This window comes from Callorhinchus milii, unplaced genomic scaffold, assembly GCF_018977255.1.
Source record: "Callorhinchus milii isolate IMCB2004 unplaced genomic scaffold, IMCB_Cmil_1.0 Scaffold2, whole genome shotgun sequence".
Lineage (NCBI taxonomy): Eukaryota > Metazoa > Chordata > Chondrichthyes > Chimaeriformes > Callorhinchidae > Callorhinchus > Callorhinchus milii.
This window is the reverse complement of record NW_024704743.1, coordinates 20124745-20248436: the sequence shown is the minus strand read 5'-3', so window position 1 is coordinate 20248436 and position 123692 is coordinate 20124745. Positions and strand designations below refer to the sequence as shown.

Genomic DNA, 123692 nt, shown 5'->3' with positions numbered 1-123692 from the left:
AGATTCAAAGAGAGTGCAAGAACATAGAAACAAGAATAGGCCATTCAGCTGCTCGAGTCTGTTCTGCCATTCTATAAGATCATGGCTGACCTGTACCTCAACTCCAATTACTGACTCCGTATCCCTTGATACCCTGATCTAACATCTCCAAAGAGCTCTACAGAGATTCAGAAAAGAGTAAAAAGAATGGTTCCAGGATTTAGGGCTCCATATTATATACTAAAAGAGCTAAACTTAGTAATTAAGAAAATTAAAAAGGGATACAATTCAGGTAGTTTTTTTTTATACACACAGATACACAGAAAAATACAAATTTACAGCACAGGATAAGTTCAATAAGTCTATTGTGTCCGTTGGCTTTCATAGCAATCCATTCAGTCCCATTTACTGCCTTTCCCTATACCCCTGCAAATCATTCCTTTTTAGCTATCTATAGAGTTCCGTCCCTTTTTGAAAGCTAATATGGATATGGATCCCGTCTCAGGCACTGCACCAAGCAAGGCATTCCACATCCTAACAAAAACTTACCTCTTCTTTTGCTCCCTTGCTATCTTAAATACCCTCTAGTCACTAAATCACAAGAAACAATTGCTTTGTATCCACTCTATCGAAACCCCTCATTATTTTAAAGACCTCTACCAATCTCTTGTCAATCTTCTCTATTCTAATGTACAAATGGTAGCAGAAAGTACAAATTAACAACCCTCAAAAGACAATGGAAATTAGAAAACAAAAGTCCCCTTACTCTGTGTAGTGGACATGAAACTGGATGTGAGCAGGAGTTACTCCTATACTTCAATCCCTTTAAAAAATGAAGCTAAATGCAGTTGGCATTGGGGATCAACGATTTTATGGGGATTAGCACTAATAGAGATGATCAAATTACTTCATGGAATAATAGTTTTCAAGCTCTGGAAACGTGATTGGTTAAAAAGTACTTCAACATTGAATATCAGTTGTAAGATTAGACAAATAATCTGAATCTTATCTCAAGAATGGTCAGAAGGCGGGGGAGACAAACGTTTGCAGAATTTTCACTCATAAAAATTATACAAGCTGAATAGAATACAACAGATCTAATTGCTCATAAGCTGCGAAAAGGAACAGATTTGATGGCTAGTTTGTCATTCCAACATTCTTAAGACCGGATCTACCCACAAACCAGATTTGTGCCAGGTTTGGTACATGTACAAAACAATGAACCTCTTCCTTCATTTTTTTTAATAAAAAATTTAATTTTCCTTTTATAATGCAGAGAATTAACTTTCCAGAGATAACTTTTTTTCAAGTACAATAAGGCAGCTAAAATGCTGAACATATAAAAAATGTTAAAAACACAAGTAGAATTTCTTTGGAATCCAAAAATCACTCGGAAAATATTTAATATACAACACCATTATTTAAGTAACAAATAAATAAAATATTAATTCATTATGTTTAGGCCACAGGAAATGCTGCAGTAGTGTCCGATACATTTGCCCAAATTCATCCTATACTGTCACCATTTTAGCCGCACAATATGATTAGACCTATTATGCCTACAAGTACCAGCATTACTAACAATCAGCGCTGAGGCAATTATTTTATATAATTCTTTAATACATTTGATATTTTACAACTAAGTAAAATAAACACTACAGCAATTTTCTTCAAAATTTGTACAAAGTTTCTTACAGAACAGATAACCAGTGGGCTGAAAGTAAGAATCTAAAATGAACCACACTGATGTTTTCTTTGTAAATATCTACAAAATCCAGTTGGTCTTTTAACATTTTTCTAAAATTCTCCTGCATGTATAAAAATAAATTAATAAAACAATACTCTTCCAGTCAACTGCACAAATGCTAATTAGAAATATAACAAACCAAAATATTGATGTTTTATAGTTCAATTTTTCCCACAATTAATGAAACTCACAAAAGCATATTTACAGATAAGAGGTACAAACTGTGCAACATTCAACCTTGAGACAAATCACAATTCCAAACACTCTTCCAGATAGATACTTGGAAGGTGTTGGGTCTCTAGATTGTTTTTATTGAACACACTGTCTTGGCTAGGTATAGAGCTAGGAATTCCTTCCAAGGAGGAAGATGATGATGTGTTACTGGAAATTCCTGCTGCTGTGACAGAAATTGTGATAGAGTGCATACTCAGCTGTCCAGAGCCATTTCAGCACAAAGGACCTAGCAACAGGCACTTGGTTTAGGCTGACAGCCACCACATCTCTCAAAGGAATCCTTCCCAGTGGCAGACTAATCCATTTCTTCCACTTTATAGATTGATCTGGTCCCCAGCAGCCAAAAATCTCAGAAGCCTGCTGCACCACGACTGAATATCCATGCTAACAGTTGTCTTGGAAGCATACTACATTCACAGCAAAGGAACAAGGATACCATATAAACTGCATGCAATGCTCACCCCGGTAGATGCAAATTCCAAATTAATTTTTGTCACAAATTAAAGTTTATCACAACTGCGAAACCATAACCAATACTTACCATCCTTGTACAATTGAAATTTCTGTCATTCAAAGACTTAAATTTTTGCTTAAAAATTATATTATCGGCATTAAAAAAGTTCAAGAGACAAGCACAAAAACTGAATGGTTCAAACTTATTTGATTAATTTGAAAATAAATTCATTTCCTCAATGCTTGGTATCACGTCATGAACTAGTTTTATATTAGTGCAATCAAGTTAGAAGATGACAACACTAGTCAACCAAATAATCTCAATAGAATTGGAATGTCTTATGAAGAGTGCTCATTATTTGGGTTGTATTATTGTTCATACATGATGTCTACCAGTGAGTTTGCCAAAGTCCTTTAGCAACTTCTTCACACTAAGATTCATCCACTCTGCAGCTGGCAACACCGTTATGACAACGCTATAGACACATTCCGGAATCTAAAAGTCCTGTGTCAACTTTTTTCCTGTGTGCCAGGGCCACCTTTGTCATTAAGCCTCTGTGAATGAAAGGATAAGATAGAAAGTTATTCACTTCATAACCCAGATGAATTTAAATATCAATGTTTTATCTATTGACTGGTTTCCTGTACACTGTAAGTCGTATAATTACTTTAAAATACTTAAAAGTCAACAAAAAAAATTGATAGCTATCCAAATTAAAGTGCAAAAGAATGTTGTATATCTGCATACTGACTATATGTGTGTTGCCTCATGTGGTAGTGCGATGCTGGTACAAACATTTTTTTTAAAGTTACACCTTTGAGTATGGTTGTAGGATGTGATTTTCCCCCCCAACACAGAGTGACTGAATTAACAGCTCAGGGGGACTGGCACTGTAGCCAATTCGTATTTTGGGTGATGACCCATTTCCACACTGTTTCCATATCCACAATGGAGACAGTTCAATTAGTGTAGCAGGCTTGCTAGGTTGTCCATTAGCAGCTCCTGAGCTTGTCCATGCTTAGGGCTTAGGTATACACAGCAAAGTGAGCCAAGCATGCTGCATTATGTCATCTTAGAAATAAAATAACTTTGACAGCTGATTTTGACAGCTTTGAACATCAACTTGGAAAATAAAACCTTTCAGTATGAACTGATGTTGAGAAACAGAAACTTACTGCAACTTTTGGTGTGGTAGCTTCACTGTGAATGGCTATGTAAGGGTTAGGAGGAGCTGAATGAATTGGCTGAGCCTGGGTATTTGCCAGCAGGTTATTCAGAGGAATCTGTGCAGTTCCCGGGATTTGTAGCTGCTGTAGCTCATGCTGGTGTTGGTGGTGCTGTTGCTGCATCAACTGATAAAACAGAGCCTGATGCTGTTCCTGGATTTAATGACAAAAATGTAAATATGAATTACACATTAATGAGTTCTCAGAACTTACATCATAAGGCTCTCATAATTATATTAGTTATGAATGCAGTGGAAAATTAATAACAGGTGTTAGTAAGATGATAAACGATGGCCAAACACTTATGTCTTTTCTGAACACCTAGCTCAGGTGACAGTAATCTTGCCTCTCATTCAGAAGGTTGTGGGTTGAAGCACCATGTTGGCACTCTGAACTCTCATAGTCTAAGCTGATATTCCAATGCAGTACTGGGGGAGTGCTGCATTGTTGGAGGTGCTGTCCTTTAGATAGATCTAAACTGAGGTACCATCTATGCCTGTTCATGTAGATGTTAAAGAACCCTTGGCTCTACTCAAGAAGAAAAGGGAGTTTCTCCCAATGTCATCATAATCCCCCAAATAAAATTGCTCACTCACTTCATGGATGTTTGTGGTCAAATTGGCTGCCCCATTCCCCTACAGAATACAGTTACCACACATTATATTAAATCCTGTGAATTACTTTTGAGACATCCTTCTAATGTGAAAGTCACCATATCAAATGGAAGGAATATTATTAGCATAGCATTGATCTTACTGGGGTGAGCTGCTGAGCTGGTAATAATTGTTGAAGCTGTTGCTGTTGTTGGTGAAGTAAGAGTTGCCTTTGCTGTTCAGAAAGCAAGCCCAGTCCAGGAAGGCTACAAAGCAAACAGAAAAGATGCCAACATAATGCATATGAAACATCCACATTTCAATAAGTTAAATGTTCTGGTTCACAGGTTTTGTGGGTTTTCAAAACAGATTGAATGCAAGGATATTGAAAAAAGATCAGGGAAAAGGAAAACTAATACAACAACTTGCATACATAATAGCGATCTTCACGAAGGGTAGTGTCCTGGAGCACTCAATAATGGCGGAGTCTGACGCTAAGCCAGGGGGAGAGGGAGGTGATGGTAAGCACGAACAAAAAGGAAGGTCTTTAGTTAGGATTTGAAGGTGGAGGGGTAAGCCGGAGGGATTGAGGGAGAGTACCAGAGTTGCGGGGCTTAGTGGCTGAAGGCACTGCCACCGATGTTGGAATGGAGGGGACGAGGGACAAACAGGAAGCCAGCCGAGTGGAGGCAGCGGGTGGTAGAGTGAAGTGGGGGAAAGCAGATTGGATAGGTAGGGAGGTGCCAGGCTTGAAGGGATTTGAAAACGAGTGAGAGGATCTTGAAATCAATCCATTCGGTAATTGGGAGCCAGTGGAGTCTGGCAAGGACCGGTGTGAATGGGGGTACAATACAATGCAAATTTACATTTGTAAAGCGCCTTTCACATTGGAAGGATGTCCTAAGGTGCTGAACAGTCAGGGATTGGGCGGGTGGGGGGGTGGTTGGGATCAGAAGGTAGGGGGCTAGCCGAAGGCACGGTCGAAAAGGAGGGTCTTGAGGTGTGCCTTGAAGCAGGCAAGGGAAAGAGCAAGGCGAAGGGAATGTGGGATGGGGTTCCAGAGGGTGGGGACAGAGAGGCTGAAGGCCCGAGGCGGGGGACATGGAGCAGGCCAGAGTGTGCTAAGCGGAGGGTGTGGATAGGTTGATAAGGGGTGAGCAGGTCAGAGAGGTAGGAGGGGGCAAGGCAATGGAGGGCCTTGAAGGTGAAGATGAGAATTTTGAACTCGATCCTCTGAGGAATGGGGAGCCAGTGGAGCCAGACGAGGGTGGGTGTGATGGGGTCACGGAGCCTGGTGCAAGAGAGGACACAAGCTGCAGAGTTCTGGATGATCTTCAGGGTTTTGGCAGCCTGAGGGGTGAGGCAATGGAGGAGTTGGGCAATGTTGCAGAGATGGGGGAAGGCAGAGCAGGTCGTGGCACGGGTGTGGGGACAAAGGACAGTTGAGGGTCGAACAAAATGCCAAGGTTCCTGACTGGCTTGGTGAGGTGGAGTGTACATCCTTGGGTGCTGATGCTGCCAGTGCCTGGTGTGAAGGCGCTGGCATGAGCCAGTCAGGAGAGCCTCGGTCTTGCTGACGTTCAACTGAAGAAAGTTGGTTCTCATCCAGGATTATTATTATTATTATTATTGATGTTTGACCGGCAGTCTGTTAGGAGATCACTGGCCCTGGGATTGAGGGTGGAGGCAGAGAGATAGAGTTGGGTGTCATCCGCGTATATGTGGAGGTTGACCCCATGTCTGTGGATGATGTCACCAAGATGGAGAATGTAGAGGTTGAAGAGGAGAGGACTGAGGACAGAGCCCTGAGGAACACTGGGGGAAGGAAAAAAGCTGGTGATCGAACGCGACGCCTAAGTTGGGCACGGGGAGATTGAGGAGTTCAGGCCACAGGATAGAAGACGTTGACAGGCGCCAAAGAGTATAGCTTCTGTCTTGCCGACATTCAGCTGCAAAATAACATGGTAGAGCAGGTTTGATTTACCAAGTCAACTCTTGTTCCATTTTTTTTATAGGACTAGATTAATATATTTCAAGACTTTCACCCTGTGGGGTATAAGTTAGCAGTGTTCCTTAGGTTAAGGGTATAAATTAGCAGCGCTCCTTATGTGCCTTATAGCATGAAAGCCGCTACGCAAATGTTGTTAATGTTGTAAACTATCACCCACAATAGAAGTAGGAGCACCCCGTCAGGCAAGTGGTTTCTTCTCAGCATCCAGTACTCAGTATTGTTGGATCTGAGGCGGATGATTTGCAACTTTTAGGGTGTAGAAAGACCTCCGGTTTAGGGGGGGGGATTAATGTTTATTTTTCAGCTTTGATCTGCAAACTCCCTAGCTAAACATTTATGTTTTATAACCTCAGGCCCACCTGATCAGAAAGACGTCCCATTCAATGCCTTGGGATGTTCTCCCGACATGAAAGGTTCTATACAACTGTAATTTATTGTTGTTGTTGTTAAGAACACGGTTTTTGCCCTTCCTTGGCTGATCATGCTGCCAAATAAGAATTCACCTAGCCAGAATAACTTGAGGCCTCTTTACCGGCTGAAAATTGCATTNAAAAAATTGCACGTTTCGGATTTTAAAAATGGCAGTTTCTGGAGCTGCCGGGAGCACGGAGGGGTACACTGCCACCTGGTGGGTAATAGTTTACCCGGCATTACTTAACACCTCAAAATGTACTCCTCCAAAAGCAGAGCATTCTCGAGTTATACTTTTGGGGGTGCTGAAATCGTTACATTGTTAACATTATTTATTGAACAACAAATTACATTTATATACTGCCTTCATGGTCGGAAGGATACCCCAAGGCGTTGGACGGTCGAGGGTTTGCACCCAAGCTGAGGTTTGAAATCAAAGAGGTGGAAGGAAGGTATTGAGATGGGCCTCGAAGGAGACAGCAAAGGGGGTGAGGCAGAGGGATTCTGGGATGGAGTTCTAGAGGGTAAGGGCAGAAAAGCTGAAGGTGGGCAGGGTACATGGTGCAGGTTAGTGTCTACCGAGCGGAGGGGGCAGACACAGTGATCATTGGTTGCAGCGATAGGGAGGAGCAAGGCCGTGAAAGGCTTTAAAATGAGGACGATGATTTTAAACTTGAATTTGCAACTGTATAGGGCCCTGGTGAGACCACACCTGGAATACTGTGTGCAGTTTTGGTCTCCTTATTTAAGGAAGGACGTACTTGGCTTGGAGGGGGTGCAGCATAGATTTACTAGGTTAGTACCAGGGATGAAGGAGATGAGTTATGAGGATAGGCTGACCAATTTGGGCCTATATTCTCTAGAATATAGAAGAATTAGAGGGGATCGTATAGAAACCTATAAGATCATCAAAGGGCGTGATAGAGTAAATAGTGGGAGATTGTTTCCCCTGGTTGGAGAAACTAAAACCAGGGGTCACAACCTTAAAATCAGAGGCCAGCCCTTTTGCACTGAGTTGAGGAAGAACTTCTTCACTCAAAGGGTCGTGAATGTATGGAACTCACTACCCCAAAGGGCTGTTGCCACTCAGTGGTTGAACATATTCAAGACTGAGATAGATAGATTTCTTATTGCAAAACGGATTAAGGGATATGGGGATAAGGCAGGGTTAGGTTATTAGCTGGAGTTAGATTAGAAGATCAGCCATGATTGAATGGTGGGGCAGGCTCAAAGGGCCAAATGGCCTACTCTTGCTCCTACATGTTATGTTATGAATTTCTGGAGGATGGGGAGCCAGGCGAAGGTGGGGTCAGTTGACAGAGCTTGGTGTGGGAGAGGACACAAGCTGCGAGGTTCTGAATAATCTGCAGCTCGTGGAGGGAACAGTTTGGAAGAACATTGAGCAGAGTTACCGTAGTTGACTCTAGGCCTGATAAATGCATGAATGAGGGTCTCGGCGGCCTGACAGGAGAGGTAATGACGGAGTCAGGCAATGTTGCCGAGGTGGAGAAAGGCGTATCAGGTCATGGCACAGATGTGGGATTTAAAGGACAGTTGAGGGTAGATTAGAACACCAAGGGTCCGTTTTGGATCTGTGAGATGGAGACTGCATCCGTTAATAGTGATGCCGAGGTGAAGAGGTATTGACAGAAGCCATTTAACTGGAGAAAGTTAGCTTTCATCCAGGCCTTGATGTCCAACAGAGAATCTGCCAGGACATCAGTGGTCCTGGGGTCAAGGGTGGAGGCAGAGAGATAGAGTTGTGTGTCACCGGCATACATATGGAAATTAATTCCAGTATGACATCACTGAGCATGGAAATATTAAAGAAGGGATCAAGGACAGAGCAATCCTTAATAAATTCTGCAATAATTTTTTTCCAAACAAAGCTACAAAGAATGGGGGTGAATTCTGTGCAAGATGTTTAATCAATCAATGCCAAGAAACTCAAATACAAAAGAGCTGGAGATTCAAGAACACATAGTACTTTTGTTACCAGTAAAATGAAGTAATTTCAGAAACTAATGAAAGAAGTTTAAGCCTTACCTGTTTAAGCTTGTGGACAGTGGAAGAGTCAAATTAGGTGGTACAGCTGTATGCGATAGCGTGCTTGGGGTTATTGACTCAGATGTCTGGATAACTCCATTCAATGCACCTACAATTCCATTTACTGCCATCTGGTTTCCTGATAGGGTTCCCATTAACCCACCAACTGAAGACATTGTGGGGATTGTGGAAGTCACAGTCTGCAAACCACTAGCTAGTGCTCCAGTTACACTGTTGATCTTCTGAACTGCTATGAGGCCTGATCCCTGCTGAGCTGGACTTTGCCCAATTGGGGTTGGACTGGCAAGAGATGAACTGCTTGTACTTTGGCCACTTGAAGTTAACTCCTAAAATGAGAAAACTAATTTTATTAATTGATCATTAGAGTAAATTAGTGAGCAAAAGCTGCAACAACAACTTGCATTTATATGATAATAATAATTCTTGCATTTGATATATCGTGTCTTCAAGATGTCTCAAAAGCGCTTCACAGAATACACTGTAAAGTGGATTGCCTAAATATTTGGAGGGAAAAACGCGGCAGCAAATTGCTCACAGCAGTGTCCCACAAACAGTCGTGGACTGAAGTGACCAATTTATTATTATTTTTAAGGAATTGGTACCCATGGAAAAGCGATACGCCAATTAACTAGGAACCAGGTACCTACTTACTGCTTGGTAAACAGGGACGTGCTGGGAATCGAACCCAGGTCTCTCACTTGCGAGGCGAGCGCTCTAACCACTGAGCTACAGAACTCCATATAGTGATCTTCACGTGGGACAGTGTCTTGGAGCGCTAATGATTGTGAAATTGCATATAAAAAGCATTTCAAATACTACGACTATAAATTATTAAAGAAAACTGAATATACTAATTCAGAGTTAGTAACTAGTTATCACCTGGCTGGGTACTGGAAGTGAACTTTCTGGTAGAAAGCTGTTGCTCAGATGGGAGCCTTTATTGCTGTGCAAAGAAGCTGGGTTGGGAACTGTAAGAAATTATTATAATGCGTTACATCACAGATCGTGAACAAAACAGCGTCCAATCAATTTAATATAGAACAACACTGAAAGCTTACTTCACTTACCAGCTTGTGAAGAAAATGTGTGCATTTGAGCTGCTGGGCTGACAGTTGAACTCGTGACAGGAAAGGGCACTGAAAGCTGAGCATTTAGCAGTTGGAGACGTTCCTTCTTAGCTGTCAAGTTCTTAATCTGTTCCTCTAGCCGTCGATTTTCAACCTGAAGCTGATGCAGTGATTTCAACATTCCCATAACTGCTTAGAACAAAAAACAATAAATTCCAAATTTGAATAGTCTCAGTAACTAAAAGAAAATAAACCTCACATTACACACATTCAAAAAAATATGGAAGGGGAGAGAGAGAAACCAGACTGATTTCTTATTTTAACTTTGCATTTAAATAGGTTTGAGATTTGTTTTATCTGCATATTTGAGCTGTTTTAATGAAGCAAACACAGGCCTGGCACTCTCTATTATCAGTTATTACACCCCACACCTCTGAAGTTTTCTGCCTCTATCCCTCCACCTCTCCCCCTCTCTATCTTCAAATCCCACCTTAAACCCCATCTCTCGACCGTGCCTATGATCACCTCCCTCCCCAGCTCAGCATCCAAACCTGATCTGAGACGTAATAATAATAATAATCCTTGCATTTGATATAGCGCTTTTCACGTCAGGAGGACGTCCCAAAGCGCTTCACAGAACACACTGCAAGTGAATTGACTGTATATTTGTGGGCGAACGCGGCAGCCAATTGCGCACAGCAATGTCCCACAAACAGTCGTAGATTGAAAATGACCAATTTATTATTGTTTTTGTTTTTTGGAGGGATTATTATTAGGCTGTGTGTGGAGTAAGGAAACTTGCCCAAGGTTTCGCCCTCTGCCTGGAATTGAACTCAGGTCTCTCGCTTGCAAAGCGAGTGCTCTAACCACTGAGCTACAGGACTCCACAAGTCCACATGTAATTCTACATGAAAGGCACTATATAAAAACAACTTGTAATTCTGCTGCTTATGAGGAACCCAAAATACAGAGCATTCAAATACAAATAAGATTTTTCACGTGTGGAATTCGGATATCTCTTGTGGTATCAAATGCCATACCTCAAACATCGAATATTTTCTGAAGTGGGTAAATCTATCCAATTTGTAGTAAAAAATTGTTCTGTGCAATTTTTTTCACATCTCCCTAAGTATCCGTAGAAACCTGGAGTACTAAAAACCCCATAGCTTTTATTCCACTTGGAGCACTCCAAAAATATAAACAGTTTTTTTAAAAAAGAGAAAACGTCAGTGGAGAGGGACAGAAAGTAATGGCCAAATAACAAACTGATCAGTTTAGTCAGTTAATTTTTAATGTCATATCAACAGATTATTTGGATTCCAATTGATCAGGTCAATAAATTTACTGACTGGTGCGCAACTGGAAAACAACAGGAAGGCCCCATCTCAAGCCTCAGTCTGTATGGAGTTGGATCTCAGCCAGAGGAATGATACAGATACTGCAATTAGCCTCAACGCCTCTTGACTAAGGAAGGAAATGAAAGGGGGAGAAAAATCAATTTTAAAGTGGAAGAATTTTTGATGTCAAAATTTAGTTCAGTCAACCTAAAAAACACTGACCCTCCTTGAGGAAAGCATGACCAAATTATTGCGTTGCAACCACTAGACAAATCATGTCTTTTCGCCCACAAAATAAATATATAGTCAATTCACTTTACAATATATTCTGTGAAGCGCTTTGAGACGTCTCAACGACGTGATAAGATGATATATCAAATGGAAGGATTATTGTTAATATTATTTTTATTATAATAAGAGCTGGCTTTCTTGTACTGGGATCTAAATACAATTTTAGAGAGATCAGCTATCCCACAAAATTATATGGTTAGATACTTGCAATCTGCTTTTAAAACATAAAAACATTGTGTTTTACTATTTGAGATTAAAGTAGCCATCATGATCAGGCCAAACATACAAAACTAAATATAATAATCCTTACATTTGATATAGAGCCTTAATCACATCTTCAAGACATCTCAAGGTGCTTCATTTAATAAACATACTGTAAAGTGAATGGATTGTATATTTTATGGGTGAAACTATACTCACGGATTTGGATCTTGAGCAAGGAAACCACCAAGGATTGCTTACTCCAACAAGGATTCCTAACAACTGAAGAGAATCCATGTTGTCTCCTGACTGAAATAGGTATAAGATTTGGAACTCTTTCCCTCAAGGGCTGTGGATGCTGGATCCATTCAAATTTTCAAGACTGGGGTGGATAGATTTTTGTTAGGTAAGGGTATCAAGGGATATGGAGCAAGGGTGGGTATTTGGAGTTAAGGTACAGATCAGCCATGATCTAATAGAATGGCGGAACAGGCTAGAGTAGAAGCGAAACGTTGGGGGAAGTTTCTTTACTCCACACGGCTCTGTTTACCGAGCAGTAAGTAGGAACCTGATTGTTAGTTGATTGGCGGATCATTTTTCTGGGGGTAATAATCCCTTCAAAAAAAGTCACTCAATCCACAATTGTGGGACACTGCTGTGCGCAATTGGCTGCCGTGTATCACCCACAAAATAGACAGTCAATTCACTTTACAGTAGATTCTGTGAAGCGCTTTGAGATGTCTTGAAGACGTCATAAGGAGCTATATCAAGTGCAAGGATTATTATTATTATTATAGAGGGGCTGAATGGCCTACTCCTGTTCTTATGTTACTATAAATTGTCAGTTTTTTTAATGTTTGCACCTAATGTTTATTGGAAAACAAATTGGAATCTTTTCCTAGTTGTGCCGTCCATTTTATTATTTATTTAAACTGATTTAATTTAGAAAGCAATATAACATTTATATTAACTATCAGACAATATATGGAGTGTTTACTTTATGAGTTTACTTAAATTATTCAATGCTTTACTTATTCAAAAGACTGGAGTCCTAATGGAAAATTACAATGAATGCAGAAATGTTTAGAATTAAATATTAATTTTATTTATGTCATATCCTGTCATCCTGTCGATGTATTCATTTATAAAGATTTACAAACACTGATTTAAGTATATATGTGGGCAGAAAAGATATTGAACCCAGGATCAATTAATGGGGATTTATTCCAATTTTCAAATTTAGGAAAATAAGTAATTCATAAATAAAATCACTGAAACAGTTGTTTTCAAATCCCCTATTGAATGGAAACTATTCGATAAAAGTTGAAATGTTCTGAATGTAACCTTTTTTATATGAATAAAATCTATAGCTCTCAGAATAGATGCATCAAATTACATTTCTTGCTGTAATTTATTTGCCACAGTAATTCAGATTTTTATAACAACTTGCATTTATATCACATCACATTGTACTGTAATCACAGATTGCATTAATAATAAAAAAATTCTCACTACAATAAGTGCTGGAGCCTGAAGTTGAGTAAAATCCTTTAAACTCTTCGGTTCTGACACATGTTCCTATCACTGTCACACTGCTCTTCCAGTCCCTATTTGGAATACTCGATAGACTGCTTTTTGTCTAAGTCTGCATAGAAGTTTTTGGGGGGAATTAAAAAAAAAGGAAATTGAGTTTCAGGTTTCCGTAATTCAAGTTTCAGCACTTCTATCCTGAAATACCGAGAGACAATGTCCCTGTATGCTAAGGACATCCGTCTGTGAATGTCACAGATGAGGGACCAGCATGATTTACAAAATAGCTGATCTTGTACAAAATCTAGTGTTTTGGAAGATGTTAGGCGTGAGATGGGGTTAGTTCCTATGGTATGTAATCAACATAGAGATGTAAATAATACAACAAAATTACATTTGTATAGTGCCTTTCATGTCAGGAGCTAGCCATAGCAAAAAAGCACTGCTGATCCATAAAGATATTTTGTCTATTAAGCCAGTTTTCTACCAATGTCAACTTTATTGTATGTTGCCAGGGGTTGTGTGGTCAAATCAAATCTGAAGAGGGTTAGGGCCTGCCTGGTCGTGGTATATGTTATACAGAAGAAGTAATAATATTTACACAAGTCTTGCATCCTGGTGTTGCCAGGAAGCACAGATGAAAACCATTGATTTGAACACCATTTCAAATCATATGGATATAAATTGAAGACTCAATCACTTCTCAAAACTTCACACAAAACCACATTTCAGGAAAAGAAACCTTTCAAAATCTTATTACATTGCTAATCAAAGACAATTTCATCTCCTTATCACAACAACAACAAAATCACATTTGTATGGTGCCATTCATGTCATGAGGACATCCCAAGGTGATGGACAGTCAGGGATCCGCATCCGAGCTGGTGGTTGACATTAGGAGACTTGGAGGACAAGGGGAGGAGGGTGTTTGAAGTCACGGTCAAAGAGGAGAGTCTTGAGACAGGTCTTGAAAGCAAGGGAGGGGGTGAGGCGGAGGGACTGTGGGATGAAGAGGGTGGGGTATAGAGGCCGATGGTGGGGTGGGCAGAGTGGTGGATGTGAAGCAGGCTGGAGCCCACTGAGCGAAGGTAGCGGACAGGTCGGTATGGGTTTAGGAGGTCACAGAGGTAAAGAGGAACAAGGCTGTGAAGGGCTTTAAAAATGAGGACCAAAATCATGATCTATATCCACTGAGTAATGGGCAGCTGGGGGTGATAGGATTGTGGACCCTGATGCAGGAGAGGATACAGGCTGCAGAGTTTTGGATGATCTGCAGCCTGCGGAGGGAGGAGTTGGGGAGGCCGACAAGTTTGTGTAGTCGAGTCTGGACGTGATGAATGCATGCATGAGGATCTCGGCGGTGTGGAGTGAGAGAAGGTGGCAAACCAGGCAATGTTATGGAGATGGAAAAAGGTGGAGCAGGTCATGACATAGATGAAGGGCAGTTGAGAATAACAATTCATTGGCCATCAATGATAAGAAGGAACAATTTTGAATGCATTTCAGAACATGACTACAATATATAGCTTGCAGGGAGGTAGGCATTGCAATTTAAATAGACTTAAGTACTTCTCCTTCAAGTTCGATGGAATATACATATTGAAATTTATGAATGAAGAGGAAGTAATTGACAATTTCCCAAGACATCTATTAAAGATTCAGGATTCACATCAGTTGGTGTTTAGCATTTGTTTTGGCCATCAGGATCCATTGTCAATTTCTGACTGTAATCTTGGTGGGAGGTAAGCAGGGCCTTCTTGGAGCTGTGCTGACTCCAAGGCAACATGTTTGGCAACAGAATATTGGAATCAAGTCAATCCTCTGTGGCAGTCTCGTAGCTAGGTCCCAAACCTGATGGGACCGCAGTACTCTAGGGCACTGCTGGTGACAGAACAAACAGCCTCATTGGTAGGACTTGGAAGTGCAGACCAGTTACTGAAGCCAGGGATTCTTCCCACTCAGCTTCTCATAACCCTATAAAACAAAGCCCTAATGGATACGATGGACCGAGCTGGACAAGTAGTACTTGACAATGCATCTAAACCACTGGCTAATTTAAGACTGCAAAAACAGATTCATGAAATGAGCTCTCATCTAAGATGGCATCCTAGAGTTATATTCAGTGCTTTTGAGCAAAAATTGACATTCTGAGATGCATCTGGCACATATCTGTAATACATTTCAAAGAAAGCTCCTGTTCAAATCCACTGCTGGTGGTCACCACCCGACACATTTACGACAACACTTTTTTTTTAAAAAATTAGATAAAATCTTGACTTTGGATAATAAGTACACAATGTTGGAAAAATATTTGCATGTGGAGGGAGGAGTTGGGGGAGCCGACAAGCAGGGAGTTTGTGTAGTTGAGCCTGGATGTGGTGAATGCATGGATGAGGATAATTTCTCAATCAACACAGGGAAGAACTAGAAAGCAACCTAGAGAAACAACTTTAAGACCACACTTTTATGAGCCTTCCAGTCAATCAACCGGATTTATTTCTGAAGGTATGGACAACATTGTACTACCAAGTGACTATGCATAAAAGGTTGGCAAACATCTTGTTACGTACCATCTCCAGGAGTGCCCTGTTCCACCAGAAACTGCTGTCCTTCACTCCACTGCCTCTCCAATAGCTGTTCTATGCTGGATGCAACTGGTGGTAGATTTTCTAAGATATTGTTGCTCGAGGGATCATAGCGAATTTGTAAGCCACCTGCAGGAGATCTGTTCAAAGGTTTGGATGTTCACATTAAGGTAGGAGAAAAACTACAAATAATAGTCTATATATTTCTTGTAGAATGGTTTTGTTGTAATAGGCTAGGCACACCTTAAATAGTGTCAGATAGTGGCAGAAGAGTAAATAAATATGACAAACAATTAAAAAAACACAATAAAACTGTTCTGTCAGTATTTCAGGCTCAGTGGGGAAAATGTAGTTAAGAATGACCATCCTGCTACAACTTGGCACATTTTCACTGTGCCTGACCTTGGCAAAATGTGCAGTTCTGCAGGTCTGAGGCTCACTAGCTTTAAGAATTTTTTTTGGAATGCTTATAAAAACTATTCAGTTGTTTTACAATTTGTATTTTGAGTAAAGTTAAGCAAAACAGTCCCTGTAGATAAACAATTCTTTCTTATCTAGAATAAATGATTAGGAGGAGCTCCAGTGACCCAGCATTTGCATCAAGTAGTAGCAACTCATGAGCTCGGTAGATAACACCCAACAAACTGAATTACTGATCCCAGTGGAGCCATCAGGAAAAACACCAAAGACTCAAGTGCTTCTCAAAAAAGAGAGAGGATGTGAAAGGGAACCTTGACCCTGGATTGTAGTCAGAATCCTCTTATTTGCCAGTTACATAGAAAAGATCACTGATCGAAATTGTCAACAGCTGGAAACGTCCATGAAAAATAAAATGTGTCAAAAGGATAATTATTCTTAATAATAATCCTTGCATTTGATATAGTGCCTTTATCACGTCTTTGAGACTTCTCAAAGCTCTTCACAGAATATAATGTAAAGTGAATTGACTATATTTTGTGGGTGAAACTTTACTTCTTAACAAAATAAAAAAAAGGAACAAAATGGTACCTTAATTACTATAGATAGAGTTTCTCATTCTTTGAAAATAGAATCTGATATTATCGTATGGGGAAATCATCTGGGAGACTAATCAGTTAAGAAACTTTCACCCTCAGGGGTTGAGTGATCTTTCCCCATTTTGCTAATGAATAGCCACATTCTGATGCAAGTCTTCATTTCTATTCTACTGAGGACAGACAGGCAAACAGAGGTCATTATCTCATCTGTAAGATTGGGATTTTACAAAGATGTAAAACGAATGTACAGTACGGAAACAGGCAACTCACCCCAACTAGTCCATGTCAGTGTTTAACCACAAGTGCCCACTCATTCATTACTCTCTTATATTCTCCTTTCCCTCATGTGAAGATATAACAATGCAGTAAGGCACTTATGTATCAGCCTAGACTATGAATTTATCTGGACATCTGTGGTTTGGTCAGGAAGAGACCACCTGAGGTAAGGGCTCATAGGAAGGTTGTGGTGTTGCACAAGTTTGCAAATATCACATGATCACAGGAAACTCACACTGCTTTCACCGTACACTGGAAGAAAATGCTTACTCTGATTTGAGTTCCTCTTGTTGCCCTCCTTGAAGACCAAGATCTATAAGAATTGAAAATGGCTCACCAAGCCTACTCCACTTGATAAAGGGGTGAGATAATGTTGTCTATGGTCACCCAATCTACTTGATATAATCAACAATGTGTTAGCAGGATATAAAGAGGAATCATGGGGGATACTCTTGGTATTTCTGATGAGATTAAGGCAATCTTTTTTGCCAGTAATGCTGCATCAATGGTACCCATTGGGAGATCTCATGCACAGCATGCATCTTGGATGATACTCACCATCTTGTATGGACTAACATACTCGAGTGGAATTAACTGTCAGTGATAGATTACCATTTTAAAAAGTCCACAGTGGACTTAAGGGTTAGGGAAATGCTTCACTGAATTGAAGCCAGGAGTATATCAAGAGGTTCTAGACGCAGAGAACTCTGGTGTGATCAGGAATCCACTTGATGATTCAGCCAAAACACTGAACTCACATCCAGAGTATTATACAGGTTTCAAAAATGGAAGAGTGATGGTCTAAAACAAGTGAATGATGATGGAAGGTGTCAGTGTAGATGTGATGCTCAACACAAATATTAATGATTACAGCAATGAGCTGCACCCAGAACAATGAGAATGGCCAATGTGTTAGGTCTGCCCAACAAAGGTTTCTCTCAAGATTCAAGACCCCTAGTCCTAAGGTATTTGATGTAGTGTCTCACCATGTCATTGAGATATCTCATAAGATACAAGCAATGCACAGTCTATCACTGCCACGCACCTACACGGGATTTCTTCTTCACAATTCAAGGGATGGACAGAAAATACTAACGTTGCTAACTGAAAAGCAAAGTTGTCAAACAGCAATTGAACTTTTTCTGTAGGTTATGAGACAAGTTTTAGTCTAAGTAAGCTGTTCATGAGAAAACATCAAAGGCGTATTTATCTTAGAACAGGGCTATTAAAGAGATTTGTGGAAGGAGGAGAATAAGAGAAAAGAGATCATAGGGGTACAATTTAAATAAACTTAAAAGTGATTTTTCCACGTTAGATTAAAACAATTCCTTGAAGGCATAAACAAATGAGAAATAATGCAAATTAATCGAATATTAAGAAATTGTCAATTAACTCTTAAAATTAAGCTTTCCAAAAAGATTTATACACTATCAGATTACAGTATACATAAACACAGAAAGAAGATTAAATATTTATGATCACTTTCCTATGGCTCAGTTGGAAAATATAGTACAGTAAACCCTGACATATCATTACTCCAAGGGAAAAGAGCTCAGTGATTCTATACTCAGGGTGATTTGCCTTGATTATTCCCATCTCCCTCTCAACCACCATGTCCCACATGAAGCCCATCACCTGCTGCCTCGACCCCTTCCCCACCCAGATGCTAGTCACCCAACTGCCCCTTCTCTTCCCACCGCTGTCCGACAGTCAACCAGTCGCTCTCCTCAGGTTCTGTTCATCTCCCCCTTAAAACCGCTGTCATCAATCCCCTCCTCAAAAGACCCAACCTTGACCTCTTCCTTCAACAACAATCCTTGAATTTGATATAGCTCCTTATCACATCTTCCAGATGACTCAAAGCACTTCACAATACACTGCAACACGAAAGGCAAATGTAAATTTCTACTCCTAGAGATTCTTGCCACAACAGTCAAAACAGCATATTATGCGACTGGCTAAAGGCGACCTTTTCTTGTGGTACCAGGCAGTTCTCTGAACGGCCTGGCGATGCTCTCCCACGCAAAGCTACTCATTGCGAGTTTATTGAGCCCCTGGCATGCTGTGCGGCCTGCTGAGTAGTGCAGTTCAGTTCGTTCTGATGATAGATCTGATATTTTACTTACTAGGATGTATAGAATGCAACTTTTATGTTAGTGAGGGATTAAATAAAGGAGGAATCCTTTATTCACAGTTTGCACAGTACACGGCCAGGATATTGTAAGTATGATGATAAAAGCCAAGTGATGATATAAGTCATTATTATCAAAAGTTCACTGTATCTAGTACGGTAGTGAGCCACAAGACCAGGAAGTCTCAGTTTCAAATCCCTTGTTTGATGCCAGATAAGGCGGTTAGAAGAAGATAAATTAGTCAGGATTCTTCCTTCTGAATTGTACTAAATAATACCTTTGTAAAATATTTGTTGGGGAAAAAGACAGGAATGAACTTGGCTAAAATGTCCTTTATAATTAAACCATCTCGCAGTATTCAATGTCTACAATCTCACAAGATGAGCGCTGGCAACCTAATGGCACCCTTGTAACACCAAGTGTACCAACCTCTGGAGAGGAACAGTAGAAAGCAAATTAACAAAATCCTTCCATAGTCAGTTATCTTAAGAGTATATTTACCGTGGTGAAAGACTTGCTCTTGGTGAAATACTCCTCCCAGGAAGACCGCGATTTGTGTCAACCAATTCTTGATCTAAAAAAGAAACAAACATAGCTGTTCAGATTATTGAAGTATATAGATATTACATGCTGCAAATAGATTACGTTGGTTGATCTTCCTCACACTTTGAATTCAATTAAACAACATAACTTCATCTTCATATTATTTCAGTTATTCTTGGGGTGAGGGAAAGAGTCACAATTACACAAGTCAACCTTTAAGATGCTTGACATGAGAGCGAGAAGCCAACCAGTGAGCACAATAATTCTGGAATTAATTTACTAGCCCTACACTGCATCCCTTCTAACTGAATGTTTTTTCAAAATCAGAATTTATAGTTTTTTTAAACTTCACTGTACTCTGATTCACTGTCATCTCTCTCAAGATATGACAACACTGAAGAAAATCTGTTCCTCATTAGTCCCTTTCCTTTCCTTTCTGTATACTTGCTACGATCCATTTTCATAGCCAAAGTTCTTTCCTCGGGACCTGCCTCTGACTGCAGTTCATTCCTACAGATTCCAATGTGAATTGTACTCTTTCAAGTCCATTTATGATCTCAGATCTTGAGCACTCTTGTAACCATTGCTCTTGCATGTTCATGCAACTCAGCTTCTTTTTCAAGCCTTTGTATTCTCTTGACCCCTGAAAGTCAATGATGGAGAATTGCACCCCATGTCTCACAAAGGAGAGAAATGTCATTTCCTCAAAAGAGAAGTTATAATAACAACTTGGATTTATATAAAGCCTTTCATGCGGGGTAGTAAACCGGGATACTTGAATAATAATAGCCCTTCAATTTGATATAGCACCTTTCATATCAAAAGGATGTCTCAAAGCACTTTACAGGATTCACTGTAGTGTAGTGACTATTTTGGAGGAAAATTGAAGAGATCAAGACATAACGATACATCTTGAACTGTGAGAGGAATGATTGGCAGATATACAATCAGAAGGAATTTATAAATCTTCACTGAAGATTATAATTGAATTGTTTAATTTAACCCAGGATCTAGCAAGAGACAACAACTTGCATTTATATAACCCCTTGTATGCAGGGAAGAGTCTTGGAGTGTTTAAGGAGTTAAACGCCAAGCCAGGCAGAGGTGAGCATAGGCACGGTTGAAGAGGAATATCTTCAAGTGTAATCTGAAGACAGCTAAGGAGGGGGAAAAGTGGAGAGCTTGAAGAAGCGAGTTCCAGAGTTTCTATGCATAGTGGCTGAAAGCACTGATGCTGATAGTGGAGAGAACACAATGGACATGCCATTCAAGTGACCAGAGACAGCTGAGCAAAAGGGGTGGGTGAAGGAGTGGGTAGAATCTGGGGGCACTGGCGAGGTCCGGCGACCTTGTCTCTATGTTAGGCCGGTAAGGTACAAATCTATAGTAATCTACCACACTATCACACCACTTTAACTTCCTTTCTGATAAAAATGGTGCTGTTTTAAAACAAAAATCTGCATTAGTAATTTGTAGGTCATTGAGTGAATAGAAACTAATAAAAGCACTCGAGAAGGAGATGTATTTATCTAAGTGATGGCCCTCTTTTCAATTTCAGACAAGAAGGTACTCAGCTACCAACAGTTCATTATTCTCAGGTAACTGGAAAGTTTAAATAAAACACCAACCAGCTATTTTGTTTTTGGTTAACTTGAATTTTGACACCTGAGAATTGGGGAAATCTATCACCATGCTTAAGAGTATTTAAAGCAGACACAGGATTCCACATGCGAACACCGACTAGGCATGGAAATTCCTGTGTGCTTGGAATGAAGTATACACACTCACTGGAAGGATATACCCTGCTTACACAATATTGGGAATTATTAGACGCAGAGCCAAAGATTTGGGACTCCAGAGTGTGCATTGGGATAATTTTGGAATTTAACCAACTAAAACTTCATGGATTGCATTACAAGTACCGACAGGCAAGCTTCCCACTGCTTGTCCATCTAGGACCACTTAGGATTTTGGCTTGCAGGGTTAAAAATCCTTGCCCCCAGTGTATAATAATAAGCATTACATTTGTTACAGTGCTTTTAAATTCAGGAGGACATCTCAAAGCCCTCAGAGGGTTTAATGTGAAGTGCAGTTAACGACTGTATATTTTGTAAGTGAACATGGCGGCAAATGATCCACAAACGGTCAAGAAGTGAATGACCAATCTTATTTGGGGGAGTATTGGTCATGACACCAGGAGAAACTCCCTTTTTGTTACCAAATAGTGCCATGGGATCTTTAACTTCCACCTAAACAAGTAGGCATGACATTAGTTTCTCACCTCACCTGAATGCACAATGCAGCACTTCCACAGCATTGTATTGATGCGTCAACCTAAATTATCTGAGTTAAAAGCCTTGACAAGGAGCTATTTTATGCACAATTTGTTTTTTTTATTTATTTGACAATAATAAATATTGTCTGGTCCCAGTGCGGATATTAATGTACATTCAACTAAGACAGGAGAACTGAGAGGAGCTTCTTATTGGTACCTGGGGGTTGTGGTGGAAACCGACTTTTGCTTGGACACTGTCCTGAAGGACAATTAAGACAAGGGGCAAAGGGCATTCTGGTCGTGCTCATCTGTCAAGGACAGCAAGGTCCCAATGCAGGTAAAGCTAGTGGCATGCAAAACCTGCGTTTAAACAATCTTCCTTTAATGGATCTGAGCTCCTCGGGATGCAAAAAAAGAGGGGTTTCCTCCTGCTGATTTGCAAATTGCAGGATCAAACAGCTAAGTGAATGTGTGGCAAACACAGGAAGCAGCTGCAGGGAGGGAGAGCTCTGGCCTACACTGATCTGTCGCTGAGCACCCTGGAGGCAGATTCACAGGGAACACGTGTATTCGTTAAGGCTCGTCATACGAGAACCTGGATTGAGTAGCCAGTGCTGAAGGCAGATGTCCATCAGATAATTCCTGAAGAATCTCTTGAGTCTTGGGGTCAACAGCCGCTGGGTGGCGTTACTTGGAGCCTGAATTTGTGAATGTGTGTTCATAAATCGAGGACTTGTGGAATTCATTTTGATTGGCTTTCAGAGAGGTAAGTAGCTGCGACTCAAGCTACTCACTTCCAACTGGTGGAACCTACGCTGAATGGGAAGCGATGTGTGTCAGAGTCGTGTGCAGGATGTTGGTGCTAATGCTCTCATCCTGAGCTGGTTGCCTACCAGAAAGCGCGCAGGGATTTCCTGGTACCTGCCAACCACCTAGTGAGGGCTCAAAGCCCTTGAAGCTGAATGGCTCCAAGGTGACATATTTGGCAACAGAATGTCAGAATCAAGTCACTAGTTCCCAAGTCAAGCGGGTCCCCAGAACTCCAGGATACTGGTAATGATAGACCAGGCGATCTGGCAAACTGGCCCTTCCTGATTTGGAATGGCAAACCAGTCACAGGAGGCAGGGACACTTCCCACTTAGTTCCCATTAACCCTGCAAGTCAAAGCCCTAAAGGTGGTTCAAGCAGCAGGAAAACTTGCCAGTCAATCTTTCAATGACAAGCTACCGTTTTTAGCTGGTTGGACTCCAGCAGTATCCCAACACACGCTCTGGGATACCCAAACCTTGGCTCTTGCCAACCTGCACCTAATATTCCCTGGAATTAGGTAGGCAGGATGCTTCCTTCCAGGGAGAGAATGAGCATTCCATTCCAATAAATATCTCTGGCATTTCCATGTGGAGATAGGACGCATGGAATTCGATTTGTTTGAATACTCTTAAGCATGGTGATGGGTTTCCCCATGTGTCAGACACACGGCTGCCCCAAACAAATTCAACTGGAATTCATCATTTAGAATGATGTGAGATGATAATCCATTTTTTGAAATTAAGATGGGTTGTTCGGCTAAGGTGAGACAATGCCAATGAAAATCAAAAGATTGCTTTAGTTGACGATTGAAAATCAAATGGCCCAATAGATTTATGCTGCAACAGACAAAATAATTTTCAGCAACTGAAACTGCGCTAGTTTTATATCAATGGGAACACAATTCAATGACAATTCAAACTGAACCCAGTATCAAAACAAAGCTGACATTGAAACAACAGAAAGTGATCTCCTCAAAGAGAAATTTCCCCTTGTGATTTACAAATGTATTGAATGATGGGCAATACCGTACTGAATGTGAACACTGAATGAAAGAAAAATGCCGCAAAAATAATGTGTGCTTTCAGTTAGATATGTATCTGAGATACACATACAACTGAAAACCCTATTTTAGAACATCCGAGACCTATTTTACAACAAATAATGCAAGTTCAATAACAACAACTTGCTATGTAGTGCCTTTCATGTGGGGGTGCTTAACAGTGGCAGAGCTTGATGCTGAACCAGGGAGAGGGGAGGTGACCATAGGCATGGTTAAAGAGGAAGGTCTTCAGATGCGACCTGAAACAGGCACAGATTTCCAGAGTTTGAAGTTCAAATAGTAACAATCTTTGCAAAGTGGTATACATGCAAAGGCATGTTCCTCTTCCTCAAAGGGAACATGAAATGGGTACTGGATACTCAGCTCTCCAACATGGTGCAGATTGTTTCAGAATATGCCAATTAGGACCTCCCCTGTTGCATACGTAATACCAAACATAAACTATGGTTCACTGAAGAGGTGTCAAATTTTCAGTGATCAGTGACATGATCACAGAAAATTCTGTAGAGGTAGAGAAGCCAACATCCATAGTAAACAGACCATTTCAGGAAGTGAGGAAACAATGATTGTTGACATGAAATGAAGGCTTGATAATTTCTTTTAGAATGCCCAGTTAAAAACAAGATTAAAACATCCTATATATAATAAATAAGTAACAAAGGCCCTTTACTATTCCCTATGGGACAAAACCAGCATACATCAGATCTCTCCTCTGCAACAATTAAGGTAGACTATAGTGAGCAACCTTGTGCCCTTTACTTGGTCAGTCTATTCCCAAACCAGATAATCTTGGGGAATAAAATTTGAATGTGTGGAATGGACTGGCAATTACAGGATTCCAAGAGATCTGATCTATCTGATCTACTAGCCCTAGGACACTGTCGGGGGCAGGGTTACCTCATGTGCTGCATTGTCCCTGGACTTCAGGTTATGATGTGGACTCACTCCTGTATCTGTGGTCCCTACACCCCAGTAGAGGTCAGTTATCTGGTCTTCCAAGATGGCCTTCCAGCTTTTGAGATCCTCCTGCTACAAAAATTAGTGCAGAATAATCAGGATTCTACAGGAGAGATCTTAGGTATTGTCATAGCCAGAGAATAAGGCCAGATAAAATGTGGTCTTTAATCCAGGTAAAGATCTCAAGTACTAGGACTGCGTGTGTGTGGGGGGCGGAGAAAGAAGAGGCAGAGAGAAAAACTCACTGCCTAATCTGTTCCACTAAAATAACAAAAGTTGAAACAGCAAGATCAAGCGATAGTATGTGTATGTGTCTAGGGGGGGCTGAGAAAAATTGGTATTTGTATTTACACAAGGTTCATTTATTTGTATTTAAAGCAATAGTGATTCAATTTACATGTTAGGTCCAACCTCTTGGCAGGCTATTTTCATGAATGTAATTGAGCGTCTGTAACCAATCCCAGCCATTCTTTTTTCAGTATGAGCTGTTTACTAGTAAAGAACCCAATTTGGCCCCTTCCTGGTGTTTCCCTTGAACTATTCTGAGTCACGTGACCCCCTGACCTCTCCTTGAAGCCAGAGGCATGACCGATTCATTCTGGTTAAATTGCCTAGTCCCCATCCCCCAGGAGGAAGGGGGCGGAGTATAACTTCTTTGAGATCCAACAGATTCTTTGGGAAAAAAATGAAGCAGTCACTCCATTTCATCATTAAAAAGTACCTTCATATTTGAAACATCTTAAATAAATATCAGTATTGAAGGGTGGGAAAGGGTTGAAAGGAACAGATTTTCTACTTTTAAAATTGAAGTTCCTCTCGTAGGTTACGATCTTTGACATACAAAGTAATCTAATACAGTTGCATGAACAATAAAAAAGGAGCTCAGCCCATTCATGACAAAACATAGTGGCGTGTTCTTATTCACTGCACAAAACGAACAGAATTGAACACATCAATCATTTGAGCCACAGGAGACGCTGCAGCATTCCAGCGTACCAATAACTTTAGTCAAACATTTACACTTTAGGCAATGAAAAATGTACAATAATACTTTATAGCAACAAAATTTAACACATTTTTCTTCTGTCAACAAAATAATTTGTTGAAAATGAGGATATCAAAAAATGTTCCAGTAATTTGCTTCTCTGAACATAAAATACATGCAAGAAATAAGGCAGGACCCTCAAAATAGTTTGGTTTCATGAAATGCTCCTAAAATATTGGTTCATTGAATGTTATAATTGGAGGCAACAAAATTCCTTCCATACATGACAAAGAGAGGTGGGAAAAAGACAATGATTCACTGAATCAGCTAAACAATTAAATCAAAAGGGGGTGGGGGGGGATTCTATGCCAACTGTAAATTGACGACATTCTCACTCTTGTATTTTATTCTTGCCACTTTAAAACATAGCAATATTTTCAGAATATTTGGAACGGCACTACTACCTAAGATTTGTTCAATAAACTCAAGACAATAATATTTTATATGGAAACAGCAATGCCTGATCACATCAGATTACATCAGTAGTGGAGCACCACAAATTGAGACTTGTGCTCTTATGCTAATAAAACAAATAAAACAGATTAAAAACAAATACAAAGTTAATCCTTTTCATGTTTACTTAAGCGGATTGGATTGTTTCTTCATAAAAAACAAATAAAAATTGGGCGGTTGACAGCCAGAGGGCCAAAAAAAGTACAGTACAATATATACATTATATAATGCTTTTCACATTGAGAGGATGTCTCAAAACACTTAATATTGCTGGATGCGCACCCAACCTGGAGATCAAAGCCAAAGGGCTAAAATGACTAAAACCAAAGTCAAAGAGGCAAGTGTGGAGGTGGACTTTGAATGCGGGGAGGGAATCGGAAAGACTCTCGGATGGAGTTCCAGAGAGTGGGGCAGAGTGGCTGCAGAGTAGATAGGATGGGGCGAGATCGTAGGATGGGGCGAGATCGTAGAGATTTGAAGACAAGAATGAGAATCTAGAATTTAGCCTGTTTGGGGATGGGGAGCCAATGGAGCCTAGCAAGGAAGGGGGTAATAGCCTCACAGAGCCTGGTGCAGTGTGAATTTAATTATCAAACGGCCAGAATGCCTCACTTCATATATGATATTTGTTGAATTGTTTAACAAGAAAAATCTGTTTTGAAGTAAAGAAAATGCATCATTGGTTTAAATGAGTCACTGGACTCATTCCAGAGCTTAAACACAGATTGATATGCTTTTCATGATAACTTTCACTTTGGGAAGACATCTCAAACCACTTCACAGGATTTATTGCAAAGCGTAGCGATAATGAAAATGTAGACAAACTCAGCAGGTAATTTGCGCACAGCAATGATATGAACAACCAATTATACCTTGGAAATTGTTGGCCAGAAATAAACTTTTTTTTAAAATAGTACCATGTGATCTTTAACAATCGCCTAAATTGGCAGACAATACCTTGGTTTAGCATCTCATCTGAAGGATAGCATCCTCAAATTCTCACAATTTGGATATTTCTGGCATTTCCAAATATTGAAATCTTGATCAGAAAAAGTATGCTTTTTGAAGCTGATAATGTTCCTGCACTCACAATGGACTCTTGAATTTACATTAAGTGCTGTATTATGTTAGTAACTGTGTATCGAGTTGTCAAGTTTTGCAATGTCATTTTTGCAATCCTCAGTTGGAACAAATATTTTGAAATCATCATCCAGAATGTATATTTCACAACTTGTAAGAAATGGAAGAAATAATGTTCGTGGAGGGGGAGAGTAAAAATGGAGAAGTGTAATGTGTTATATATGTTGTTGATAAAGGCAGTGGAAACAACAACAAATCTGCCCCCAAAATCCACGATGTTGGTTCGACCTGAAGCCACGCGTGGCAGTTTTTCCACTTTCAGCACACGAGGTGCAGCAATTAAGGGTCTAATTCTGGTGCTCCTCGCCCCAAAAGTTAAATGGCCCCCAAAGGTAGCTTCAAGTCCAACCATCGTCAGAGTGAGGTTTCACACTTTCAGAGCAGCCTTCAATAATTAACTGTCTCAACCACATTTATCAATTGGTAATAATTATCACTTGTGGTAATTCATAGATTTGCGCCCCCAGTTAAGAGATACTGATCAAAATAATTTTAAAAATATATTATTCGATCAGCGAGTTACTTCTGACATAAGGTGGGTTAAAATTCATTCCTTTTTTCTATAAACAAAAAAATCTACCTGGTCATCCACTTAGCTATTATCAACAGTAATCTAAACAACAAAGTGTAGTACTGAAGAACAGGCTTTTGTGCTAAATTTATAAAACAAGTTCTGTATCTGGATGATAGAAAAATCTATTGAATAATAATTAGCTTAATTTCGGGTTTTACAAAATTATTGAAAGAAAAAGAAGATTAAATATAAATGCATGTTCCTGTCTGAATGTTTTCAAAATTTTGCACATTCAAAGATAGATTTTAAATATTAAAACTATTTAAATGTAGATGCACAAGTTTGCGCATTGAAAAGCGGATTTTAAATGGTCAACAGTAACTGGAGCAGTCTTCAGGTTCTTCCCAGCGATACACACAATTCTGTCCTGTCATTTAAGTACTGTAGTTCTAGAAATTTCATATTTTAAGTTACCAGAGATTAATGAAACGTATACTGTAAATTATCATTTTATATAAAACCCGATCCAGTTCATTATTAACCTCAGAAGAGTGGGGGTAATCCATCTCTACTTCCACCTGATAATATGAGTGCATTTTGACTGCTTATGGCAGGCAGTAAGAAGTCCTTTCCATGTTCTTACCTGCTTGATTGGTTTCAGACTGTGCTATAAGAGCTGCCATCGCAGAGTTGGGATTTAGTCGATTCCCAAACATGTGAGAAGGAGCGAGATTAAATGAAGTTCCAGGTAGGGCATTTGCCTATTGGAGAGATAATACAGCAGAGTTAGAACCATAATACATTAAAGAAAATATATTAGAGATGAACAGAAGTATTTTTTCTTTCATTTTAAGATGGCTTGTTCCAGGATTTCATCCCAGTGCAGACGCAGAAGATCTACAAAGGACTGTATCAAAGTTCACGTTTCTGCCTGCTCCTCTTAACAAGGAAAATTCCTGAACTCTACAGTGCTTCTGTAGGGGAGTGTTGACACAGGGAAGGAAAAAAAGAGCCCAATCCCACCCCAAGTCACTTTGTACACCACCTAGTATTCAATTATGCAGTAACATTAGTGGATGCAAAATAGGTATTCCTGGCTGACAAGACAAGCTGAAAGAGTGGCACAGTGAGTCAAATTGAAGGAGCCAAAAAAGCTACTGTTTTGTTCCATAATCTTTGTGTTAGGAATTATTTTGATGTAAGAAAAGCAAAACTGCAATGTTAAATAAACAACTAAAAATGGGTTTGAACAATCACAGGAGCTTGTGCAACCCTCATGTTCTATTCCGAGTGCACCTTCATGTTCTGTGAATTGTTTAGTAGTTCTAGAAACTTTGTTCATATTTTAATGAACAACAAAACAGTAATCCATCAAACATATGCTGTAAAACCTCACATTGCATACAAAACCTGGTTACATAAAGTTTATTATAAACCTGGATACATGCATGATGTGATAATTCTTGCATTAAAGTGGGGCCTTTCATGTCAGCATGAAGGCTCAATGCACTTCACAGGATTTACTGTTAAGTGTAGTGAATGACTACATTTTTTGTCGGCAAACGATGAAGCCAATTTGCACACCCCAGTGTCCCACAAACAGCCGTGAAGTGAATGATCAATTTTATCTGGGGAATTGTTGGCCACGATACCGGGAGAAACTCCCTTCTCTTTTCAAATAGTGCAAAGGGACCTTAATCTCCAAAAACAACACATTACATTTGTATAGGGACTTCCATAATATAATAATCAAAATAATATAACGAATAAGACAATGAAATTCTATTAGCTCAGGAAAATTTTGGATTACTATCCAGTGAAGTGTACACTGCTGCAAAGCGTACACATAATCAGTGGTTGAGGGCCCTATTAGCCTCAGCAGTCAAAATCGCCTGCCAAAATTCATTGCTTATCCAACATATAATTATCCAGGTAAGATAAGGGGCTGCAGTAACCGTGGAAAACTGCTCTTAGCGCACATCAATCCAGTCTTTAGAACAGAGAAACGAAAATGCTCAAGTGTATAGTTTTTAAGATGTTCATATACAGAAGGATTTTGCATATTAAATTTAGGATAAGGATTGAAGGGTTAGAATTCACCCATGTTCACGTAGAATGGGGTGGGCATGGGGCCTGGGGAAAGAGGAAGAATTGCAGCCTATACATCTGTGAATGGAGCTGTGTATGTATCTATATATATATATATATACACACACACACACACACACACACACACGTTATTCGCACGGCAATTATCTGCATGCCTGTTTAACTACATCACGCTCCAATGAATGGTGAGGCTGATGCCAGCAAAAATAAAATCTAGTCGTACACAAAGATTTACCAAAAACTATACAGCATGGAAAATCCACTTGGCCCAACTAGTCAATGTCACAGATCTATTAAATTTGTGTGCATGCAAGATTGCTAGGGAGAAGGAAATATTACCAGTGGTACTTTTCACTACTTTGCAGATTATCACATTTTTATGCACCAGAGTGAAAGTAAATGTTTAGATATATCAAATGCAAGGAAAAATGCAAGGATTATTATTCACTTTTATACAGTGTAAAAGAAAGACAAATGCAAAAGGAGAGTCGGAGTGAGAGGAGAGAGGAGAAGGAATGAAGCTGGTCCAGTCTGCCAATAACAGCATAACTCCAGATAAAACCTCTTTTTAGGTGGTACTGTAAAAAATTTGCATTAAGACAAATTATCCACACGCACCACACACACATACTGTGTACTGAGAAGATGCGGCTGCGCACTGAAGGAAGAGAAGTGCCTTCATACACAGTGCTTCACCAGATGCACCTATGCACACGGAGAAGAGAGAGAGCAACCGTGCACAATTGACACACCGGGACGATGCTGACAGCGTGCGAGAGATAGAGAAAACCATCTCGGAGTTTTGTTAGGACAGGCGTTTCCAGTTTTTTTTTTTTTGCAAAGGGAATGTATTAGTGGGTTTTCTTGGTTAAAACTGAAAATCAGAAAGCCCTAAATATGATATACTATAAAGGCAACCAGTTCAATCCTGATGAAAGTCATCCCCACAATATTATTCAAAGATTTTCTTTTAGGTGGAGAATAATATGCTGTGAACTTTCAGCAGCATTTGTGTTCTTATTTAGAACTGAGGTATCTCATATGCCAGCTATACCTCAAGACACCAAATTAATGTGGTTTCTGTAAAAATGTTTTTGGACTGGCACCAGGACCGAGGAATTCATGTCACTGAACGCATTCACAAATGTCCAACTAACCTTCACCAAATTTCACTTAATTTCTAATCTATTATTAAATAGCTGGGAATACTGACTCAGTAACATTGAGAGCTTTAAAAATGGTCCAACCGATCACTCAGGAACTTCTGAACTATTATTAAGTTCAAAAGTTGGCCCTGTACCAGCTGGAGTCAGACCAAAGTTGAAATGCAGCCATGCACATTGATTCATTTATGAAACAATCTTGCATATGCAATTTTGTGAGAAACATGCCAAAATATCAGCTAAACTAGTTATACTGTACTTTTATTTGTAGAGTTACAGATGCAAGCAATTGTATACTTTGGAGATTCAATTTGATTCAACAAGCAAAACCACAGCAAAAATTAACTGGCATTCTGTTCAGTCTAAACAATTCCATAAAATTGGTACATGTTACAAACAAAGCTGGTTTAAAACTGCAAAGCCAATAAAGAAGATGTTAGGTATTTATAAACAAATACCTAATTGATACTGAAAATATTTTGAAGCTAGTAGAAAATAATAACAGATTCATGAACTTTGAATGGGAATTATAAATTTACGAAGATTTAAATATCCACATTGCCTTTGTAAAAAGATTGTTCTTTAAACAAATGGTGCCAAACAGTAGTTTTGTAACACTTAAGCAACACCTACCCTGAACAAATCGAAATTATACTCCGTTCAAGCATTGAGAAAGTATGCAATAGAAGCTTCCAGTTTTCATTCATGCCCCATGTGTGCAGTCTAGTAACACATACTGCAGATTTAGCAGCATGATGACCATGTGGTAATCCTACTAATTATTTAATCTTATTAAACCATTTACTAAATAAGGGCAGGTAGACAACAGATGTCTCAAATGCTCAAATCTTCCACATCACAGGCTGTTTGCAGAGGTCAAAAGGTCCTACTTCCATCTCCAGTTTAGCAACTAAAAGCCACGTTTCCTTTGCTATGCTCAATCATTAGCAAACCTGCAAATCATTCCATTACTTCCTTTTCTGATGAAGTTGGATCTCAAACAAGGCTTTTCTGGGCGCAACCTGGCATCACAAATATGCATTTTTCACAATATAAGGCTAAACATAAATCACAGCTCTACTGTGACCCTGTCTAAGTAACTGTAATTTTGGCAGTCGGCCAATACTACTACTAGAGAGCTGGTCCAAAGTTTGTATTCATTCATGTTGCAAACCACAATTCTGAAGGCCTCTGCTGGGAATGAGCCAAACAAGCAAAAATGAACTGAACAGATCAAGCAGCACTTGCTGGCCAAATTCTTGCATAATCTAGCTTGCCTTTCGCGAGCTACATTTGTCCACAATCCAAGGAAATTACTTGTATTAACCAGTTCATACAAAGCAAATTCTTAATGCAAAGTGGTACTGCATAATCGTATTCAAAAACAGCTAGAAAGGCATTACAAAAGTGTTATCGATAACTTTTTAAAAAAGACAAAGCTAGTATTACAACAAAATCTGTTCTAAGCGTTTCCATATGAACACTTTCCATTGTAATTTCATTTCTTACGTAAATATAAAATCACTGAAGCTTTTAAAAATCTGCCAGGCAGTTTGGACTTTATTACACATCTTTATTTTTTTCACAAGCCAAAATGTAATATTTTAAATAGTTTAAACTATTAGTTTGATTTTTTTCTTAAAGCGAATAAGCTTCTGGTTGTTAATTTTTCCATGTGCTGAAAATCGAACCCAAATGTTTATATGCTGATATATTTTGGGTTACTTTACATAGCATCTTTATTTTATATAAAGTCTATAGCACAGTGACATTTTTTTCTATAATTGTTCTTATTTTTTCCATTGTTCAGCTTCTATTCTTACAAATGCCCTTATTTCTTATTTCATCCACCTTTTCATTCATTTAGCCTTTCTAATGGCCAGTCCCTTTCTTTCCCATATTCTTCTCTCCTTAATGCTTTTAGCAGTACGGAGACTCTTCCATCAGCCACAGCCATTTCATCTCCTGCTATTGCTTATTTGACAGGACCCATTACCACTATTCCATTCACTGCCCATCTGGGATATAATGCAAGATCCTCGCGAGAGTGCAGATGTCAGCAATGAAGCAGGCAGGAGGAATGCAAGAGGATCAAGGAGGTGTAGATTTGGAAATAGGGTTTATTAGGAGATTATGGATAGCCAAAAAAACATATTCGCAACCAATTGTTAGGCTACACAGCATAAGTCAAAGCGATGGTTCGCACAGATCTTAGGATAAATGGAGTTAAATATATATAAAAAACAAGTTAAATACTAATAATTTTAAAAATAAGTCCTGACATCATGTCTACAAATTATTAGTTATTTAAAACTTGTTGTTGCGTAAATGTTACTGCACTCTGTGTGAGTCAAGAGGCTTTTTTAAAAAATAACTTTAAGCAAGCAAAAATACTCTAGAAGCCAATGAAAATTTCATTCACTGTTTTCAATAGTGAAATGCTCGTTAAATTTCAAATAAGGAGCAAATTAATCTAATTTTTACAAATTAGATTGCACTGTTTTGACAAAAATTATACTCAGTTTAGTGACGATCAGAAGTTCTAGCCCCAAATTTCTCAACATTCAAAAGAAATCCAATGTCTTTCTCTTAAGATTTTAAATACCAGCCAACGCAATTACATCACAGTTGAACATTGGTGATCTCTGATAAAGACTGCTTCAATATTGACATATGCTAATAACAGTACTTGCTACCATTAAATAGGATGTTACGGGATCACCCATATTTTCTAGGACTTCAAAATGCATTTGATTATTTTTAATAAACAACAACCACCCTACAGTTCAAATGAAAAGAATAAACTTCAAAAATTAAAAATAACCTCAATATTTACTCGTCTTTATAACACTTTATAAACTTAATTACCCTGAATTTCTAAATCTTTAACGATATTAAAGGATGACATAGCTCTGTTCATATTAAAACTCAGGCTTCTGGTTTTTAATGATTTTAAAACTGTAGCATGTATCCATAAAATCTATTTTTACATTAGTTATTTAATTTATTTAGCCCACAAAAATATAGTGTCAAATCATTTTACAATATATTCTGGAAAGCATTTGGAGATGACTCGAATACTTGATAAGGCGCTGTATCAAACGCAAGGATTATTATTAATAATTTGTCAAATTTAATTTGAGGGGAAATGATTGCCATCTCAACTAAATCCAATACTGTACTTTTTTGTGGCACACAAAGCACTTGAAATATCAAAATAAAATAAATGGCAAATAATTATTAAATAGAATTAAACCTGATGGGCACGCATGCTTTGTAAAACTCTGCTTGGATATAGAAATAGTTTACCCTATTTCATCAGCATCTCTTAAAAACTGAAATAAAAGCCACCACCTGTGCGAGGGAATACAACCCTACAAAAATACAACTGGTTTAATCAGCTCTGAAAGGGTTACACATATTTTTTTTCATTGATCACCCCTGCCCCCCCCCCCACCCCCGATAACTGTCGTGCACAATGGAAATTTTAGTTTTTGCACAACACAAAAACTGCAAAGCTACATTTCAAAAGTAGCAGTGTTCAGGAATTTTAAGAAAAACTGCTTAGACCGATGATAACCAGCAGGGGCAATGCGCGGTTGCCTGACTGCAGATCAGTCAGTAAGTGTGTTTTATAAGCAGTTATTGAGTTGAACGTCCGGAAAAAGTTAAGACAGTCTCCAATAAGGAGTTAACCAGGCTCGAAGTAGCTAACATCACAGAACTGAAAAAAAAGTTTACAGAATGGGACACCATCACTTGATCAAAAAGCTTAGCCTCATTTTTAAACAAACAATCCTAGAATCAAATGTTTTCTATATCTGATACGAAGGCTTACTATATGCAATAAATCACCTTCAATTTATGCCTGTCAGCCATAAATACAACTTCTAAAAGGGTTTTCTCATGCTATACCCCAACACAAGCTCTAGTAGTAGGATACCTGGTGACATCACAAACCTTACAATATTGCCAAAAAGAAATTTTAATGGAGCTGTTGAGATAGGTGGCTACGATCATAGATTCTGGTAATTTTTAAAGTACACTTAAAAACATACATCTTTAATCTTAGTCCCAATTGTATGTATAACAGAATGCAATTAAGAAACATAAAAATTGCCACACCCCTATTAATACATCCAAAGTTGCTTATAAAATCATTTTCCAGTAAATTTAAATTCTGATATCTCATCATTTTAAAATTAGATCAGATACTGCATTTTAGAGTAAGAATAGATGCAAAAAAAGAACAATATCATCTCTTACAATTTTGAAAAGAAAAATAATCTAAATCGAGAGTAAACTTACAATTTTAGTAGCCATTATGTTAAAAACACAAATGGTAGAAGGTATTTTCCCCTCAGCCAGTGTCCCATGCAAGTTATGCACTAAGCAGGGTCTCCTGACAACCGGCCCCATTTCTTTCTGAGCACCCCACCAGCAGGGTTTTAATACTCAGCGTGTGATGAGAGATGAAACCAAGTGTGAACAACTTTCAGGTCCCATGAGCAGGATGGCTGTTGAAGCTGTCAGGTTCAATTGCATCATTGGACATTACTCAATGCCCCAAACTGCTCCCTAATTGTTAGGGGCTTAACATATTCAGACCCATTGTTTAGGCTAATGCTGAAATGCCCACAGAAGGACTTACATAAAGAAGGGGGAGGGTTTAGATTGTGGTAAACCATGACTGAACTTTCTTTCATTCATACTATGACACAAGGAAGGGCTGAACAACCAGATGCAATATGTAGCACAATGCACCTTAGATAATAGTTAATCAATATCCCACCCCCATTAACATAAAAGTGTGCAGAAACAGGACATTTTCTCTGAAATAATTATCTAAACCTTAATTTCCTTTCAAATACATAAAAAGGTTTAGGCGAGCAATAATAGAATGTCTCAAGTACATTCTAACCCAGAGAGATAATTGCATTGAGGATTAACAGTACAATTGGTGCAAACAAATTAATACAAACTAAAGAGTATTGCTACTGAAAAATAAATTGTTAAATTAAACTGCATTTATAGAACATTTGTGGCCATATATAGGGGAAATAAATCAGAGAGAGATTGATTATCAATGGAACCTCTACATTTTGTGGTCATGATATACTTTACAATCAGAAATGTTCTGATAAGAATAATTGAACAGAATGCAATATGTAGCACCTTCGATAATAGTTAATCAATACCCCACCCCATTAAGATAAATGTGCAGAAACATTTTCTCTGAAATAATTATCTAAACCCAATCTGATAAGAATAATTATCATCAGTTAGAATAATTTGATAAGAATATATTTTTTAAAAGTTCTATTTTCAGTCTCTATTTTTCTCACTTCATCTCCTGAAAATCTGGGGCACAGAACTCCACTTCAATAGCTGGCTCATGTGACTTTTCTCTTTGTGAAGCCTATAGGTTGTGATAGGTTCTGTAACTGTAGTGTTTTTCTCTTTTTGGGGGGGAGGGGGAAAATAATTACAGCGAAGCTATTCAACATCAAATTCCTGGATGAGCCTCAGCTTCCTGCAGCTCAATGTCAAGAAGACTGAAGCAATCTTGTTAGGTTCTTGCCAGCAGCACCTTTGCACATCTGGCTCAGTCTCCCACATCCTCCATAGCTGTTCACTGAGACTTAACCAGTCCGTAGGTAATGTTTGCATTCTTTTGATCCATATGTAAAACCCAACACTCACATGCAGCCCATTGCTCAGACTGCCATCTTCAACCTTGGGAACATTGCCCTCAACTCACTCCCACTACTGTAGAAACCATCAATAATGCCTCACTGCACTCACTGCCAACCTTCCCCATTCCATCTTCCATAAGTTCCAACGTATCCAAAATCTGCAGCTGAAATTCCACACAACACTATACCCTTCACAAAAAAACTCTACTCGTTTCTATACTTTGACAAGTTGACTACGATCCTTGTTCTTATTTTCAAATCTCTACAATCTTGGCTTTTCTACTAAAGAACTATAAATCTTCTCTTGCCCTTTACTCCATTCTTCTGATTCTAATCTAGTATCCACTTCTTGCATCCTTCCATCTCTCAATCAGTTGTCAAGCCTTCATCTGCCCTCCAGAATTCTTTCAAAAATCTCTTGTCTTGCTTCTCTCCTCCAGCTTTTAAAAGCCCTTTTGACAGTATCTTTGGTCAACATCCATTGTATTGGTAGACTCTGCAGCCACAATATAAAAGTGGCATTAGAGTTGGTATTTCACTGAGCAGTTTATGTTGCAAAATCTGATTATCTTGCAGCTTGTAACAAAGCCAACAAATTATGTAAGCCACCATTATTTACAATTTAATCAATTACATAATGGATTAATATTGAAGGAGCAATACCACTATAATAATATAAAATGCCAGGATTATCGTCCAATTCTATAAGTATCCCATGTTATTCTTCCCTTGAAGAGTTCTGTTGGCTTCAATAAATTCAGGGCTTGGGGTCGGCAAACAGAAACATAGAAACAGAAGTAGGCCATTCAGCCCCTCAAACCTGTTCTGTCATTCTATAAGATCATGGCTGATCTGTAGCTCAACTCCAATTACCCGCCCTTGCCCCATATCCCTTGAAACCTTGACCTAACAAATATCTAACGGTCAGCCTTGAAATGTGAATGGATTCAGTATCCACAGCTTTTTGGGGGAGAGAGATCCAGATTTCCAATACTCTTCGAGTGAAAACCTGCCTCCTGATTTCACTCCTAAATGGCTTAGAAATGGGAGTGGGGGGGGTGGCGTAAACTATAGTGAGCTATTGCCGTTGCTGCTTCCAGCCAGAGAACAAAATAAACTAAATTTTATACCCTATTTAGTCCCAGGATTTCAGCAATGTGTAACACGTTACCAAATAAAATTGCTTAGATAATAATCCTTGCTTTTGATACAGTGCCTTCAATATTCGGAGGCAGTTTCAAAGCTCTTCATAGTGAAGAGTGATGCTATAATCTACCGGAAACAAATGAGAAAACAACAAATACATTTTGGACTGGGATCTTCTGACCACCTATTCTATTTTTTGGTCAACCAGGTGTCTGACACATGTGGAAACATCATTATTTGATATCATTGGTTCCTTGCAATTGTTTGGAATCTCAGTCACCCTAAATTCAAGCAGACATTGAATGCATTGAAGAGGCTTCATTAAAGATGGGTAAGAATGATTTGGGGGCTAGGGCTCTAAAATTAGGCAAATGTTTCCGATGGAGATTAGAAACGGGATACAGGTCTTTAACACTGTTAATTATGTGAATGACATGGATAAGATATTTAACTTTGATTGTGATACTAAAGACTTGCATGAATTTAACCAGCTTTAATTGAAATTTCCCTCTAACAAAATATATGGGGTATATTCTTATCCAGGCAGTTAATGCAATAGAAGTTACAGCACAGGAAGCCATTGAATCCATGCTCGTGCACTTGAGCTGAATAATAATTATTATTATTATTATAGCTGAATACTCATCAAACTGGAGTCTTGTAGATTTGTGGTTCGAACACTTGCCTCGCAAGCAAGAGAACCTGGGTTTGATTCCCGGCCACGGCGAAATGTTGGGCAAGTTTCCTTACTCCAACAATAACAACAACCGTTCATTTATATAGCGCCCCTCAAGCAGGGTAGCATCCCAGAGTGCTCGACAGTGGTGAAGTACAACTCCAAGCCGGAGGGGGAGGTGACCGTAGGCAGGGTTGAAGAGGAAGGTCTCCACATGCCTCTGTTTACTTAGCAGTAAATAGGAACCCAGTCATTAGTCGATTGGCAGATTGATTTTCTGGGGGTGATAGCCCTTTTTTTAAAAAAAATTGGTCTGTCAATCCACGACTGTTTCTGGGATACTGTTGTGCGCAATTGGCTGCTGTGTTTCTCCCGCAAAACATACAGTCAATTCGCTTCACAGTATATTCTGAGAAGTGCTTTGAGATGTCTCAAAGACTTGATGGTGCTCCATATCAAATGCAAGGATTATTATTAGTAAATTCCCTGCTCTTTCTCTAAAGCAGTTTTATATTCTCTCTTCAAAAATGAATACAATTCATTTTTAAATGTAGTTTTTCAGCCTCAATAGTAACTTGTGACAACCATCCCACTTACTAACACTATAAATACTCTGTTTATTTGATATCGCCCCAACAACACTGAAACATCAAAACTTTTCACAATTGGAGAAATGCAAAGAATACCAGAATTTGGATCTCAATTGCTCCTATATCAGATTCCTTCTATAAATCTTTTAATCAATCCTTGCATTGGATATAGCATCTTAGGTCGGTCGACCAGACATCTGAAAATATATTTTATTTTGCTTTAACCACTCCGAGATGCCGCCCCACATGAAGGGTGTTATATAAATGGAAGCTGTTGTTGTTACACAAACATCAAATTATAACTTGCATTTTTATTGTCTTTGCCACAAAAAACATTTTAGCACTTCACAAAATAAAAATGGATTACAAGTGAAAGTGAAAATGAAAGTACTTAAGGAATTGCATCCAATACCAGGGTACTCGCTTATAAAAATATTATAAAGTTACAAGGCAAATAAATACAAAGCACTGAATGTAGTGACGGTGAATGAAACAAATCATTTTACCAGATTCATACTCAAGACTCCTGTATATATTTTCACACAAAATTTCTCTAGCTTCTGCACTAATAGCACCTAACATCTTCCCCCACAAAGAATTCCTATCCACACATCTGTTTCATATCTCTAATAACTGTCAAACGTTTTGGCCAAAATATAGTCACAGTATCCATGTTACAGTATATTCTGTGAAGCGCTTTTAGACATCTTGAAGACATGATAAAGCACTATATCAAATATAAGTATTATTATTATACTGTTTTATTGAACGTGCAATTGTTCAGTCCCTTCCCAATTGCATTTAATCAAATGCAAATATTTCCAGAATTTGGATCTTAATAACTCCTATATCAGATTCCTTTTACAAATCTTTTAATCAATCCTTGCATTTGATATAGTGTCTTATGTCATCCAGACATCTCAAAGGTTGCGGGCAGCATTGCCCACAATTTTTATTTGGGGGATTGTTGGCCAGAACACCAGGAGAAACTACGTATTGTTTACAAATAGTACCAAGAGATCTTTAACGTCTACCTGAACAGGCAGACGGGACCTGGGTTTTAACATCTCATCTGAAGCTGAGCACCTCCGACAATGTAACACCCCCAAGCAATGCACTGGAATGTTATCTTAGACCAGGGGGGTTTAACCTTTGCCTGTTGGGGGCCAGATTTGAGAAACATTCGGGGTCTACATAAGCAATATTTTATCCTGATTGGACAGTCCGTTGTCAGGCAAAACCCAAGTCCCTGATGACCATCACCAGATTGGCTTGGGGCCTTCGCATGGTCTGCGTTTGCTCGTTGGGATAATGAAATTGGAAATGGTTCAGAGGATGAAATCATCCCCCAGGCCACCAGTTGGACCACCCTGGCTTAGACTATGCAATTCCAAGTCCCGACATGGGGATTGAACCCACAACCTTCTGACTCAGAGGCAAAGCTACCAATGGTAGTAGTAAATCCCTAGATTTAATATACATGATGTTAATGAAATGGCAAAGGAATGGCTTGCTGCAAGTTCACATTTCAATTATTTTGATATTTATATAACATTTCAATTTTTATTAAATTGACACTATTAAAATGAAGACTCTACACCATCATTATTTAACCGCTCCAAGACCCTACCCTGCAGGAAGGGTTCTATGCGAATGAAAGTTTTTGTTGGTATTGCTCCAATTTCTTCCTTGGACTACAACATTTAGTTGACAAAATACATAATTAAACAATCAGGGACAAATAAATTTAAACCAATTCCAACTATCAGCCTCTCCAAAATGCTTTCTAAGGATACAATTTTCAGGTTATTTATTCTGTTCATAGTATTTTTTCCTACAGAAAGAGCCAAAATCTTAATACTCAAACTGACTGAATTAGTTAACATTTTGAGTTTCCAAACCCCGTTGGCTTTCCAAACTAGCTCTTTCGATCCATTTCATAAACAGAAATAAATATTGTGAAAATATTAAAGATAATCAGTTTTGCTACAGTTCTGTATTTTCCTTTGATACATTACATTTAATATCTATCAAGGACTAAAGTAGTTGCATAACTCGAGTACTTCATATGTTCCGCTTTAAACTTTAAGCCCCATGTTTAATCGATTTTGTGACAGTAAATACTGGATATTATATATATTTTGCCCATGCAATGAACATTTGCTTCCCAACACTGACCAAGATGAAATTGGAATGCAAGTAAAAACCTGACCATGCATCTGACAGCATGCCATCCACATTCAACACCATCAGTATTGTCTCTAGCAGCTAAATTGAAGTACTGCTACACTCAGTTCAATGAAGAGGTCAATGTGTTTCAGTTGCCTAGAGACTGATGGTTGCTACAGCAGCACAAGATAAGCCAAGCTAAACCAGCACCACATCAAGCTTTTACTGCAAGTCAAAGTGATGTGGCATCTCACAATGGCTGAAACTGCTTTAGTTATGTAGGTTCATTGTATAGAAAGAAACTGCTAAAGTAAAACAGAAAAAATGTACATTTCGACTGGAAGAAAATTTAGATTAAGTTTTTAACAACTATAGTTCTTTTGTTCTTTCAATCAAGTCACATGTTGTAAAAGAATTTTCCCTGCAGCTATAAATTCCTTTCACTCCCAGAAGAAAAGCATGACCATGAAGTGTAAGACATTTTTTGCTTCAATCTTTTGAGAACCTCACTTCAACAATCACACGAAAAACCAGACAATAAGCTGCATCATATTTATGTGCAGGCATTACTTAAAACTTTCTTTCATTAGCTTTATTTGCATCAATCGTTTTTGACAAGAAAATACCCATTATTAATTGAGTTTCTAATAATTTCATAGGTTATAAATTAAAGATTAAAAAAACTTTGGTCTCATACTCATGCCACTTTAAAAGCACACCTAATAATCAATAATGAATGTCTACCATTAAATAGGGATTACAAATACTTAGTGCCAAACTAAACAATTGAAAAATAGTGTGCCACTTAATGGGCTCCAAAAAGCTGCAATGGCAATATTACAGTTTTCTAGTATACTTAAAAGTAAGGCCTAAAATGCAAAAGGCTTTACTAATTTCTTTTTGAGGTAAATGGAACTGCTATGTGGGCAGCTTGGATTTCCAAATGTGAAGTTGTCCATTACTTAGTTAAAACTTAATTCATGATCAATATTATGTCACATCATTGAAACAAACCAAATTACATGGTTACTGATTATATATCCCCAATTTATTTCATACAATCATCAAAGTGCAAATCCCAACCAGATATTTTAGGTTTGTAAACTGATGAAATACACTTTTAATCAAACCTAATCAGCAAAACTGTGCATAAAGAGTATACATTGACTTCAGGTTGAAAGAAAAGTTTAACAGCAGCAACTTTCAATAGTATTTTCAACACAGCAGAATAAGTTACCAAAAATATTTTCAATCAATTTAGGCTTGCTTTAATTTATCATAGAACTGTACAGAACAAACACAATTTACATATTAAATACCTGTTGCTCGACGATCTGATAATCTTAAGAGTTATATGAGACATTTACTTAATAGTCAATTATCTCATTTTCAATTAGAAACTATAAATTCTGATTGTTTTTAGAAGGCCTGAACCAACGAGCGAAAGGGGCCGGTAGAGTGAGATATGAGCAGGTTGGAAATATATGGAGGGAGCTAGGGTATGAAGTGATTTGTGGACGAGTGTGAGAATTAGTTCTGCATCAATGCAGTATGGCAAGGCCTGGGGTGTTGTAGGGGTGCGGAGTTTGTTACAGATGAGGACATGGCTGTGGAGCCCCACAGGAGGGGGGCGGGGGCCTTTGGGAGAGAGGGGAGGCCCCAAAGGGGGGGAAGAGGAGGCCCCACAGAGAGAGGATGGGAGGGGGAGAAAGAGCTCACAGAGAAAGAGAGAGGGAGGGCGTAGGGGCCCAAAGAGAGAGAGACAAACACACATGCACTACAGAGAAAAAGAGGGAGAGAGGGGGAGGGAGAAGGTGGGGCAAAGAGAAAGAGGGACGGAGAAGGAAGGGAGAGACAGAGAGAGGTCGTAATGAGAGGGAGCCACAGAGAGAGCACAAGAGAGTGAGCGAAGGGGGTGAGAGAACCAAGAGCAAAAGGAGAAGGGGAGTCGGAGAGAGGGGGAGGGGAGTCAGGAGAGAAGAGGAGTGGATTCGGAGAGAGGAGGGGGAGGTGGGAAGTCGGAGGGGGGATGTGGGGGTCAGAGAATGGGGGAGAGAGTTGGAGGGGGAATAGAAAAAGTTGGAGATGAGAGAAGTCAGATATTATCCCCGAGCAGCACGTAAATATTAAAGAGGCAACAACACAGTGAGTGTTAACAGGCGATTTGGGAAGAAATTATAGATAAGACCAATTCCTGTTCTTGTCCAATCTTCACATCGGCTCATTTTCCAGAAGGGGGTGGGGTGCTCACTAAACAGCAGTGAGGAGCAAGAACTCTCTGCCCAATGTTTTTCTTTACATAGACTAAGACAGGGGTGGATGAGGGCAATTGTATCCCAACCGGGATCATCTAACTCAGTACAGAACATCTTAAAAAAATTCAAATGGCTTTCTCCTTGGCCATACCAAAGGTCCACTAAACCAATAGACCATGGTGAACTGTCTTACCTGGGTTGCAGTAACAGTAGTTGAAGCAGAAACAGTGGCTACTGGGGATGCATTCATCTGTTGTGAATGAGTTGTGTTCTGTGTTGGTAAAATAGAACCGGAAATGGGAGTGCTGCAGCTTGTCCCTGGTGCTGCATTCTGCAGTGAAACTGGCAATTCATTACTTGTATAAATTCCTGAGTAGAATAGAAAAATAGGTTGGATACATTTCAGTTTAAAATTCTGCACCAATGTACTGTCTTGCTCCTCTCAAGTATTCACTAAGTAAATGCACAATTGAAAGTTATTTAGATTCAAAATTCAGACACAAATCTTCATCTTCTTGAAAAAAATTAAGATAGATTCGGGGCAGCTTGGTTCAGTTGGCAGAACTTTCATCTCAGAGTCAAAAGATTGTGGGTTCAAGCCCACCTCTGCACTTTGAATTAATGTCTAAGCTGCCATTCCTAATACATTGCTGTCCTTCAGATGAGATGTTAAACAGAGGTCCGATATGCCTTTAAGAGAGATTAAAGATCTCTTAGCACTATTCAAAAAGAGAAAGGAGTTTCTCTCTGTGTCCTGGTCAACAATGCTCCAATAAAATTCCTGAGTATTTGGGGGCATTGCTGTACTCAAGTTGACTGCCACTTTAGCCAACACACAACAGTCTCTACACTTTACAGTAAATCCTGAGAGTACTTTGAGGCATCTTCCCAACGTGAAAAGTGCTAATATAAATTGGAAGTTTTTTTTATTAAACCTGCATAACAGCAATATATGTTTTTCATCACATGGAATTTTAACTGTGACATTTTCTTATCCGGTTTCAAGTTGCCCTTTGGTTGTTTTTCAGGCACCAAAGACCCGGCAGGCCCATGCTAGAACACCTAGTCTTGAATGTTTTCTGACTCTTCCTCCCGAACAGTACAAACAGGCGTTAAAAGATATTGAACAACAGGTCTTTGACAAGTGCAAAAATGTGAACACTGTAGATCTTACTGAAACCTAGGAAACACCAGCACACGTCCAAAGAGGGTACGTCTAAGGCCACGTGATGGATGAAGGAATTCCTTAACGATTTGAGTCTGAGCCAGAACTCAAACCCAGGGTCATTAATTCCAATGCCTACGCAAGCATTGATTAAGGTTGTCTCATTCAAGGCACTACAAGGCCTTCATTATGATCAAATAAACAAAGCCACTTGTCCCTCCCTCAAGAAGCACATTTCTTCTTGGGGGAAAAAAAGGAAGCAATCAAAATAAGAGTGAAGGGAATTTCGTTTCAAGGATAACTTTTAAGAAATCTAGAGTACAGTACCAAACTAACAAATATTTTATATTTGAGTTTGGTCCACAAAAGCAAATAGCTTTAGCACAAAAAAAATCTAGCTGAGTAAATATTTCTTACCCACAACATAATATGCACATAAGCACATAAATGCCGCAAATATTAAAATATAGTACTTAAGTATGAGCTTGCTTTCTTTTTGATGGGTTTTATCAACATTTGGTGCAATTCCAGGCAGCGCAATTCAAAGTCATACTCAACATAGTCTATTTTCACTGATTACAAGACTTGCTTCTCTGACTAATACTCCAAACTCTTGCAGTCAAATGATGAAAGGTTGCATTTGATGGCTAATCACTGGCACACGCTCCAGTGTAAATACCCATTACATAACCGCAAGAACCTCAGAATCTAAATTCTCAATGTTCTCGGCATCGTGGTCCGCCACTGAGAAGCACTCTGGGACACTACCTTGCGTTGTTGTTCTCATACAACCCCTACGGGCAGTTCGTATAATTCAACTGATGGCCTTTGTAATTATCAGCTGGCCAAGACAAGTGGCGGACCGGCCATTACAATCATCAATTGTTGTGGAAGGTCGAGATTTTAGAGCCTGCGGTTCTTGCAGCAGAAGCTCCTGTACATCATTAATACGCAGTGTAGCATTCGTTTATTTTTTTAAAAAAACACAAAATGCAAAATTTTTCAAAATCTGTTCGCAACCCTTTGGCGCATTCTAGCGACCTAATTTGGGGTCGTAACCCACGGGTTGAAAAAACCCTGCTCTAGATAAAATGACTCTTGGGAAAGCGGCTGAGTAGAAAGCAAAAGACACTGTTCCTCACGAGTCGGTTCTGCGCTCTTCAAATGATGGAGTTTAATTAAAGTTAATTAAAGTTTAATTAAAGGATTTTGAGAGTTAGTTTTATAGATTGACAATCCAAGTTAACACAGTACTTTTCTACAAAATGCTTCAGTAAAGGTTCCTCAAGTAAACCTCATCAAACCTAGTTTTCATGATTTAAAAACTGATTTTTTGTTTGGTCAGCTGGGTGTCTGGCACATGCTCAAACTCATCAAAATACTGAAGAGTACTCAAACCAGATTTCCACAGATGTAGGCCACCAATGCATGTAAATTTTCGTATGGATTGGAATGCACACTTTCTTCCTCGAGGGACGTACCCTGTTTACCTAATTTATTTTAAGGTCAGCCAAGGCCCAGGAGAAAACAACGTCTGTAAGGTTAACTGGAGTCAAAAGTAAAGCATTCCTGCCTCCATGTCCCCTCAAGTCCAGATGATGGGGCTGGTTGGCTAGACTGTCATCAGAGGTGCCTTGAGGTCCTTGGATAACCTGCCTGGTTTAGGAACCAGACACCCAAAGACCACCACAGAAGGTTGTCTTGATTCCGACATTCCTACAGGGTAGTCCTGTAGCTCAGTAGTTAGAGCACTTGCCTCTCAAACGAGAGACCTAGGTTCGATTCTCAGCAGGGCGAAATGTTGGGCAAGTTTCCTTACTCCAAACGCCTCTGTTTACCTAGCAGTAAGTAGGAACCCGGTTGTTAGTCAATTAGCAGACTGCTTTTCCAGGATAGTAACTCCTTCAAAAAAACATTGGTCACTTCAATCCCAGACTTTGTGGGACACTGCTGTGTGCAATTGGCTGCCATGTTTCGCCCACAAAAAAAAGTCAATCCACATTACAGTATATTCTGTGAAACACTTTGAGATGTCTCAAAGAGGTGATAAGGCGCTATATCAAATGCAAGGATTATTATTATTGCATTCCAACCAGGTCACCTTGGATGCCAGCTCAGCCCAAAGGAGATCCCACTAACCTCCTCTTCTCCCCCTTTCCCCCCATCCTTGTACTATCGATTCAATAATACACCCCTAAATTACTAAAGATTCAAAGCAAATGGCTTATCAAAACGTATTAAAAGCCCAGTTTCCTTGTGCTTTATATCATTTTGCTTTAAGTGTTATTCAAGTAAAGAAGGAAACAATGCTTTCTTGAGTTACCATATACTACATTAATACAAGACTAGCCTGCTGTTGACCCAGAAAATGCATTAAAACTTGATGATTCATGAATTCTTACATCTAATTAATTTTAAGTTTCCTGAAGCATGAAGATTCAAGTCACCATAAATATTCTGTCTAACAGAATAGTCAGAATAGTTAAATCAAACAGGTACTTTCAATCTGGGCAGGAGTGGGTGGGGGAGAAATTACACTGACAAATTCTTTGCCAGAACCTTGACAAAGCTCACTAAAAAGGTGACAAAATTACAAGTTGCTGTTTTCAGCCAGCTCGACATTCAATGCATTTGGGATACGTCTTTTTGTTTAATGTACTGGTGCGTATAAATCGTTTAGATTCCTACAATGATGTACTCAGCAGAAATTGCAGCATTTCTTTAAATATTGGCCTGTAGCACCAAAGCCTACTTTGATTGTTCCTTTTGCTTCAAAGGTAAAATCATCTTTGCAGATTCTATTTCAGCTGAATTAACCCATCATAATCTTATATCCTCAGCTGCATGCTGTTTCAGTTTTTGTGCTGATAAAATCAAACCTAAACCAAGAAATTTGGACTCTCACTGAAAGCTTTACTATCCTCAGTAACATTTCAGATGCAATTTAAGTATATGAATCATACTGATCGTTTACAATTAATTACGTTTTCAAAGCAGCTAATGCTGGCAAAAGTTAATTGTAAGGCTTTGGGTGAAATGATCCTTAATTTAAATAAAATAGAAATTTCATCTGATCCCTAGTTACAGATATCTTATTTCACATCTAATACTTCCATCTCTTTTAAATAATCTGGGAAACAGGCCAACATTTAACATTCAGAAATAATGCATGGCATAAATATGTATTTGTGCATTAATGCACGATTATGCTAGTGATCCGGGTCCAAAGCAGTGTTACATCTTTTGACTTAAAATACCAATTGAATTCAGTCAATTACTAGGCCACGGTCTAAAGGACTATACAAATATTGAACTATTACAAAATCTTGGCACTTGTACAGATCAGACACATTCCAACCAATATGCTGACCATGTTGTACGTTGCAGAAATAGACTTGCTCATTAACAGGAAAGTAGAACCGTAGAAGATCACAAAGAGGGTAGGGCAAGACTGTAAAAGTATTTGAAGGTAAGGATGAAGATCTTAAAACTGATATGTTACAGTTTAGGAAGCACATGGAGCCTGGGAAGGTTGGGGTGAAAGCAGACAAAGGGAGAATCTGGGTCGTGTAGAACTGGACAAGCAGGTGAGCAGGGATTTGGAGAAATTAAGCTTGGAGTTCACAAAGCTTCATAACATTGTCAACCTGTGTTACTACATCAGCCTCCTGACAATGTTATAAAGATGGAAGAAGCAGACTTGGCCATGGAGAGGATCAAACAAAATACCAATATTTTACACTGGCTCCTTGAGCTGGAGTGAGCAACTACGTAATTCGATACAGATGCGAGTTGGGTATGTCAATTCACAGATATCCCAGAAGCCGAAAAAAGTTCAGATTTTGTTTTAAAATGGAGAAAATCATTCACCAATCGACTTTTCATTTAAAAGACAGGTATTTTATTATGGTAGAGAAAAAAAGTTTTTTTAAAAAAAAGTCCCTAATCTAACTATTGTTGAAATCTGTCAATATGTTTGTCATTATAATAGTGCTTACATTTGGTATTAATGCTTTTCACATCAAGAAGACATCTCAAAGTAGAATGACTGCACGTTTAGTAGGCGAATATGGAGAAGATTGTGAGAGTTTAGCTTAGTCAAGATGGAAAGTAAAACTATCAAATGTACCAGATTAATTCTTCTACAGGTTAAACCTTCCTTTCTCCAAGCAAGCAACAATATTGATCATCAAAATTTTGTTTTCATTTCTTTTAAAAAGCATTTATTCAGTTAAAATAAGCTAAACCATTTTGCAACGTGCATATAATAAACTGCGTATTCAAAGCTGACAAACACCCACCTGACCCAGCTGGAGATGAGCTGACACTGAGATTTTGTAAACTACCATTCCTCAGTAATGATGGAGATTTCTGGAGGTTTGCACTTGCCACACTTCCAGCAGCTGATGTCACAGATGATGATGATGGTGAGGCAGAAGAAACTGAGTGCTGGGAAATACTTTCTTTATTTTTACTCCCCTTTGGTCTTCCAGGCCCATGCTTGTACTTTTTACTCCCTTTTCTCTTCTTTTCTTTTATCGTCTCTTCCTCCATAATTGAAGCCTGTGCTCTTTTAAAGCCTGGTGCTCCACTTGAAGTAATAGCAGTAGCGTCAGAGACACCATAATCTCCATGACTGTTCTCAGAATGTTTTGAGTTTTCAATGTTTGTTTGGGAAAGCCCAGAAGACGTGGATGGGAGGTTCAGTAAAGGACTAATGTTTATCAAGGTCCCTTCTTGCTCTACAATTTCTCCTTTAATTGTCTCTCTGGTTGAGGATGGCTGTGGATGAACACAAGTATCATTTCGCAGATCTGACTCAGTGAAACTTTGAAACTCTTGTGGTGATTGAACTGAACTGCCAGAAGGTGACTTTACACTACTGGCGGTTCCCAATAGACTGCCTGCAAGAAAACAAAATATTTAGAACTGCCAAGGCTACACAAATCAATTGTAATGGTCTCTAAATCTTTTTATAAGAAAGAACATTAAACACATCCGAGACGGTGTAGTGGTTTAAGGCTGGGTAGAGTGTATACCCATAGATTGCAGGTTGCAAACCTAAACATCGAAATTCAAATTTGCTTGATAACTATCAAAGTTCCTGCTCTAGATCACTGTTCAGAAACAGTTGCTAGATGGTGCATAGCACGTGTTGAAACATGAAGAAAGGATTGGATTTAGGAGCACCAGGCTCTGTGAGCCTTTCAACTCCTCCCTTTCTTGGCTCCCCATCCTCCAGCAAATCAAATACAAAATCTTTATTCTCATCTTTAATTCCTTCCACAGCTCCACCTCATTCTATTTCTTGAGTCCTCCTACAACCCCAACACTTCTTTTGCTCAGAAAACACTTGCCTGCTTCAAGTGTCCCACTCTATCCACTCCACCACAGGCGGGCATGTTTTCAGCCATTCTATCCCACTCTGGGATCTATCTGGAACTCCATTTTCCAATTGAATCTCTCCAATTCATTCCCTCCCTCATTCAAGGCCTACATTAAGAAATACCTCTTCTGCTATATTTTTGATTTTCTTTCCCTTCCCCAACCTATCTGACTCCCAATCTCCTTGGATGCCCAGGCAAAAATGTCAAGCGCTTTGAGATGTCCTCCCGACATGAGACGTGATGTGTTTAACTTTACAGATTAAAAGTAAAGTAAGCATGGAATGGCAGATTCTAGTGATTGAAAAATTATCTGAACTCCCAGATGGTAGCACCCTGGACTTTTCACCCAAGCTCGATTACCATTATTTAGAAGCTGAGGGAATTTCAGAATGCATTTTAACAATGTTCCTTAAATACTAGAATTAGTTTAGGAATTCTGCAATTTTGACCGCAATATGAATATAATACTTAAAACAGGATTCGTAGAGATTCAGAAAATTGTAGAAGGTCTCTGCATAATAATCGTCAATATACATTTATACACTTGATAAGTCATCATTCCGAGGTAAAAGGGCTCAATGAAGAGATATCCAGAGTGGCAAGTTAGGCAACCGTATAAATACATAAACAAATGCAGCCAGGGTATTGACATCATGAAGTACAAGTGACAAATTAAGCCAAGGTTATCAGGAATTTACCGTAACACCACTGAGCTTTACAATTTATGTGCATCAATTCCGATACAAGTTTATCTGTAAATCATGCACTGAAGTCCTATATTGTTATATTGCTAATTTAGGTGACAAAAAACTTGCGCTACTTCAGCAGTTATCTATTACTTTTTCTACTCACTAAAACTGACAACTGAAGTAAACCTGGTCAATGGTGGAACTGAGAAATGACTCAAAAAGCTAACAGCTTCTTTTAAAAAAAGATAATTACTCGTCAACCATCACAAAATAAATGGCTATAAATTAACATTATGAAAGCAAAAATAGTTCGGACAACTGGTAGTCACTCTAAGCATACCTTGTGGAAAAGAGTTTGGTGATCCTGTTGCAGGCCCACAAGCTGAATTCTTTCCATTGCCTGGTTTCCTTCCCCTCTGACCAGAACTGTGACCTCCAGTCTTCTTCCCCTTGACCTCCAACACTTTGACCTCTGAACCTTCATTCCCACTTGAAGGGCGAGCAGATACTTCCTGGAAATTTACATTTGTAAATCGAGCTGTGGTTTCTTCCAGCCTCTTCAATGAGCCGGGCATAAAGCTACTGCTAGGGCTTGTGTAGGTCTAAAGATAAGCACATCGGAATGCAGAGCATAAAAGTGCATGGTTAGACAATGAGAAAGATACTTGATGCTAACAGAGAACCATTAGTAACCGAACACTTCAAAATTAAGGCAGTTAACAAACCAGACAGTTGTCTGACTATTTTATCATATGCTCCTTTTCAACATGAGGCCTGAGACACTGGGCCTAGATGACCACATTATAAAGGGGTCACCTAGGGCAGAACATAAATATCTTAATCCTGCAAAGTGCTGGGAAGTGACTAAAATTAAATTACCATACTCCTCTTAAATTTTTAATTTGTACTTCTTTAATAGGCTATGTGTACAATTTATCTATGTTAATTTAGGATACATTTCTTATGAGACTTATTGCAAAACATCTGGGCTGGATTCCTGCTGAACAAGGGTAAGGGAATCTGTACTAACACCATAAATAGGTTATATGTTTTGAGTTTTACAGTTAGAATATTATTCCAGAGTTTTTCTTGTTCAGCCTTTTGGGGAGATAAAAAATATAATCAGGTAGAATATGATTCTGGAGTTTTACTGGATTAGCCTTATGGGGAAAGTCAATAAATATCACCTATATTGAGGTTTAGTTGTTTCCCTCACTTTAGGGTGGGAGGAACATTCTGTGGGTAAGATTTACTAACCTTGACAGGCAAGTACATATTCCGTACTGGTCAACAAGTATTTTAACAAACTTGGTGAAATTTACTGATTTCTTTGTTCAAAAATAGAAAGACAGAAACGAGTTGGAAAATCTCATTATAAACTCACATCACCATGGTCGATGCATTTACTCACATGTGGGAAATCACCCCTTTGGTGTAGCATAAAGCTAAAGATACCTGAACATATTTTAAAATTTTACTATAAATGTGACAGTAAATTTATATTTTTTATTTTATTCCATGACAAACAGAATACATCCTTCTATTTGCATTTTAATACTTATTACAACTCACCTTTTCAGTTGTTACAGTCAGAGAAGGAACTGTAGATGAGGAGTCTAAACTTTTTTTCGGCTTTTGCCTAAATTTATCTCTGTCCTTCTGTTTCTGCACAAAGAAATCAATAGAATATAAAATGTTTTGCACAAAGCTGAATTTCCAAACTTGGCTAAGTTGCTGTGAAGACGTATTGAAACAACAGTTAAATGCCTAGTTATCGAAATTACCAAAGTCAACACCACACCGATGTCTGTTATCCCTTGCTAAGACACGCAAAATGGGGAATCGGGCAGTTCATATCAATCCAAATATACTTGGATAAGAGCGAACAAGATTGGAGCCCTTTCTCTCCAACGCGACACTGAGAAAATTTCACAGCTACTCGTATACAGCAAATTACTGACAAATAACAAGCAATGTTCACAAAGGTAAATTTCATAAATAAACAGCATCTCATTTAATGATGCAATATTTTCTAACGCTAGTTTTATTATAAACGAATAAAAAGATTGTCTGCAGTCCAAAGCCTGACGTTCACAATGGGTCCCACTGCATTTTGGATATCACGTCATCCATCAAAATATATTGAAGAGACAAACAAAACTTCGTCCACCAGAAAGTTTCTGTTAAAATTCTGTATCAGATCTCCAAACACAACCATAACCTGCTAGTTTAAATGCACAAGTGCAAATTTTCCCATTCTTGGTTGAAATGCACATTCATTTGTTTACACAGTTAAAAGAATTTTGACGAGCATGGATTGCTGCATGGATGTTGCCAACATTATTTCTTGGTGTCAGCCGTGCTGTGGATAAGTGGGCAGTATAATAATAATCCTTGCATCTGATATAATTCCTTATCACAGCATCAAAACATTTCAGGTTCGTCACAGGTTTTTAACTGCGAAGTGTAGTGACTATTTTGTAGGCAAACATGCTGCCATACAGCAGGTAGATATTGGCCTCTCTCCTGTAATTGTTCAATATTTTTACATTTAAGCAAAGCTGCATTTTACATTGTCTTATTACTTGAATTACAAGATAATGCCAATAATTATGACAAATTGTGGAGCAGATCAGAATTTTAAAAGGTACAGGTAACAACTCTTATTGCTGTATTTGTCACAAGGCAATTTAAGCCACTAGTGTGATTAATGCCTCTCAATTAAAAAAAGTCATATTGATTGGTGTTTAATGGATACCAGAGGCTGTACATTATATCTGAACAGGATTTTTTTATTATTAAACAATGCAAATTGGGACACTTCTCGTCATGCATTAAACAATGTACATGGGAAAACTGTCCAGTTTTCACTGCTTGTGCAATCGGTTCAAAAGGCAAGTTATAAGATTTAAAACACTGAAGCTCCTGATATGTTAAGAGATTCCTATTCTCATTTCACAGACTGATGCAATAATAATGACGATTACATGAAAAAGCATTGACATTTATTGTGCCCTTTATGTATTCTGGAACAGGATCAATTTCTGACCATATCCGAAAGCATATTGTGAGTAATAAACGCATGGTTTGTTACCTAAAAAAAATCTACATTCACTTCTACAGCAAGATGAAAATTTGAACAAATAGTACAACGCTCCATCTTTGATCCGGCAAAACTACGTAACAATTTTTCTGATGTCTCACTGGCCACATTTCACCCCTAAGAACTGACACAAACGTAACCCACAAGGTTAAATGCACAAGCGCAATTTTTCCCATTGTTGGTTTAAATGCACATATATTTATTTACAAAATTAAAAGAATTTTGGCAAGCATGGATTGCCGCATGGATGTTGCCAACATTATTTTTTGGCATCAGTCATAACAACTTGCTTGTTCCAGAATGCTTGAGTATCTCTGAAGCAGAGTCAGTTACCGGATGATTTGATTGAGGCAATTAAAATAAAGGAATGGACAAGTTATATAGTGGAAGACTCTGCCTCTGGAAAGAAAGAACCCATTACAAGGGAGAACCATAGCTTTAAATTAGAAACTAAAACTGTTGGACCTGAGCATTTACAGAAGTATTCCTTTACGCAAACGGTTGCGAAATCACTAAATCGGAGACTTGGAATTGGAGGAACTTTACAATATTGGAAGTGCCAATATACTGTCTGCCTGATCTGATGGATGTCAAAGAACCCAAAGCACTATTTGAACAGAGAAGGAAGTTTCTCCCAGTGTCCTGGAGACCAATTTCCAGTTATACTGATGGCCTTCTGGTCATTTGTGGGACACTGCTGTGCACAAATTGACTGCCGTGTTCACTTACAGTATTCAGGGTGACTACACTGAAAGTAATGACTGTAGCTTAGCGGTTAGAGCACTTGCCTCGGAAATGAGAGGACCTGGGTTTGATTCCCGGACAAGCAAGTAAGTTTCCTTACTCCACACGCATCCATTTACCTAGCAGTAAGTAGAAACCCAGTTGTTAGTTGATTGGTGTAATAATCTGTTTCTAGGGGTAATAATCCCTTCAAAAAATAACAATTGGTCACTCAATCCACAACGGTTTGTGGGACACTGCTGTGCGCAACTGACTGCCGCGTTTCACCTACAAAATTCACTTTATAATATATTTTGTGAAGCACTATGAGACGTCTCGAAGGCACGATAAGGCCCTATATCAAAGGCAAGGATTACATGCCCCCCACCCCCTGGAACGCTTCCTGGTAAATCAAGCAAAACTTTAGAACATCTATCAAACCTTACGTTTTGCATTATTCTGCCCTGACTGGTTGCATTCCTTTCCATTATATTTTCATGGTTCCAGCAGCTCAGGAGGTATCATGTCCCACAGAGCAATCAATCATCTCAACCCTCAATTTGATACCCACCAGACATTCAACAAGCTTTTTATAAGGTATGTTTTAATAACAGTTTTATAATAATAATAATCCTTGCATATGATATAGCACTTTTCATGTCTTCTACATGTCTGCAGAATATGCTGTGAAGTGAATTGATTGTATACTATTTGTGGGCGAAACTCAGCAGCCAATTGCGTACAGCAGTGTCTCACAAACAGTCGTGGACTGAGTGACCAAACTATTACTGTTTTTTTTCTTGAGGGATTATTATCAGGCGTGTGGCGTAAGGAAACTTGCCCAAGATTTCACCCTGCCAGGAATCGAACCCAAGTCTCTCGCTTGCAAGGCGAGTGCTCTAACCACTGAGCTACAAGGCTCCACTTTAGTCTCACAATTGAAAATTCCATACACCGCTGCTCTGGAAGAGGGGTATAAAGAGGGATACAGGTTCATCTTCCTTCCAATGTCTCACTCAAGTCCTTATTCTTCATGTACGTCAAGACAGTAAACATCACCAGGCTATTTAAAATGGGGTGTGGAGAAGAAAGCAATCGCAAGCAAGCGGAATCCAGACTTCAGCTAACAATCACAAGTGCACTTTCCAGCAGGGTTTACTAGCTGGAGATCAGGAACAGGAACCCTGCTTGATTTTCCCTTCAACCATCCTGGATGCTAAGGGTAATTCTAACACTTAAGTCTTGCCTCGTTGGTTTTGGCCAACTATACACAAATCCAGAGATTGAACCTTTGTCAACTCTCTAGTTCTCAGTAGGCAAGAAATCCTTAAAAATCTTGCTTGAGGCTTGTTAATTTTAATCTCACGCCCTCTATAGTACTGAACTCAAAGTCCAAGGCAACTGTCTTTACATCCACATTCTCCACTCTCCAGCATTTTAAAAATGTGCAGGTACATTTGTCCATCAAATCTCAGAATCATCCATGATGGCCTATGATCCTCTCTAATATACAGCAATTGCTTTTGAAAGTAGACGTCAAAACTGCATGTGAAATTCCAGATTTGGCCTCAGTAAATCTATACAAGGTTAGGATAACATTTCTACTTACTACTCAAATGCCCTTGAGAACCAGTAATCTTAACCAGTGAGATTAGCCTTGAAGCTTCACAATGATTGGATGTTTTCAGTAAATGGGCAGCTGGGCAGCATCGTACTCAAATTCATTTCCTTTACCTATATTTTGCTAATGGACATCTTTATTATGCATCCCTATCATGATGTTAAAATGTCTCAAAGCACTTCACAGGGATTTATGTGTAAAGTGCAGTGATTGAATTTGTAGGCGAATGCAGCTACCAATTTTCACAAATTTACCAAGAAAGCTATGAAGTGAATGACTAATTAAAGCAGGGTAATGTTGACCAAAACACTGGGAGAACTACATTCTCTTTTCAAATCGGGCCATCGAATCTTTAACATCTACCTGACTAAGCAGGCATACTTGATTTAATGTCTCATTTTTGAGGGATAGCACCTCAGACAGTCAGGTACTCCCCAACACTGCACTGAGTGTCTGCCTGAATTGAGCTCAAAGTCCCAACGTGGAGCTACAATCTTCAGACTTCCAAAGCAAGAGTGCTATCCATTGAGCTAGGATGGCACCAACATAATAATACTTGCATTTGATATAGTGCTTTCCACGTCTCCTAGACGTCTCAAAGCGCTTCACAGAATATACTGTAAACTGAATCAACTGTATATTTGTGAGCGAAACACGGCAGCCAATTGCGCACAGCAGTGTCCCACAAACATGGATTGAAGTGACCAATTTATTATTGTATTTTTTTTCTTGAAGGTTTATTATCAGGTGTGTGGAGTAAGGAAACTTGCCCATGGTTTCGCCCTCCTGGGAATCGAACCTAGGTCGCTCGCTTGCAAGGCAAGTGCTCTAACCACTGAGCCACAGGACTCCACATAATATGAAAACAGCATTTAATGAGAATAGGCAGCATCTTTTAAATGCACTCAAGACAATTCTCCAATTACTAATGTCAGTAGCCAACTAGTCTATAATTCTTACGATCATGTCCCACTCATTTTCTGAAATATCAAAACAAACATTCTCCAGCCCTTCAGCTAAGTTCCTATATTTACAGAACTCCTTTAAAAACATTAGCCAGAACCTCACCTATTTCCTCTCTCATTTCCTAGAGGATTATAGAGCGAGTTCCATCTGGTCCAGATGTCGTGCATACATTTACTTCCTGAGTTCCATCATAACAAAACCTACCCAGCTAAAAGGACTAGATTCAGGAATTGCCATGGTCCATTTGTGACGGCTGATGTGAAGATTTCACTTATCACCCGGTTCCACATTCTGTAAGTTTCCCTCTGACATACATAATAAACTGATGTATGAACTTATGAAATTTTGCACATATTTTGTAGAGTTACAGTACAACACCATGGTTAAACAAACAAACACCACCAGCTAGCATTTATATAGCTCCCTTCAAGTCGTATAACACGTTGGAGTGCTTCACAATGACCAAGTCAGAAACACGAAAGGAAGAAATGGGGTGGTGGTAAACGATCTGAATATCTGCAAACTGCAAAGAACAATGAAAATTAGTTAAATTTTTGAGTACAGTAATCTTCACCAGCAAACTGATAAATGGCTCATTAGTCTAATGGTAGCGTAAGATACTTTCATTCTGATCACAACTGCTCCTGTATATTTCATCAGTAAGGTATGCCATTTCTCTGCATATTTTCTATCGTGGAGAGTCCATAGATCACAGAATCTTTACTGAGGCAGAAAGTAGAAAAGTAGATAAAACATGTTAGATAATAAATCTACGATGTTTTTACAGCATTTGAAAATCCATGAGCCAGGAAATGTGTTTAAGAAAAAAAAACTTAACTGGTTTGAAATGAGAAGTAAGAATGGCACTTTATATGTTTTTTTAAAAAACTACTCTGGATGTAGATTTTCCTCAGAGTAAACTCAGTTTACCGCAATAATGACCTATACATTTTAATTCCTACTAGATATTTTAAAAATCCCACACATTAAAGATTAAATATATCGCCTCCGGATATGGTGTTCCTTTTATTCTACATCAGTTAAAACTTAAAAGTACAAGAAAATTGCCTTGCAAAGAGCCATGTGCTCGAATAACATACCTTTATCATCTGAACTGTTCAAAAAGAAAAGATCTACTGTGCCAGACTGAAACAGAAACAGATAAAACAGGAGTAACAAGACTTACCATCCATTTCTTTTGAATCAGAGAAAGAACAGTACTCTGACCAAATTGAGCTCCTCCAAAACCTACTTACTGATTTTTGAGCAAAGACAAAGACATCAAAGGTGCTGCCCTTTGGTCAATTTACTTGGTGTCGATAAGACCAGTTAACTGATAGTGATGACAGACAATGGGGTGGGATTTCGGAACATACAATGTGCTCTTACACAGGGCACTCAATTGCCGCTGGAATTCAAATGATCTCAGTACAACACTGAAACACACATGTACTCTTAACAATCCTTGCATACTCTTAATATAAAAATTATAAAATATACCCCAAACATGCAAGTTTAACAGACTGGGGAACTGACTGGATTGCAGCCCAACCCCCACCTTCATCTCTTATCAGCATGTGATGAACAGAACAGTAAACTTCACTCTTCCTACACAGCAAACAAGATAAACCAGGCTCTATTATTAAACCCAGCAGGCTACAACAAACTAGGCCTCCAAAAGGATTTAAACATTTGATTCACTGAGTGCTGTGAGCCTATTGGTGTGATGTTTTTAATCCAGCTGCACAGACTTTAAGTAGAACAGTCCCATCCCCCAATAGTAATCACAGAATTCCTTTTAAAGGGTAGCCTTAGGGTCCATTCCTCAATGACCTCCTCTTTTCAGACAACTATAAGCTATAGGATCACCGCACTTTAAAACTGCCATTCCACAGGGACCTGAAACTAGTGTCTCAAAACCACTTTCAATTTCCCCATGGTAAAACCAAGTGCCGAGTCACATGGAAAAAGGATCAACCAATAATCAGCTGCCAGCTGTGCAGGGTATTAAGTGTCCAGTTTAGTCAAAATTTAGACATATATAATTTAATGCATCATTTTAACCATTTAAGGTCATACTTGCAAAATGGTCCATTATTGTCACCGTTCTGAAGACATTGCAACTTTAACACAGAGATAACATGATACAGTAGTTAGTAAAAAGATTTACAGGGTGATAACTACCCTATTATATCTAGAATACGTGAAAAGCGCTTATCAAATGCAAGGATTATTATTATCTAAAAAACAAAAATATCATAATTTCTTTAAGACTTATTAGACATTGTAATGGTATCATGATTTTTGGTCACTCTGTACACGCAAAACTATTTCCACGCTCAAACTAAAATACATACCAGTAGCATTAGTACTACAGCATACAAAATATAATCCCAGCTGCATAGAATAGTATCCATTTTCAAATTCAACATTTAAATAAATAATAAATAATCCTTACATTTGATGTAGCACCTTATCACATCTTCAAGTCATCTCAACACCCAGTTATTCTCATGTAAAATGTGGCACGTTTTTATACATTATGTATTCTTTAGGAATAATTTTTCAGCAATTTGTTTTTAAAAAAAATCAAACTGCAATGATCAGCTCCAAAATTCCTTTAATAACTACAGGGTAACCCCATTATCATACAGACATCCAAGTCCAGTAACTCAGAGGCCGTGTTAAAACAGGCCTCAAAAATTGACCTGACTTCGGGATTTTAAGGTCTCCACTGATTACACTTACTGGACGTTCCGCATATGTGCATTATGCACAGAAAGAGCAGTCAGCAGCATTTCCTGTGCATACCGTCCTGTGCTTAGGTGTCACCTTGGCTAAATTAATAGCACTCTCACCTGAGTCAGAAAGAAGGCTGAGGGTTCAAGCACCATGTCGGGACTTTGAACTCACATAAGAGGCCAATACTCCATGCAGTGGATGGGTGTGCACTGTGCATCCTTCGGATGAGATATTAAGCTTAAATACGGTCAGCCTGCTTCAGGTGGATGTTAAAGATCCCATGGCACAAATCAAAAAGAGAATGGAGTTTCTCCCACTGTCCTCGCCAACAATCCTCCATAAAATTGATCAACCATTTCATGGCTGTTTGTGGGACACTGCTGTGTGCAAATTGGCCTCCAAGTTGCCTGCAAAAAAATCCAGTCACTGCACTTTACAGTAAATCACGTGAAGTTCATTGAAACATCATCCCAACATGAAAAGCGTTATATCAAATGCAAGGATTATTATAGCAAAGGAAGTGAATTCCATGGTGATCTGGCAAATCAGAAGTCAGCCATTTTTAGCACCCAAAGCATCCTAAGCTTTGAATAACTGTAGGTCCACAGGACACAGATGTTAAAAATAACCGAAGCTGCAGCAAGGCACTTTATATCAGGGATTCCCTGTACATTGCTGACAGCATATCTATATGTTGTAATGCAATATGTTTAATGCCAAAATCTGAGACTATTTTACTGAGTTTAGTTCTCTGAAATTTAAAAACAGGAATTGTTGAACTGAAAGCCTTCAACTTCTTCATTTTATAGAAATCTTTCTGTAGCAGAAGGCTAACATTTTATGAGAAACCCGAGTGATAATATATAATACAACTGAAGATTTATTTGCATTCTTAGCTTCTGGACATTATCAGGGGATGCTAAATGCAGGCACCTGAAACATGATGATGGCATATTAAAACACCATACTATTAACTGATTCAGAAATACAGCGAAAGGAGACCAGAAGAATCTTTATATTAACACAATAGACCATTTCTCCCAAGATCCACATTTAGAATGCAACCAAAATGTCTCTTTTCTGAAAATGCATTACTTGAATAATTATTTAATTATTAATTACACGTATTGATAAAGAAAATATTAACTCCCACTGAGATTTAACAAAAGTGGGGATAGTAGATAGGATATTGATTGAATTCATCCAATGCAACCCAAGTGCTGAAACAGAACAACCACTCACCATAGCAGCTGTTTCCCGAACAAACTTTTCTCCGTCAATCATACAACATCAACGCTTTTTTCCTTTACTAGGGTCAACAAAGGCCGAGGCCCTCCTAATTGGCTCCCGTCAGCGCCTCCACACCTCAGGCACAGCCAGCATCACCATCCGAGGATGAAATCCACCTCACTGAGCTAGTCCGGAACCTTGGCATCTTGTTTGGCCCTCAAACATCCTTTCTATCCCACATCCGTGCCTTGACCCGATCTGCCTTCCCACACCTCCGCAACATTGCCCAGCTCCACCACTGCCTCTCTGCTAAGGCTGCCGAAACACTCATCCACGCATTTATCACATCTAGGCTCGACTATGCCAACTCACTGCTTGTCGGACTTCCCCACTCGTCTCCACAAGCTGCAGATGATCCAGAACTCTGCAGCTCATATCCTCTCGTGCACCAGGCTCCATGACCCTATCAACCCCAGCCTCGCCTGGCTCCACTGGCTTCCCATCCCCACAAGTTCAAAACCCTCCACAGCCTTGTTCCTTTCTACCTCTGTGACCTGATAACCCCATATCAACCTGTCCGCTCCCTCCGCTCAACAGGTTGTGAATTGCTCCATGTCCCCCGACCGGCCTGCCCCTCCATTGGCGGTTTGGCCTTCAGCCTCTCTGCCCCCACCCTTCGGAACTCCATCCTACAGTCCCTTCGCTTCGCTCCCTCCCTTGCCTCCTTCAAGGCATTTCTCAAGACCCTCCTCTTCGACTGCGCCTTCGGCCACCCTCCTACCCCGATCCCATGCCTCTGCGCGGGTCCAAATCTCTGACCGTCCAGCAACTTGGGACATCCTGACAACGTGAAAGGTGTTATATTACTGCATTTGTTGTTGGGATATACTTCCATAGGCACCAGAGACCCAACGATAACTCACTGAGCAGTTATTAGATGCCTGTGAGCCCTGAATAGAATAGTTTGTGCCATATTAAAACAAATGTGTAAACAATTATTATGCATCATATGTACAGAAGGAATTACAGGTGCCTTCAATTATATGGTTAACTAATGAAGCTTTGTTACCAATTAAATACAGCTATTTACTCACGGTATAAAACAGACCTCATTGTCACATGTGGCCATTATTAACATGTGAATAATGGGCACTTCAATGAGTTATTTATGATCAGCTTTATAATAATCTTTGCATTTGATATTGCACCTTTTCTGTCGGAAGGACATTTCACACACTTCACAGGACATACTATAAAGTGATGCTATTGTATTTGTAGGCAAATGTGACAGCCAATCTGTCCATAAACCGTCACTTCCACAGTAGTTAAAAAGCATTCTTGCAAATTAAGGTTGAGTTTAAGAATCTTCCACAATTCTGCACCACCTTAAATTTTAAACACAATTGGTCTTAGAGAGAAAGGCTAGCTGGATTTTCAAGCCTCTAATGGCTAAGTAAATAAACACTATGATCCAGGACTAAGAAATCCAAAGTTTGATCTCTTGGCTCTACCGAGTTAGTAATTCTCAGGTTAGGCATCATCCTCTTCAAAACCTGGCAATAAATATGATAAGTATCCTACAAGCTAATGACCTTTTTGAGGACTTTGATCAGGCAAACAATCTAATGCAAACACTATTAGATTCACATCAATACTGAAACACAAGAATAATGCACCACTTATCAGTTTTTTTTGCTACTTCTGTGAAACATTTTCAAAAATATTTTAATATTGCCTTGTATCTACACAGTAAATATCAATAGCTGCACTAACTAAAGGTTTGAATGCAGTGAAGCAAGTTATAATGCATTTCGGCAGGACCAGAGAATGATCGCCTTGAAGATAAATGCTTAAAGACTGCTCGTATCCTGCTGTGTTGTAGTTTACAACTCCACAAACTGTGGAAGATTGACCATGCAGTGACGTTTACAAAGAGCAGGGGCCCTGGTGGGGGAGCACAAGGACTCCAGCTGCAAGGACTGCTCTACCAAGTAACATCACGAGTACTCGTAAAACAAGTATGAAAATTATTTTGCATTGTTCTTTTTGCAGATACATTCCACCAAGACTTGGCACAGCGACATCCAAGAGACAGTAATAAATCATGTTTGTAAAGGAGTTAAGGGACATTATTTATTGCAATCAATATCAAAAGGGAATGTGTGTGTGTAAGACAATAATACTGTATGATAGCCCCACAAGAAAGTAGTGAAAAGTTTTGCATTGAGCAACACTGAACAAACTTTCCATCTGATGTTGTACGAGTCTAGTAAAATGGTTCATCTTATCTTGGGCAGTAGAAAGGAGCGCTTAGACCTTGGAAGGAAATTATGCATTATGCTTGCGACCAACAACAAAATGACATGTGTATAGTGTCTTTCATGTCGGGAGGACATCCCAGGGCGCTGGACAGACAGAGTTTTAGACCTGACCTGGGGGGGGGGGGGGGGAGATTGGGGAGGTTGGAGGTGGAGGCAAACAGGGAGATCGAAAGCTGGTTGAAGAGGAGGGTCTTGTGATAGATCTTGAAGGAGGCAATGGAGGGGGCAAGGCAGAGGGACTGTGGGATGGAGTTCCACGGGGTGGGGGGGTGAAACAGAGTGACAGAATGCCAACCCACCAATAGTGGGGCAAGCGACATGAAACAGGCTGGAGCCTGCTGAGCGGAGTGAAATGAGTAGGATGGTAGGGGGTTAGGACTCACAGAGATATGGGGCAGTGAGACCATGGAGGGCTTTGAAGGTGAGGACCAGGATCTTGAACTGTATCCTCTGTGTGATGGGAAGCCAATGGAGTCAGGTGAGGATGGGGGTGATAGGGTCACGGAGCCTGGTGCAGCAGAGGACGCAGGCTGCAGAGTTTTGGATGATCGGCAGCCTATGGAGGGAGGAGTTGGGGAGGCCGACAAGCAAGGAGTTGAAATAGTCAAACCTCGATGTAATGGAAGCACATATGAAGGTTTCGGCAGCGGCAGAGTCGGGTGATGTTGCGGAAGTGGGGGAAGGCAGAGCGGATCATGTCGCAGATGTGGGGTAGAAAGAATAGTTGAGTGTCAAACAAGACGCCATAGTTCCGGACTGGATTGGCAAAGTGGAGTGTGCAACCGTGGATGGTGATGCTGTCAGCGCCTGAGATGAGGAGGTGCTGACGGGAGCCAATTAGGAGAGCCTCGGTCTTGCTGACATTCAACTGAAGAAAGTTAGCTCTCATCCAGGGCTTGGATGTCCTGATACCAGCAGCTCACTCTGACAGACCTTCCAAGGTGTCTGTCTGTGGGAGTAAGCTGTTGGTAGCAAGCATAATTTTGGAAATGAGAATGTCTTTGGTTCGTCTTCCTTCCTCTGTCCCCTTCCATGTCCTAATCTCTATCCCCATCTATATACTCAACCTGTCTCCCTGAGGGATTATATTCTATGTATTTATGGCGTAAATCAAGAAATATTCAATCAAGAAAATGTATTTTGTTGGCCACCACTTCTCCAGATCAACAATGCAGCTACCACATCACAAGCTATCCTGTAAAAGTCCTCCCACCACACAAAAGACAAATGCCCATCAAATGGTTGACAAGGAAACTGAGGCTTGGGACGACTGCTGCTAAGAGGAGATATCCGAAGTACAGGTTTGTGAATACACATTCAAACATCCAGGTCTTGCTATCCATCTTGATTGGTATGCAGAAAGGCAGCAGATGCTGTTCAAGCTCCACATCTCCCAACTGGAGCGACCATCACTTATTGGGTATCTGAGGTGTGGGCAGAATGGCGGCACTGCTTTCACACATTTCATTCTGAGCTGTGCTGCTCACCAGGAAATTTTTAGTTGCTGCTACCTGCTATCCATCGCATGAAGGCTCTGCTTGACCAACAAGTGACTATCCTTGGGGGAGGGTGGAGTGGAGTGAAGGGAAAATAAAGAAGTTAAACTGACCCCGAACCCAAATGGGTGGACCTGGCTGGACAAGTATTGTAAACTGTTCTCAACGGCAAGCTCTGAAGTATACTCTGAAACATAGGCTTGGGATTCAAGCCTTGGCACTTGCCAACCTGCACCCAGTGCTCTCCAGAATTAGGTAAGCAGGAAGAGAGTGCGCATTTCATTTCGATAATCATCTCTGGAATTTCTATGTATAGACGGGACACATGGACCTCTTGTTTGGAATGGGTTTCCAACGTGTTAAGATACCCAGCTAACCAAACAAGATTCATCCTAGACTTAGGGACATTCCATATTCAGGTGGCCTAACTGCACTTCTCCTTGCCCCCTCCCTTTCCATTTTAAAAATCTACATTCTCTTTGACTTTGCTTTCAGCCACCTTTGTTTTTGCACTTCCCCCTCGCCCCCCTCATCCCAAACATTAGGTTCCCAGTCATGTCTTCCAAACTTGAAAAGCACTATGTAGAAATGTAAATTGCTGTGATGTACCGCAATTATACCAAAATATTTTCTGCATAGCTCAAGCATTAACCATTTAGCTTTCAACTTGGTTCCAATTTCATGACTAGTCTATGGTCCTACCCAAATATCCCACCCTTCAATATCAGATACTGTAGTAAATTTCCTGCTGAACACCTTTTATTTACATATCACAAAATGAAACTCACCAAAAACAATAAAAAAGTATACCTTTCTTCATCCTGTGCTCCTCTGATGGCTCAGTAAATATGCTGTCTGGTATGGGAATGGGCAGTAAAGATAAAGGTGTCCCAACAACGTGAATTTACATACTTCAACATATTAAATCTGAGGCCGTCAACATAACGCATCAACCTTTCACTCGGGTGGAGAATGGGGAGGGGTTCAATTCAGCTCGATTCCTGAGTTACAGTGGGTTTGGCAAGAAAAAATATATACATAACAAGTATTCCCACTCCAGATTGCTATTCAATAACCTTTGCTTCAGTTAATTCTATTTTTAGTAGTAGTTTAAAAATGATTATGAACATACAAAACATTATCGGTTGAGTATTGATAATTATGTTTTGAGATGCCTAGTTTATGAATGGTCATTCAGCAAATATTTCCAAGTTTACTGCACCCTATTTCTTTCCTTTCTGAAAGCAATCTTTGTATCAATACATAAAAAAGTGAAACTTCAGTTTAAATAACAAATATTTTTAAAGATGTTCTCTGACAATCGGATGTTTGTATCCGAATAAACATTTGGAATGCAAGACAGCTGGCAAGCAATTACTATTTAGTCATGCTTATATTTTCATTCAAAAGTGACAACTCCCCTGTGAAATATGTGGCATTTTGCCATCTCAGTAAGAAAGTTTGCCAAAAAAAGCCATAGTAGATAAGATCAAATAAATCATCGGAAATGCAAAAAATTAAAAATAATGATCCTAGGCTAAATTACTTTTCATTCATTTTTATTCTCTAGTTGCTAAAATTCGGATACTTTATTCAATTAATTATCAATTATATTTCCAAGTAACATTTTGTAAATACCAGTATTCTCATAATCTATTCTAAATTCACTGTTCGCAACTTCCTCCTCCAAATAAAATTGCATTTAACTTTGTAAAAGCAATCTCTGTGCAAAAAATCACTGTAAAATATGAAATCTCTTTAGAGATCATGCAATTTACTTTTTTTTCCCAAGGACTGAGGACGTAATGAGGAATTACGCAAGCCTTCCTCATATGCATTATTAGATGAATGCTTGCCCTTCTTCTAAAAAATATTTTTAGAATAATAACTCAACACGAGAGAGAAATAAATGTTAATAGGTGATCAATGTCAGAACATCTAAACAAATGTAAATCCCAGAAAGTAACAAGAACAATTTAAACTGCACTGGTAAACTGTCAAAAACGATGCTTACAGTTGAATGTAGTTTGCAAAATAATGCAAACAGTTAGTTGCTTTTAACGTCTGAAGCTTCATGGCCTTGCTAAATTTTGTTGAACTCACTTGGAAGTTTTGCTCCAGGGAAGATTTGTTTCGTCAAATTAGTTTTGAGATATTGAAATGGATTTTTTTTCTTGTATAGAATTTCTTTCATCAATCATAACATTATTTTGCTCTACCAAGGATTTGAACCAACATGTCACACATTCCACATTTCTTCCAATGACCTTTGGAAGTAGATTGCACTTTGCTTGTGTGAATGTTAGTGTGCAAAATGATTTTTAAAAAAAATTCCACTCAGTGTGATAATGCAACACTTTGAAGCAGAGGACACTGCTTTGTGGAATGAAAGACAGGATCATGCTCACGTTCTCCATATCCTCTCCTTCAGTTCTAGAATATCGCTAAATATTGAAAAACATTGTTGACTGTGATTCGAGGGCTGTTCCCTAACACATCCGATGGCCAGCTTATATTAGTAGATGCTGGGACCTGGAAACATGATCAACATCACCATCTATTTGACCCTCCATGCTATGTGAAGTAGCGAACAGTAGGAAAAAAAAATACATGAAAATTGGAAGCATGCCCCTCTCAAAATATATTAATTCCATTATCAGAGAGTCATTGTTGTTTTGGGTTAGATAATATGAGAGGCATTATTTACTTAATATATCTGAACCTTGCACCCGGTTATATTGAAATTGTCAAAATAAATGTGAACTGCATGTGGAGTCCCGTAGCATTGTGGTTAGCGCACTCACCTCACAAGCGAGAAGACCCGGGCAGGGTAAAACCTTAGGCAGGTTTTCTTACTCCAAACAGCTCAGTATACCTAGCAGTAAGTAGGAACTCAGTTGTTTGTCGATTGCTGGATTGCATTCTGGGAGTAATAATCCCTCCCCAAAAAATGTAGTCACTCAATTCATGACTGTTTGTGGGACACTGCTGTACACAATTGGCTGCTGAGTTTCACCCACAAAATATAGTCAATTCACTTTACAATATATTCTGTGAAGTGCTTTGAGTCATCTCAAAAACATGATATCAAATGCAAAGATTATTATTACTATATTTTAGCATAATTGCTTGAATAATTGTCTGCAAGTTAAAATAATACATGTTACAGCTTACATTCAAAACTCAACTGGTGTAGTATTCAAGCTGAACAATAAACAAAATGTCATTCATGTCAATCACTCTAATAGACTTCATTCCCATTTAGTAATTTCGATTTAAAAAGGCAGACGTGATAACTCTGGAAAATTTACTAATTTAAAAAATTTAATCGAAGCATGAAAAACAAATGAGCTAATATTACAAAGCATTTTATGCTCCAGTTACAAAGTCGGTATGAGCAGTTATACTAACAGCTCTATACTGCTCCATACAGGGGCAAATCAAAGCACTGCACATGGAAATTAACTTGCTTGTGCAGTTCTTCTTGAACTGGTGTATTACAGTTTTAATTTTGCCAAAGAGGAGTAATTGCCAGCACCTTGCCAACATTAAAAAACATGTTTAGACAGTCCAATAGACTGGACCATCTAGCTGAATGCTGATTGAAATTATTCAACAGATTTTCACAATCAACACAAAGGATGTACCATAATTGACCCTTTAGCCATATCACTTCTTGTAAAGTACTTTTAGATCCCATTTGGTAGTTCTGTTGAAATGGACAAACTACTCCCAGTTTTTGAATTAATTCAATTTCCCTCATCATGCCAATATTCTGCTTTTTAAAACAAATGGTCCATCACTGACAATACTCTCAGCAGTTTACAAACCTTTCTTACCAAACCAGTATTGAATACCAGAAGTAGAATGCCAAACCACTATTGAATAATGAGGACATGTAACTACTGGAAAACAGCTGTGATAGAAAAGTTATCCAATAACTTCATGAAATTCATTTGAGCAACGCCACAAGTGGGTAGGTTAGATTTTACTAAAATATTCCCTTATTTTTACTCCGCCGCCCACATTCTCACCAGAACTAAACGCCGCACCCCAATCACCCCAGCCCTTGCCAAACTCCACTGGCTCCCTGTCAGAGCGGATCGACTTCATGATTCTCACTCTACTGTTTAAATCCCTCCACGCCTTGACAACCCCCATCTCTCCAACCCCCTCTCTTCTCACAGCACTACTCGCTGTCTCCACTCTTCTGACTCCTCCTTGTCCCTCGAATCCTCCACTTCACCATCGGCGGCTGTGCCTTCAGCCACCACGCTGCAAAGCTATGGAACTCCCTCCCTCAATCCCTTTGGCTTGCCCACTCTTTCTCCATTTTCAGGCTGTGCCTGAAGACCTTCCCCTTCGACCATGCCTATGGCCATCTTCCCCCTACCCCTGGCTCAGCATCAGGCTCCTCCATTGTTAAGCGCTCTAGGATGCCGCCCGGCCTGGGGGGCGCCATATAACTGCAAGTTGTTGTTTTTAATGTGGCATTGATGAAGTAGATTTTGGCACTTACCAATTTGCTAAAATGATATTTACAGTAGCCACAATATTTAACATTATCAGCTTCTGAACCTTCTTCTTCACACAAAAGTCCTGCCAGCTGTGCACTGAAAATGAAAAACAATTGAGATTATGTAAGTAAAATTAACAAGAAACTAAACTGTTTGTCAAATAGATTTTGTCCAGTTGCACCTTTCTCCTCTTTGGCACTGCCACCCCATTCTCCATACCAATGAGTTCTTTGCTTCTCCCCCACCCAATGTTTTAAGTGTTCTCCTCTCCCCATCCTCCACCAAAACCCTAATTCTTTCCCATGAAATTTTGACATTGGGACTGTACAATAACAACTTGCATTTATATAGTGCCCTTCACGCTGCATAGCGTCTGAGTGCTTTCAAGCCTTTTTTTAAATTGCTCTCTACCTTAACTGCACTGAATCTACCAAGGCATTTGAAAGTTTGCTGCAATACTTCTGGACTCTGCAAAATATTCATCTTCGTAAAGCACTTATAACATTAGAATATTTCCAAATGCATTGCATTCTGCATAGCGATTATGTCAGGTGCTGTCTCAAAGCAACTTCAATAGCAATTATACACTTGTAGAGAAATGCATTGTGTTATGTGCAATGTTCAGTTCAGGGCAGTTTGCACTAGCCTATTTGAAATTTTTTTAAAGTATAAAAAATAAATCACATGTAACAACAATATTAGAAATGGAAAAACAAAATAAGATGAAATGCTTATTCAGGAACCAGCCTCAAAAATTCATCTCATCTCTCAAATACATAAAACTGCTGCATATTTTCAGCATTTTGTCAGTTCCGATTCCTACCATTGATCCTGTTTAATATTAGTACAAAATTGGACCCTGGCGTGAATCCATAATATTTATTGAGACAATGATCGTAGATTGTGAACTATGAATTTCAATCAGCTAGAAAGGAGCAGTAATTTTTCCGATGCACACCCTTCCAAAGCAAAATATTTGGATTAAAAAAATTCAATCTAATAAATTTCTCTTAAAACTTTTGAAGGTTGGATGTTACCCAATGCAAATTTAAAAATTACTGCACGATTATCAAGTAGCAGTTTTTGGATTCATAGCAATGCATCACACCACAAGCACAATTCCCCACATAGCAGTTTCCCATTTTCTGCCAAGTGAGGATGCCAGAGGTCCAAAATTCCACCTGTTCTTAAAGTTTGCAAGACCATTTTGTCTTTACATTTAAGATCGCAGAGAATTGCAAAAAAGAAGCTTAAATTCAGCCTTAATTTAAAAACGTGTACTGGGCAAGGCCAGCTTTCAAATTAAAATGAAATTTAAGAAATTTCCCAAATTCTACATGATATTGATTGTTTCAAGTAAAATGGTCTTACATGCTAAGACTACATGAATGTTGGGCATCAAGTAGGTGGGGAAATAATACAACTCTCAGCAGTCTTGCATATCCCATTACTGATCATCCGTGGCAGAGGCCATGAAACTGATCAACATCACACTTTGATGGGGAATAGTGTAGCGTAGGAGAAAAGAATTGATAGGGCAAAAGACATTTAACAAAGCAAACTTTTTGAGACTTTCCAAATTATACATAGTTAAATGTTTTATCATTCATCAATTTTTTTGCAAAATTTTTTTTAAAAATCTTCAGTTAGACCATCAAATAGATCTGTTCAGAAACTGAATAATGTAAACAAAGGCCACATCAGATTTTCTGTTAAAAATCTACATTACAACTCTGTTTTCAACACTTCATTACTCTGGTACCATGTGTTAAATAATCTGATCAAACATCACAGAGCTCAGTGAACTCTGTTTGACACGGCCATGCTGCCTCATGCTGTGGGTGGAGCTTAAACAAGACAAATGGCCTGGGAACGCATTCGTCTGTAGTGATTTAACTAAACTCAGCAAGGACATCAGTTAGAGATGCCAAGTGTGTTAGTTAAACTGAAGTTGGAAGGAAAGAATGGATACTCGGGGGTGAAGTTATGCAAGGCTCTGCGCCAGTCAGGAACACTCATTTTCATACAATGCCTTCTTACCCCGAAGCAAACATAGAATACTCCCAATGTTCCCTTTAAAAACGCAAAATGTTATGCACACAAGTGAAAATTCACTTCCATTTAATGCATTACAATATAAAAGCATAAAAGTTTAGAGCTCAGAAGGCTGTTCAGACTATTGTGTCTGGCACTGTTAAGAGTTATCCTTTGAGTCCCATTTACCTGCCATTTTCCCATACCCATGTAGTTTACTCCTTTAATTATTTATCTTGTCTGCTTTGAAAGACAAAATAGATTTTGCCCCAACCACCACTCCCAGCAGGGAATTCTACATCCAAACTACTCTGTGCATGAAAAAAATTATCCTAACCTCCTCATTTGCTCCATTAGCTTAAATTGATGTCCTCTCGTCACTAAATCAACAATCAGTGGAAATGATTTCTACCTATTGGCTATCAAACTCTTCATAATTTTAAAAGACCTTTATCAAATCAGCTCTTAACCTTCATGGATTATAAAGGGTCATTAAAATTGTGTTTGGTATCCAAAGAAAGTTACCTAATATAATTCTTCATTTCTGCATAAACTCTTTATAATACTAATCCTTGCATTTGATATAGCGCTTTTCACGTCGGGAGGACGTCCCAAAGCGCTTCACAGAACACACTGTAAAGTGAATTGACTGTATATTTGTGGGCGAACGCGGCAGCCAATTGCGCACAGCAATGTCCCACAAACAGTCGTAGATTGAAAATGACCAATTTATTATTGTTTTGGGTTTTGGAGGGATTATTATTAGGCTCTGTGTGGAGTAAGGAAACTTGCCCAAGGTTTCGCCCTCTGCCTGGAATTGAACTCAGGTCTCTCGCTTGCAAAGCGAGTGTCTAACCACTGAGCTACAGGACTCCACACATTGGGTCTCACTTTTTTCAATCCATTGTTTCCCTTTTCCCAAGACAGCAGCTCATAGTGGAGAGCATTGGTGTCAGCAACCCTGCCATGTTTCACAAGATCAAAGACCGGTTTGGCTGAAGAGGCCCTTCAGGATCTCAGGATTTTACACCTTTATGAGGTCCCCTTTGAGACACTATCTTTCAAGACTAAAGAGCCCAAGCTTGTCTAATCATTGCTCATGGCCTCATTCATCTAAAACTGGCGATCACCCTGATTGCTCTCCTCTGCACTGCCTCCAGAACCTTGCAGTTACTGTGTACAGTTCTCTAGGTGCAGCCTGACCAGAGCATTATGGAGCTCAAGTATGATGTATGGGGATATGAACTCAACTGATTTGGTTACACAGCCAAGCTTTTTCATTTTAAGAGGACGTGGTTCACAATCGAGCCTACACAACATAGGGCAACAGAATAGAGCTGGAACATGTTCTGGATATCCACCCTCGCATTTTTCCACAAGGATCAATGGACAACAGCTAGAAGCAGGATCCATGACTGATTTACCCCTCACTAGCTAAAAGATAATAGAGACCAAATGGTGTGGCTACATTCCAAGTTTAAGTAGCTTGGCACAGACCAGGGATCAAACTGGTCCAGATTGATCAGCACCACACTTTGCAATGCATCTGCCCACTATCATCAATGAAGCCCTCCTTTATTATTTTATATATAACAAAAATACTAACCATGTGACATGAAAAGCTTGCCGACAGCCATGCTTGTTACAAGTCATACAAGCCCCAGTTGCTGCTTTGCTTTCACGCCCTTGCTCTTCACAGATGTAGCAGGTCTAGAAAAAAAGTTCAAAATTAAGGAAAGCCCAATGTTTCTAAAAATAATAAATTCTGAAATTCTAATAATTATTATAGTACAATATACAGGCTGACCTCACATACCCAATGCCTTGGAGACTTAGGGAAAAAGGAGCATTATATCCAGGTGTTCGCTATAAACATTTAAATACTGAAATGGCCAAATTTTCCACATGCGAGCAGTCACATACTGAAGAGGAACAGGAGCGGGTGTATGAGTGAGGTGAGTTGACACCCTGCGCTCTCGCTCTCCGGCGCTTGCATGTATTGGTTTGCTGGTTGGCAGCCAAGTGATTGACTGCTAAGCACCCACATGATTAACTGCCAAGCACCCAGGTGATTGGCTGCCAACCCCCCCCGCCATTTTGATTTGATTGCAGAACTTATATTCGGGTTCTGCTTCAATGATCGCTGTATCAGGGTAAGGATCCATGGGAAAAAGTGGGTCTCAATGTCAAGTTCGCTATAACCAGAGGGATCATAATAATTAGGGATCAGCCTGTACACTTATATTGTGCCTTTCAATATTGGGAGGGGACTTATCCTATACATAGAAGCCATTTCAAGTAAATTGTTCCGAATGAGACAGCTGAAATACATAAAGACTGTCAGTTTTACAACAACAAATTACATTTGTATAGCTCCTTTCACGCTGCGAGGACGTCCCAAGGTGCTGGACAATCAGGATTTGGACCCGAGCTGGCGGTTGGATCAGGAGGAGTGGAGGATTCTTCCTCTTTGAATGTGCATTTCTTGCCTAAGACGTGGTGATGCAGAACAATATATAGTTGCCTAATATTTCTCATTGTGCTAAAGAAATATTTAGGATGAAGGAAAAAATGTCTTACTTTAAATAGAATCTTTTGGCCTACATTTACTCTTATTTCTGAAAGTTGTGTAAAAGCTAATTCTAAATCAGACTTTTTTTAAAATTATATTTTGGGATTTGTCTATGAGCTCATGTCACCATATTCAACTAGTTAACTTTAAAAAGTCTGCAGTTCACAGTTGTATAAAGAAACTTCAGAGTAATAACTGTTGCAAGAACATTTATGCTATAATCTGTGAAATCCACTTTTAACTTGAAACTATTTTTTAGTTTAGCTTAAATCTAATTCAGTACTGCAGACCCGCTTGGCTCTGGAACCAGAGTACACTACCGAGAATTGACGCAATTCTATAATAACCTTGCATTTGATACAGTGCCTTATCACGTCTTCAAGCCATCTAGAGTCCTTCACAAAATAAACAGGGGGTGAGAGGGGGGTGATGGGGGGGCTGGCCGGGGATGGATGACGGGACACAGGGATCTGCGTAACTCTGCTCTTTTCACAGGAGGAGGGCACTATGGCGTCCTCAGGTACAGCTAGATCTCCCCATTCGATATATCCTCATCCCCGGTCACACAAGCACGTCACCTTGAAACCAATTCAACTCCAAGGAGACCTTGCTTACCTCCCCCAAGGAAGCTATGAACCAAAATGTCCTTGCTGAAATTTGTCAGCAACTGTAATACTAAACACAAATATGGATGAACTGGCTGTGCTAAATAACACATTGATCACATTCACTTACCTGTACCCTGTAAAACATCATCCAACAAATCACGCTAATCATCGAAACTAATTGATGTGTGCAACAAATCTACTCACTGAGATGATTTGTTGATTTTCCCTAATCCAAATAACTTTTCTGCTACTTCAGTCTGAAACGCCATCGTTACTGATATTCTATCTCACATGGAAATTTCAGACCCAATTCTTCAAAGACAAATTGGACATTCTTCCTGGTTCAATCCTACTGTTGTTCCCATGAAATCTCACCTTAGTAAGTTTCTACAAATCATTGGTTAGGCTGCAATTGGAGTATTTCATTTAGTTTTGGGCACTTCACTTGAAATATGTCAAGGCCTTGGAGGGAATGCAAAGATTTACATGAATGATACCAGTGATCAAAGATTATATTTGTGAGCAGAGACTGGAGAAGTTGGTCCTTTCATTGGAGCAGAGAAAGTTGAGAAGGGATCTGATGGGAGATCTACAAATTATAAGGGGTTTTGACAGGATAAATAGGAAGAAATTATTTCCACTGGTAGCCCTGTCAGTGACAATTGGACAGATATATAAAATAGTCACAGGAAGAGCGAAAGTAGAGCTCATGAGAATTTGTTCCACATAGAGTTATTGGGGTGTGGAATGCCCTGCCAAGTAAGGTGACAGAAGCAGAGTCCATTGTGGGTTTCAAGAGGGAAGCAGACAAATACAGTACATGAAACACAAGTGCACGTGTGGTACTTCAGCATTCTTGCCGGCAAGTGCGCCTGCCACTGCAGTGAATCGCAGGAAATGTAGTTTTAACCCGTCACCACATGCGCACTTAGCTGCAAGTATTTGAATTGTAGGAAATGAAGTTCCTCCATGCATGCATCAGCGGATCAATACTATATTTTGCACAATTCAATTCAGCCAGCTGTAGGTGTACAAGCGTCAACGGATCAGGGCATCATTTTCCACAATTTTAATGCAGTAGTAAAGTGCGGGAGTAATGGAGGGTAACAGAGCTGCGTTATGATTTAGGTGGTGAATAATATGAGGAGTGCAAAGAAACCTAAGTGGGTTTGATAGGAAGCTGAACGGGACTTGGTTGAATGTCTGATTTAGGTGATGATAAAAGTAAGACTTATGCAAGCTTTATTGTACTGTCAAATAATTTTCCACCCCCTCTTCTGGCCTCAATCACAAGGTTTACTGCAGATAAAGATGACATCTTCGGCTGAGTTTTCTCATTTTGATGAAATTAATTTGATCTTGCCATAAGCCTCCATTGTTGTTTGTCCTACTTCGTCTGACATCTAATTTCAGCAGCCATCCTGTTTCCAAGATCCTTCACACCCTGATGTAAAATGAAGTGCTTTCTGTGGTTCCATGGTATTCCTCCCATTATCTAAAAATGTCTCCAAATGGTTCTAGTGTTTACCATTTCTTCTTTTCCTTCAAAATTTGTTCATCTTCATCTTAAAAATTGCAATCCTACCCTATCCCTTCTTGTTTGCTTTCTTACCATTTACTTTTTAAAAAATTATAGTTGCTGTCGTCAACTCTCATATTATAGATCACCTTAAAAGCCCGGACCTAATCTACGAGCATTAGTATTATTTTCAGCTTGATCATTCCATTCATAATTTCTTCTCTCTCGAAACACCACCCTCACTCACCCACAACACTTTTAGAATTAATTTGTTATTGCCTTGAGACTTCTCCAAAACCTCAGACATCAGTCAAATTTTAAATATTACCATCTTATGGCATTCCACTAAATTTATGTTCCTAGCTATCAAGTTTTCGAAAAATAATTTTGTGCACTCCAGCTGATAGCTTAATTGGTAGTTTGTGTGACATTGTAGTGCAAATCAGCTGCCACTCACCTAACAAATACAGTCACTACTATGAGATGCTTTAATGTGACAAGGCACCATAACAAATGCAAGGATTGCATATTAAAAAAACTTGGGTTACATCACTAAGTAAAATACTGTACAATTCCATCAAAAGGTAACTGTTACTATTGTACCACTACATTTTCTAACTAACCCTACACTAACAAAGTATCATCAGCTACCTTCGCACTACCATCAAAAAATGCAGTCACGTGCATAAACGAAGCTTCGCACATCTGTGTGAGATTACCAGGGACATGATTTACTCACACTGTATGGGGAATTCATGTCTCCAGTAATCTTGTGTGCATGCACAGAACTTTGCACATGCAGACAAAAGGAATTTTGTGAAGGTATCTCACGGCCTTGTAGTGCACTTCTACATCAGAACACCACAAGCAGAAACTCTGGCTGACTTTTTTCCCTCCTGGCTCACAGATTCTAAAGCCAATTGCAGTGCCCCAAATACTGCCTGATTAATATATATATATTTTTAACAGTGCAGTTTGGAAATCCAAACCTACAGTCTAAACGGCCACATTGGTGGTCCCTTTACCTACTAGACAATCAGAAGCAAATAAAAAACAATTTTATATTGTGGTACATTGTCTGAGATCGAACTTGAATACAACTTAAGATTGGTGGAAAATCTGCTCTCTCTCTCTCTGTTGTCCATGAAATAAGATTGGGCCGTCACAGTTCAATTACCAGTCGGCATGAATCCAAAACACAAAATGACAAATAGGCAGTCTTATTCAGAGGCCGCAAAATTGTATCATGTGGGAAAAACCACAAAGCATTCCAATAGGGCTGTTGGAACATCAAAGTAAATTTCTGAGATGAGCAGAAAGCAGTGTTAATCTGCATCAATTCCTGACTGGATTCATCTCAAGTATTCTTGACAACTCTAGATGTCAAGAAAAGTGTTCCATTCTTACCCAACATGATTATCACTTGCTATGCCAGGAACATGCATTTTAAAATAGTAGCAAAGAAATTGGTGCAACTAGTTTTTTTTTAGAAACTAGCAGATTATAAGAGTGGCAAATTTAACTCCCATTATTTAAAATGAAAAAAGATATTTCATGTAACTAGGAACCAATCAATTAATTTGCAATAGGAGAAAACTTTGAAACAATTTTAAGGAATCTATATAATAATAATCCTTGCATTTGATATAGCGCTTTTCACATCTTCTAGACGTCCCAAAGCGCTTCACAGAATATACTGTAAAGTGAATTGACGGTATATTTGTGGGCGAACGCGGCAGCCAATTGCGCACAGCAATGCCCCACAAAGAGTCATGGATTGAAAATTGCCAATTTATTATTGTTTTTGTTTTTTGGAGGGATTATTATTAGGCGTGGGGAGTAAGGAAACTTGCCCAAGGTTTCGCCCTGCCTGGAATTGAACTCAGGTCTCTCACTTGCAAAGCGAGTGCTCTATTTGGGGATGGTAAACAAACACCTGGAAAAGCACAAATTGATAAAAGTACTGACAGTACAAGTTCAAAAAGGGGAGCTCAACTTTATCTAATTCTTGATTCTGAGATTTTGTTATTATATTTCAATTCTGTAAAGGCAGTAAAGCATTTACAACATTCCAAAACAGAAATGAATTAAGATTAATAATCATGGAATCATGATTACCAAGTAAAGTGCTGAATAGAAAAACAATCATAACAGCAAACAGAGGGTAGCCATAAATGGATTTCTTCAAGCTAGAAAGGGCTTATATTTGGGGAGCACTGGGTCAACCTACAGGCTCCTAAAATTTTATTAAATGCACCATTCGGATGCAGATATCAAAAGTAAGATCTTGTCTATAGAGGAAATGAAATTTGAAGAACAAATAATGAAAAACAATGCACCCAGATTCAGAAGCATTTAGTTGTTTTTATAAACTTTGTAGACAACAAATATAACTGACTAAATAAATGCCAGATAATTAATATGTAATCAGTAATTAAATGGATCAATCATGCCACAAAATGATCAAGAGAGTGTGGTAATTATTGTTGCAAGTAAGTGATAACAATTAAAAAGGAAAGCCAGGTACATGGTTAAAGTGAAATAGAGAACAAAACCAAAGAGACAATATAGTTACTATATCCATGGCAACCTGGTTGCAATACAGTTCTCCAGGGCCAATCTCTCAGAGATTGAGTTATCTGCACAAAAAAAAGCTTGACTTCCAGGCAATCGAGTCACCGCTAACATCACATCCGCCGCATTCGCACTATGCTCAAGAATAGCCACTGATCCCACCTTATGTCACAAAAGTGTCCAGGCACAACCTTAGGACATTGGTCCGAGGGGAGAGGGAGGAAGGAGGACACCTTTACAACAGGGTTAACTTATTGTACAATAAGCCTATCTAGAGTACTAGGTGCTGTACACCACAAGATGTTATGTTCTCCTGAAGTGAGCAAGGTGGACAAGCTATTTAAGCTACAAAATAAAGTTCAGAAAGTCTGTCTTGTTCTTGTAAGTAAAGAAGACTTTGATGTAAATGCTTTAAGTTAAACGTTGCATATAATATCAGGTAGTGCAGACAAGAGATTTTACACAGCCAAAAGCCTCAGCTCTTCTCACCCTCATTTTTGCAATAACATTGCATCTCATCACAAGGAATCAATTTGTGACGAATCGGATGGAATGTTGACCATTAAGCATTTTAAGCAGAGGTGCCATCAAAACAGACTTAGAAATTATAGAAACTTGAAACTGAAATTAACCTGATAATTTTAACAAAAATTAATGTTGTTTTCAAGTCTTACAACACTTAAATTAAAACTTGACAGCCCCCCAAGAATGATTAACAGATCTCTCAAGTAGAAACTAATGCTATACGATTAGTGGCATATGGCATCATTATCAATCTTGTATTGGGGACCCTTCCATCTTACCTATTTCAGTTCTGACATACCTAGTCCATAAATCTCTAATGATTCCAATAGATCTACTGTGCATTTTCATAATTTTTTTAATATAGATAAATAGGGCAGCAGGAAGGTACAGTAGTACCAGACACATGCAATGCATATCCTATGCAAATCTCAATATATAGCTTACCAAGGCTGACGTTTTATCTCCCAACAGACAGCTCCAGGCTCACCAGTGTTTTGCTGGGAGGAAAGCATGCAGAACATCTTGTATTCTTATTAATATCCCGGGATACAACAACAAAAAATTGCATTTGTAAAGCACCTTTCACATCAGGAGGATGTCCCAAGGCACTGAACAGGGGATTAGGACCCGAGCGTGGGGGGGCAGGGTCAGGATGAGAGAGGGCATAACATAACAACATGTAGGAGCAGGAGTAGGCCATTCGACCCTTCGAGCCTGCCCCGCCATTCAATCATGGCTGATCTTCCAATCTAACTCCAGCTAATAACCTAACCCTGCCTTATCCCCATATCCCATGATACGGTCGACCACGCTATCCTCCTCCACCGCGTGTCCTCCCACCTCAACCTTCAAGGCCCTGTCCTTCAGTGGTACCTCTCCCACCGTCTTCATTTTGTTTCCACAAACGGCTTTTCCTCCAGTCCCCGCACTGTCTCGTGTGGTGTCCCTCAGGGCTCTGTCCCCTCCTCTTCACCCTCTATATGCTCCCCCTCGGTGACATCATCCGCAGACATGGGGTTAACTTCCACATGTATGCGGATGACACCCAACTCTACCTTTCCTCCTCTACCCTCAACTCCACGACCACCGATGTCCTGACAGCTGCCTGTCTCTGACATTGAGTTCTGGATGAGAGACAACTTTCTTCAGCTCAACGTGTGCAAAACCGAGGCCCTCCTGATTGGCTCACGTCAGCGCCTCCGCACCTCAGGCGCTGACACCATCAGCATCCAAGGCTGCACTCTCCACCTCTCAAAGCCGGTCAGGAACCTCGGGGTTCTGTTCGACCCTGAGCTGTCCTTTCTTCCTCATATCCGCGCCACAACTGGCACCGCCTTCCATCACCTCCGGAATATCGCCAGACTACGGCACTACCTCACCCCTCACGCTGCTGAAACTCTGGTCCACGCCTTTATCACCTCAAGGCTGGACTATGGGAACTCTCTCCTCGCCGGCCTTCCCGGCATCTCCCTCCACAAGCTGCAGGTCATTCAGAACTCTGCAGCTCGAGTACTGTCCCGCACCAGGCTTCGGGACCACATCACTCCCACCCTCGCTCGCCTCCACTGGCTCCCCATCCCCGAGAGGATCAAATTCAAGATCCTCATCCTCACCTACAAGGCCATTCACGGCCTTGCTCCCCCCTACCTCTCTGACCTACTATCCCCCTATTTACCTGCCCGTACCCTCTGTTCCTCTGGCTCCGATCTGCTCCACATCACCCCCCCTAACCGCCCTACCATCGGTGGCCAGGCCTTCGGCCTCTCAGCCCCTAGTCTCTGGAACTCCATCCCCCAGTGCCTTCGCCGCCTCGTCCCTTTCCTCCTTCAAGGCCAGTCTCAAGACCTTTCTCTTTGACCGAGCCTTCAGCTCCCCTCTCGACTCTCTACCCCCTCCTCGCTCCCTCCCTTCCCTCCCCGCACCCTGACCATTTCCCCCCTGCTCGGGTCCCGACCCAACTGTCCAGCGCCTTGGGACGTCCTCCCTACGTGAAAGGCACTCTATAAATGAAATCTTGTTGTTGTTGTTAATCCCTTTTGCAATAAGAAATCTATCTATCTCGGTCTTGAATATGTTCAAGGACCGAGTGTCAACATCCCTTTGGGGTAGTGAGTTCCACACATTCACCACCCTTTGAGTGAAGAAGTTCTTCCTCAACTCAGTGCGAAAGGGCTGGCCTCTGATTTTAAGGTTGTGACCACTGGTTTTAGTTTCTCCAAGTAGGGGAAACAATCTCCCACTATCTACTCTATCACGCCCTTTGATGATCTTATGGGTTTCTATAAGATCCCCTCTAATTCTTCTATATTCTAGAGAATATAGGCCCAAATTGGTCAGCCTCTCCTCGTCACTCATCCTCTTCATCCCTGGTACTAACCTCGTAAATCTACGCTGCACCCCCTCCAAAGCAAGTACATCCTTCCTTAAATAAGGAGACTAGAGAGGTAGGAGGGTGGCTGATTGCACAGTCGAAAAGGAGGGTCTTGAGTCACACCTTGAAGGAGGCGAGGGAGCAAGGCAAAGGGATTGTGGGATGGAGTTTCAAAGGGTGGGTACAGAGAGGCTGAAAGCCCGGACGCCAACAGTAGGGCGGGTCGGGCGGGAGACAAGGCCATGGAGGACCTTGAAAGTGAAGATGAGCATTTTGAATTCTATCCTCTGAGGGATTGGGAGTCGGGCGATAGTGGGGGTGATGGGGTCACGGAGCCTGGTATGGGAGAGTACACGAGCTGCAGATGTCTGGATGATCTGTAGCTTGTGGAGAGAAGAGTTGGGGAGGCCAATAAGGAGGGATATTCCATAGTCGAGCCTTGAGGATACAAATATATACTTGGAACACAACACATCAAGCGATTGCCAGGATGGTGGAAGGCAAACTGGATGGACCTTGGTCTTCTTTCGCCTAGTAAAACCTTATGTTCTTAAGCGCTCTGAGACAACAACAACAAATGACATTTGTATAGCACCTTTCACGTCAGGAGGATGCGCGGCAATGGTGGGGCAGGCAGGGCTGGGGACGTGAAGCAGGCCAGAGCCCGTTGAGCGGACAGGTTGGTAGGGGGTTAGGAGGTCACAGAGGTAGGGAGGAGCAAGGTCATGGAGGGCTTTAAAGGTGAGGACCGGGAACTTGAACTGTATCCTCCGACTGATGGGGAGCAAGTGGAGTCAGGCGAGGATGGGGGTGATAGGGTTGCAGAGCCTGGTGTGGGTGAGGGCACAAGCTGCTGACATCTGGGTGATCTGCAGCCTGTGGAGGGAGTTAGGGAGGCTGACAAGCAGGGAGTTTGTGTAGTTGAGCCTGGATGTGATGAATGCATGGCTGAGGGTCTTGGCCTAATAATAATAATACCTCCAAAAAACAAAACAATAATAAATTGGTCATTTTCAGTCCATGACTGTTTGTGGGACACTGCTGTGCGCAATTGGCTGCCGCGTTTCACCCATAAATATACAGTCAATTCACTTTACAGTATATTCTATGAAGCCTTTGAGACATCAAGAAGATGTGAAAAGTGCTATATCAAATGCAAGGATTATTATTATTATTGGCGGCCTGCAGTGAGACAGTGGCAGAGCCATGCAATGTTGTCGAGGTGGTGAAAGTCAGAATGCTTCATGGTATGGATGTGGGGAATGAAGGATAGTTGAGGTTCTAATAGGATGCCGAGTTTCCGTATTGGCTCCGTGAGTGCATTCATGAAGGGTGATGCTATCAGCGCCCGAAGTATGGATGCGCTGACAGGAACCAAGGAGGAGGGCCTTGGTCTTTTTGTCATTCAACTGGAGAAAGTTAGCTCTCATCCAGGACTTGATGTCTGACAAGCAGTCTGTGAGGACAGCTGTAATCCTGGAGCCCAACCGCCAGTTCCTGCCACTGCTATAGGAGGACGTTCACCAGGGAGGGAGGGAGTGGATGTTGGAATATTGGAAATGGTCATGAACTGGCTAAAATCACCAGTCGTCTGGATGGGACCCGTGGACCTTTCTCAAATAAGGAACCCATCCTACAGCAGCCAAAATGTTGGAACGCCCTGTTTTAAGGTAATTACCATAAGAGCAAAGGGCAAGGTTAAAATTGTTTTTGTTAGGATGTGGAATGCACTACCTAGAATTCTCATTGAGACTTCTAAGAGTGATGAAATATTTGACAAAGAGAAATATCAAAGGAAATGGGGTAAAATAGTAGTGGGACAAAGCAGATAATTCTTTCAGAAAGGCAGCAAAGACAAAATCAAATAATAATAATCCTTGCATTTGACATAGCGCTTTTCACATCTTCTAGACGTCTCTAAGCGCTTCACAGATATAATATAAAATGAATTGACTTATTTGTGGGCGACAAGCAGCAGCCAATTGCACACAGCAATGTCCCACAAATAGTTGTGGATTGAAGTGACCAATTTATTATTGGTTTTTTTTTCTTGACGGATTATTATCAGTCGTGTGGAGTAAGGAAACTTACCCAAGATTTCGCTGTTGGGAATCAAATCCAGGTTTCCTGCTTGCGAGGTGAGTGCTCTAACCACTGAGCTACAGGACTATCACTATCAAAATGGGACCAATGGTCGATTATGTGCTGGGAAATTCTATGGTTCACATTATAATTACTATCCAAATTATCAAATACTTCTGTTTCATAACCTGGATGTTGACTATGTTAAAGTGACACTATAGTTTTGATGATAGGAATAAACACTGAAAATGTGTTTTTCCCCCCTCCTCCCAAAAAGCTTCACTTTTCTTCCTCCAATCCTGAAGGTGCATTCACTCAAGGTCCCTCTTGTAAACCAAGAGACAATTATTTATAAAGAAGCCTAGTCAAAAGTCTGAACAAACTGTTTAACTATTTCATCCACAAAATATAGTCAAGTCACTTCACAGTATATTCTGTGAAGCGCTTTGAGACATCTCGGAGATGTGATAAGACCCTACATCAAATGCAAGGATTATTTGAATAAAATCACAATTGAGCTCAATCCCACAGCATTATGGGTTACTGGACAACAGATGAAAGTGGGATCTCTGGCTGAGATGTCCACCTCCCTAGCCCTAAGTGTTGAGGTCAACCTTCGTACACCTATTTTTCAGACCAACAAGTGCAGTACGAACTAGAAATTGAATGTAGAACCTTACTAGTTTGTATGGTTCTGGATCAAACCAAGCAGTGCATGCATCCACTAAGCCATCCCGGTTACTATTTGGAACATCTCAATTAAGTTAAAAAGCGTTTCTGATTCAACCATTTTTTTCCCTACATTGGTCAGGTCAGTTTAAAATACAAACTAGAATGGAAATCTAAAAATTAGAACTAGAATTTCTTTGAAAAGTTGTGTGATATCCATCTTAATATCTATCCAAATGTCAAGGTAGTTAGGATCTAAATTAATGACTCAATGGAAAATGGGATGAAGATCTGAAAAATAATGAACTTTTATTTTCTATGTTATGGATTTAAGCGCCAATTGAAGTCAGTCTAGGCTGGCACTGGTGCGGTGGGGAAGGGGAGGCAAAGCACTGCATTGTACAATAATTGAGGTTCTATCTGCCTGTAGAATTATCGTTCATTTGAACGATGCCGTATCACATCGTTGAGACGTCTCAAAGCACTTCACAGAATATATTGTAAAATGGATTGACTGTGTATTTTGTGGGCAAAACAGAGCAGCATGTTTGTGCACAGTAATGTCCCACAAACAGCCATGTTTTGTGGGGGGGGTGGTTGTGGGATTTATTGGCCAGGGCACCGGGAGAAACTCCCTTCTTTTTGTGAATAGTGCCACGGGATCTTTAACATCAACCTGAATAGACAGACAGGACCTCGGTTTAACTTCTCATCCAAAGGACGGCAAGTCCGAAAATGCAACAGACTGCATTGGGGGTCATCTTAAGACTATGTATTAGCTTGAACCCACAACTTTCTGACAGGAAGAGTATTCCATACAGATATATATTATATATGGAGATCCCAGGACAATATTCCAAGATTCCATCCCTGTATTCTAGCCAATCATTCAGATAAATTGGTCAGACACATTAGGGATGTTTGCAAGATCTCACTGTGAAAATTGCTGAGTCTGCCAACAAATACAGAGAATCTATACTTACCAGCAATTACCCGTGAAGTGCTATGTGACATGTGTGGAATATAACAGTGGCAAGGACTAGTTGGGCCGAATGGGCAGTTTCTGCGCTGAATAATCTGTGTAAATCTATGTACCAGGAACTCCTCCCAAGCAACACGGTGAGAACCACAACTCGGCATAAAATACGCAGATGTATCTCCACCATCCTCCTGAATACAGCCGAGACACCTCGTCCCCCCCCCCATACACACACACACACACACACACACACAGTGGCAGCTGAAAAGCACTTCTCTACAAACCACAAGGTAAGCATTAAGCTTGTTCACAAACCCAGACACCAGGTACAACCCTGCAGCAGCTGTCCTAAGTATCAGTTTCCTCATCAACTATTCGATGGACATCAGGAATTGTGACAGGGCAAATGTGACATGCCAGCCACCTTCATGTTCTAGAAGACCAAATCCAATGCCATGTACCAAGCACATACCAGGCTTACTCACTCCCAACTGCTTAACACAGGTCCTCATGTAAGTGGCCGTGGTAAAAAGGTGCCCCACCCAAAGCAACCTCCACCGCCTACAGTTTCATTGACAGGTCAGCCAGTACCCTCTCTCCATGTAGCTGGAACTTCTCCCTCAATTTCTCCGGCCCCCTCTCTCTCCCCTTTTTCAAATGCTGCCTGAAAACCTTCCTCTTCAACCATGCTTACGGGCACCTAAGTGCAACACCTAGGTGATTCAGTGGTTCCTTACAGGGATTTATGACATTGAATATAAAACACTCACCATTCTCCAACCCCTTCCCTTAGAGCGGCTTTTAGAAACTCAACTTTATAACCGTCTGCAATTTGTTGTTGTTGTCTGTACCTACAGCCTTACTATTAGCAAGGTGACAGTGCAAAGGCCACTTCCTCACAGTGGACTGGCTCATTAAGAACTTCAATCTACTCAACATCCTCTGCCAGGTTTTCTAACCTCGATACAGATAGATCTTTACAGTGGTCTGTCGGGTCAGATGCCAATTATTGTCATCCAGACTCCAAGGATACCCTCATGGGATTGTTAAACTGTATTTACTGTAATTATAGAACAATTTATGTATGCAACTAAGGCCTGCCTCAGTTGGTAGCACTTGTACCTTCTGATTCTGACAACCTTCTGATTCGGACTTTGAGCTTATTGTCTAAGCAGTTTGGAGACAACAACTTGCATTTATATAGCATCCCTCACGCAGGGTAGACCGCTTGACAGTGGCAGAGCTGGGAAAGCACTGCATTGCATTTTGCCCATAAAATACACACAGTCTTTACAATGTATTCTGTGAAGCGCTTTGAGACACTATTAAATGTAAGGATTATTATTGCTGTTGTTGGAAGTGCCATACTTCAGATGAGGTGTTAAACCGAGGTCTCATGTGCTACTATTTGAAAATAGAAAGATTTCTCCCAGGGGCCTGGCCAACAATCCTCCAGATAAAAAAAACATGCGCATTCGCTTCATGGTTGTTTGTGGAACACTGTGTACAAATTGGTTGCTGTGTTCTCCTATAATATTCAGTCACTGCATTTTACAGAAAAATTCTGAAGTATTTTGAGATGTTTCAATATAATGTCAAATGCAAAGATATTATCTATGTGGTCCCATACACAGCAATGAGGTGAACAACTAATCTTATTTGGTGAAATTTGAATGGGGAAATAATGGCTACACCAAAATTCTAAATATTGTCTGGGGATCTTTAACATCCGTTTGAGCTACCATAACAGGCAAATTGTTCCCGACAGCAATTTTAATGCATCATCAAACAACAGCACCACTAACAATGCTATACTTCTTCAGAAATACATTGGAGTGTGTGGAAACCAAGCAGTTTTCATACAGAGAAACGAACACATCAAAAATGTTAGTCATCCTGCACACCAGCTCAAAAACTGCCATCAGCAGAGCCCGGGAGGTCAATCACCATCTCTGCCAGAATGTAGCAGGTAGATTTCAGATGTAAAATGGGGATAGGGGATTGTTCCTACTGTTACTCACTCAATATTGTAGTTAGTTGCTAAATTAAATTTTACAGTGATTAGAGTCCTGTGATGAAGATTCATCTCCTGACAGCAAATTAAACAGTCATTTTGCCATATTGTCCAGAACTACAGATGTCACACTGCAAATGGACAGAATACCAGTTGGTTTTTAAAAAAAATTTGAGAGAGGCATATCCAAAATATTTTTCAGAATTTTCAAAGTGCAACTGAATGTCAACAGCTTGCATTAAATTATTTAAAAATCTTATGAGATTACTCATATGTACCATTTTGAAAATGTCAGCTTTTTACAGGATAGGCTGAAGCAAGCTTCCTACTGTAGTATATCTACAACCATTTTATAAATTTAAATCAATATATCAAATAAATCAAATGTATCCCTGCTAAATATCTATACAAACTTCAGTTTTAATATTCAATATTTCTGGTGGCAACATGAAATTATTCAAATATTGTTCAAAGCAAGGACAGAAAGATGGGAGATTAAGAAGATTCATTTTAGAATTGTTAAGATGTGGAATGCCATACCAAGTATGGTGGGCAAGGTGGAGTCCACGTTAGCTTTCAAGAGGGATCTAAAATATCTAGAAAAAGAATAATTTGCAATAGTATGGTGAAAAGACACATAAACAGAACAGAATAGATTGGTTTGTCAAAGAACCAGCACAGACAATGGCCTGAAAAGCCTATGGTTCTGTAGTAGAACTAGAATTAATGATGCCTGAAGTTAAATAGCAACCCCAACAAATTTTCTGTTGCAATTTCTTTTTTTTAAAATTCAAAGCATATACTGTGAAGAAATCCAATCCATGGTGCAAAATTTGCCTGGCGAGTGAAATTTTTTGTGAATGGACTAAATTCCAGCTACAAACCCTCGTGGCTTCATTTACATAAACCACAGCAACAACTTACATTTATAATAGCACCCTTCACGTGGAGTAGCTTCTCAAAGCACTTAAAATTTAATTTAAATTTTTAAAAATAGTATAATGAATGAAAAATGCCACTTATTTTCAATTCTCTGATCTTTATCAATCCGCAATGCTGACCCTTCGGCAAATAAACCTGGACTACTTTTGGCACTGCATGCATTCACTGCATTTGTACAACAGATTATGGCAGAATCACTTCAAAGAGAAGTAGCTCTGAAGTACGCTGAGACTGTCAAGTCTTGGCAATTTTTCTGTTTATACTACGGGTCAGAATCCCTAAGCCTAGCAACAATACGTCAGCCTGCACAGTTCTTTCCAAGTATGGCTTTGCAAAAATATATTTCAGTACTTTTTAAAGATTATGCCTGGAAATGGTCATGCTGTTTAAAATATGAACACTAAATTGCTCCAATATATTAACTTTGCTAAGTAAACAAATGGTGGAAGATTTAGAAAACAGCTTTTGCATGCAGACATTATAATGGCTTGTTACCAACAAAAGGTTAAAAAAAAATCAGCTAATAGATCTTAGTCAACCAATTGGAAATCACTATTTTCTAAACAAGATATGCTTAACAAAAAATAAATAATTTCATGCTACCAAACATTTCTATTTTAGCAAAACAGAAATACATGCATAAATCACAAAAATAAAATATACAGGGTTATTTTCACAAAAAGTATAGAATGAAGTATGAGCAATACATTAACTCAATTATCCACACAAGAGAGAGGCCCCCCAATGAATAATTGAAATTGATGGATAGTCAAGAAAATATATTTTTATTAATGTACTGTACATATTTACAGTACATTAGAAGTTTGTTTCGGAATCCAAGACAATGAATATAAAGCCACTAACATCCCACTTTACTTTTTTTTAAAAAAATGAAAACAGCTTTTTAGTTAATAAGTATTAATGCATTTTTGTTCAAAAGCTCAAATTTCAGTATTATAAAAGAACCAAAAGCTTAACTATTTGATTCAACTTTATATTTGCAGAATATAGCATGGTCTTTCTAAGCAAAGCAGATTGTTTTATCATTACTTTTATGTTTCTGGTGAACATTAAGATTTATGCAGTTGAAGTTTCACTTTATACTGGGAATGTATGGATGGAAACAGAAAATTAGGAACATGCAACAGACTATACTCTGCCATACACTACTGGATAGCTTCATAAACTACAAAGCTCTCCTAATCCGACTTCCCTGACATGTTCATTAATATATTACTTCAAGTATCTCTCTTAAATCCCTCGACTGATTTCTCATATATAGCTTTCTGGGCAGTGCATTCCAGATTCTTATTATTCTCTGCATATTATTTTAATACTGGTCAACAGAATTGTTACCTGTATATTTTTGAAGCTATCATTGGGCACTAGGGCTAGAGTGATGCAACAAAAATGATCAGGTATAATTTAACATAATTGGAATATGTAAAATGGAGTTCCATTATACTGTATTTCTGGTTTTATTGCAACTAGTGGTTATTATAATGCAGGAAGAAATATCAGAACTGAGAAGATTTTCCCATCCATGCAAAGGGGCTATTGGCAAATTAAAAGCCACAATAAAACTTGCATTTCAAATGTGAAAGAGGCCCAATGGGCCACTAGAACTTTCTCTGGGAGAACTTCAAACAAGAATGTTACTCAAAAGAAGTTCTGCCGCAGATTATTTTCAATTAATAAGGAATCACAAAATTCTTACTGCCTCTTGCTCTTTTGTGTGATATTTCCGGTGAATCCAACCCATTTCAATAACTTTGCAGAGATTAACTTTGCTAATACTTTCTCCAGACTCTGTTATCCTAGTTTATTGACTGCTATTCTGTGCTGCACAAATACAAATGACATTTAATATAAAAATTAAAAGTAATCATTTGGAATTTCCTGACAGTCTTATTCCCTTCCTTTGCAAAGGCCCCTCTTATTACATGCAGCTTCTTTGAGCATTCCAGGCCATAATACTCACTGAACTGTTGCGATAAACCAACAGGAATTCCACTCATCAGCACAAATAAGTCAGATTTGGAAGAACTTCAAATTATATCAAAAAAATATTCTAACATTATACCAGATAAAACAAGGCGCAACATTCTGCTTCTGAAAAGCACTTTGGCTAGTTGTCTGGCAAGTCATTCCAACTACACCAGGTAAATTAGTCATGGGAATCCCAGACCCTCAATCCTGAAACTACCTAGCTGGAGGTGTATATACGAACACTTACTATGAACTACCCGATAAATAGTATTATTTTGGTTTGGGTTTAATAATTTACCTTGTTGAAGCGTTCATGAGGAACGTACTGTAGTACAATGGGTTCCATTGTAGTAACATTTGCAAACTGCACCTCTGGAATATAAAGTGCACAAACCACATGGGCCCAACCTGCACATAACCAAAACAAAACACGCATTATAAAATTCCACAAAGTCACACAGTTCAGATTTTTTTTGTGATGTGTAAAACAATACTATTCTTTCATAATAATCTTAAGAAAAACAATCTTCTATGTTGTAGTAAATGATGTATTTGCGGTATATTGCATTACATTCACATTCATCAACCAAACATTTGGGGATCCCAATACTCGAGCTGAATGCCATTGATTCAAAAGCTTGGCATGCGTCAGTTCCTCGCCTTGTGGGGTTTCTAAACCAATAGTCCAAAAGGATGACACATTAAATACACTGTGCTGCAAACTGGCACTGTTCCAAAGACATGTGGGAAACACTAGTGAAAGACCAACAAAGAACCTTATAGCTCAGCATTCCTGACAATCATACAGATGGTTCAAATTTCTTAACACCATCCCCCTCCTGCAATGTTAACTACTACACATAAACAAATCGAGAATGGCCCACTGTACACTAATCACTTTAATCACTAACTCTTTAAAAACTGCATTTAAGTCCAAATATTAACCTTCATATTAACCTTTTCTTAAGCGATTATGTTTCACTACTTTTAATACCTCTATTTCTCATAACTAATTTCAAGTGATGGATTTCATTTTCAAGTGAACCTTTTCTCTTATACATTTAATTATTACACTGAAATTTTGTACACATGTTTAACCGAGGTCTCAGTTCAGGTGGACATTAAAAAAAACATGAAAAGAGAAGGGAATTTCTCCCAGTGTCCTGGACAATGATACTCCAAATAAAATTCACTTCATGGTTGTTTATGGAATATTGTTGGCTGCAAATTTGGTAACTGCATTTTCCCACAAAATACAGTCACTACTTTACAGTATACCCTGTGAAGCGTTTTGCAACACAAAATATGTTTTTCAAATGTAGGATTTATATTAATTATTGTTATTCTCCAATTAAATGAGTAATTCACCATCTGGGCGTTTGTGGGACATTGCAATGCCCAGATTGGCTGTCACATTTGCTACAAACAACTCTGAAGCACTTTGAGAACAAAGATACTATATCAAATTCAAAGATTGTTATAGAACTACTTAATGACCCATTTTAAATTCCCAAATCACTTCCATCCCAAACAGAACAAGACAATACAATTTAAATTGAGTAAAACAAGGTCAAATCAAATTTAATTCTGATCAAACCAAGACAACAATACTAAGAATACACATTCATTGTCTACCATCAAGCAGATGAGTAGTCCATAACTTTATAAAGTTTATATACAATTGGAATGTAACTAGTTTTTATATTATACATAAATCAGCAAGTATCACCTTACAACACGTAAAACTAAAGTGTTTTACATTCTCAAAACTTCTTTTTAAATCCATTATTCTCTGCAAAGGCAAAAGAGTGGTGAAAAAGAACTACCAATTACACACTGAACAAAATTATAATGTGTCATTTCCAGGTTGTCTGCCTAACACAGCTGGTATCACTCTCGCCTCCAAGTAGAAGGCTATGGGCTCAAGTCGCACATCAGGACTTTGAACTCATAATCTAGGCTGACGCTGTTGCTGCACTGTTAAAAGGTGTGTGCCCCTACAAAATACAGGCTCTACATTTTACAGTATATCCTGTGAAGTGCTTTTAAGACATTCTCCTGACACATAAGGCATTATACCAAATGAAAGGATTATACTTGTTAATAAGTGGAGAGGTTGGATGCCGTGGGGAAGGGTGTTACCGTAGGCATGGTTGAAAAGGTAGGGTTTTCAGAAGAAATTTAAAAGATAAAGAGGGGGAGAAGTGGGAGGATTGAGACATGCAATTCCAAAATTAGGAGCAGAGTGGCAGAAGGCACAGCCACAAATAGTGGCGCAGGATGGTTGGTACAGCAGACATGTTAGCTAAACGCAGGAGGCGAGCAGGAGTCAGGTAGAGCAAGTCAAAGAGGTGGGGAGGTGCTAGGGCGTATAGGGATTTGTATGCAACGTCAAGAATCGCCAAGTCTACTTTGGGGACAGGGAGTCAGTGGAGTCTGGTGAAGATTAGGCATGCAGAGTTTGGTTCGGGCAAGGGTAGGGGCAGCAGAGTTTTATATCAGCTGGACGTTGTGTATAGACGTTGTGTTTCAAACTGTTAAATAGAAAACAACAACCCTCAACGACTTTTATTTGAGAACTGGTACAGATACAAGATATAAAATCTTAGTCTCAGCAGAAACCTTTTTTTCTAAAGGTTTCTGCTACCTCAGGTAACAATTTAATTGGTGATGTGGCACAGTTATCAAACGAAAAAGGTCAAAATTCAATCCCTGATCATGTATTAAGTTAGCTTATTCCATTAGGAAGACTAATTTTTTCCAGATGGAGCATAGCAGTTATTCCTGGTCATGACTAGATTGGGTAAAGGGGAAAGCAGAGAGAGAAACAAAGAGATATGGCACAGTTCCCATTCCTGATCATTGTTGAATGATTCCTACAGGAAGGTTCACATGTATGGACAAGATCAAACTCGGCTGTGATGCCCCTCCCTTGGTTCAATAGCCTGCCAACTTTTACAGTGCTGCAACATGCAGGAAGGATTCTAATGCCCTTAAAACGTAATCCAAACATCTGGAAAAAATTCATAGCTTTTTCCCCCCAAAAAATACAAATGATATCTGAGGATACAATACTACCCTCATGGTAAGCAAGTAAGCAAGATCTCCTTGTAGCTGAAAGATGACAGACTTAGCAATGGATTGTCGGAATTGAGTCAACCCTCTGAGGTGATCTCAATAGTCTGGTTCCTGAGCCAAGAGAGTCTGCAGTACTCCGAGGCATGGCTGCCCGGCTCATCAGCTGAAATCAGAAAGGTGTCTTCTCACTCAGTGCCCATTAACCCTACAAATGAAAGTCCTAACTGGACAAGCAGCGGGGAAGCTTGCCAGATAGTGGTTTCAATAGCAAGCTATATAGTTTTAGCTGGTTATATTTCACCAGTACCCCAATGCACCCTCTGGGCTCCCCAAACCTTGGCTCTTGCCAACATGCATCATACTTTCTGGCATTAGGTAAACAAGATGCATCCCCTCCAGGGAAAGAGTGGGCATTCCATTCAAATATATGGGAATTTCCATTTAGTTTGCATAATTTTTATTATGGAAAATTGTGCATTGTGTTTTTGTTTTATGCATTTGAACCACCACTGATTATTTTCATGTAAAATGTCAATTAGTAAGACTTTAATGAGTTGTTTCTCAGAACATACTGCATTATACAATCTGCACAGTACCTGATGAGATTTCTAAGATTAAACATGGCAAAATCACTCTTTTGGCAATAATGAAATGAGAATTCATATTTTTGAAAAATGTAAGCTTGGTAATTTGGATGACAAAACAATAGACAATTACAACAGTAAAATAAGCAACTGTTATAAAATAAGTTGAGGCAGCAAGCTTCTGTAAGATTTCAATACAAATTACTGAAAAAGTTTTGTTTAAAGAGAGAACTGAGAAACTAAACACATAGTGGGATTTTATCCATTGGAAGCTGATATAGTTTAAAATGCTTTGCTGAAGTGCTAGGAAGTACCTCAACGACTAAAATACAACACCAATGTCATATACAGGGATAAATGTAAAGGACACAAAATAAAAGGTGTAATACCAAAATATAAAGCTACCGAGATGTTGACAATATTTCCTAAACATAAATTATAGGTCTAATTCACAAGTCTATGTACTACTAAATTGCCACTACTTATTTTCCATATTTGACTATAGTTATTTTACAATACATATCTTAAAAGGTACTTGAAGTTTAAGATGGATTCTAACAAAATCTAAGATCCATATGCCGCCATACAAAAGCCATTGAATAACAGTACTTTTAGAGAGACAATAAAAGGATAGAACCGAGAAGAACAGCCAAAAACATGGACAGGCTTGGAACAGAAGAAAGCAATATTTGGTATCAAATATTTGGCAATATTTTGCAGAACAATGTTATGCCGAAATTGGCTGCTGCATTTGCCTAAAGAGTCATTGCACTTTCCAGTAAATCCTGTGAAACACTAAAAGACTTACTCCCAAAGCAAGAGGTGCTATATCAAATGTGAGGATTATTTATTTGTTTGTATGTGTTTGACAAAAAACACTGTAGTGCGCACAAGGAATAGGACAATTATTTGTGAATTTGTGTCCACCACACTGAGTGGCATCGGTGACAAAACAATACCTCCAGCATATCTCCAAACAATTAATGATAATGTCTTACCACTTGTCACAGCTTTTATCTTCAGTAATCATTTTTGTATTTTTTTAAACAAAAAATGAAGACCTGGTAATTAAATGCCCTGATTATCCAATGTAATAAATCTATGTAAAAGGAAACTAGCATTCTTAAAGCTGTATTATTAACTTCCTGAAATAGGTTTGCAGTAATAAAGCAGGTTACAAAACAATGTTTCCTCCCCTTCTCCCATCTTGCTCATCTTCAAATGGTACCCTCACCTCTCTCTGACTCGTCTCAGGCTCAGCCACGTTAAGCTCTCTGAGATGTTACCCAACTTCAAGAGCACTATATAAATGCAAGTTGTTGTCTTTAAGGTTTTTTTTATCACATGTGTATCAGAAGTTGTAAAATAACACTTGAAATAACATTTGAAAAAGGCAAATTTTCCCAGAAAATTACAATTCAGGTTTTAAGATAGGGCGCTAAATTGCCACTATTAATCAGTACTTCTGTGTTTTTTTTAACTGCAACAGAAACAGCACTGAGGCACGTTGTGCATGACTTCATCAAGCTAGCTGGCAGATCTCATATATACTGCTATTCGTGCGATCACAATCTAACCCACCAGTGCCAGGAGGTTACACTGTGCAATCCCTTGTTGCACAACCTAACCTACTAGCACTAATCACCTAATAACAGGATTTTCATGCTTTTACATCACGTAATCTCAGGGTCTTATAAGTGAGGCAGTGCTATATTGAAAAGCATTAGAAAAGGGTTCCCCATACTTTAAACACTACCATACTTTATACTTCACATTAAGGAATCTCAGCAAGGCCCTCACAGTGACGATCCTCCCTTCCACATACTGCAATTCACCACAAGTGGGGTGTGGTTTAATTTCCCAGGCAAGTGACACAAATTATAAATTCGCACTTTAAAAAAATCTCCCCTTCTTCATCATCTCCTGAAGTCCAAGACTCATTCTGGGTTATTGTTCCAAACGAATTTGTAGCATGTTAAAAGATTGCATTACTCTTTGCTCTACACTGTCACTATGCCAATTTGTACATTATTAATGGAGTCGTCCTAGATTTACAGTTCATAGTACAGTGGGCCATTGAACCCATTGTACCAGTCTGTACTGTTGCTCACTCTCCAATTAAGATATCTACTCAAATCCCATTCCCGTGTTCTTTCCTATATTCTTTAAATATTTCCTTATTTTTATTCAAATATGTGTCAGAACTAGAGGAATACGCTTAAAATCTTACAAATAATAGTGTCTTTAAAATCCACTCTTATAGCTTCAGTGTATAAAGATAACCAGATTATTTGGCGTAGTACAAAAATTAGCTGCCACTCAAGTTTATTTGTAAACTTCCACAACAGCATTGCTGTTACAAGTAGAGCATGAAATGAGAATCTGAGGTGAGATCAGTTGTTAAGTAATTGATCTCAGCCTAGATAACAGCAGAGTACGACAACTGTCCTTCGTGGACTAAGCGAGGGGAGGGAGAAGCAGGCTGGGTGGAAATACTGAAGGTACTTACTCCTGATCACTATCCTGTGACCACTGCTGGAAAGTGCACGTGTTTTGATTTTGGGTGAAAGCACTATCAAGCTCATCTGCAATACCTCCCACAATCAATGGCCTAACAATCACTGCCTGGGCACACATGAACTGGCACCTGTGGAATTGCATCTTTACATGCATCATTGGATCAGGGAATGGACTTTTTTTAAAAAAATCGGTGGGTGGGGGAATGACCAAAGAATAGCAATGAAGTGACTATGTTTCAATTATAATTCATATATAATGTAAAACAAAAAGCATTTTAAGCTAAAAATTAAATACCAAGTTCAATTTGAAAAGGTGAGGGGACATTTCTGTTATTTCTTAATATACAAAACATGTTAACAGTGTATGAGAAGTCAATGGTCTTTTTAATTTCATATTTTAAATATTATTGCTAGTGTATTTTCTGATAAACATTCCACCTCAAACTGGAAGCAGAAATCATTCTATATATAAACAGCCACTAGGTGGAGTCTACTTTGCAAAATACAAAAATACTTTTTTTTAAATTCTCTAAATTCTCTATACAACAGACAATGGGTAGCTGTTGGGTGTACAGAAAACGCACCACTTGTAAAAACACTGATAATTCACTCATGCATGCATCAGCTATGAGTTATTAAGCCCAACGTCACTCAACATTATTTTCTATAGATCACTGTTATATACGATACATGTATCCTATATATGCAACCACAAGTGAATACTTTAAATTTCAATTCAGACCACACTACACAATCCCTTCGGTATTTCAGTTTAGTAAAAATGCTCACCATCATGTTTTTACACAAAAATGAACATGGAAACCAATGTCTTAATGTTCCCATCAAGCACCCTCAAAATTTAGATCTATTTTGCATTGAATCCAGTTTTTAAAAAATATTCAGTGATGCAGATTTGCAGCATGAAACCCAAAACCTTTTGCAAATCTGAAATCTAAAACGAACTAATCCACATGCAAAAAGTACAGTATTCAATCCTAACTGAAGGTAATAGCGACAGTACTGAAAAGCAGACATTTTCAGTCTAGATCACCGACATATTACAGTACGCAGCACAATGCTCGTAACAGAATATATTAGTTACTTATAATGTACACTATTCTGACGAGTTTCTTGCAACAAATCATCATACATTTATTTAATGTGTTAAAATGTAAACCAACTTACCTCCGTTGTCAGTCCTCTTGAGAGCGCCATCCTTATGAGGGCATAGTTCACATTTCTTGGAAAACAGGAAGGAATAAAAATAGGTACTGTAAACCACATGTAACGCTGCAAATCTATGCGATCATTAAAATTAATCAATCAATTTAGTCGCCCAGTCTCCTTCATTTACTATAATCGTGTTTCGATTCCAATGCCCAAACTCATCTACTTCAATAACACCTCACTCTCTCTCTCTCTCTATATATATATATATCGTCATAAATTAACACGGCCCAGTTATTTTACATCCAACTGTGCTGAAAATGTCAGACGTATTCTGGCCTATCCAGAGCTAACAATCCTGTGCGGACAAAACGCAAACCGGCTTTAAAACAGCTCAGCAAATCGCTGAGACCCAAAAAGGCGTCGAGTGTTTTTTTTAAAGCCCAGCAAAGCCTAAAACCAGTATCAGAACTGCAAACAACCCCCTCCCCCTCCACGACCAGAAGAGCTCGCAAACAAGGGCTCAGTCATCGCTGCCATTCCGGCGGAATGTGGAACTCGATCGGTTGAACCACAGCGATCGCTTCCATATTTTAAACACTACCGAAATCAAACGCTGAACATTTCAAACATGAAACCCCACCAAAATGAATTGACGAAGCGATCCTTTCGTTTTGAAAAACAACTCCCTCTTTGCCGCTCTGTTAAATGAATGTCGTTAAGGCGCTGCCCTACATACTGCAAACAGCAGCACTTCACATAATCTTCTTCCGCATATTTTATTTTCGTCATTTTTGGGAGGCCGCTGAATATACGCTGACAGCACACCGCACAATGATGACATTACTGTTTTTCCAACACGATCGCCTGGTCAATCGGCCCCAAATTAGGATTTTTTTTTAATACCAAAGTCAGCTTTACAAAATGGTTAACAGTAAAAATCAAGCAGCCCGATCAACATTACTGTGCGTAACGCAGCACCATTTTTTTTACACTGCAGTATTTTGCAATCAGTGAATACTGGTTACGAATTACCCATTGCTGCGGAGTTGCGTCCGGATCACCGAACAACTCAAAAAAAGATTAAAATGGGGCGCACTTTTTTTTTTGCAAAAAAAATGTAGTTAACGGTAACGGCAATAAAATACGAATATGTTTTGCGCGTTCCATTCGAGTTTATTTGCTCAAAAATGAGAACTGTGCTAGAAATATTTATGGTCGGGAAATATTAATGGGCAGTCCAGGTTGACGTTGTAACTGCGACAGCGGTAGTCAGAGCCGCTCAAACTGGACACATCAACGGATACAACAGCCAGAGAACCGCATGTACTCACCACTCGGGCGGCTCTCTCTTGAGATTCACATTTTCTACAAAACCACGGTCCGGTGGGGACTTGAACGATGCCGTAACATGCTGCAGATGTTTGGGCAAAAAAAAGAGAAACGGAAACAGTCGATTTCCAACTTCCCTATCAGTCAGTAAAAGACGAATGTAAACACGAATCAAGGACAGACTGCACAAGCGATGGAGGGGTAACATGTTGTATATACACATATGTTAATTTATTTATATATACTGTGTGTGCACGTGTATGTATACATGTCCGTCTCTCTCTCTCTCTATATATATATACACACACACACACGTGTACGTTGACTATACATACATTGATGTGTGCATTCACGCACAATCCAGATTTCTGTCTGCGCGCACACATTACTGCTCATATATCTTTATATGTATGTCCACACACACACACACACACACTACACCACACTACACGTACATCTGTGCACACACAAATCACACACACGGTTTCTATCTATATACGTGCACACACATCCACACTCGCAGTACACCGTTCTGTTCAGCAGAAGCCGTAAGGAGACAGACAGGAAAAAAAAAGTTACTGCATCATCAAATATATATATATATATGGAAGTTAGTCGGCGTGTATATACCTTGCCCGGCAATCACAGGCTGCTTTTGCAAGTTTTAACACCGCGATAAATCCTCTCGCGAAACGCTACGGCGACATTTTGGTTAAAAAAAAAGAAACACAGCGGCGAGTGGGAGGGAGTTAGTTGGGGGGAGTATTTCTTCCTTTTTTTCAACCCCCCCCCACAAAAAAAGTCAGTCGTTATACAATTAACGAGCTCTCGATCTGAAGACTTCCTTCCTCCTCCCTCAAACCCCCCCTAAAACAACAACAACAACAACAGCAGCAGCAGCGGCGGCGGCGGCGGCGACCCCGGGGTGAGCCAGCGAGGGAGGGAGGGAAAAGGTCGGGCCTAACTGAGCACCAGCCTCGGGTCCTGTCCTTGTGCCGCCGCCGCAGCAGCAGCAGCAGCAGACATTTACCTTGATGAACCGCGACATTACAACCATGTCCGTCACAGTAAACCAGCGGATTCTCGGCCCAGCCTCTCTCGTCTGAGCAAACGCAACAACCTCCAATCATCTCCTTCATATTTGAAAAGTCAGCCGGAAGTCCACTCGAAACCATCTACGGGTAGAGAAGAAGAAGGAGAAGAAGGAGGAGGAGGAGGAGGAGAAGGGGGAAAAAAGGAGAGAGAGCAGAAAGTTTCCCTTCTTCCTTCCTTTGAAATTCACGTCCCACATTGTTCCGGGCCCATGGACGGACGGCAGCCCCTTCCTTCCTTCCTTCCTTCCCTCCCTCCCTCCTTCCTTCCCTTCCCCGTCAAACACGAGTCGACGCCACCGCGGTGCCCGGGCCAACGGGGCTGGGGAACACCAACGGCCGAGCCGAGCGGAGCATGCGCACTCGCTGCCCACGAGGATATTACGAGGATTCAAAGATTCTCCCCGACAGGAGGAGGGGGAGGAGTGGGAGCGACTCCACGCGCAACTCAAACTGCCAACCGGAAACCGCTCGAGAGAGAGAGCGAGAGAATGCGAGACACTTGTCCATCCCCCCCCCCTCCTCGGGCGGTGTGTGTGTGTGTGTGGGGGGGAGCGCCGAGCACGTGCTCTCGCTCCGAGCCACCTGATTGACAAGCAGCCGATTTGTCCCGCCCTCGCGGATTGACAGCTCCGACCGTCCAATCCCCGGGACCAACGCGGCTCGCTCGGCGCCGTTGATTGACGGCTCCGCGGGCCCCGGCCCCGCCCCCCCGGCTCGCGAGCAGCTGCCGAGGCTGGTAGCTTCCGGGGGAGGGAGGGAGGGAGGTGGTGGGGGTTTCCCTGTGTTGCCCCTCCTGTCCCTCTCTCCCTCTCTCTCTCTCTCTCTGTGCTGTGTTTCCCCTCTCGCTCCTGCCATTCGCGTTGCACGTTGCTGGGAGCGCACACGGGGCATTGTGGGTATGGTATATAAATGAGCCACAGCCGGAACGAGCGAAGGTTAAAGGTGACTCACTCAACCTATCGTTGCCCCCACGTGAATTCGGGCTAAGCAGTTGCAGATACCAAAATTTGGGGCTGCAGAGCGCAGGAGAGAGACACACACACACACACAGAGACACAGAGAGAGACACACACACAGAGAGAGAGACACACAGAGAGAGAGAGACAGACAGACACACACAGAGACACACACAGACACAGAGACACACACACAGACACAGAGACACAGACACAGAGACACAGACACAGAGAGAGAGACACACACACACACAGAGACACACACACACACACAGAGACACACACACACACACACAGAGTGTGGGGGGGAAATCTGGAAACTCACAAGCAGTTTTAATTTAACCTGTCCCCCCCCCCTGTATTGCATTTAATTTCTACGTTGCCATTCATTCCCGGGGAAATACAACAACAGTTTTTTTTCCAAAAAAAAAAAGTTCTGCATTTTTTGAGCAAAAGCGGCTCGGTTTATACCATTTTTTATCGCCGCTGTTTACGGTAGGTTTGTTACGTTCGCCAAACATTAAAGCGGGGGGTGGGGGACACTTTCAAACTTCAGAGCTAAAAGGTAGATAATCTTGTTTATTGGGTGCAGAAGGCGAGCCAAGAGCAGCGCCATCAAGCAAAGGAGAAGCAGACGTAATGTGTTTCACTGTCGACCCAACCGTTTTAATGAAGAAACAACGATATTAAAAAGCAAAAGGAAATATTGACGTTTGCATTGCAGAAAAGAGAGCTCGAAAACATTGCGGGTTTTCCTGTTGTTAACGTTTTACTGGAGCTTCTTACGTTTGGGTTTCTCTGCCAGCAGGACAGTACTGTAATCCATGAATTTAAATTAAACGTTTAATCAATTGCTTTGCATAAATTCTTCTTTCCGTGCCCCCTCTATCCATAGTTAATTACTAAGCATTTGCATTTTAGTAAGTGTTCGCAGTGGCCGGGATGTTACAAACTTTTTTTTTGCAATTGCACGAGTCAAATCACAAAAAAAACACATTCACGTCAGTGTTTGCAAACGTGTTTTTCCTTTTACAGAGGCTCGTTGTGTCACAATGAAACCTTTTAAATCAACCTTTTTAATATTTTTTTTAAAAAAAAATCAATTTGACCGTGCACGTTCTCAAAGCTTTTTTTTAAAAAAAGGAATATCATATGTTACCTTAACACGTTTCTGTGTTCAACCAAAACCAATGCATTTCTGCGGAATAGCTCCGGGAATTGCTTTGTCCGCCCCTGCAAATTTGCTGTTGATAACTCCATTCTAGTTGAAAACTTCATTTTCGAGCATGAAATCTATATTTAATCTAGATAATTACACCGTACTTAAATCCGTTTATACCACTAGGGAGTAGAAAAAACACGAGATGAAACTAATTTTCGAGATGCAGAATTGAATACCCTTTGTTTCTGTATTGTTGCCCTCCATTCCAGCAGCAGCACGTTTGGAAACGCTTACCTTCTGTCCTTTTAGATCCGCAAAGTGTTTGCTGGATGCAAAGATGATTGCGAGATTTTTGAATCTCTTTGGCAGCTGTAAATATAGCGATCGGTGCTTGCTGCACACGAGGCTACGTATTTTACTAATATTGTGGTTTCTTTAAGGGCTGCCTTGCCGAGCACGTTGTTGCAGTCTGCAGACCCCCGCCTTCTGAATCGGTTACGTTACGACCGTCTGGTCCATCCTAATTCTGTTGCTGCCAGTCGAATTGAGCGCATTGGGAGGACGAAACTTTCAAAGGAAGCGGCTTACAACTCCCCGCTCTCGATTCACCCAAAAAATGTATTCTCGCAAACTCCCAGAAGTTACTTTTCTTCTGCGTTCGTGAAGACTGCAGTTGTTTGCAGTCCTTGGCTCCCCCCCCCAAAAAAAATAGACGCCGATTTTAAACAAACGCTTTAGTTTGCGTTTAGTGAGAGAGAAAATCACCAGAATCCCCGTCCTCTTATCCCATAAAATATGTTTTGCAAAATTGTTTGGGTGTGATTTTAGTTTTAAGGAAAGCCTTTTGATTCGGTTTCCTAAGTGACACGGTCAGCGGAGTGCATTCAAAACATCTGCAAATTATGAATTCTTCTTGACAGCATGGAATTCAACCCAGATAATGGGAATTGTGCTTTTCGGTGTAGCAGGGAAAACAACTCAATGTGCTCAAAATAAAGATTACTTTACGCATCTATTGCAAAGTATAAATAGGTTGCAGTTTCAGAAATGAAATTTTAATTTTGCCGAGTTAAGTATGACGTGACAGTCCTAAACAATGCTCTGTGTTTTCATGTGTTGTTAATCGTTAGTTTTTGCACAACCACAAAGTAATTATTCTCCAAATCGCGCCTTCTAAAAATCCAATTAGATGTGAATTTTCTAACCTGATTAGGATTTTAAATGATACTTATCTGTGCAATCAGTGCAATAAAACAGTCGTAATAGAACTTACACCTTCACCACTGTCATGTTTTTTTCCCAGTTAGCGTGGCAAGGATTAAAGTGCACGAGTTTGTGTCCTGACATTAGAACATTTTTTGTTTCCCATCACATTGGCGCTTACATTAACATTCGCAGGCCATATTAGTTTTCTGCCATCTTGGTACTTAGCTGTGTCCTACAAATTGTCTAGTTAATATTATAAATTTCGATAGAAATATGTCCAATATTGAATATAGCGTACAACGTAGAGCAGTTCCAGCAGTTTTCATATTTATAACACTGTGCTTGACCTGCCGAGTTCTTGCTAACAGAATGTTTCCTGTTAAACCTACCTTACGCAATTTAAGCCATTCATGCAAAAGAAATAGAGAATTTAGTGCAATCTAAACCTTTAGAACTTGCTTGTTTTGACTTTATCGCCATGATTACTTGGCCAGAAGAAGAAATCTTTAAATTCTCAGTGAATATTTCCATCTCTCTACCTATGGTTGAGCACTGGTACTTGTGAGAGAGGAATATAGTCCCTATTTAACTGCTTTTCCATGCTTAACCATTATCAATAAGAAAGGGCGTCCTTTCTTTTTAGCAGAATGCACACTCTTATGGTCTGTCGAGAACAAAGCCTCCCCAGCCCCCCTTTGCATGTTCAATGCTTTGCAAATTTAGAAAGGCTGCATTGAGTTCGGGATAGGTCAAGGGGCAGGAGAGGGGTAGAAAGGTCAACACATTTTGATTATGGGTCAGTAGACAATTGGCATACAGTCTATATGCAAGTAAAATAGAACAAACTCCTGATGAAAACCTATCCTGTACGATTCCAGTCGCAGTTAACATTTATTTTGCAGTTTCCAGATATTCCTTCTGGTACACTCTCATTTCAAAAGAAAAAAAATGCATTAAATTCTTAAAGAATTTGCACGGAAAATCGATTTTATGTAAGTAAATATTCAATACCAAGTAATGTATTTATAAATCCTCACTTTTAACATTGTTCGAATGTTATAGAAGTATTGCTCAACTGCAAAGAGTGAAAATTGTTTGCATTAGTCATCTCACTACAGGCAAACATGTTGAATTGTATACCACAAGCGAGCAGGTTAGTAAAAGCTTAGCTATCCCTTGAGCAACCATGGACAATCGCTCCTTTCTTATTCTTTAAGACAACATTAAAATGTACCAATTTTGTAACTTAAAAGATCATTTTGACGATCGCTACACGTCAGAACTTTTTGACTAGACATAAAAACGTCTACCATTAGATCGATAAAGCACCATGAAATGCCTGCTTTTCCATTTTATCAATATAAATTATATATTGGGACAACATAACCTTATAAGTTGTCCTAAACACTAAAGATACAGTTTAAGTATAAATGTCAACGTTATTACTGATTGCAGGAATGTAAAGGATTATTTCGATGAATAAAACACTTATGTGACCAAGGAGGAAAACAAGAAGTCACTCTGCATATGTGTGAGTCGTGTCTGTTTCCAATAGCTGCGAAGAAAATTGAACTGGGGCCCCTTTACTAAAAACTGTCACGATCCATCCCATAAAATTGAACTAGCCACGTTAGTGGACTTTTTTTTACTTATTTGCATTTATCTTAGGGGGAAATTGATTCATAAAATTGCTAACACGTTGACAAGGCAAATAGACGTTGTTGGTAGATCACTTCATCCAAATACAGAGGCGAGATGGTTTTAAAGCAGGCCTCGCTGTCCTTTATGGTGAAAATACATGTTGTGCTTGTAATTGCTTTTAAATAAAGCAGTTGACTTGAATTGCATTTTGTGTGAGTTCAATCACATTTCATTATTTACCCCACTGCAAAATTACTTCTCACTTTTGTTATTTCTGCAACTAATTTTACATCGGTATACAGAAAACATCCAGTTGTGAAATGGTGTAAATTTGGTGCCTCGAATTATAGTTTTTTTACATCACTGTTTCCAAACTATATTTATGTTTCAAAAAGGAAAATCATAGTCAACTAAGAATCACCTGCTATTGTAATTAGAACAATCAGTGTTGTTCTATGAAGGATGTTGCTGTCGCTGGGATCAAATCATTTACAATGGTTTTATATTTGATTAAAATGACAGGCAGCCACCTTGCTGAGCTGTCTCGCTGTTATCAATTCAGACATCTAGATGTTGGATGAAAATATATGTAAAATCCCTGTATAGTACATAAAATATGTGACTCTTCTGTGGTGTACGCTGGTAGCTGGTGACAAAAAAAAACAGATCGCCTTGCAAATGTATTTCGAGACAACTTGCCTTTCATGTATGTATAGAGGGGCCTCGGGAAGCTCCTCTTTAGAGTCAACCTCCTTGTTGCTAAACAGCTCTGGATATACGACATTTCGTGATGTGCAAGAACAACCTGTCATTTTCTGTCAAATATTGATGGTGACAAAAACAACTGATGGCAGAATTAAAGAGCAAAAAATGGTTGTATAAAATGCAAGTAATGATAGCAATTATTCAGTAATTCTGTGAATTAAAAGTAGAAATGATTAAATACTCAGCGCCAGTTTACATTTTAGCATTAGAATAGTTCACCAAATGCCTTGTGTCTCTCAAATGGTCAGCTCATTATATCCTTTGCCCCTACGGCATCTATAACCCTTTTTTTTAAAAAATGTTTTACATTAGGTAGCGTAATTTTAAATGCATTTATGACCAGTCCATTGTATTGCTTAGTCTGTATACTAAAATACAAGCGGAAAACGTGGGTGAGTAGAAATTGTCTCTTTTTTTGGGTTGTTGAGCATTTTGCAACAGAATATAGAAAACTGCAAACCAGTCCAGCTCCCCCCCCAAAAAAAAGATATTTTGCGGTTGTTAAACTAGACTGTAAAAAGATGACATGTACTTTGGCGAAGAACAACTATTATGGACGCATCCGTGCTTTGACACATTTTACGATTATGTGAACCTGGAAATTCACACAAACCACGAAAATAGCTAAATCGGTTCAGATGAAGACTAATAACGAAGCAATAAAGGGCTGCATGTCGTCAGCAATAATGCGACGATGCGTTGTCTAGTGCACTGACCATCAAATGAAGTTTGATTGGAGAAATAACTAGTTCCCTTTCATCGATTCAATAGTCCATCGCCTCTCTCTCTCTCTCTCCCTCTCTCTCTCTACAGCTTAGTACTGTTGCGCCGCAAATAACACTTCTGCTCCGCCTCATCTGCACTGGGGTCGCACGGTTTTTTTTTCCAGACTTTCTCTCGGATGACTTTGAAGTTTGTGGATATTTTCTGACAAAACTCGAACGTGCCGGGTTTGCTTTTTGCAGTTTGTGAACAGCGATTGGCAGTTGTGCACAAAGCTGCTCAGATATACAGCACATAGCCCAGGCAGTGCGCTAAACCCGCGTACATGTTTTTATGCACTGTCAACAATCGATCCCTCTCTTATGCAGAACTGCACTGTCAGAAGCGCTTCCCTGTCGTTAAATTATCACGATATTTAAGCTCCTGTCGTTCTGTTATTATTTCCGACGCAGCAAAAGGATAAAGTTTCTCGCTGTTACGGTCGTGTTCGGGGCAGTTTTCAGATACCTGCGTCTCCTATGGCGAGGTGGCCATTGTGGAAACGTACGTCTGCGAAAAGCAGTAAATACGTTTGGTCCCTCTGCTGTGTTTCACCTATGAACGGAGTAACTTGTTACTATGACTTGGCTCGGTGCGGACAGTGTATCTGTATTGCAATATGTGGTTACACGAGCGCATACGACGTGATGAGCTCCATGGTGGTGTTCCTTTCTGTAGCTGCTATGCTAATCTGCAGCATGAACTGCGAGGAAGTTCACTGGTCTTAGCGAGGGACTGTTGCTATACCATATTTATCACACGGAGATCTTTGTGTGTGTGTGTGAGAGAGAGAGAGAGAGAGGGGGAGAGTGTGTGGGGAGGGGGCAGCTGCACACTACCATTTCAAACTGCTTCCTCCAAAGACCAATTCTAACCTTTCCAAAACGTACAACTTGATTCAAGCCTCTCACCCTATTCGGCAAGCATTTTGAAAAACGTGCCTTTTATGCGAAGGGCGCCACAGAAATGCAAGTTATTATTAACTATCATTAAAACGGTACTTGTAAATTGCAACAATCTTCCGCTGTTCGCCAATTTCAAGAAATTCTATTTATTTTCACAAACTTCTGGTTGTTGGGTTGGGTAATAACTGCATTTTGTGGACACACTTTATACGTGTTGAAGAATGTGAAAATGAGCTTTGCATTCAGTGAATTTATATTTGTAGACCCACGACAATGTTAACAGTGTATTCAAGCTTACCGCAAACAATATTTTAGTCAAGAAATATCATATGCACGATGAAGTACTTTTAGAAACCTCCCATTGTATGCTGTGCTGCCATATATTTTATCTCTTTTTGAGGCATAAAGCATATATGTTGCTCAAAACGTAGCAGCGTATAGAGCAAAGAATACAATTCAATTCCTCTCTGGATGGGCGTTCAATCTTGAGTAAGCGAACTGCGCTGGGTCTATGGAGGTGATTTCCTTCAAGAGTACAAATCATTTATTTCAAAATCAAAAAATACTACATTATTAATATATATTTTCTTAGAAAAGAGCACAGGAACTTTTGACTTGAAAAAAATGTCGCCCATGGCCTTTCGATAAAGCAAAAACGGGGGAGTGGGGAGTGGGGTGTGGGGGGGGGTGGGGGGGGGGGGGCAGTCTTTCTTTCTTCGAATAAATACGACACACAAACAACGTCCGATTCAATATTTGCAATCCGTTTGCCGACCCCGAATAACGTAGAAAGTAACCGTGGAAAGCAAACTAGAAAATGCAGACATCCGCTGTGCGCGTTGAACGTCCTGCAGCCTCGAGAGACGCACAAATAAATATATGAAATAAACCAGGTAGCTCGCAGCTGCTGGAGTGCTTTTGTGGATGATGTTTTGTCGGGCAGTGTATATATTAAAGATTTGCATACTAACTGTATTTACTTTAGCAAGAGGGTGGGAGTATAAGGCTATGCTAATTAGTGGGAGATTTTTTTTTGAGGAAGGGGGTGGAATATCAATTTTTATTGCATCACCTGTCAGTGGCATCCAATCAGAGCTCGCTTCGGGGGAATTAATTGATGAAGGTGTCTCCAGACGAGCTCACTTCACTCTGTCATCTTATTTGTGGGAGAAGCAGCGGCGGGAATAGCAGCTGCATTGCTCACTCTCTCTCTCTCTCTCTCCTCTCCTCTCTCCTCTCTCCTCTCTTTCCCCTCTCTCCATTCTTTCCTGTTCAGTACATCTCTGACTATTTGGGGACATTAAAAGATTGCAGGTATTGCGAGAAGCAGAACCTGGAAATTAAGCTGCATTGCATATATATTATATATATATATATATATACATATACATATACAACAGGCGATTCCGATCGTTTTGCTATATGTAGGTATACATATATGGACTATGTATATATGATTTTGTGTTACCATATGTATGAAATAAATCCCAAGTTTTTTTTTAAATCAGCCGTACCAGAAACAATAATTTATATGTGTTTTTAAACAGGATGCCATGAGGAATGTCGTATTTCCGCAGTCGATGTTTTCTCCAGCGAATGTGGGACATAATTTAGCTGGCGACATGGGAGACTTGGAGTCGGGTTATGAAGAGGTGGATGGCGTGAGACTTGGCTATCTTATAATTAAAGGGAAGCAAATGTTTGCCCTTTCACAAGTGTTCACCAATCTGCTGAAAAACATACCCAGGACAACGGTGCACAAAAGGATGGATCATCTGAACGTGAAGAAACACCACTGCGATTTGGAGGAATTGAGGAAACTCAAGGCGATACATTCTATCGCTTTTCACGCAGCCAAATGTACTCTGATATCTCGGGAGGATGTTGAAGCCTTGTACACGTCGTGCAAGACTGAACGAGTTCTTAAAACCAAGAGGAGAAAAATTAACCGAACCTTGTCAGCAACCCAAATCAGACAGGAGAAAACCCCCCCTGATCCCTACTCAAGTTTTTTCAAGGAGAACAAAGTTTGGTTGAGTTTGAATGGAAAACCCCAGCCCTTGGCTGGGAAGAGCAAAGCTTTGCAAGGAGACGTCAGTTCGCTCCCGGCGTCCGATCTACCTCAATTCTACAGCAAATTCACCAGCCACAGCTACACTGAAATGGTGCGATCGCATTGCAAAACCCCCGAAAACTATGAAACTGCCGAAATATCGAGCAATTATGTAGCATTTCACACGAATCACTCGTTATTCCGGAGCATGATTTGCAGACATCCCGTGTTCTACCAATCCTCCCTCGCCTATCATCCCAAGTCTCCCAGCGCCACCGGCTTGACTTATTATTTCAGAAGGAAAAGTTCCTGCGAAATCTCTCAGAAACACTCGGGGAGCCTGAGCTCCGCCAGGCGAGTCCTGTTGGCGACAGCTGCCCCCAAATCCTGCAAAGCGAAAGGGGGGGATCAGGGCTTGAATAAATTTCACATCGCCAGCGGATTGTATTGCAACCACGGGACGTTGCAAGAGAGCTGCAGCAGCGACTCGGAATCCAGCTCCTTTTCTGATCGCATTGACAACGACTCGGACTTCGGGTCAAGCTTGTCCAGTTCCAGCAACTCGGCTTCTTCAGACGATGAGGAAGACTCGCTGTCGGACTCCTCCGATGTGACCTCCGCCAGTGACGAGGACAGCTCGTCCGACTCTGATTCCAGCTCCGTTTCAAGCCAAGTTTCCATGCAAAGCATAAGATTCAGGCGCACCAGTTTCTCGAGCAGCTCCAGCAAACCCCTGGTCCTGTCGCAGCCGACTTTCCACTACCAATTCCAAGCCAAAAACAACGTGGTGTTTGACACAGCTGCCGGTGGATTCCTGGAGGGGAAACCCTCCCATTGTAATTTAAAGTCCGCGTCCATCGTGAAAAGGAACGAGCTGAACTGTACTAACAAGCCACACAGCGTGTGCTGTTCTGCCGGCTCTGTGAGTTGTTTTGCTGAGCTAAGTAACGACAGGCTATCAGAAATCGCATTCCCCCACTCCGAAATATCACATTATCTAAGGAGGACTGAATCGACAATTAACTGTGTTAAAGAGAGGGGGGGCGCACCGAGCCCACAGGGAAACACTGACTTTCCACAACAAAGAACATTAACAGAGGCGAAGGAATGCCTGGAAGCATCTATATCACACTGTGCAGAAGACAACGATGTGGCAATAGTTTCTGAACCGGCAGAGCACGATCCTGCACCAGCAGCAAACGCGGAAAAAGAATCGAAAATCGGCAACTTCATCAAACTCTCCTCGGCTCTCCAGAGGTTAAACGCGGATAACAGCAAAGGCCCCGCGGTCCAAGATCAGGGTAACGATGCGGAGATGGGGCAGACAATTCTGCACAATGTTACAGTCAAACTGGAAGAAAATAGCTGCGAAGAAGAGTACGGAGGCGTCACTCAACAGCCTCGAAAGAAACTAACGTACGGGTGCAATGTCTCCAAGCCAGCAGTCACCACTTTAAGAGAAAGCAAAACGCGAGCCTGTTTCCTGACAAGAGCGCAGGAAAGTTGTACGTGCACTGAAAAAGCCACCACTTCCCAAACCGTACCCGGACCGAGCGAGGAACTTCAACGCACTTTAAGCGCCCCGGTGTTAGAGGACTACGAGTTTCGAAACGGTGCTCGAATCAGAAGGAATTACAGGACTCTGGTGTTGGGGAAACAGCAGACTTTGCAGAGCGCGTCAGTCAAAACACTTGTGAAATCAGAGAATCCGCGGCTTACAGGTAAAACAGATGTGCATGAAGGAACACTGGAAGAATTTGCTGGTGCAAGTAAACGTAAGCGAGTAGCCAACGGTGTAGCATCTTTAGTGAAAAAGCCATTTAATTTCATGGCAAATTTTCCCTCTCCACCGTCACTAATTATTGGCAAGGATGGAGATCTGTGCCCTGCCTATTCACTGAACACTACTAAGGATCCCGATTCACCTCAGAAGGCCCATCCTGTGTGGAAATGGCAGCTGGGAGGTGCTCCTGTACCTCTCCCGCCTAGCCATAAATTCAGAAGGTTTAACGTGTAAAATGGATATTTTTTGGGATGGCCAAACTTCTCCACGAGCACATTTACACTAAAGCAGCACACTCCTGCTTTTGTTTTTGTCACACAGACCCTGACCGGATAAGCATCTTCAAGATCCAGCAACATTTCATCAATACTGGAAAAATGTTTTTTTTTTAAAAAAAACACACAAAAATCCCAAACGTTTTCAGTGTGGATAGGTCTCTGTTTGATTTGCCAAACGCCACTGTCCGCTGATCAAGACATTCCACACCACCACACTTTTTTTCTGAACTACTGATGTCACTTTGAGGTTGTTTTACGGCTGTTTTCGAAGAGTTAAATTAAAATGATACTAAAATGTTCAAATGATAAGCCAGTACCTGCAGAAGATTAACTGCAAAAATTGTACGTCAAAAAATCGACATAGTGAAATGTTAGAAATGAGCCATTAAATTTATGCACTACAGTTTTAATCGCAAACGACTTGCTGTTTTGCCTGAGTGATTGATTGCACGATATTGGGTCGGTAGCAAAGTAAGAATGTGTATTTAACTTTTTTTTAAAAAAGGTGCAAAAACTGTACTTTCTATCTGAGTCAATATGGCCGTCATTCTATATTAAAAAAATAAGCTTTTATCTTGAAAGAGTCCCTATCAGGGGTGTTCAGTTAGATAAGCGCAAGCAGCCTTCTGATTTAAAAGCTTTGTTGTCTTTAGTTCTGAAACGTAAAATAACTGCTTTAAACGCCCATCACTGAACTGTTCGAGAATAGCCACAGAGTCAATCCTAGCTATAGCCCTCATGATTCATACATATTTTCAGTTTATTGCACAAAATGACATTATTTTTTTTTAAAAAAGTAGAGCCAAATAGATGTTTGAAACAAATAAAAAGTGGGGGTCACTCAAAAGTCAAGGATCTTTCATTTTAGGGAAATTAGATTTTTTAAAATATTTTAATTTCTAGACAATGAAGAAATAACGCAGGCACGTGGCTAACGTTACAACTTGCAGGGGTTTTTCGGGGCCTTACAAAACAGCACGAAACAAAACTAATCCTGCATGTGGTGCAGATAACAAACCCTCGCCAAACATACCAGGAATGCTGCAAATGACAATCAGTCAACATATTACCAACCTCTCAGAAAGCAGAAATCCGAAAATATAAGCCTTAATGCAATGATTTGAGCATTTTTGTTTACTATAGTCAAGGGGCCCAGAAAGGTCTGGAGAATTTTGCACTGTTAAAATTTATTTCATTTTGCCTTTCATTTGAATACACCCCAGTTGTGTAGCATAAATACGTGGTTCCTCTTTATGGAATCAAGTATGCTGTTAAAAGTATACAGTACTTTAAAATGTAAAAGCTAAGTTGAATTAGCATTTTTATTTAAGATTTCCAGTTAAGTAGATCGACAAACAACATGTTAATTAGGTATTTTGCACACAATAAGAACGTTTTATAGTTCTGAGATACGCAAGATAAGTGTGATTGTTTAACATAAATGTAGTGTCAACTTTGCAAATCTAAGGGAAATGTTTTTTTAAAAAAGTTAAAAGATTTAGCAAAGCAAATGTTAAGTATGTACTTTGCACAAGCTAAAGTGTATAGATTTCCCAAAGCGCAGAACAGAGAGTACATGCTGGTGTTTGTGAAATAATTTTCACAATACATCAGCATATCCAAGAACTTTGTATAAATACATCAAAGGGAATTTCAAGAGCATGAGCTGCCATGTGCATTAAGAAGAGTATCTCGAATGAAAGTTGTTATTTTACTTGTGGTGTGAGTATTTGTCTTCTGCACATCTTCCCATGTAATTTCATTGTTTAAACCCAGTTATTGCAATTTAAATTATGACTCAAAACAGATAGAATAAAGTACAACTAACTGCGGTTAAGCAGTACTAGTGAACACCAATTGGAATCCCCCTAACACCACAGACCTGTCCCTTGTTATATCTCCCAAGGTCACTCGATATTCGAACCAGACAGTGGGTAATTTCAGCTCTCGATCCTATCCACAATGCTTCTCATACTCCATTACTACACGTGTTTTTCGAAACGTTTTACTCTAATAGTTAAAACAGAAGCTTCCACTGCAACTATTATAGTTCACAATCATGTTATCCACATCCCATGTACGTAAATAGAGCGAAATATTCTACCAGCAAAAAACATGACACATTGCTTATTTAAGTTAATGTGCTGCTAACTGTAGAGCACTTTGGCATTGTTGACATATGTGACTTATTAGCAGTCTATATTGCAATGATTTATCCTAAGAGTGTTTTTCTTAAAGAATGTTTTATTGGTTAACCACCGATTTAAAAACATTTGAAATACTGCACAAATCAGCTGTGGGAAAACCATCACACAAATGCTCCCCTCAACAAAAACAACTACGTTTCCTGTTATTTACCTTAAGACACAGTAATTACTCTCCAAGCAACCATAATTTAATTAAAGCAGGTATCTCTAGGTTTGTAGATGGCTGCTCAAAAGGGTCAAACTATGTTTTCAACTATATTCATATGGATGATGAGAGTTAAAATGCATTTTGATGTTGAAACAACAGCGCAGCCTTGTATAAACAGTGAGCACATACGTTTGCAAAGAGCCATCTCGTTTCTTTTCAAAAGTTTTAAAATAATTGTTGCCGTCCTCTTCTACTTTTTAAAAGTTTTCTTTATTGTTCTGCTAATGCAGTTATTGGGGGTCTGTCTTAACATGCAACTACTTTGAGGCGGCCTGAAACTAATGCAGTAAAGGCTGGTAGATTTTTGCATGAAGCTTTCACAATAGGGGTTTAGTGGACTGACAGTTTCAAAACAAGACTGCCTGTCCTCTCCAGATGCCTGATTTCTCCTCACATCAACCTTCGTATTTGATTCTCTGCTGGTGCATACCTTAGTTTGCAATGTAAAGATTGCAACAGCTGTGTTTGCAAACAAAGGCCACTTTCAGGGTCAGTGCCACTTATTTTATAGTTACTAAAACTGGTATGATCTGAGAAACTGCAAATGCCTATGCGTGTCCTATAGCAAGTATAATGAATGGACTACATTGTTTAGCTAGTTAGTGGGCATGATATTTAAACCTGAGCAAAACATTTGGCATTATGAAATTATATATAGATGTATATATTTGTACATGTGGCATAAATATTACTTGGGTGCCAGAATTCAAGGCATTCACCGTAAAATAAGTTGAAATAAACAAGATAACAGTCATTTTTTTCAACTAAATCTGTTAGGAAATACTTCAAATTGCCGCCATATTGCTCCACTCAGCCCCATGTCTTTGTTGTCACTCAGTTAGAACTAGTGTTTACTGAAATTGTGACTACCTCATTAGTTTAGGCGGAACAGATCTTCCTTTTATAAGTTTGATTTATAACATACGCCTCTCTGACATTTACTCCACGTATTAAGCTGCAGCGTGTTAAAAAATAAACTGGAATTTAAACTCCATTAAAGATGGCGAGGCTGTGTGTGTGTGTGTGTGTGTGTGTGTGGTTAGCAATTTGCCCTCTCTGTTTCCTGCAGTTCACATGTTAATTTCGCTGTTATAAGGAGGTTTCTTCAGTTTTCTTTGTGCTTTCCTAGTTTGCTGCTCCACACCCCCTCCTTCCCCAAAACAGTACAAATTAAGCTAAATCTCGCAAATTCAAGGATTGTTAGCAATTGCTCCGAATCCCTCCTTTGCGGAGTTAATGACATTTGACAGTTAATAACGCTGATTAAAAAAAATCCATTTTAATGCCCAACCGTTTCAAACCACCATTTTTAATCTTCAAAGGGTATCCTAAAGTGGTGGGGAATTGTTACATTTTTTTTTAAAAAAATCTCTTATTTTTAAGATGTGTGAATAATTTTGAATGCAGAATAATATACAGTTAAAAGATTTTGGATCACTCCAGGCAATCATACACACCTTAACGACAATGCTGATTCACAAAGTACAACGTCGGAATTCGTGGGAGGTTATAGGGAGAATTTTGTGCTCTTTAAAAAAAATCAGGGGAGAAAAAGGGTGAGGTAGCATTGTTTATGTGTGTGTGTGTGTGTGCCCCTGAAATGAGTTTGCTATAAAGCGTGTGAAATTACGCACTGCTCTCCTAAAGACTGGATAATTTATCGTAAATAGTCAGCTCTTTGTAAACGACTTTATTATGTTGTTTCTTGTTAATTGTGGAGAGAATCCCCATTGTTAGGCGTGAATGGGTTTATGGGCTAACCTGGTCATTGCTGCAATCAAGGAACAGTAAATGTTGGCCTTGCGTGCCTTGCAAAAACAAGGATCCAAACTGCAAGCTGGGCGTCCTCTTCCCAAAACAATAGCTTCATCTAGTCGCTGGATGATCAGTTTTATCAGACACACGTACGTAATACAAAACATGTTATATTTACACTGAAAATTAAAAAAAAATCAAATACACTGCTGGTCAGTACAGAGCCTAAAATGCTAATCACAAGATCCCAGTTTGTTGCCATATATATATATATATATATATATATATGGCCAATTATATATATATATATACACACACACAGTGCAGTTATTTGTTGAATTAGATTTTTAAAAATATCCATATTTGAATTACCCCACGTTTGTGACCTTTCTTTAGAAAATATCCTTTCTTTAGAGTAGAATGTACCGTCTTGTAGTTTCAGGTCAAAGAGGGAAGGATAACTACATTGCTACTAACATATTCTGACCATAAAACAGACAGATATCACATAACGGAGTTCAGATCGCTGCTCCTTTTTTAACAGGAAACATTGCAATTGGATTTGAAGGTTGTGCTTGTTAAGATTCTGGTTATTTGTGAAGCATGGACCATTTGTATAATAGAAACAACCTACTGGGAACACAACTCTGCTCACAGGTTCAGAAACTTTCCACCGAGGAACGTATCGTCGAAACCATTAAGAATCGCTCAGAAAATCGAGGTTCCATCAATATATTGATTTGATCACAATCTCAAAGTTTGCTCCTCATCGCAATTACTTGATTTTCTTCTTTTATTAGAAAGAAGGGGCGAGGCAAGGGGGTGAGGGGGTGGGAGGGGGGAGCCTGAAATATCCGCTGGTTAAATTTATGGTGTTTTTTTTAAAAAAAACTGGGATTTTGAGAACAAACAGGCTACTTTCATTAATCTGCGATCGGTATTCCCAGAGACAGCAAAGGACTCAGCAGGGAAGAGCCCTGGTGACACGTGGGTATGGGATATTTTCCCCAAGTGGAGGCGTGTTGTTAATTTTTTACTTCCAAACTGCCTGTTATTCTGCACTACCCACGTTGCAGACTCGCTTTCCCTTTGGATGGCTTATGGTACCGAAGTTCTGTGTTTCTTTCTTCAAGGGTTTTCTTCTGAAAAAAAGGGAGGGGGGAAACATGGCCAATGTGAGTCTGTACTGTAATGTGGGTCAAGGGACGGAAGAATGTCCTCAACCCCCAATTCCCAACCCACCCCCAACCCACCAATCTCTTCTGATGTCGATATATTGTTTATTGGTAACAAACATCAGTTGATCAGATGTGTCTCAACAGCTGACGCGTGTGAGTGACTGCAGCTCACGTCTTGGGCGAAGCTCTTAATATTGTTTAAGCAACGGTAACTGTTTCCATAAAATGGATTTCAACGTGAGAAAATATTGTGAGCTTGTCGTGAAAATGTGTCCCGTTCTCTTTAATCATTCAACATACACTGTTCTCTGTTTCTGTGTGAATTTTTATTGTCTTTCCTCCCAGAAATGTTTCTAGACTGTAACCAGATGAATCCAGTACACAATCTATACTGCCTCGCTTGGCGTAAATAAAGAGATAAAACACGTTTCATTAGAAGTTAAACTCTGTTCAGGCCGGATCTCTAAACATACCCTGAACAATCTGTTCAATCTTATCGGCGCCAGTCCCGGGTAGCAATCGATAGAAAGTTTGAATGGTTGGTATCCTGTTCTGAAGAGAACAACAAGACTGGAAAGAAAGGCTTTGCCTTGGTTTAAGTTGAATTCATTTTAGAATTACTTTCAAATTGTGCCCTTTTCCCTTTAATCAAATTGCAGTGGTTTTGTTCTTACAGATAACTAAAAATATCTTGTTTGGAATTCAATTCATGTGAAAACAATCTTAGCCTATGGTCATCTTCCCCCCCACCCCCCACCCCTTAAATTGTCTGATAAACCACCAATACGTGTCTTTATCCTTTGTAAAACCTGAATTGGAAACTGCACATCGGTCTTCTGTTAAAGCTCAGTTGCACGTAGCACATACATTCGTGGATATATCCTTCGATGTTTGGCAATTTAAATGTATAATTTTTTTTTGAAACCTAACCCTATTGATGTCGACAAACGATGATTTGAAATCCTATAGATCATGAGGATAACTTGCAGGTCGTCCGCTTAAACTTAAAACCCACATTTGATGGAACGGTAAAAGAGATCAATTGTCATGCATATTTAAAATCCCATCAAAACAAAATGCAGGTTCTGAGTGTCCGAAAATAAAGGTTACATTACTTTTTACAGCATCACAGAAATCAATTAAACTTGCACGAATAAACCCCCCCACCCCACCCCTGCCTTTTTAACTATGAAAGCAGGAAAGGGGAAATGGAGAGGGGGAGGGGTGGCAATCGCTAAAAAAAAAGAGAGAGAAGAAAACACGAGAAAGACCTTCCAATGGATTGGAAAGTTATTGGCGGAACCCATGAGGATTCAGTGGTGGTGGGGGTGGGGGGAAATCAATGAAACTACGTACAGTTTTTGCAAGCGATGTTTTTATATTCTTACGCGGAACCCCATTCATTGGGTATGAACTGCCTATTGTGGTGAAATGTGTATGAACTCGATTACGATCCAGAAAAAAAAACATTTGACAGATTGGCAGGGTTACTATTATGTTTTAAGTAACTTGCCAAACCCAGCAATCTGTTTCGTATTTGAAGATATCATTGCTTTATATATATATATATTACCTTCTACTAAAGAATAACAGGAGGCACACATTAAAGGTAATTGAGGATCTGGATGGATACGCTTCCGTACAAATTAATTTTTCGCCGTAAAATATGTTGTTATCAATCACCAGACAAGCCCACGTAGTCATTAGTTACTCGTTCCTGACAAATAACAAGACTGCAGAATTCAGGGACAGGTTGAGACGATTAAAATGTTCTGGACTGGGGACGAAAATAAGATTTTATGCACCTATCATTTGTGCTGAATGTGGCAGGGATAATCTCGCTTACAGACTGATACTCGCAGTTTGTGAAGGGCTCAGAGGTTACAACTGAATGTACCCCAATATGTTAAAATAGTCCTTTGTATTGAAAAAGAGGGGATTAAGTATCACCCACAATTATAGGTTTAAGGGAAACCAGCAGCTTTGCCCCAAACTCACAGTGGTTAGAACAAACAAGCTGGATACTGCAAGAGGATCCACATCAGTGGGTTTCTCTTTGTTCTGACTCTGCAAGCGAACAGCTGCTTTGGAGAACTCCCCAATTCGACTTCATGTTAGCCTTTAAAGTATTAAAAGCAGATCCAATTTTATTCTCATGCAGACCTGAACAATGGGTACAATATATTTAAAGACTTGGACCATTGCAAATATAAACCTATTCCCTTCTTTCTCCGTTCTGCATCCGCGAGAAAGCAAACAGATTGGATTGCAGTGCGTTGTGAGTGTATTGCACGTCTCCCCCCCCCACCCTCCCAATGCATTCACAAAATATAAGAACGATTGGAGATGGAAAATAGAAATTGGGTCCATTTATTCAGTCCTCTTCACAGATGACGCGCAATTTTGTGGTGACACGAACCCTCCCTGACTTATTTAATATGCTGAAGTAATGTATAATCACAGGTAAAGCTTTTATGGTGAAATTTCTTCCTAACTTCCGCTTCCCGGCAATTAAATGCACGCGTTTGACTGTTTTACAATGCAGAATAAATACAACAAGAACGTGAAGCCAAAATAAATTCGCTTGAAGCACACCCACACATTAAATTTATGCTGTTACTGATATATTTCACTTTTGGTCATGATACGAATCTAACTGGCTTTCTGGACTTCATTGTGTTAGGTCTCTTGTTTTCTGTGTGAAAAGTACATTTCGAGGCACATCTCGACAAAGGCAATATTTTTCTTTGAAAATATTTTATTTAAAAACAATGTTATCAACGGCATGAGCACAGTCTTTTGACGGGACAAATATCAGGTACAGTTTTGGTACCAAAGTGTGTTAAACCATATCCCCTCTGATTCCCTTTGGAGTTTGAGGCAAAATAAAGGTAGTTTGGGGAAGGCAGCCTCAACAAATGGGATAAGGAAAATTTCTTGTTTTGCATACATAGATATTTGTGACAAAGAAGCGTATTCAAATCGGGGGTTAAAGTCGAAAATTAAATTGCAATGACCTTTCCCTGTAACCCGCTGTAGTCAATGTCAATTAATATAATTGCTCTGCGAGACACTGAACTTTTTGCTTATTTATACATTTCTTCTGCATATTCATTGTAAGTCAGTCTCAACACATCGGCGTTAATTTTAAAAAAAACCGTATAACTTTTTCCAACAAGAACAAAATGTGGATTTTGTGCCCCTTTTTTAAAACAAAATACAGCGATGGAGACTTCAAACCTTCAAGAAACAGTAGTGCTCTGACTCGGGGAGTCACCTGCCATCGCTGTTGCTGACTGACACAACTCCACAATTAATAATAAAAAAAATAAGGGCACTTTGGGTTCAGTGAGTTGTGTGATGAACTTTTGTAATCTCGAAACAAACCCGAACTGCGAGGGACGCCTAAAATGCGCTGTGGTGTTGACCATCAGCAAACATTCCTTCGACTTTACTATTAATACACACATTGTGATTAAACGTGGCTTTTTTTACGTGGTTAGTTTCAGTGATCCAACCACAGGACAGTTGACCATTCCTGACACTTGAATGTACTGATTGCTGGGATTTCTTTCCTTTGCAATCTTGCTTACGTTTCGACGTGCGTCTCTCTCTCATAATATCACTCTTTGGGAAAAATATAATGGGGTCAACATTCATCCAATTTTAATTTTAGGAGCAGCGCTAAAAGAAAAATCAATTCTGAAGGGGCAACACGGTGTAACGCATCGCTTTTCCTCACTTTATTTTTCAGCAAAAAAGAGAGAAAAAAAATCTCTTGTTCCCTTTTCCCCCCCAACCACTCCTCCTCTTCTCAAAGCCACCGACAGACATCAAACCTGTGGACGGCTTTTACTGTTCATTTTGAGTTTGTTTTGCGATCTCCTTTGACAAACAAAAAAACCCCACACAGAAATGGATAGGAAGGAGTAAACGAGCTAATTTGATCTCCACTATGTGGTAGGAACCTGCACAGAACAGTCCGCAACATTGTTGAGAATTTTCCTACAACTCCTCTCCGCCCTTCTTAAGAAGCTTTTCAATCGCCAAATTCTTTTACAGGTCCAACTGAAGCGGTTATCTGGTTATCTTGGTAACTTGCAGTGCATGTCCCTTGACTGAGCTATCTTGGAAATATAACGATCCCTGTGAGAAAGCTGCATCCGCGGAAACGTGAGGCCAATGTATTGCCTCTGACAATCCATAAACGCTCAACGCACGGAATCATCACAAGAATAAGTGTAAGGAAGGACGAGGTAAATGCATAAATAATATCAAATGTTCTATTTGGAGAACAACCCCCCCACCACCCCAAATTATCATTCAAACCTTTTGACTTGAGTCTGAAGAATGAAGGGGACCTTTGAAAAAAGAAGTCATGTTACCATTCCAAGCACCCCAATCGACCCAATGTTTTAAACTTCTGTGCATTAATCTAGTTTGTGAAACCATAATTACCACCCGATGAAGCCGACAAATGACAGTAATTACGGCTTCAAATGGTTGCTCTACGGATAATGAAATCACTCGCCTTCCCAACGTATAAGAAAGTACAAACCCCTCCACCCCCCCCCACACACACACACACACCTTCTTATTGGTGAACCTTTATTTAAAGAAAACAGAATGAAAAACCTCTGCTGCAAAAAAAAGCAGGCGCGCATTACTTTAATGAGCTGAGCCATCCTGCTGCAGCTTCTGGTCAGGGCTTTTCTCTTTCCCTCCCTCCCTCTCTCTCTCTCTCCAGTCATTGTGCCCCATAGCAGTGGCTGATTTAAATAAACCCGGGGTAATCTAAACGTGCTGAGTAAACACGCTGCTGTTTGTAAAGCGTCAGGCATCATCTCTGGCCCAGAGATTGGGACATTTCCACACCCATCCACCCACCCACCCACCCACCCCCACCACCACCACCACCTCTCTCTCTCCCTCTCTCTCTCTCTCCCGTGGATTTAGCCAAATAATGACCCACATTACGAATGAGTGATCAGGACGGGCATTGCATTGTAAGTTAATATAAGAGGAAAAGCAGTGACGTGAGTCTGCAAACAATGGCATCCTGAATCTGCTGCTCTGATTGACGTCCAGGGCCGCCCGACCTCAGGGAATAGGTTTCATTACGGGGGGTGGGGGTGGGGGGGGTTGGAAAGCACGCGAACATGAGGTGGGATTATTATTTCAGACCCGCTTTAACAGCTCCCCGGTTTTATTCCGAAAATCACAACCAACCGGCACGCAAAAGCTCAAAGCGCCCCCCCACCTCGTTCCCTCCCCACCAGAATAAAAACAACACCCGCCCCCCCCCCCCCCTCCAAAACACACACACACACACACAGTGAATTGCACGATTGGGCGAGAAACACGCGTTCCTTCCGTACCCTCTCAAATAGTCTTTTGCAAAAAGCTGAAATAAAGCATTCAGTTCCATTGTTTGTGTTGCAAAACTAATTGCATCTCCTCCCTGGGGAATGGGGGTGGGTGGTGAGTGTGGGGGGGGGGGGGGGGAAATAAAGGATTGCAAGTAGCCCCTTCTACAATATTATTTTTCCACCTGGCAAACGTTCAATTAATTGTACCGAGATTGTACGGGGTAGAACAAAAAATGTCATGTGCAACATTTGAATCTTTTTTTTGAGGGGTGGGGGGGGGGTGGACAGACTCGGAATGTCGGTTCCCGAATTACCTGGATCCCAGGGAGCCAGAGATCAGTTGGATTCGCTGCTTTGCAACAGCTCAAACCGGCTCATCAAAGAGAGAACCCCAGAGTTTATCCGAGCAGTGATGCTCAGAGGATTTAAATTGTTCGTAATTTAAAAAAATAACACTTGAACATGAGGTCCACAGGTTTTTTTTGGGGGGGTGGGAGGTATTCCTTTGCCCTTGTTCTATAGTGTCAGTGCTGTATTTCATGACTCTACCATAACATAATGTTAGTTGAGAGAGCTCAGTCTGAACAGGTATTGCATGGCCCCATGTTCCGCTTCACAATATTTGAGCAATATGTAAGCAAACAAACTCATATGATCGGCTTCACCAATCCTGCAAACCAACGTTAGGAACACCGTGGGGTGGTGGTGGGGGGGGGGGGGGGGGGGGGGGGGAACCAAATCCCTATCAGATTGATTGTTGGGATTTAAAATAATTGTTGCAAAGTTCGTGGGGGGCAATTGGCATTTTAAAATAACTTTTTTTTAAAAAAAACATTTGAAAGCCACTAAGAGTTTATTCAACAGCTTGAGAGACGAAGGCATCCCTGCGACCTGAGGTGCAAACATAGTTTTTTTTTGCCATCTCTTAAAAGAATATCGGGGTATACATCGTCCTTGGACAGTTTGGGTGGTTCTCTCTCACGGCTGTTTATAGCAACACCCTCCCCCCTCCCTCACCCAATTTTGCTTTGCTGTAACCTCCTAAATCACAGACCTGTTTAAAATAAACACTCTCCATCCACCCGGAGTGCAA

At 39.8% G+C, this 123692-nt stretch overlaps 2 protein-coding genes across 4 annotated transcripts; one reads left to right on the top strand and one right to left on the bottom strand.

The window, feature by feature from the left end:
- Window positions 1-2279: 2279 nt before the first annotated feature.
- mllt10 (MLLT10 histone lysine methyltransferase DOT1L cofactor) lies at window positions 2280-100684 on the bottom strand. 3 transcript variants are annotated; one of them, XM_007889734.2, is made up of 19 exons: window positions 100308-100684; window positions 99280-99359; window positions 97964-98018; window positions 90896-91005; window positions 73360-73463; window positions 69722-69815; window positions 52573-52665; window positions 51341-51602; window positions 49226-49828; window positions 43953-44128; window positions 28599-28716; window positions 19659-19731; window positions 15719-15873; window positions 9790-9981; window positions 9602-9690; window positions 8702-9048; window positions 4397-4499; window positions 3590-3793; window positions 2280-2968 (listed from the first exon to the last, which is right to left on the bottom strand). In XM_007889734.2, exons 1-19 carry the CDS (start codon window positions 100450-100452, stop codon window positions 2924-2926), a joined length of 3048 nt encoding a protein of 1015 aa, XP_007887925.1. In that variant the 5' UTR covers window positions 100453-100684; the 3' UTR covers window positions 2280-2923. The 3 variants fall into 3 exon arrangements, with proteins under 3 accessions (XP_007887925.1, XP_007887926.1, XP_007887927.1); XM_007889735.2 differs by having other exon boundaries at window positions 9790-9978; XM_007889736.2 differs by lacking the exons at window positions 90896-91005; window positions 100308-100684 and having other exon boundaries at window positions 99280-99335.
- Window positions 100685-108953: 8269 nt separating this feature from the next.
- Window positions 108954-112271, top strand: skida1 (SKI/DACH domain containing 1). The gene is made up of 2 exons (XM_042332142.1): window positions 108954-109082; window positions 109316-112271. Exon 2 carries the CDS (start codon window positions 109322-109324, stop codon window positions 111836-111838), a length of 2517 nt encoding a protein of 838 aa, XP_042188076.1. The 5' UTR covers window positions 108954-109082; window positions 109316-109321; the 3' UTR covers window positions 111839-112271.
- Window positions 112272-123692: the final 11421 nt, after the last annotated feature.

Excerpts from the sequence above, each read along its gene's own strand:
- mllt10 (XM_007889734.2), bottom strand. The coding sequence starts at position 100,452 with ATGGTTTCGAGTGGACTTCCGGCTGACTTTTCAAATATGAAGGAGATG. Across the intron at positions 4,500-8,701 it reads CTGTCCACAAGCTTAAACAG|CCTTCCTGGACTGGGCTTGC; the intron begins GTAAGGCTTAAA and ends TTTGCTTTGTAG. Across the intron at positions 2,969-3,589 it reads CTACCACACCAAAAGTTGCA|AGGCTTAATGACAAAGGTGG; the intron begins GTAAGTTTCTGT and ends TTTCATTCACAG.
- skida1 (XM_042332142.1), top strand. The coding sequence starts at position 109,322 with ATGAGGAATGTCGTATTTCCGCAGTCGATGTTTTCTCCAGCGAATGTG.